Genomic DNA, 144,179 nt, shown 5'->3' with positions numbered 1-144,179 from the left:
TGCACCGAGAGTCTTGCGCTTGTTCCAAGACGGAACTGGATATGTTTGCCATGCCCCCCACCATGATGACCATGCAAGAATCCCAGTGGGTGGAATTTCATCCCGTCTCCTCATTGACGGATTCAGCTCCCATCGAGTTTGAAATCAAAGGACAGCCCGAAGATTACATCGATCTGAATAGCAGTTACCTGTACTTGAAAGTCAAAGTAACCGAAGCGAACAACGGTCCCATAGACAATGATGATGTAGTAGCTCCCGTCAACAATTTCATGCATTCCTTGTTTAGCGAAGTGGACTTGTACTTGAATAACAAACTGGTCAGCAGCAGCATGGATACTTACCCTTATCGAGCCTACCTGGAGAATCTCTTGACGTATGGAAAAGAAGCCAAGAACACTCATCTAGATGCTTGCGTGGTATGGAAACCTGACCAAGCCACTAAGTTCAACGGCGTTGTACTTTCTGGGGATGCTTCAAATCCAACGGGATTTGTAGAACGACGAAAGAAAATTCATCTAAGTCGTAGTTTAGAACTGATGGATCGCTTGCATTTGGACATGTGGTTGCAAGAAAAGTATTTGTTGAACGGGGTGGATGTCCGCCTGAGACTGAATCGCAGCAGTGCCGCTTTCCGTTTGATGGCTGCTGATGGTTCCACTTACAAAACCATCATCGAAGAAGCCAGGCTCTACGTGCGACGTGTGGAAGTGTTACCTAAAGTAGGTAACGACATCAGTCAGACGTTGAGCAGAACGACCGCCAAGTATCCGATACGACGCGTAGAAGTGAAAACCTTCACCATTCCTGCTGGACAGCGATCCATGATCCAAGATCATCTGTTCCAAGGACAGTTACCCAAACGATTGATTGTTGGTATCGTCAAGAATTCAGCTTTCAATGGAGTCTACCAAGAAAATCCTTTTGAGTTTCAACATTATAATGTGTCCAAGATCGAAGTCAGTCGCGACGGCAAGACCTTGTGTACCCGACCTTTCGAGCCTAACTTTGGTGCCGCGAAGAATTACTTGAGATCGTACTTGTCCCTGTACGAAGCTACCGGACAGTTAGGAACCAACACCAGTCACGGCATTACGTACGACGATTATGCAGGAGGCTACGCTTTGTGGGCTTTTGATTTCACTCCAGACCAAGGCAGCGACGAGGGACATTTCCACCCTATAAAATCTGGCCAGATTCGTGTGGAAATTCAGTTTGCAGAAGCTTTACGCGCAGAAAACACAGTGAACGTCATCCTGTATGCAGAATTCGACAATACCATAGAAATCAACAGTTTGAGAGAAGTCATTCTAGATTATTAGAAAGCCATGGAAGACTGTTATCCCTCTTTACCTAGTGGAGAAACTTTGGACATGGAATGTAAGGAGACCGTGGATAAAGTAGAAGAAGTGATCATGATGAAATCGAGATGGCCAGAACAAGAAGCCCATTTAGTCTCCTGTTTTGCCAAACACTTGGTCGACAAAATGACGGAATTGATCAAGAAAAATTGTTATGGATGTCAAAACGATCATCCCAGTCAAATTCAACACGATAAATGCCTAATGTTAAGTCAAGAAGAAAAATTGGACGAGTATCTGGACGAAGCTTGGAGTCTCATCTCGGACAAAGACGTGTTGCACCAGTGGTATAAAGACTTGCGTGAACATTCTTGTCCACCATTAACCACTCAAGAGATCCATCGTATCGAAGCTCTCCTGAATCAGAGTGAGGAAACAGAACGAATAACCGTTTATTCGTCAGACATTTTCAAGCAAAAAGTCAGGATCGAATTGACGACTTATTATTACCTGTGAAGAAGAAGAAAAAAACCACACACAAATCAATGGATACCTGGGAACTTTATTACCTTTTGAACCACAGTTCGTATACGGCTTCTTGGAATCCTGTCGTCTGTGCTAAAGTTGAACTCCCTCATCGCAAACCTAAAGACCATCAAGCTTACGTGATCAACACGGACGACAGTCATCTCCCAGGAACCCACTGGGTAGTCGTCTACTTTCCTCAAGAAGGATGTGTGGAATATTTCGATTCGTACGGATTGCCCCCTTTGGAAGACGATATCATTGACTTTATGAGAAGAAATGCTCAAACCACCCGATTCAATAACGTGAAATTACAAGGCACAGATTCCTTGGTGTGTGGACAGTACTGTGTGTATTTTCTGCATCATCGCAGCCTGGGCTATTCCTTAGAACATTTAGTGACTCATTTCGATCCTCGTTCTTCTGCTAGAAATGATGTGAAAGTAGATCGATGGTTTTGTGACCATTATGCTTATCTTTTGTCTCAAGCTAGGAAACGTAGTGTCCATCAATGGCCTAATGATTTCCAACAGTGGAAATCACGATTTCATTCACAACGTTGTCAGCCTTGTTTAAAGTAGATTGTACATTGAGAAAAAAAATGTTTGTGATTTGAAAAAAATTGTTTGATGTTATTATTATTATTGTTAAAAATGTTAGAGTTGTTGTTGGTTAGTGTTAAGTGATTTTTGAATAAAAAATGTTGTGTTTTGAAAAAAAATGCCTTTGTGGTTTGTTTAGCTATAAGACTGTTGGATTGATGCTCTTTGATTTCTTACTATCCCTCTCATGACACTCACTGAACGTTGCGGCTCGAAAACCGTGTTGGGGATGTTTTCCTTCACGTCCGCGCTTTGACTTTAAGAACCGGTTTGTTCCCAGTCTAACCATCCATTGTCGACTCATCCTCCTACGAAGATGTGCTCCAAACTAGCTAAGCTCAACGAAGCCTACGTGAATTTGCATAGGGTCAGACACAGTCTGATACCGAAGCCAGAAGAAATAGAGAATGTGAGAATGTTAAAAATCACTGAAGACCTGATAGAAGAGCTCTTCAGAGAAGAAATGAACAGGGAGAAAGAAGAATGGAGAGAGAAGTACAGACTTCAGAGACAGCAGCAACAGCAGCAACAACAGCAACAGCAGCAGCAGCAGCAGCAGCAACCTGAACCTGACAGAGGCTTTGTCGATTGTCGTATCGACACCAAAGAGTTCTTCTTCTCTTTCCGAAGAAGCAGACCTATCGCCAGAAAGTCTATCCTCAGAGGACATCGCATTCTTAGAAACTAAAAAAAGAATGCCATAGCAAAACAAAAAAAACAGCCCTTTTCAGGGCTACCCAATACTCTAGAAAAGAAATAACGATCGATTTGCCAATGTGTGTAGGTAGAGTAGTGTGAAAATAAACACTAACTCTTTCTTAAAAAATGTGAGGGTATGTGTTTGTGTGATGGTGTGTTTGTGTTTGTAAGTGATAAAGTAGGTTGGTGTGGATAGTAGATTAAAATGATGTTTCTTTTTTTGGGCTGTTCGAGGTGTATATTTGGGGTTAGATTGGATTGCTTTGCGTATGTGGATAGTCTATTGAAGTGATTTATAAAAAAATTTTACAATAGTGATGGGTAGCATAAAAAAGTGAGTGAGTGTTTCTTTTAGGTCCGCGCGTTGTTGTTTTTTGGTCATGATCTAGGTAAGATCAATTTTATGTTATTAGGGATGTTTTCCATCACGTCCGCGCTTTCACTATAAATTGAAACTCACTGGGCAGTCTAGCTACCCTTGTTGATTGATCAACACAGCCAGAAGAATGACTAGCAGAATAGTGAAACTGTTAGAACTCCAGATGCACCTGGAATATGCCAGGCGCATAGTAAACGAACTATCAGCGGAGGCTATAGTAGAAGAAGCAAGAGTAAAGAAGGAAGAGGAGGAGAGAAGAGAGAGGGAAGAAGAGGAAAAGAAAAGAGAAGAGAGGATGTCGTTCAATATTCCCGAGACAGAGGATTGGGGTGTTGAAGCGAATCATCCTCCCTCTGCGCTCCCCAGAAGAAAGGTGAAAGAAGACTGGGGAAGAAGATGCGTGTGTGGCGCCAGGCCAGGAAGGTGCAACCATTAGATAGGTGCATCAGGAGTTAAAAAAAAACAGCCCTTTTCAGGGCTACCCAATACTCTAGAAAAGAAATAACTATTAATTTGCCAATGTGTGTAGGTAGAGTAGTGTGAATATAAACACTAACTCTTTTTTTTAAAAATGTGAGGGTATGTGTTTGTGTGATTGTGTGTTTGTGTTTGTAAGTGATAAAGTAGGTTGGTGTGGATAGTAGATTATGGGTTTCTTAGCGTATGTGAAGAGTATAGTTGGGGTTATATTATATGAAATGAAAAAGTAGGGGGATGTTTTCCTTCACGTCCGCGCGTTGTTAGGTCATGATCTAGGTAAGATCAATTTTATGTTTTTAGGGGATGTTTTCCATCACGTACGCGCTTTCAGTATAAAACTAACAGTGTTGGCCATTGGAACCCATTCTACGGAATAAGCAAACAAGAAGATGCCAGCAGCTTCAGCTTTATACAACGATCTTATGGGAAGTTGGTATTGGATGGTGGATGGATTGAGTGTAGTAGAAAGGGTTGAACAGGAATGGAGGTATGCAGTGACAAAAGACTTCGTCTCAAGACAAGTAACCAGCCTCCACTTATCCGTAAATATTGTAAAAGAAATGATAGAGGATGAGGAGAAGAGAATCAGAGGTTTAATTAACCCACCGTATGTCAAAGTGGGTAAGTTAAAAGAAGCGATAGATCATGTGACGAGTGCAAGGTTCTTTCTAGAAGACATTGTAGAATGGACAGATTGGTGTTTCGCGAAGTGGGGGTTAGAAAAACTTAAGAAAGCTGAAGAACTAATGAGGAATGTGCTGACCAAAGAGGTCAAGAAGATCAAAGAAAAGTGGTCCAATGAAAGAAAAGAAGAAGAAAATAGAAAAGAAAGGGATGAATTCGATAAACTGAACACAAACTGGATGAAAATCCAAGAGAAGTTCCGGGCCATGGGCCACCAGGACTGGCTGCCGGAAACAGAAAAGAAAAAGAAGAAAGGAATGATGGACAAAATAAGAGGATGGTGGAAGAAGTTAAGAAGTTAAAAGAAGAAGAAGAAAAACCCAAAGGCCCTTTTCAGGGCCCCCAGATTTCTCGAAAAGAGATAGTCTTTCCATTGCCTACCCCTTTTTTTATTTTGTTTTTTATTTTATTTTTTATTTTTTTATGTTTCAATTTTACATAGACCCTATACAGTCCCAAGGGTTTTTTTGGTCATGTTAAATATACATAGACCCTATATTGTCCCAGGGTTTTTGGCCATGTTAATTCCCATAGACCCTATATTGTCCCAGGGTTTTTCTCCATGTTAAATTCCCATAGACCCTATATGTTCCCACGATTTTTCTCCATGTTAAATTTACATAGACCCTATATGTTCCCAAGGGTGTTTTTAATGATAAATCCCATAGACCCTATAGGATCCCCCTTCACTACTAACGTACTTTGAAATATTAGCTAGGAAATCTAACAAATGACAGAAGACAGATTACCTAAACAATGCTACAATTTACAGCTAATATGGGGGGTGGGGGGATTGCTGGGCTAGCAATGTTAAAAAGCTTCTATTTACATTTGGATTTTGAAATGTTTGGTGTCCTCCGGGCATAAATGATTAAACTACGTTTCTTAGATTGTTTAGCAGAAGTTGCAGGATGAGATTAAGTCGATGGAAAGATTCCGTTTCTATAGGTCATTGGGAGTAGAATTCACTTGTCAAAGGTATCTATAATTGTTGGGAAATGGCGATTTTTGTTATATAATCACTATGCTTAGAGTGGGGATCTTGCCAATCAGAGGTAACACGCTAAGATATCAATGTATTTGCTATGAGGAACGATTGTATCAAATTTTTAACGTTAACATCAAAAATGAATTCCTTTTATTACTGATTGTCCACTTTACATGTAGAAAATAATTCCCCGACCTTGCGTATAAAAATCCAGCTTTAGAAAAATTTAGATCTTTTAGGCAAAACTATACTGATAACATTCTGATGACTAATTGTGCAATGTTTACTATAAAAGCCTTACAGATTAGAGAAACCGTTTTGTCAACGGCCAATGCTACATACGACTCTAGATCAATATCACAAATCTTGCTCCATGAAGGGTTTAGAGTTTACCTTAACTTCATTTGTCTTATTACTGTGTAGTATATACTTGTATTTTAACCAATGCGAAAAATGTAATAATAATTAATTTCATGTATATCACTATCAATATATACGATGATGTTTTGTTACGTACTAAAACATCTTTTTCTACCGCATGATGTATGGATATGTATCATGTGCCAGTGGCCAGTATTGCAAATAAACACTATTATTATTATTATTATTATTATTATTATTATTATTATTATTATATCGTCATCATCATCATTATAATAATATAAATAATAATAATAATAATAATAATAATAATAATAATAATAATAATAATAATAATAATAATAATTGGACTTGGTGTCAATCTCATTACCAAGGTTATGGAGGTGTTTTGGTACAGACGGTACAGAATAATACAAGAATGCAAGTACAAATCACCAACGTAAATATCCATAATTTAAAGTGATTTCTGGTTTGTATGATACATGTATACATAAAACATACTGCGGACAGGAAGATCAATCGTCAATTAGGTTATTTATAACACTTTGCACACAAAAGTGCATTGAAATTACAAAATACAAAATAAGCGACACAAGAAATTGTGTTTAATGATCTTAGTTGTATAGAAAACACAAAATACAAAAACACAAAAACACAACTCTGAGCAACCTATTATGTCCACGTCTATAGGCATTCGAATAGATTTAAATACTGTAACTGATCAATTTCACGATCCCTTTCAGTGGGAATGTCTATAATATATGTAACTCACTTTTTCATTGAGGCATGATAAGCACTTTTCAGAAACTCCTGAGTATCGGTTGAACATAGCGGAAGTAAACCCGAATTGCAAAGGACATAGTCGATTCGAAATCAGGGGAAGTAACTGACAGCTTTCCGCATTTACAATTGATATGTCTCAAAGGAAACAATTTACTAGGTTATTTCCCTTGGATCACATGTAACGATTCAGCCTCTGAGCATTTTCTTGGATAGAGCGAATAATGTATTTTCTCTGATAAACAAAATATTCTACACTAGATTTTCGTTATCATTAGACGGTTCCTTTTGTAGACTCTTTCTGTGTAGTAATATTGAGAGACTGCACTCTCAGTACAGAACAGCACATGGAAAGCCGTCTATGCATCGTGATAAGCCATTTCGTAGTGATAGTTCTGCAGTTACAACAATCTACACATGTAGAGACTTCACTTTATAAAATAGATTGTAAGGGTTTTATATTCTCTACAATTATTTTGTATTTCATACACCTTGTAAGGAAGTGTAACATCTTTACCTTTTTTAAATGCTTTATATTTACGTTTATTTGGATGGCTTTCTATTCCTAATGTTGTTGTGGTTTTTTGTATGGGTTTCGTGTTTGTTTTTGTGGGAGTCGGGTAGGAACGGTATGTTGTTGTTCCTGTTTTTATCGCAAATCTTTGTGATCACATTTTCAGAACTTTGGGACCGACCACGAACTAATTCATTTTCGGACGAGAAAGGAGGCTGGGGACTTTAACAAACAGCAAACCTCAAATACTTCGAAAATCACCAAAAAAATCAGTAAATGTGAATCAGTGTTTTATTCTAAGAACAATTAAACAAACTGACTTTTTCAATTGTATTAAGTCTTGCATCAGTCAGGTCATTTTTGTTATTTATAAAGTCGAGTTAATAATGAAACATATGCACGGCAGGAACAGATTCATATTTATTTTTTCACAAAACATTAATATATCCTGTAGGGCAATAAACATGTCTTTAGGAAGTTAAGTTTTGGGTATCATCATGTCTTATGGAAGTCTGGAGTATTACTGTGTCTTATGGAAGTCAGGGTTTGAGCATTACTGTGTCATATGGAAGTCTGGATTTGAGTATTACAGTGTCTTATGGAAGTTTGGATTTGAGTATTACTGTGTCTTATGGAAGACAGGATTTGAGTATTACTGTGCCTTATGGAAGTTAGGAATTGCGTATTATTATGTCTGATGGAAATTAGGATTTGAGTATTACTGTGTCATATAGAAGTCTGGATTTGAGTATAACCGTGTCTTATGGAAGAAAGGATTTGAGTATTACTGTGTCTTATATAATTTAAGTTCTGAGTAGCACTTTGTCTTCTGACAGCTAAGATTTGATTATTAATGTGTCTTATAGAAGTTAAGTTTTGAGTATCGTTGTGTTTTAAGGTAGCTTAGTTTTGAGTATTATTGTGTCTCATAAAATTTAGTCTGGAATACCACTATATCTTATGGAAGTCTGGATTTGAGCATTACGGTAAATACCTTTTTATCATTATGTCTTATGGAAGTGAGTTTTGCAGAGACTGAAAATCTTTCAAATAAATTTTATGCATGTTTATTGAGTCAACAAAAAGACTTGAGTCCACATTCATGATTTAAAATGCAAACTCGGTGTCCTGTTTGCTTCATGATTTAGACCATAAATAAGGCATACCCTGTTATTCTGCAGAACATTGAAATATGCGTCCAAATAAGGTTACAAGTTCAAACATTTTTTCTTTACACGAATGAAACCTAAAAGAGTGAAATAGTCTGAAAAGTTATATATAATTTTTGTTCCTTGGGTTTTAATAATATAAACTGTTATCTCCCCTTTTTATCAATCATGTAATGAAATATGTTTTTATTCTTTAATGCATGCATGCACACACACACATATACACACACACACACACACACACACATATATATATATATATATATATATATATATATATATATATATATATATATATATATATATATAGCTATATTAAAACTATATATATATGTATGTATATGTATGTATGTATATGTATGTATATATATATATATATATATATATATATATATATATATATACATACATACATACATACATACATACATACATACATACATACATACATACATATATATATATATATATATATATATATATATATATATATATATATATATATATATATATATATATATATATATATATATATATATATATATATATATATATATATATATATAGTTTTAATATAGCTATCCGAAGATATGGACCTGTTTGAGCTCATTTCTGTATTTTAATTTTATGATTATTTTTATACTAGGCAGGCGAATGAGGCATTAAATTTGTGCATAGAAAACTGTCCCTTGCACCCTAAAAAGAACGGACGATAAAAGATGTGGTGGGAGATCGACGCCAGACATTATATCCCGGAAGAATTATGCAAGGAAGTTTTGAAGGAAAGATGTTAAAATAAACGTGTGTCGGGATAATTAACAAGAACTATAATAATAAAGACAATATGATCATTTAAAAAATGTAGTTACTTGGGTATCTATTGGCGCAAATTGCGTCGGGTGGAAAATTAATGACTGGGACAAGACTGCAACGGAAAGGTTAGATTTTTCATTAGACCTAATTCCCAATTAGTTTTTACCTGTAGTATCCAGTATCGTTCCTTTACGTGTACGTTCTGTGTCTGTCCACCCTTGCTTACATTTAATAGGTAATCTCTCGAGCGACTAGATTGGAATGTCCATTCGAATTGTAGTGGTTGGCGACTTTCGCTTTGAATTTGTTGCGACTGTTACTTTTGTGATTATTCATTTGCTTTCTAAAACCAATAGTTTCGCTAACATATTGAACGGCACATATCTTGCATGTCAGAAGATAGATTGTATTATTGTCTTGACATCCTAACTTCTGATTGATCGTGTAGTTAACTCATGTTATCGAACTTCTGAAAGATTTTGTCTCGGCAAATGTTTGCAAATTAGGGAACGCTTGTCTTTGCAATGGTATGCGGCTGAATCTGAGGTTTTGTTTGAAGTTACTCTTGTACGTACCAGGTGGTCTTTAATATGTTTAGGTCTACGGTACGCAACCATAAGAACTTCTTGAAATATACCACTGAGACGTTTAGAAGATTCAAAACGGTGCCGATGCTTGCGTATGATCTCTTGTAGGTTTGAGGAATCGAGGTGAAATTATTTTCTTAGTTTAATATTTCATCTCTATCTCACTGTCTATCTGTCTCACTGTCTGTCTGTCTGTCTGTCTCTTTCTCTCTCTCTCTCTCTCTCTCTCTATCTATCTATCTATCTATCTATCTATCTCTCTCTCTCTCTCTCTCTCTCTCTCTCTCTCTCTCTCTCTCTCTCTCTATATATATATATATATATATATATATATATATATAAAAGGAATAATTCGGAAATCTTTCATGCAGTTATTCCTGCACAGAAATTTATGTATTCTTTTAGAAAACGTATTCACAGGCAGCAGATGACATAATTATAAGGAAAACTGAGTCTTCTTTTGTCAGTTTCATCGACAATTCTGTTCTGTCCAAGCATGCTTTACATTAGAATTATCGAACGAGCTTCACACATTGATGCTGAAATACATTTAATCTTATGTCTTTGGTCCAATCTTTAACCACGCTTCGCAACCATAAAGTTATTTTAGAATAATCTATGTTTTTATGGTAAAGGGGTTTAATTTACATTCCGTTTTCCCAATCACGACAAGGGTATATAGTGATTGTCTTCTTTTGAATACGCCTTTTCCACGTTTTGCATTGACGCTCGTGTCGGAGCCCATAGTGACACCTACGCGTGTGGTACTTGTGTAAATCGGAATAAAGTCTTGAGTGATTTTCCTCTTTGGAGTTGTTGTTGTAGGGTTTAACGCCATTTTTTTCAGCACAAGATAGGCTATACAAGGCGGTCAGTATAAATCGAGGAGGAATAACTCAGGGAAAACCCCGGAAAGAACCACCGACAAACGAGAACCTACTGACAAGCTTTCTCATATACCCACAATGGCCGATTCCGAGACTCGAAACCACTTAGACAGAGACTCGATTGCGAGATTCGAACCCACGTAGACAGAGGTGAGATGACAGTGATCCGGAACGGTGAGCGATTTAGATCACTCGGCCATTCGCCCTCCCCCCCCCCCCCTTGAAAGCGCAGTCTATCTGTTTCGCTTGAAGATGACAATGCAACTCTTTTTTTTTTTTCATTTATTTTAAAATTCCAATTTACAGAATACAAGTGAGCGATGTCAAGCATTGTTTGTGAATGAGTAGGTGTTGTCGTTATATTACATCAGTTAACGCAATGTTTTCAGAAGAAATCCATTCTTCTATTACTTCTAATTTGGAATCTTCTAACAACTTTACCAGATCGTATATATAATGAAAATGCCTTCATGCCATATGGTGTCAAACACCTTCCTTATGTCCAAACTGTGGCATAGACTTTTTATTCTAATTCCAGGTTAGCGAAGATAGCTTCATGTCAGATAAACGATGCCAATAATTCAATCCCTTTTGGAAGCCCTACTGTTGAGTATTATGAAATAAAATAGCATTTTTTGTTATGGTTTTGTGCCATCTGTTAAATCTAACATATACACATTTTTCAAATAGTTTGTACAAAACAGGTACGAAAGATACTGACCTGTAGCTGTCAAGGTCATTATTACACTTTCCTCTGCCATTGTAGATTGGTACAGTTATGGAGACTATCCAAGCAAATGGTATCAGTTTTTAGTATCGCATTGAATAGATTTGTAATAATCTCTTACAGTTTTCTGCCACCATATCTTATATATGTTTTCAAGAAAAACGGGTTCTTTAAGATTGGTTTCTTTATTTGCCTTAGGGATAGAGGATGAATTATTATTTGGGGTGTAGGGGTGTTTAAAATAACTGGAAAGTAAGTTAGCTATCCCTTGTGGATTATTTGCTGTTTCTCAGTCAAATTTTAGTTAGAAACAGCTTTAGAATTTCTGCTCCAATTACATTGTTTACCATACAATTTCCAGAAAAGTCTAATAGCTAACTCCGCTGCTTCTTCTATATCATTAGACACACTTTATTCCTATGCATTGATAGCTTGCTCATTAAGTTTCCTAAATTCTATCTTGTCATCCATCCTTGTATTGTTTTTAGCTGACATGCATTAGGCTACTGAGCCTCCCATTTACAGTCTGTATCCTTCTAAACTGTCCATCATTTTCATGGGCTTCGTGGGCATCTGGTGGGATATAATTTATTGAGGCTTCTTTTATAAGAAGTACGAGTTTATTATTTAACTCTTCAGTTTGTTTTGAAGTTAACGGGAGGAGTATAACAATTCGTTGATTCCGTTGTCAACCTCTAGTTGGTAAGATAAAAGCCTTCTTGTGTCAGCTGTGTGCCATGAAGGGGAAGATACATAGAGGGACTCTGCATACTATGTATATGTGACAGAGAGGTTTCATGGTGATCTGACCCAAAACATGTAGCCTGATTTGCAAAGACTTCGCAGTCATTTACGCACTGAAGCAAACTTCTGCCAACAACAATATGGTCAGGAGATAGTCTAAATGGCTCAAATGTGTAGCTCAGTCTCTTGCTCAGGTTTGTCCTGTTTAGGGCCAATAAGTTGTTTTTGTTAATCAAGTTTGTCAATAATTGGCTTTTGTATCGTGAACACCACGAATGGCAAAATTCATCATATCTGGCATTAATGTCTCTCATGAGTATTTCTTCTTCATCGGAAACATAATATTCAAACAAAGACTATAAAACAAAACTTAATATTGGTAAAAATGAAGATTGGTATCGACAGGAAAATCAGTGCCAAATACTAAAAGTCGAATTTTTTAGGTCATGCTTAATACAATTATTGCGATTCGAATTTTTACCACAATCTAGTTGTTTGACAGAATATGCAAGATTTTCTTTATACATTAAGGCACAGGGCTTCTTCGACCTTAAATATTAAAGTCATACTCACTATTATATACTTTGTTGTAGCTTTGTTCCCATATGACTTCAATATCAGTATCTAATAGACCATGTAAGCTATATGCACATAGTTCAGAGGACGTTACGCCCTTTACGTTCCAAGTAAATAGTTAAGACCATTGTCATGTATTAGAAGGAGAAGAAAGCAAACATAGGCAAGGCCACAAGTTTGAGTGAGCAGTACGGTAACAACATACTAACAAAATACTACCACTCATCTTGAGTATCAACATATCTTCTGGGCGTATATGTCACATATTTAGAGTGACATCGATCATCATATTCATTGTCATAATCGTGGCCATCGATATCAAAGTCGTCATAATTATTTCTGTTGCTTTTTTCATCATACAAATTTGAGTTCATGCCATTATATTTACTGTAACTATGTGAACCAGGTGGCTCCTTTCCTCTAATCACGTTGTCTATGTAATGTCTTGAACGAATCTTGTTTCTTGTTATCCACTTCTCAGAGGTTACACCGCATGGTCAGACAAAATCTCGATCTTCTACATTCCTGTCTCCTCAGCAGGAATGTTGGTCCTTTTCAATGATGTTCCAAGCGTTCTTTCTTCGGAAAAGCCGATTTGATGTGGGATATAATCCTTTGCTTACCAGGTACGATATTATTCCGGATGTTTTAAATGTTTCCCAGGAACTATCTAGCTCTGCGCCGTGTTATACCAATGCAATGTCGATCATCTTTTTTACGAGTAGTCTGATCCACATTTTCCACATTTGTTTCGAATATTTCCCCCATTTGTTTCGAATTTTTCCCCCATTTGTTTCGAATATTTCACGCATTTCGTAGCTTTTATTCTCTTGTGTTTTGTATATTTGTGGGAGTAGTGTTACTGTCTTTTGTTTGGAAGCAATTTATGTGTGTTTTGGTCCGTTACGTTACCACTTTTAATTGGGTAAGACTGACTAATACTGTTCTTCCTGTTCGTTGTTGTTGTAGTGATTACATATGTTTGATCACGTATGTTCACAGACATTATTGTTACGGGAGTTCTATACATGTCTAACAGCATCTTTGCAAAAGTGAAATCAGCTGACTTATGATGTGATTTCAAATCACCTGTAACAACCTGTATACACGTAGGAAAGCTATGTTCAACTTCACTGATTTGGACGGGCGAGTTGTTGGTCATGTTTAAAGTTCTCGGCGCCTGAGAACCCATGCCAGTCTGCAGAGTTAACAGTATTTGAATTGAGTTTGCCACTGCAATGGTTGGTGAGTTTGCTATTTACTTGATTTTGTCATTTTGTGGCGAATTTGTTGTCTTTGATGATATCTGAGACACTTGACAGTTTTGAAATAGTTGTTTTCATCCTTTCTTAACGCACGCTGTTGCTAGCTTCATTTACTTCACCGAGGCCATGTAGTCTGCTCGATGAAAAATGCCTTGAAAGCGTTTAAAGTTTGACGCCAACGTCAGCTTTGAACTTTTCAAAGTCAGAATTGAATTGCGCGTTTTACGTTTCTAATTTATTAATCTTTTCTTTACGCACTAAGATAAGTGTGTCTGTGTTGACTATGTCATTTTCTAAGTCATTCACTCTTGCAGCAAGAGTATGTAGTTCTACTTTACATTCTGCTAATTAGTTCCTTAGAAGCAGATTAGCTATTACCAATGCAAAGTGGAGTTGGAGGTACTCTTGATTTTTCATGCAAAATATTGATTTTATCTCTGAATTGTCATCGTTTAAAAACAAACACAACGTTTAACAGTCTTTATCATAATATCAGCACTTGTGCCTTGACTCTTTGTTTTCCTTGAAACCAATTTTTAATTAAAAAATCATGGCGGCATTCTGCTCTACAAGCTAGCACTGATCATTGGATGCTTTTAACAACTTGTCGATGTGGGCTTGTTTAGGGAGTCCATTGAGATCGTGGTCAAATTGCTCCATATTCCCCCGGACATGCATTGGTGAGAATTGTGATTCATAATGACAAAAGTCTTCAGCATTATTGCACTGAGAGCAACTATCTGTGTCAAAGGTTTGGCTTGAATATGATTCAGTTCTGTTACTATCGCTACACGAGTTGACGCATCCGCATTGTGAGCAAGGAAATGAACCAGGAAGTATTGGCCTTATTTCGCAGTATGTTCTTGTGTGAGGGCTGCTCATGTTGCGATTTATGTATGAGCACGTTCGCATTACTTGGGTAGCAAGGGACAGTTTCGTAAATTTCTGGCTAGTTTCTTGACTTAAGGATATGATGTCACTTTTTTCCTATTATTTTTTTAATAATTAAAGGTACTCATATATTTGTTAATTAGGTGTTTCGGCTTGTGTTGCTCTTGAAACTGTTGTGAGGCATGTACACCTCCCATAGTCACTTCACATTATGTAGCCAGTGAAATACCAATAGTCTTCTAGGAAACAGAGCTAACTACCCATACTAGACACGTGGGTTCATGGCAAGTAGAATATCTCAAAAACTGTGTGGATGACAACTATTTTGAATTGCATCAAGCTATTAAGAATACGATGTTTTTCAAAATTACCACACAGGGAAAGGGCTTGAGTTTGCACTGTGAGCTTCTTGTGCTGTCAAAAATGGCATTTGGACGGACGTGAAAAATGCAACTATAAATTTTGGGCTGGTTTACATACACTTTTTATTCTAAGAACTTCCATTGTCTTGTCATGTCAAGTGTTTTGCTTTATTGCACCTCTCCAAATATATGAACCGTTTGACCTCACTCATATATATATATATATATATATATATATATATATATATATATATATATATATATATATATATATATATATATATATATATGAATTCTTATATTAGGTAGGCGTATGCGGCATTACATTATGCATTGAAACTGACCTTTGTACCCTTATCTCTTTTTCAATATAGGCTCAACAGCATGCACTGATATCGACATATACAGTTCATTTGCATATAACTAATTTTTCTCTGTTGTCATTACGATTTAAAGCAATCTGATTGGATAGGCCCTTTTTAATATTTGGGTTAATACCTGCACTACTTTTCTGTACCTAATACTCAATAAGGACCATATTTAGAATATATGATCACTCAACTCAGACTTCTCATGTAAAATGTTATTTATGTACCAAATACTGGGCCTTTTTCAGATACATGAGATATCTATGCTAATGCTACAAAGTAAATACACTTTAATTGAATAAAAAAAAAACATCGTTTACTTACATATCTTGATGCGAAAGACATGATGGTACTGTGAGAAATTCATGTGTTTGTGTGTATTAATGTATTATGTGAAATCTGTATAACGTTACAATATGGAAATTTGACATTTGTTTTGTAAAATAAAATAAAATAAAAAGAGAAGAAAATTATTTTCTGGCCACGGGTGGGTTTGAATCTACAACTTTCGCGTTTGGAGCACAACTCTTTACTCAACAGAGCTATGCTAACATTTGACTTATTAGATAATGTATAGAAGCCTGTATAGATTTCTTAAGTAAGATTTCAACCGTGAACCAAATACTTGACCTTTTTCAGATATATTAGATATATTTGCTAATGCTAGAAATGGAATACACTTTAAATGAATAAATAAACATCGTCTGCTTACATTTCTTGGTGTAAAGACATGACATTACAGTGTGAAATGGCATTTTGCATTGTGATTTGTATACAGTCCTAAACATGGATGAAAATAAGAATAAAATCGTGTTTTGCCTGAACACAACGAAACGGTCTTTGTGGACGATGATTTATATCGTGCTTTGCCTGAACACAACGAAACAGTCTTTGTGGACGATGATTTCTATCGTGCAAGTATTGATTTTGATATTTTAGCTGAACTGATGGCCTCGTCTTCAACTGAGCAGTGGGCGTGGCTTTATAAAACAATGCTTTTCTCTGATTGGCTGTAGATATACAAATGAATCTTCGTCGTTCTGTATCACTGAGCCTTATGAATGAAATTCAAAATATGATTTAATTAAAGAATGTTATTAATCTACGAGTTTATTTAATTATTTATGCTGATGAATTTAACTATAAAGATTGCCTGTTTTTTTGTTTTAATTCAACGAAATATGAAATGAACCGACAGAACACTGTACAATAAACAGCTTCGCGGTTTATACAGATTGCACAGCGTTTTTTCAGTTCATACTTTCTTGAATTTAAAAAATAAACAGTAGATTCTTACATAAATAGACCAGGCTCAAAACGCAGACGTAGCCTTCCATCCTTTTGTCTCAGATAAATCATTCATAGTACACTTAACTTAGACAACATCATAAAAGGCATCGGTACTGTTTCTTGTACAAGAGAGAAAGAGAGAGAGAGAGAGAGAGGGATACTCATCAACATGTCAAGTTGAAATGTATATATATATATATATATATATATATATATATATATATATATATATATATATATATATATATAATTGAGATTTCTTCCATCGTGTAGGAAGCATCTAAGAACTGAGACTTTTAATTAAACAACACAAACGCCGATAAATGTGTGCGTCAATTTTCACATTTACTGTATCATTTTTAAATAAACGGATGACGTCTATATATATTTATAAACAATTACTTCATGGAAATAAAGTCATATTGATATCTGGTATCACATGTATAACTGGATCATATTGTGCATGCACAAATGAACATACTTTTCAAAGAAAGTTACTAGATTCATTGGTTAGATACTTTGTGTCCCTGTGACCATAATACTAAGGCATTATATAAAATTGCATGCAAATGTTAATACAAGAATTGACATGTTATATACATATATATCAATTATAAATATATAACTGTGTATAGGACTGTTTGTCTATATAGTGTGATCTCATTGTATATTTCTAAAAGCATCATTTTTACCACGGTTACAGAGAGACGGAATAGGTTAATCACATCTTCAGTCTATTATAATTTTTGTGTTAATGACACAGTAGACTTTTTTCTATACAAAATTTGCATTGTATGCACATAACACAATGTTATTCCAAACCTACAACATTTTAACGGAGAGCAATAGACAAAACACACTGTTGATATCTTGCTTCAATGCATGTTGCAGTCTTAAATATGACATATAGTTTAGCTGAGAGAATAAATAAACTTTATTACTTCTTTCAAGGTAGCTAAGTAAAGGAGTATAGTAACAATAGGTGAGGAGTCCTTGCGCTAAACGTTGACCTTTAACCTCCTGTTGTGGAGACTCGACGTTAGCGACAAGTTCATGGCCTTGTCAAATTTGTAGGATTAAGACCCCAGTTTTACTTAACGTCTGCAAATTCTCCCTCATGCTGACATTTCTGAATAAATCTGATTGGTTAGTACGAATACTTTAACAGAACATTAGCCAGGCAATGAGGATTAGAAACACTAATAAAATCTTAAATTTTCATGAAAGGAGTATTGTCTTGTCTTGGATGAAATTTTGAAGATTTCCTCAAACTTGACGACTGCCTGAACTCCTTCTTCAACGTTTCCATAATCGTTACTTTTGACCAAGCTACTGATATTGTTTGGAGCATTGTAAGCAAAATAATGTTAAATCTTGTTTTGAGCAGAACAATTCAGACTTTTATCCAACCTGTGGCATGCACACAAGGATCTGGAGATTTCTAATACGATATAATCCTTAATACGTTATGACATTTTTTAACCATGCCATTTAATATTACTTGCTTCAACTGGCGTTTAATGTTCATTATTTATGTACCATGAGGGCGCCCTGCGGATATAATGAACTTCTTAGAGAGTGACAGGTGTAAAGTGAAATTGTTTAAATTTGCAACATGCAAAATGTAGATAATGTTGACATGATATTTACATGTACTCTGGCTGAATTTATTTGGATATTATACATGATTTAAGCGCACAGTAAACCAAAATGACAGCTCCGTTGTGCTAAATTAATGAGCTTATATTAATGAAAAGTATGCTACTTTACAATAAAGAAAACTAATTTTGCCAGACTTAACGTTAAAAATAATCAAACACACAAGTAAGTTTCTTTACAATTTACCTCTGAAGTCCAGTAAGCAATAAATACCAAGCGGATCTAATAGTTTTTCGATACGTGTACATCTGAAGTAAGGCCAAGCTGTGTATTCTATAACCCGAATTACATCTATCAATCATACGCAAAAAATAAAAGGAATTAAAGGTTCTTTGAATAATACCTAAAATATAGAAGGCCTTTTTAATTAGCCAGTATGATCAGCGAGGAAAACTGGGGATATTCGTTCTTGCTTTAAAAATCTAACCCTATGCAAAATACAAAATACACAGATTTGAACTATCTGTGTGTCAATTTTTGATGTTCTATCATGTATATATTAAAATACAGTGTCTCGAACTTTAATAAATCCCAATTTGTTTTGAATTTCGTTCAAAACCAAACATATTTCCAAAGTGTAGTAGAAGGGGTATTCAAAAAATACAAAACCGCATCCGTGTTTTGGTCAACGTTTTGGGTTGGGGATAAACTCGTTTCATATTGCTAATGAAAACGTCTCGACCTGACAACTTCCACGTATCCTTACGCCCGCTCACGCTCCTTCTTTCCGCAGAGTCCGAAATACGTATGATGTTGTGTGTGTGTGTGTGTGTGTGTGTGTGTGTGTGTGTGTGTGTGTTTACTTGCCTTTTAACAATAAAATAAACCGGCAAATGGAGCATTTTATAAATAAATAAACCAGAACTTTCTTCGAGTGCTATTTGCTTTGACGATTACTTTTTGTGCAATTAAGGTAAGAAATAAATTTGACACTTGACTGGTTTATTGAGAAACACTGATATCAGTGATTAACGATACATCACTAAATGAAAGTTTATATCGTGCCAAGAAAATTGGAGACAAGATAAACGCCATGGAGGCTGTCACGGTCTGTCTGAGTAGGATTCCAACCCATCCTTCTAATTAAGCTCGTGGCTTTTCTTCAAAATTCTTTGTATCATTTGCTTAAACGTGCTGTCTACCTATAGTGTAAAACAGATCGAAGTATCATATTTCTTACGGTAATATCACCTGTTTACAGTTTAAGGTTTGTTGTGTTTTATGTATGTTTTGCACAGAAAACATGATTAGTTCCATAATTATCTTTCTACCTCATTATAATAAAGCACAGTCTTGGAAACGAGTACAAAAACTGAAAGGAAAACATAAAATCGTTGTAGCTTCGAACATGGTTTTCTGACGTGAGAGGTCGTCATGCCACCATTACACCAAGAGACTGACAAGTCCGATGAAATTATTTGGTCACGTTATCGGTATCTATTGAAAACAAGTTAAATGACAAAATAATATTGATAATTCTCTCACTCTAGTGAAATAAACTGTAGAGATACAGAGACATTTTCCGATCATTGGCTAAAATGATTGAGCTTGTTTCGCTTGTTCACATCCTGCTGGTCGCAAGTTCAACTCTCTAACCACAAACAAAACCACCGCAGATTCTGGACAGAATGAAACAACCAATGTGCGGGAAGTCCATTGTTTGTAGCTATGGACAATAGTGATATGTCCATGTTTCTCCTTGTGAACTATTTTTATATGGATGGCTGCCTTCATGTCAAACGAAAGTTTACGAAAATGAAGAAAGGAATATGACCAAAACTTTAAATTTATGAGGAAATTATTCCGTACTGGAATGAATTACTATAAATATTTAATATAATAGGCTTTACAAAGGCAACGGCAAGAATAGTGAAAATAATTAAGTACCTATATCTTTTCAAACAATGAATGCGCAATGCATGGATGTATATTTGCAGTAAAGTCAAATACTTGAATTGATATATTTAAACCGCCGGTACTTAATTATTTAAAATGGGAAAGGGGTGCTCCCTGTATACAGATGTTTCGTTGCTTCTTGTAAAATGCTGTTGATAAAATAGCGTGTTGCCTTCCAGTTCACTAGAATATGACCGTACCTAACAATATTCGTGGATTACGGAAGTAAAATAAAACAGATGCTGGTTACAACCTCTGTAGAGCATTACCTTGAAGTCAATTTTGATTTTTTTTTAGACATGCACCCTTAAAGATAGGAGCCGAACATTTCAGTCATTCCTACTGTTCGTAGCAATAAAACCAAAATATATGATAACATATCGATGTGGGTTTGTTAGTATGCACGTGGGATATTCTGTGATGACAAGTAGAACGATTATCATCTAAAGTACTCGTATTTAATGAACGAAGAAACAAGCTCCTGTAACAAGGGTGTAAGAAACTAGCTCTTGTAACAAAGGTGTAAGAAACAAGCTATTGTATCAAAGGTGTAAGAAACAAGCTTTTACAACAAAGGTGTAAGAAACAAGCTATTGTAATAAAGGTGTAAGAAACAAGCTCTTGTAATAAAGGTGTAAAACAATCTCTTGTAATAAAGGTGTAAGAACAAGCTCTTGTAACAAAAGTGTAAGAAACAAGCTCTTCTAACAAAGGTATAAGAAACAAGCTCTTGTAACAAAGGTGTATAAAGGTTTGCCTCGCGCTTTGATTTGACGGAGCGATAGTCAGTATACATCGTTTTGATCTGACCTACTTTGTTCGGATCGTCGTTTTTTTAAAATAACGACAAGTTCCCTAGATGTACAGTTTTATTATCATGGAAATTAAATGATCCCCCCCCCCCATTACTCGAACATTGTTTTCCTTTTTTCTGAGGAATATGGATAAACCTTGTTACAATGTTTGACTTCTTTGAAGATGTGGCAATTATATTCGATCTTGATCTCAAGGGGATTTATTCCCTTGATTGTTGAACATTGTGCAAAATCTTGCTTTAAAAAACAAAAGCCACTACAAGATTCGTTATCAATCTTCTCTCTTTTAATAAATGATAGAGAATAAAAGCAAATGGTTGTTTCATTGTATGTATATTGAACAACAAGAATTCCAATAACTGAACATTGTTGGTAAACTGTTTCTTACATGCTTTGTGTCAAAATAAACTACCCGTCATGTTTTCATGTTGACGTCACAATGACTGACGTGTTGCATCGCACTAGGACCCCATGCATGACACGAGCAAAGTATTTGATCCGCTCTGACCTTGCAATAATGTAAAGCACTATGATCACATGCATGACACGAACAAAGCATTCGTTTCACTCTGACCTAGCAATAGTATAACGCACTTGCGTCCTATTTATGAATGTGATCAGAAGAAGAAAAAACCACTTGAAAGATAGAATGAAATTTCGAAAAGTCTTTGTTTCAATAACTTTATTCTAAATACAGGCAAAAATAACAAGCTTTCAGACCAGCTACATTTTGTGTAATATACATATTTGCAAATTAGCGCTGATGTTAAAAAGAATCTAAAAAAAAACTAAAAAGATTTAAGAGTTCAAACTTCGTACTAAGATAATTTTGTGACTTCGGGCCGTACACCATGGCTTGAAACCTTTTCTGGAGAACAAAACAAAACAAAACTCAAGCTCAAACCCTCAAATTTAAATGAGTCACCGTTGGGGTCGATCTTGAGTTTGGCTAGCAAACAAAAGATGTAGTTATTGGGCCTTATATGACCGAGAGTTAACATGTATTATATATTGTATGTATGTGTTAACATATCATGCTCTATAGTGCATACAGGAATGCTTAGAGGATAAATCTAAAACAACAGTAGTGAATACTATCATTAAAAGCCGAAGCTAAAATCTGTATACAAACATTCCGGTCTCGTCTGGATTTATAGCTATCGAGCCATTATCTATTGTTTGCTCAGACTGCGCATTCAGTTTACATGGTGTTGGTGAGGACGCATTCGTCGCAGTAGAAGGTTTGAGTGAAACTGGCTGGAATGGTAGTGGAGAATTTGGTTGTATTGTAGGGTTAGTCTTTGTATTAACTGAAGACATCTTCAATGATTCTTTCGTTTTGAAAATAGCATTGTCATGTTTATGAATAAGGTCTTTAGTATTTGGCTCAAATGCCACACAGCAGCACCAGAGGTACATCAAAAGCGACAGAAACGTCAAGCCAGCCCCTACGCCAGATATTACCATCGCCCAGGGAAATCCTATCTCTTCTCCTGTGAAGGCGTCTACGTCTTTCAGATATTTCTCAGCACGAGCAGCCAGAAACATTACCCTAACAATGGCGGCCACAACCACGCTTCCTGTTGAAGGTTAGAAATTGCGAAATAAATTAGGTGCTTTCTTTCAGTTCCATTAGCTGCAAAGTAACATTGTTTGAAAATGGTAACGAACACTTATGTCATTTCAGTTACAGCCGTGAAAGAAAAAAAAAACAAATTTGGTAACGAAATTGTAAAAGGTAATACGACGTAAAAGTATTTTAGGAGAAGAACATGCTCATGTAAGTTAACCTAGATCATACAAGGCAGTTAAAGGTGACAGGTAAGTAGTAAAGTGGGGTACGCCGATTGCCACTCAGGTATCTGTACTTCCCACAGTTGCACTCTTAATGCTTTTGGGCATGTTCTGAAGGTAATTTTCTACAGATATGACAATGAAAATAAATCGTTTTCGTCCAAACAGACACAATTTTATTAATATTACCAATTCCAGTGTTCAGTAAACTCGAATCATTTACCTAGCTGATTTACCATAATTCAAGACCCCAACGTGGTTTATGAGAAAGTGGTGGTATTTTCAGTAATTAGAACCATCGTTCAGCACACTTTATCGGTTGTGACGAAAGAAGAGCATTCTAACTGTCTTCCCTGACATATTTTTCTTTTTCCAAAGCTGCGGTGTCATGTTCCCACATTTTTCTTCCTTCATGCTGCGGTGTCATGTTCCCACGTTTTTCTTTTTAAAAAGGTGCGGTGTCATGATCCTAAGTACGTTCTTAGAGACTTGGTGTATTCGTGTAAGTTGAATTCTACCACACACCTTACACATTTGCTTTGAAATTTACTAGACACCTTACACGTGTGTTTTGAATTCTACCAGACACATTACACGTGGTGGTTTTTTGTAATTCTATCAGACACCTTACACTTACATGATTCTAAATAATGCTGTATGGCGGAACCTTCAAAAGTCTGTCATACATTTATTAATTTGACTTCAAAACCGTTACGTCAACCAGTGCATATATGCAAAAGCATTGCTTCAAAATAAGATTTTTGGAATCTCTGCAGCTGTGAAGGTCGATCTTGTTTCACAAGATCGTTATTTTTAATATCCCTCATTTAGTATCCTGAATTAGTTGAATATGAAATGATATCATCAGATTTTAATGAATAATACAAGTTAACATCATAGATATTGATAAAGCAGGGATCAATGAAAATTGTACTAATTGATTACAGGTGGAAAATGCTTGGCTGATAATTAACATATCGGGAAGGTCGTCAACAAAATAGTTCAGATGACGAATGAAGACAATAGACCAACCACCGATCCAGTGATTGCGTGCATGCATGAATTTAGCTTTGTTTAAAAAAACGAGAGGCAGACCTCATCTTGTTACGTATTGAATTTGTCCAAATAAACAAAACAAAAAAAATAGATAATACAGCACTATATGCTAACCGTAAGTAAAATATTTCAGAAGGATCACTTACGTAATCGTGAAAGTCAGCGCCACTTATGCATCGACTGTTTCTATAATTTTTGTAAGTTAGTTTTGCTTGTTATTTTTCTGATAATCTATTAATGATACTAGTGAGTGGTAGGCAACTGTAATAAAATAGATCAAGTTTTATTGAGGAGATTGATATCTTGGTAAACCCCTAAGTAGTAAATATTCGAGCAGATGCTTGTCACATCATCGAACTTGTAAATAACTTACTTTGCAAAAAAACGAGCATTGAATTACTGACATACCTGCGATCAGTGCAAGAGCTACAGCTGTTTTAACGAAAATGAGCATTGAATTACTGACATACCTGCGATCAGTGCAAGAGCTACAGCTGTTTTAACGAAAATGAACATTGAATTACTGACATACCTGCGATCAGTGCAAGAGCTACAGCTGTTTTAACGAAAATGAACATTGAATTACTGACATACCTGCGATCAGTGCAAGAGCAACAGCTGTTTTAACGAAAATGAGCATTGAATTACTGACATACCTGCGATCAGTGCAAGAGCTACAGCTGTTTTAACGAAAATGAACATTGAATTACTGACATACCTGCGATCAGTGCAAGAGCTACAGCTGTTTTAACGAAAATGAGCATTGAATTACTGACATACCTGCGATCAGTGCAAGAGCTACAGCTGTTTTAACGAAAATGAACATTGAATTACTGACATACCTGCGATCAGTGCAAGAGCTACAGCTGTTTTAACGAAAATGAGCATTGAATTACTGACATACCTGCGATCAGTGCAAGAGCTACAGCTGTTTTAACGAAAATGAGCATTGAATTACTGACATACCTGCGATCAGTGCAAGAGCTACAGCTGTTTTAACGAAAATGAACGGTCCATCTACCCCTTGTATCTTGGCAACCGAAGTAAATATTATGGAAAAGAGCGTGCAAAACAAGCCCAGTGTCGTCTCAATTACAAATTCCCACCATCCCCTGAAACCTGAAATAAAAAGTTATTATTATTATTATTGTTTCTAGTAGTAATAGTAGTAGTAGTAGTAGTAGACAGTATTAGCAGCAGTAGTCCAGGACCCGAAATTAACTTTTTGTCCTGTACAAGTAACATTTGATGGTTGTAATAAGTTCAGTTTATAGGCATAACAAAATTGCGACTAGCAAAATGCTACTTTGCTAGCGTCAATTTCTAGCCCTGTATTGTTATTTTCATTTTCATCGTCGTCTCGTTATCATCATCATCATCAACAACAACTCTGAGATTTAGTCGGATTATATTTATTTGTAGCATAGAAATTAGAGCTTTCATATTACCTCTAAAGATAAGGTCTTAAATACATGGGTCTATGGATCGGAATAATAAGACAAATACTTCAAATACTTTGTAAATTCTTCATCGGAATATATGATGATTTCGGAGTTTATATCATATACGCCGTAAATCTTTATATATTGCAAATATTTATATTATTTCCCTACTTCAGCACGCCCCTTCTCTGAATCCCCATCCCAATCCAACCACACATCCTACTTTGGCCTTCCAGATGCAACAGTTCACCTGGTTGGTAGCATCTGATTTTGTGTCTTTACCATTTTTTATTATTATTATTTTTTTTTGTCATCACCGTAATGCTCTATTATTCAAAATCTGTACATTTGTTAATTTTATAACCATAAATATGCAACAAATAGGTGCGAAAGGATGAATAATGTATCCAGATGCTTAGTATGTTTTACAACACATACATTCTGTTACATCGGTTACTGCTATCTCTAAATCGTGATCCCAGCACAGCGGAAGTTGACACAAATATGCCCCACTCATTGCATAATTCTCTTGTACAAGCAAATGCTACACATTTGTCATACATTAGGCTTGTCAACATATATTTGCGTTACTGTCAAGCATTAATACGAGGTTGAATCTGCGGGATAGCGGGATATTTATTTTCCTCCCACTCTGAGTATGGCAGGGACATGACATGTAGCCTTAGGCGTGTCAGTCCAACCTGTACTCGCTTAAAGTTGATGTTCCCTTATTGTTTATGCGTTATAATTCATCCCTAATTCATCCATTGAGTACAGCAGAAGCTATAATTAATTGAAATTGCTAGGTGTATCTAGATTACGTTGTTAAGTATAAGCATTTAGAAAGCTATGTCAAAACTTTATCTTAAGACTTTTTCGAATTTCCCTCTTTCTCATGAAATATGACATCTGGAAGATCTCTTCTTTTATGCAAATATACAAGGGTCATGAACTCTACGATAAACGAACAATATAGCAATTGAAGGATTGTTGAAAGAATCTGAGAAAAATTATTTTCCAAAATTATCCTGAAAGAAAATAAACTTAATTGTTAGTTTAATTGTTATTATTGGTAATATTTGTTTATGTACATAGTGAAAAACAGCCGCTTTCACTCCGAAGTAGACCGGAAGTGTAGTGGTGGAGAGTCTGTGACAGTGCACAAGATAGGTACTTATATGCTGCATTGGAGAAAGGTGTGGAGTGTCTTCTTTACGGTGGTTTAAGTTATGAGTGACTAAACACGCAGATAGTGCCGAAAAATTAGAACGGAGTCATCGAAGGGTCAGATTATGACCTGCGAGAGTTAGTTACCATGAGTTACGTGGGGCGAGTGTTATCATTAGTTTCCCTGAATCAAGTACACGTGTCAAATGCCCTGAAACCTATTTTACGATACTGACATCAGGTGAACTTAAGTACGTGAGTATGTCCTCGTGCTCCAGTGAGTTTTCCAGAGTGACAAATGTATGTATTATAATTCTTCTAATTGATATTCGTCCCACAACTATTTGATGAATTATCCTGAAGCTTAGCAGATGTTACTAGAATCAGGTGATCATCTTGCATATATGCACGTATTCTGCAAGCTAGAGTTATTTACCGTTTTGACATACCGAAAACGTGCAACCAGGATCCGTGTTAGAACACGAGACTTTGTAAGTCAGGTGATGCGGCTAGGTTCACAATGATGTAATATGTTGTGTCATCGAATTGTGTCTGAAAACGACGTTGCTTTATGTCATTGAGAATATTCATTTTTCTTTATATTCATTTATAGCATTTATTTACCGTTTGTGGTTTTTCTTGTTTTCGTTATATACGAATGCATTTTGACTAGACTTAGATATACCAAGAGCATATTTACAAAATGACAAATCAACTTTTCGATATATATATATATATATATATATATATATATATATATATATATATATATATACATATGTACGCGTCCCTAACTCTTGTGTTGACCCTTGTGACCCAGAATTTTTCGCACCGCTGAGTTGTCAGTTTTAAGAACATATGGCCATCACATGACCACTATTACAACCTGCATGGAGTTCATAAACCAATCGAGCTTGGTCATGGGCGTAAGATTTTATTTTCTGTTTAACGTGTGATAAATGTGACCCTCACCCTAACAGTACCAGTCTCCAGCTGTCAGCTACAAGCAGTTGGTACTATATATATATATATATATATATATATATATATATATATATATATATATATATATATATATATATATATATTCCATTTGTAGAACAATACATCATGTTTACACACGAAACATACATACTATTGGATGAAACAGTAGCAATGTATATTATGCAGCAGGTGTCAGAAATCATGGAATAATATTAATTAACCCACCAGATATAGCAGGTTAATGTCTGAAGACAATTGTTAAGCATATGTTTTACCTTTTCGCATTTTAATTAGATTATCCTAGCTCTACATGGACAGTGCTAGTGGGGGAGAGTTTAAAACTGAGACTGAATCATTTAATGCACATGCATACTTTACCAGAGTTCACTGATTTCGGTCATCGGATAGTTTATGCTGGTTGAACGTTTATTTACATTCTCAACAATTTAAACCATATAATAACGTTTACTGCTTTCAGCAGCCATGTTTCAACCAGTTCATGGTCAGTCGTCAGTGGGGTTCTTTAAAAAAAAAGAAAAATATTAACAGTCCGCTTCATTTACCGATCGTGCCTTCTGAAACCTTTTTAAAGCCTACCAAGTAGATCTTTTGCTATAATATCGGAGCTGATCGAAACGAAAAGTGTTTGTTTTAATACGGCAGCTATTTGATTTAGTTAAAATGGGTTAATACATACCAAAAGCTAACTAAGTAGTTGCAATCATAAACAAATTAACGGTGTCTGACTTGCAAAAATGTTAACACAAAACTGTAATGCTTGTGCCGCCGCTAATTTTACTACTATTTGAGACTAATCTTGCTTACGCGGATGAGATAAAAACAGTTGTTCAATATATACATGTATAGGTCGTTTTTATTTTGGATAAATTTGGTCAAATAGACGAAAAAAAAAGATAAAACCAGTTTTATGCTGCAGATCACCAGCAGCTCCCTTAAGCACATTTATCCATTCCAGTTGGCTGTATAGATCACCGGGTTCTGGTAGCTCCGCTGAGCACATTTATACATTTCGGTTGGATGTACGCGCCCTAACCATCAACAAAGTAGCTAGCCCGAGTTTCCTCTGACTCTTGCCACCCCATTTTTTATATTTAAACATTTATGTTGGGGTGTAGGGCCAGAGTCCATTCCCTATCGAAAAGTTGGAATTCGCCGTCACCATTTGGTGTCGGCATGGGGTAGCTGCTTACTAGCCTACCCAGCAAACTTGAACGGTAGCTATAAATATAGTTCTGGCCTTCATGTTTTACGTATTTCCTGCTTAAATCTTTCAGTTCCAAGGGTTATAAAGATACTGAATGAATTTACCAAATATTCATTGGAAATGGTCAATTCATAGAAAGGTCTTTGTTGACAATGAATTACATTTGACACAGTTTGTTGCGTTGACGGTCAGAGCGATTATATTGAAGGTCAGTGTTTTTAGATCGACAGTCAGTGTTACTACATTGAAGGTCAGAGTTATTACATTGACGGTAATATATTACACTAATATTAAGGGGGCAGCGAGCTTAAAACATGATATTTTACGGTCCGATTGACAAAAGAAAGGAGCATGCTCAGAAAAAAAATCCGGTAGAGACTAATTTCACATGTACAGCAGTCGAAAAAATTAATTGCCAATTACACTTAATTGGCTGCATATAACCATTTACAAAGGATCTTACATATCTTAAAAAAGTCCCTGGACTTTGTTCAAATATAAGTCATGGATCCGTATATTAAAACTACGTCACTACTAGTGATATATCTATAAAGATTTGTCGATGATTAAACGACACCATTGCGTCAATAGCTAGTAACGAATGCAAACTTGAACCATTATGTATTAAGAAATATCCCCTTAATTTATAGATATGCACGGCACGGCCTGTAAAGAACAAACAAGTAAAGAAAATGAATCATTTTTCCATGTCAAGCTATAATTAGAAACATTTTCCGGAATACTTTTACGCATGATACCGATGACATTTCGTGAATATAAACGAGCACAAAATATTATATCATTTGAATTTTACTTGCTTTGTTTACACACGTGCTTGAAACCGCAAATTTGCAATTGAATTATCATATTTAATTAGAATATGACAAGTTGACATCTTATTTATCTTAAACAGTGGACCTTAGCATAAGGTATATTTATCTGTTCATGTGTTTGTCTTAAACAGTGGACCTTGCCATTAGGTATATATTAGGTATATATTTATCTGTCCATATGTTTGTCTTACTGCTCTATATTTCTCTGGGGGCTCCGAGTGGCCGATTGGCCGAGTAGTCTCAAGCGCTCTCCGTCACGGATCACTGCCATCTCACCTCTGTCTGCGTGGGTTCGAGTCTCGGATTCGGCCAATGTGGGTATGTGAGAAAGCATCCCAGTAGCTTCTCGTGGGTCGGTGGTTCTTTCCGGGGTTTTCCCGGGTTCTTCCTCCACCATTAATACTGGCCGCCATGTATAGCCTATCTTGTTCTGAAAAATGGCGTTAAACCCTATAACAACAACAACAACTAGATTTCTCTGTATGACTTTCCCGTACATATAAAGGATTTATTACAAGCTTATCTCTAAGAATAGTGTGTGTGTGTGTGTGTGTGTGTGTGTGACTCGGATACATACAAAGCATGTATATACATGCTATGCCCCGAGGATAAGGAAAGCACGATTTTAATGCGCAACTTCATTAGCGTACAGCGTAGACATGCGTCGAGGCCCTCAGGCTGATATGTATTTGAACACCAGGACTCAAAAGAAAACATACACGTGGCTGTATTTGGATACTTTTTGTTTCAGTGCAAAGCAAATTTGAATTTCAAAAATTCGATAGACTTTTCAACTAATATAATAGATGTAATAGGGGCTCTTGTCTGAAAGTCAGAGCATGACTGTGATGTTCAAGTTATTTGAGGGCTGGATTTTGTTTTTGTTTTTCAAATCTAGGTAACCCCCAACCCCAAATGAAAAGATTAGTTCCTTCCTTTCAGCCGGGTCCTAGCTGTGGTTCAAGATTTTAGGGATAAAGAAAAAACAAGGATAAATTAAAATATCTAATTACAATTACAGTCACGCTTAAAAGATGACAAATGTAAACAAATGACAAAATACAATGACAATAAAATGAATCATATAAAAACAGGATATATTCTACATGATTTAACCACGAGAAATGGATATGTGGATACAAAGTTTAGTGTTTGGTAGGTAACACAAACCGTGACAGCAAAACGACCAGAATGTTTCCACGTCATCTACAGCAGGCCATCCGCAATGACGAGCAATTACTCGGGTTACACAATGTGACATTAATATATGTATATGCATATTAGCCTCAGCGTAACAAAATATGCATTTATCTTTACTTGGTATAGTGTCTGTGTTTTTTATTTTTTATTTTTTTATTTTTTTCATTCCTTATTGGTCTTTTTTTGTTTATTCATCAATCTTCTACAAATGTGTTGTCTTCTTATCTCGCAATTAATACTGCTTTGGCTACGTCCATATCGTGTGTATTAGGTGTCACTATATTCCACGTTAGATACTGTTTACATTAAACCTTGTAGTGTAATGTCATATGATATGAGATTCAGTGTCACGTTTGCTAAGCCCCATCTATAGAGTCGTGTATAAGCTATAATCTATCTGTCTTGGGAATATTACCGCGGCCTTGTGTTCGATCTCTAAACATTGCAGCGGGGTTAGTGGTGAACTCGTACGCAAGGTTACCATAACCAGCCAGAGACCGGAAACGTGAGTTGGCGAAGGCAACCTGGTCGCACCACTTAACAAAGGCTTGTCCTTATCACACCTATATGTTAAAGGTTAGTTCAAGGATCAAAAGGAAAATCCACGGAAGAAAGGGGACTTGTTCTTATCCGTTTCCACGTTGACACACAGCGAGAGGAACATTGTCCACTAAGTTTGATTGGATCGGTCCACAGCGATATCCAATCAAAATTGAGATAGAGGGCATGATTACTATTCAGACCCGAATGATACCTTCCGAACTCGTAAGATTAATTTATTATTTGCCTGAAAGAATTGCAGATCAATAGGGTTTGCTCCGAGAACAGAAGCCACTCGACCTCTGGCGGCAGAACTTAGAGGTAGATTCTAAGGAAAGACAAAGCTTCGAAAAAGAAGCTTTTTTAGGGGACAGAAAACTTCCGGTTCCATTGGGTCCCAAGTCTTCAAGAGTTGGAAACGAGTTGGAAACGGAATTGAGACTGTAGCAGAGACAGTCGAAATCGACAGAAGAATAGTCGTGGGGGAGAAAGTGGAGGAGGAGGAGAAGGAGTCAAGAAAATGTAGAGAAGGAGGAGAAGAAATTTGGAGACAGGTCGGGGAGGAAGAGGAGAAGGAATTGGGAGAAATAAGAGAGAGAAAGGATAAAACAGATGAGTAGAAATACAAGGACAGGTGGAAATCAATCTCACACTGCTAATCAAGTGATGCAGTAGGCTTATTAAAGGGTTGAGCGTAAGGAGTTTAGTTGGAAATTTGAGTCATTTGATTATTGAAATGTTATTAAATTGTTATTCATTGAATTTCAACCTTTCTTGTATATTTAGCAATCTAACCGTCGGCATTGCTGACTGGGGGCTTGGAGCTTTACATATATCTTTCGCGAAATTTAACTTCCAACAAAATAGAGCCTGGGTGGGACTTCTGTAATAGTTAAAATAAAATATTGGGAGCATCCCACCCCAACCATACACTTCGTCACAGTCAGCTAGAAAATATTCTGATTTGGAATTTATGCGATTTGGTTCTTCGTGGTTTTCTTCTTTGATACAAAATGTTATTGCAAGAAAGAAAAAATTAATATTATATAAAAGTAATACAGATATATCACTTTCATCAGCACAATAAAAGTTTGTCAAACTCACCTAAATTTCTTGTCCATATTGTAATAGCAAAACTAAGATCATGGTTTGTTTCCATTTTATTTAAGATTAGGGCACTAATTTTTGCGGCAAGTTACTTAACATGAAAAACTGCTTAAAATGTTTTAATCAGAAGTACTAAAATAAAATAAATAATACCCTCAGAATATTTCCTCTTTAGTAAAACATGCATTTCGCCTGAGCGTTGATGGATAGTTCCTAAACTGAATCACCCCTGACTAGAAAGAAACGATTGCTCAGTCTTGCTTAGCTCCTAGCACACAAATAGTTGTGTCACCAGGGCAAATTATTTATGTCTTCACCAGCTATGCAAACTGCGATGTGAGCGCTTTATAAAACAAATGCTGTAATCATGACCAACTCCTACATATTTTCAAAGCAGTCTCTCTAAAGAAATAAAGTCAAGAAATTCGTTTTATTTGTATTTATTTTTATTTTTTATTTTTTGTTTCCGACCTGACACTGCCTGGGTATCCACGTCTGGACTATTGCTTAGTCTGTCTTGACAAGAAAAGTTTTGACCTTATTCTTAAGAAAGGAATATGAATTGTCTATTCAGTTTGACACAAAAAACTATGAGAATGAATAGAGTGTGGCTCCTGGTCTGGTCAGTTGAGAGGATACTAAATCTTTGACTCTACAATTCTCAATTCGCCACAGTTTACATATTTTCTGACAATTACAAATCGACGTACAAAAGAGTTTATAGCAGTCCTTTTGATTCCAAAGTGTGTTTCCATATGAAAAGCTAGTATATTAATGCAGATTTGTGTTTCCGGAAAAGACGTATGGACCTCAATACTTGTCATGTATTGTAACAAAATGTGTAGCTGGAAGTAAACAACACTTGAAAAGGGTAACCAATCTTCACATGTTTGCTTGTGTTACCACAGATAAAGAAAAAGCAAATCCATTAAAAACATTCAACTGTTATCGTCTCTTCGAGATAACACTGCACAACCTGGGCTCATTTACTGCACAACCTCAGCCAATTAGCTCATTATCGCACAACCTCAGCCAATCAGCTCATTATCGCACAACCTCAGCCAATCAGCTCATTATCGCACAACCTCAGCCAATCAGTTCATTATTGCACTCTGGAGTTGTCATTATGAAGCGTATACCGTTTGACCTTGGGGTCATAATCGCGCTGAGTAGCCTTTTCAATCAGTTTTTATTTTTAATGTTGGTAATTAAAAAATATGATGAGTTGACAATACTATTTCTGGAGTTGCTGGGTAAAAAGTTGTAAAATTTTTATATTCTGTTGACATTATGTGAATCATTTGGAAAATAAGAGCAATAAAGTGGCTGACTTTAACTTGTAGTGGCACTGAGTGTTGGAGAAAAGCGAATGCGCCAACTGCGAAGTACTTTAATATTTCCAAATATGATTTTGTAAGTAAAACTACGTGATGTTTCGATTAAGACTCACCATTGCCGTCTTTAAAATATCTTCTTTCGAGCATAATATAGGCTGACTCATTTTTATAAAGGAGTTACCCTCCCATGCTCGGTATTTTGAGAATAATTTATAGTAGAAACATATGTACTCTTGATTCAATTTTGACCAAATAATAATCATAATAATAATAATAATAATGAATAATAAACCACACACTGCAAGGGTCCATTTTATATCAATGTATAATTTTATATGAATTAATTTAAAACTGTTTCATTACAACAAGTTTAAACTGATACAAATTCTCATTATGCAATATACTGTGTAGAATAAAATATCTACTATGGAGAGATACTCCCATGACAGAAATGTAGGTAAATTGTGCAGTACACAACTTGGGAATACGACGGTACATCTCGGACTGCCGAGAGATGTTCTCGTTGAAACCGCATACTATTATTTGAAATGAAAAACATCAGCTCTGCTTATTCGTGTTGCCAGACAGGTATATGTCCATGTTCTTCACAGTCGGAAGGAACGATTCAATAGCAGTTAGGGCCAAAAATATTTATTATGTTAAGGTGAATAAAGCTTCATTTAAAAAAATTGTATATTATTTTCAGATTGTTCACACACATATTATATTATGTATGTATGTATGTATGTATGTATGTATGTATGCATGTATTTACATACATGCATGTATGTATGTGAGGGAGAATGCATGTTTATTATATAAATATTTAATCTTTATAATCAGAGGAGACCTAAGCAGACACACACACACACACACACACACACACACACACACACACACACACACACACATATAAGGGCGATGAAATTAAAAGTACCGAAGAAAAGCGAAGTCCGTTAATTAAAAATGGACACAGAGCATTTCTAAACATATCTGATGTTCTTGTGGACACACAAAGTCAGAATATAAGTGGCCCTTTTTGCACTGAACATAACGGATTGTCTCGGTAAGAACTATCAACAGGAATATGCCTAAAAGGTAGCATTAATCTTCTAATATCCCTAAGCATATTGCAAATACCGTATGTACTCGTTTATAAGTTGTGTCCAACTGCAAACTGCACAGACACATAATGCTCCGGCAGATCTGGGTAGTTTGTTAGGAGTAATCAGTATCAACATATATATCTTTGTCAGCAGGCGCATCGTGCTATGGCAGTGTGTGTGTGTGCCTGTGTGTGTCTGTATGCGTGTGTGTGCCTTGGATGTTTAACGTAGCTTTAAAACAAATTCAGTCATATCGCTATGATGTCTGCAGTGTGGCGCTTAATAGTGATGTCTAGCACTGGGGCATCATGCCGAAGACATGTAGCATCATGTCCCACCCAGTTACATTATCCTGACACCAGACCGACCAGTCCTAACACTAACCTCTTAATGCTGAGCGTCAAGCGAGGCGGCTGTTAGTACCATTTTTGTACGTCTTTGGTATGACTAGGCCGGGGATCGAACCCACGACCTCCCGCATCCGAGGCGGACGCTCTAACCACTAGGCCACCGGAGCGGTCGTGCTATGGCAGATTAGGATCTTTGTTGTTTGCAATTTGACACGACTTATAAGCGAGTACATACATTAAATTTTAAAAAAAATACTACCAAGACACGAAACGTGAAAGAGCATCAGGAAGATCGAATTTGCAGCAACAATAGCAACAGTCACGGCAACAATGGCAAGATGATAATAATAAGAAGGAAAAGAAGAAGAAGATGACGATGATGATGATGATAAAGATTATCTTATTAATGGTGTTTAACGGCACATCAACATATGAGAGACCACAGCAGCCGACCAGGTCTGTTGTGAACAGGATTCTAACATGCAACCCGCTGATTGTAAGATTTTCAAAATCGCCCAATTAGCCATCGCTGGAGTAATATGATAACTATTGCTGCCAGATGTCTTAAAGTTTTAACAGCATTGGCAAGGGCAAGGCAACATCCCACGGTATCAGCCAATCAATAATTATGAAACTGCTCAAGGATTTCACGAGCTTGTTTGGACCAATCAGATTCACAAAAAAGTGATATGTTTAATAATAAACCGTAAACGCTGTATGTAAAAGTGTTTCAGGTATGTGATAATTTGTACTTAGATGCACTTATGTCGGGTGTCGACCTCTACCTGACTTCAAGTTGTCAGCAACCTCATATTTTCCTTCTTTCTTTCTCCATTTTTTTATACAGGAAAAATAGCGCGGTCGCCAAAGCACTCACTTCGCAGCTCAGCAATCCTGGCCCTGTTTCACCAAATATCTCAAAATATTTTACTTTATCATGATAATGTTTCAGATAATAATTGGATTTTCGCAAGTAAAAGAGAAAAGATAAACAATGACATCATTGTTTTAAAATTTGGAACCTTTGAAATCTGAATATTTTTGAAAATTTATTTGAGAAATCGATTAAACTTGAGGAAATACTCAAATAGTCGGTATAAAAAAAATATAACAAGGCACTTTTCAGGGTCTGTCAAATTATTATGACGATTTTAATCCCTAATTCCTCAAGAATCTTCACTGAAACTGCCATAAATAAGCTTTCTGCAGTTGTACTTTTTCTTTGTCTATCAACTATTTTAACTGTGCTTTTAATTCTTTCTCGATTGTATAGTTTAATGAATTTTAAGCCCCTTTAACAATCACGTGACATTATACTACTTACCCGCATTGTCCATGTGCTCCGGTAACAACTCCTTCCACGTATCTTGTCTGTATCCATGGAGTCCATCTATACCCTCCCGTAGTGACACCCATGTCGTCGTACCACATATATCTTGCACACAGTATTTGATAAACCAAATTCCATATTGGAAAGTGTCCTGTCCATGTGATCGTACCAGCCACGCAGGCGCTATGTAACCAATAAGTTGCATAAAAAAAGACACGACTTCCAAGGCTATTATATACTTCAGAATCTTTCGGCGACGTTTTCCTTTGTACGTAGCGTGCGTTGGAGTCTCCATTTTGCAACAGAATTATCTTAAAACTTTCTGTCGCTCTCAGTTTGACACTTTTTTTCCCTCGGTACTGGAATCCTTAAATCCTGTTTCAATTTTGCAGAATACTGCGGACTGGAAGACGTACTCCTTGTGATTGTATGGTCTGGAGTATATGCGTTGTATATAAGAGCAAGGAGTTATGGCTCGGAGATCACACTAGTCAAGCTGTCAGGAAAGTGCGCGAGGCTGTGATGCTATGTCATGTCACAGCGCCTCTAATAAAGCATGAATGGGTGGTGGTCGTTTAAAGGAGTGATTCCATCACGATTCGGACCTAGAGACAAGTCTTCAGTTGATAAAGCCGTATCGCACGTATTTAGATTTGTGTTGTATTACTGTTCGTTTTGTTCATCTTCTTTTGTAAATAAGATTCATATCAAGCAAGACAAACAAAATATTTGTCATTATGTACTGCTCTTATTCATAATTTCCAATTTAAAAAAAATGCAAATTCATGTATAATTTAAAGAGTATGTATGTATGTATGTATGTATGTATGTATGTGTGTGTGTGTGTGTGTGTGTGTGTGTGTGTGTGTGTGTGTGTGTGTGTGTGTGTGTGGTTGTGTGTGTGTAACTTTATTTCATCTTCAAAAGAGATTTCATTCAGTTAATTTTTCATTATTACATAAAAGATATAGGAACATTGCTTGACATTAATGGATTTACAGCACACTAAACATGTAATATTATATATACATGTTATATTATATATACATGTAATATTATATATACATGTTATATTATATATACATATGCACATATACACACATACATTTCCAGAAATGTTGTACATGTGCATCAATATGGTCTTCATGAATAAGAAGAATTTATATACACTTACGCATGCGCATGTCCGGCTTTGCGTGAGCGCACACACACACACACACACACACACACACACACAAGCAGACACAGAGCGTCCAGGGCCGTTTACTCAAGAATAAGGAGACTTTTCTATCAGTGGTTGTGCCCGCAATCGAACGTTTTGTTTATAATTTGATTTGAAAAATGGAGCAGCTATAGCAGACCGTCTCGCCCGATTTTGACCATCCACAAGCACCGATGCAACATGCATATGCATTTTAAGTTATAAGATAAAAGAGGACAGGTATGTAACATCAAGATCCAGCAAATGAACAGCATAGATGCGAAAGATAGGCCCTATGAAGCCCCATCCCCTCCAATTACATTTTCTAGATATGGTCATTCTTATTGCTTCTCTCTCTCTCTCTCTCTCTCTCTCTCTCTCTCTCTCTCTTGCGCACACACACGAATTGTTGACCAAAGATATGTGCTTCCATGGAGGCTATGACTTAAGATTTAGTGATTTGTTGGAAGCTGAAATGCACTTGACCTTTACGCCACTTGGATACCTTAAAACCATTACAGGCAAATTATTTTATATTATGAGCTTGCTGTCTTGTGGGGTTCTTTTGAGTAAAATCAGTTTTGTCCTAGAAGTTACGTCATACCTATTCAAAACTATTTTATCTATATCTTTGCATTACATATATAGTACATTCAAAACACTGCAATATATCGTTTTCTTCAATAAATACTTCATTAAGTTTTTTCCGTTTCATTGTCAGAGACCGAAATCTATATTCTTCAGCAGAGAATTTTGTGAAGGTGTGTACTGAAATAATTTATCACAATGGAAAGCTGTACTGTATTATTATTTTTTTATCATCATTACATTATATTTTTAACTCTATTAGTAAAATAATACCTTAAGCTGCTTTTTTTTGTGGCTGTGGGTCAATTCCCTTCATGCGCCTCTTCTATACTTTACTTACCCCAGTTCAATAATCAGAATGTTCCAAAACACGATCAGAAAAAAGGAAGAAAAATTATTATAAACCACAGGCGATATATTAATGTCAGTTTAAAAAAATTTAAAAACAGTGGGGGAGAAATGCATCTTGTAATATTTTGTACTTGAATTCGCACGACCCGTATGGCGATGGACATAATGGATGAGAACACTGTTTGCCTTAGTTGTCTTTTCATTTAGGCGGAATACGTTTGAAATTTACAGACGTGTTAGATAGTTTTAAAACTGTCTTATTTAAAACAATAAAACATTTATAAACTGCGCTAGTTGTTTATTATGTCTTTTGAAGACGCAGAAATATGGCGACATTTGCGGTTTTGTCGAACATAGAAACAAACTTAAATGTATTTTTCGTTGTTTCACTATGCCATATGTATATATGTTACAGTGTATATATATGTCATTTTGCTATATGTAAAATTAATTTTATGCATTCATTGTAGCAACAACGCAAGTAAAGATGCAGATAATACTTAATACATGTAGTGAGGCAAGTGACCAATGAACGCTGACACAGTTAAATGTTATCCATTTTCACATGGTCCACATGCAAAAACTAAAATGATATTCTAGTGAAAGGTTATTCACATATACCTTTATATTCTGTAAAAGTGTGAGTTCGGTTCCTGCATGTTGACCACCATATTTTGTTTAAAAATAGCTCAAATTTTGGGACAAAATGGCTATTTTATAGCCAAGTGTGACGTCACAAACATGTGTCTATGACATCATATCAAATAAGTTTTAAAATCAATTGCAGTTTTGAGTTTTTAAAATCTTGATACATTTCTTGCAATGATATTATCTGATTAACACTGTTTCTGAAATCTTATACATTTTTGGGCCAAAGAGTGCCTTTTAAAAACATTTCCTTTATAGTCATTGTGTGTGTGCGCGTATATATATATATATATATATATATATATATATATATATATATATATATATATATATATATATATATATATATTCAAAATAGGCTCATATGTTTAAATTTTTCAGTCTATATCAGTTTTGTACAAAGAAATTATTGTCAGCTAATAACATGCCATTTTAGTTTCTGTACTTGACATTCTGTATATTGGCACTTTCCACGCACACGCTACCGATTATACTATCATTCAAACAACCATTTATAAAATGTGTCATTTCGTCCCTCAATTAATTTCACATACAAATGAAACTGAGCTTGTTAAAGAGTTAAAGAACAAAGTACATTTAAAGTAACTAAACATAAATAACCATCGTGGTAAATTAGATGCTTTTTCTAAGAAAAGTTTAAGTTGTCAAAGTTTTTTTATACGAATTATATTTCGGTGGAAAGATGATAAAAGAAACGTCTATTCCTCTATTATACACAATCTTATTACTTAAAATAACTGATTTTTTTTAAATGTAGAAACATAAGAAAAATAGAAGCAACAACAGGAAAATAACCTACATAGTAAAGTTTGAATTATACAAATATGTTCACCTGGAACACCCACCCCTTTTCCTGCTTGAATGAGTCTGCAATCAAATCATGCTACAGTATTTATTGGAAACGTATATGTACCAACATGCAAAAGAACATTTCCTAATGGATAAAGAGGAGGGTCATAACCTTAAAACAAAACAACAGAGCGGGAGGACAGGACGATTTGAACATATTTACTTGATGTCAGTAATGTCTTTCAAGTTTCAGGGCGATTCAAAGGCCGTGAGAATAGTTGCCCAAAGAAGAATTTAATTGCCTAAACAAGACTTTTTATATACAGTATATACCTTTAAGTTCAAAGGGGACATAACCTCGTCGATGTCATTAATATCTGTCAATTTTTAACATAGTCCATAATAAAGATGCCTGAGCATTTGCACACAAAAATTTTGTTCGAACCTACGTGACAGACGGACACGCCTAGCGCTATATATCCGTGACAAATCCAAGAGAAAGATGCAAGATTTTTTTTCCACATCGGTATTCTGGGTAAAATAAAACTATCTCTGCAGGCACATACCTTACATATTTACATTGAAACAATACACATATAATCATTCCATGTCAACATTGACAGCAAATAGAGAGACAAAGTGTATATTAAACATGACAAAACGAGTACGTTAAATAATTTAGATAAGAAATATGACGATTTACTGTTAACGCATAAACAATGCCAGAGATAACGCAGATTAAAAGACAAAACAACTGTAAATAGCATAAAATATATCTTTTTAATTTTTAGTATTAGAACATTTAACACGTCACATATAATGACGTACATAATACATTATCGCTGGGACGTAAATGAAGTTTGTATTCCAAAGTTACTGTAAACGACCCACTGTATATGACCTATTTTCAAGAACCATACCAAGAAAATGATTGTATGATGAAAGGTCACGCACGATCTTACAGATTGGTCAACAATAACGTAATAAGCACATATTGTATACCGCAAGCGGTTTATTGTCAAACGGGACGATACAAATAAATGCTAAATACCAGCCAAGCATTTCCAAGAATGAAGAAGTGTGCTCCGTTTTAACCTTTGAATATCCTGCCATGTCAATTTATTCTTACTGGAGTGTTTACGTTTTCAGTCACCTCTAGAAAACCATTCTGACGTGTTTTCGTGTATTATATAGCACAGGCAACTGCCACTTGATGACAGAACATACACCTGTGAAATAAACAATCGTCATCATAGTTACGTACAGCAGAGAACATTGATATGTATACTTTGATAAATGTAATCCAGCAATATAACAATAACATAAAACATAACGCATTAAACAGTTCAGGCAACAGTTATTCTTGATTTATCATTATCGTCTGCGAAGTATCCACCAAGTACGAGATATATGCAGTCGTTTAACACAAAAAAGGCGTTAACTGACAATAATGTTCTATGGTAACACTGAAATCTCTTGTTGAAATTTATATGATTAATCTTTTACTTGTGACCTTTGGTCACGCGTGACATTGCCTCTTGTATAATTCGTCTGTTTTGCTCATGAGGATTCGTATCCGTGATTTCGTTACCAATTACACGGAACTTTTTAGCAGAGGCCATGTATATCAACGAGAACAAGTTGCTATTTTTCGGTGTCACTATCCTATGAAACTGACATTTGAATTACGGTGCCTTATTACTATTTGAGCACACTAAGCACGTGATTAGAGCACCAGCCCAACAGGGGTGCCAGAAAAAAAATTGAAATTAATTGTTGATGATAAAACTGAATGAATTATATATGACCATTTTGATCTGCATGTAGAAGTATTTTGGTTTGGAATGATGGCATCACTGGTATTTTCCCACCATTTTAGTTTTTAATATTGTGCTTTTGAATTTCACATTTCTTTGGAGGGGGCACTATAATATTTTCAGTGCTTAGAGCCCTGGAAGGCCTTAATTTGACACTGGGATTAAATCAATCTTTTCTGCATTAACTTTACATCTCAATCGATTTAATTGGTCGAAGCATTTCAGATGCGCAGAGCCACTCAGTGGTCGCACTATACGCATTATGAACTTCTGAGAGAGTCACCTGTGTAAAGTGAAGTTATTTGCATTAGCTACAGGCACATTGGAGAGAACGTTGGCATACCGCTATGTTACTTTCATGTAATGTGGCTGAAATTTCTTTGGATATTGTGCGTCTGGAAATTGTACATGATCTAAGCGCAAAGCTAACCAAAATGACTGTTCCCATATGCTTGATAAATCAGCCTGAATTAGTTCATAGTACACTAACTTTAGCAGTTTTTAAAATAGCTAAAACGAAATTTGCCCACTAGACAATACCAGGTTCTGAAAGTGCAATTAATAAATTACAACATATGTAAAAGTAAAATGAAATTTTACAGAAAACAGAAACGTTGACAATGAACTGACTGCACAATATATGCCAGTAGATACGGATTGACGCTGTTCGCAGTTGTGTGGGCGTAATAAGCAAAAAACGAAAGCAAATAGTTAAAATCTCGGCCTATACAGACTGCATGTACGTATAGAACTTGCAGACATCTGTCGGGGAAAAACCTGCAAAAACGTTGCACGCTTCTGGATTTGTTTGCATCAATCGGAAGCGTTTTGATCTCATCTCTTAAGAAAGTGTTAACATAATCGAGATTATAATGGTATAATGTCTATGACGGCATTATGACGTTAGGTTTGTGAACAACTGGGCTGTTCTAGCAAGCTTTCTTCTTTACTAATATATATTTTACTTTTCTTTACCGCAAAGATGTTCATTGTCCTGCCCTTTTCTTTATTAATTTAATGTACCAAAATCAACATTTTCGTCCTGCATCCGAAATATATCGTTGTAAAATGTGTATCCATATTTTTCTCAGGCCCTGGTTTGGCTCTCGACTGCATGACAATGAAAGCTAGCTATATAGAATCTATGTTGAGGTTTGGACCGAGACAAGGAAATCCCAGTCAAGGGGTTATGTTATATCGGGAAATCCTCGTGGGGAGACATATAATGTAACCCGGCGACTGGGAATTCTTTGTCTCTGTTCAAACTCCAACGTAGATTATTTTTCTCACCCAATATTTTCCTTTAAAGTAAAAAGAATTCTTCACTAGTGTTCACGTCCAATGTTTACATGCGGCGCATGAATATAAATATGTTAATGAGGGCTGTCGTGTGACTATTGCGTCCAAAGTACACAGTTTATACGCGTGAGCAAAGAAAAATAAGAACATAAAACATCGCACAGTAATGAGGTATTATCACATTTAATATATGGATGTTATATGAAATTGAAAATAAATAATTAATATTTATTACAAGAAACTGTTTTATTTTCATCAGTTCCAATTTTTGAAAAGTTATATTGTAAATAATGAAACGATACTGGGTACTCAACTCTACTGTAGTTATATTCAGTACAAGCTGTAACGAAGAGTAACATCTTGCTTTAGATTATTCATGGGTAATTAGAGATTTGTGTCACTATCGTATATAACTATTCTTTTCTTTGGAGGAGGTGAAACTGTTTGTGATATACTTGTGTTGTCCTTAATATTGATTGTAAAATTACCCCCATGTATAATAAACCCTCCAAAAACGGACTCTAGCGGATAACCATGTGCTAAACTTTCAAGTTCACGGATTCTTTGAACATTTATTTTTCTATCCTGGAAATATGGCAAGTGCTACAGTGAAATTTGCTTATGGATTAATGTGTCGACGGATAAATTATTCCTTCTGGCTGGTAAGTGCATTATTTGTCATTAAATATTGTAGGTATATTTTTGATTCAAGTGGGGCACAATGTAGATGCTTAACAAAATTAGAATAAAGCATGTTTTATATAACACTTTTCTGGCTGTTACTAAGTTTTCCGTAGTTGTTAAGAGAGTTGGGAGGCTATGAAGTGTATAGGTCTATAGTTTATATGCATGGAGCAGTGTTTTCTGTTATAGTTCATTTCACACAGCATTGAGAATTTTATCCTATCTGTAGCACAGTCATTTTTCAGGTTAGCGTCATTAAATGTAGATAACAGTATATAATTTGTTTCACACGAAGTATTTAAAACTAGTTAGGTAGCTTTAGCTACATTTAATGACGCTGACCTGAAAATGTACTGAGCTAGGCCTGCATACAGGATAAAATTGACATTGCTGTGTGGAACGAACTAGCATAATACCAAAAAGCTCGACATCGTATGCGTTTGTGTCTTTGTCTCTCTCGAAATGTTTTTGTATGCTATGTTCTCAACGATGGATTTACCTTAAGTTACTATGTTTTTGTTATATATTTGTTGTTGTTGTTGTTGTTGTTTGATTTTAGTACAACTACGTCAGACACAACAGAAGACAACATGGGTTTCTTTTTTTTAAAGTAGTTCTGAGCGCGTGGACACCTTGACTGAAACGACTGGTAGGAGATGACTAGACTGAGATAAGAAAAGTAAGGTTAGCTAGATTTCTCTGTCGCATGGGTGAGAAAAGATAGTTCAAGCATTTGTCCAAACGTGGGTGCATTTTGTCACTGTGACCAGAAGAATGATTCAATTTTAATTTATTGTTCAGGTGTGACGGCAACCTGTTTTAAGTAAACATATATCTAGAATTTCCCGGAACCAAAGTCATCATGACATCTGAGTGATGATCCAGGCCGAACTATATTAGAAGATAAGTGGATCTATTTGGTCCTTTTGGACTGCTCTGCCCATATACCGGAATTTAACAGTAGTGAGCGACTCTGCCTTTTAAGGAATTTAGTATTATGGGGCACTCTGGTCCTCTTTGGGGTTTAATACTGGAGACCACTCTATTCTTCTATATGAATTTAGTATGAGTAATAAACCCGACTATCCCATACGCGAATGTCACTACAATTTTGCTTATGTATATAAATACATGCATGCATGGTCTTAAACTAAGTAACGCAAAAGAGCAAAATCCAACACGTTTTGTAAAATTAAAGAACTTAGAGAATCGTGAACTAAATCCCAAATAGACCTCAAGGGTCTATCACAAGTCCCAGTGTTTGAAGTTGAAATTGAATTCCAATGATGTTCAAAAAAAATTCCAACATTTAATGTGTTGATGTGCCTATAGTCTCGAATGTGCCAATGTCTGGAGTGCGACCATGTGCTAACAGTCTTTTGATGTATCACAATAATATAATTTAAAATGTCCTGAACTTAATTCACTATAATTCCATGTTAATGATTTAGTCCAAGAAGTATTAATGAGAACTTTGTAATTCAAGTGAATGATTTAAATAAATAAATCCATCCAATAAAAAATAGAACATAACAATAAGATTGATTCTGCTTCGGATGCTAAGGCAGGAATTAATCTTTTTTCACATAAATATCATTGCTATTAAAAGCTAGAACTATAATAGAGCCAGGATGTAGGTCAGTCTCCTCCCTAAAACATTAAAAGTTGTCAACAAGTTAAAGGTTTCTCAAATGAAAAATGTAAATCCAATATTAAGATTTAAGTAAAATATTTTACCTCCGTTAATAATGATCTGAACATTTAATCTATAATCAAAATATAGAAGACATATAATAATTGAGAAAGCCTTCAAACAATTCAAATTTTGATATAAATAACAATACAGTCATACATACATACATACATACATACATACATACGCACGCACGCATGTATACGCACGCGCACGCGCACACATACATACATACATACATACATACATACATACATACATATCATGACACAGCAATAAAGGTAATGTTAGGATGGTTTGGATGATTAACACATCTACGCACATACAACCATATATAGCCAATGGAAAAGAGAGAAGACATATTTAAGTTTTGTGTCCGGAATACAAAGATGTAAACCCACCAAAGACACAAAATACACAAAATACATAAAACATAGATAAAGTTAGCAACAATGATTAATGTTCTGTTTCTAGAAATGGGGAGGGGGTGCAGAGGGAGAGGAAGACTGGAAAGCATCATCGGGGAAGCTGGACACCACACGTTAGAAATGCATCTTAACACTTTCCATATGTCTTCAGTACGAGGCGCCGTAAAGTTCTTCTGACGATGTCCCCATATTCTAAGACTCATTTCATGCGTCCTTGTCCTTCCCATAAGCTTGTCAAACTCGTACAGCTGTTTGTTATGTGATTAAATTTCCAGCACGCTTTCACGTAAACATGATAATCGGGCTGAAGCAGCATCGTAGAGATCATAATCGAGCTTAGAACACTAATCCACATCCTTTTCTTGGAAAACGAATGAAAACAGACCCGGCTTTTGGGCAAGGCGAACGAGGCAACTGCCTCGGGCACCCCGTTTCAGGAAATCAACTCCACAATGCAATTATTTTTGCTTGTGGCCCCGCTCATCTCTTTTGCTGCCTTGGGCCACACATGCTGCCTTGGGCCTTGCATATCCTAGGGCTGGGCCTGAATGAAAGGACTGGTAAAAAACTACAATTTACATAGACAGGCAACGGATCGAGAATGAGTATAGACATGTTGTCAGTCCAAGAGCATCTTGTTCAGAGCGCGTCTGACTCCTTCCATAAAACATTAAAAAAAACTATTTTGTATCCGACAGTCAGATTGCGGGATAACGTGTGGAGTGACTCATTGTGGATGCACAAAGAAGCATTTCCACCATCCACTATTTCAGAATATTTTACAGCTTAAGACAGAATAGTTTACACGGATAAACTAGAGTTATTGGATTATGCTTTCTTTGAATTTGTGTCAGCACAACATTTTCTGATGGTACCCACATAATACGATGGTTTTACAAAGAAAGAAAAAGCTGTTGTTGTTGTAAGGTTTAACGTCATTTTTCAGCACAAGATAGGCTATACATGGCGGCCAGTATAAAAGGTGGAGGAAGAACACAGGAAAACCCGTGCAAGAACCACCGACACACGAGAAGCTACTGGCAAGCTTTCTCACTTACCCAAACTGGCCGAACCCGAGACTCGAACCACGCACACAGAGGTGAGATGGCATTGATCCGTAACGCTGAGCGCTTTGGACCACTCGGCCACTCAGAGCCCCAGAACAAAGGAAGGTTCATATAAATATGCATAATGACAAAAGGAGGAACAGCTGGGGGGGGGGGGGGTTCAGCAAAAAACAAGAATAAGAAGAAAAGAGGAAACACTATATGAAATCCATCAGAGCCACTGTTCAAAATGCTAAACCTGGTGAAATGTTGTTTTCGGAGATATATCGTTTTCGACTTGCCGTTACCCAAGACAGATTGACATGTCCAGTCAAGGTAGAACGTAATAAGCCTGCCGAATTAACATCTTCATGGTCCACAGACAAAATTCAAGAATCCAAATACGAATTCGATATGACCGATGGAAATGCGTGCGACTTACTAGAAAAGTGTCCAAAGTGTAGATTTAACGTTTGTACCAATTCATTGAAGCACATTTTTGCCAAGGAAATAAATCACGTTATATTTAGAATCTACCTCTGAATTTGCATGAAAACATTATAACTATTTTATACAGATCCAAGTGAAGCACAAAGGACAATTACAACGCCAACATTAAAGACATTTGTAACTGTTTTATACAGATCCAAGTGAAGTACAAAGCACAGTTACAGTCTGTATATTAAAGATATTTCTAACTGTTTTAAACAGATCCTAGTGAAGCACAAAAGACAATTACAGCCTGAACATTAAAGACATTTGTCACTGTTTTATATAGATCCAATTGAAGTACAAAGGCCAATTACAGCCTGAACATTAAAGACATTTGTCACTGTTTTATACAGATCCAACTGAAGTACAAAGGTCAATTACAGCCTGAATATTAAAGATATTTGTAACTGTTTTATACAGATCCAAGTGAAGTACAAAGGCCAATTACAGCCTGAACATTAAAGACATTTGTAACTGTTTTATACAGATCCAAATGAAGTACAAAGGCCAATTACAGCCTGAACATTAAAGACATTTGTAACTGTTTTATATAGATCCAATTGAAGTACAAAGACCAATTACAGCCTGAACATTAAAGACATTTATAACTGTTTTATACAGATCCAATTGAAGTACAAAGGTCAATTACAGCTTGAATATTAAAGACATTTCTAACTGTATTATACAGATCCAATTGAAGTACAAAGGACAATTACAGCCTGAATATTAAAGACATTTGTAACTGTTTTATACAGATCCAAGTGAAGTGCAAAGGACAATTACAACCTGAACATAAAAGACATTTCTAACTGTTTTATACAGACCAAAGTGAAGTACAAAGGACAATTACAACCGAATATTTAATGTATTTCTAATTGTTTTATACAGATCTAAGTGACGTACAAAGGACAATTACAGCCTGAACATTAAAGACATTTCTAACTGTTTTATACAGACCCTTGTGAAGTACAAAGGCTAATTACAGACCTTACATTAAAGACATTTGTAACTGTTTTATACAGATCCAAGTGAAGCACTAAGGACAATTATAGTTGGAACATTAACGACATTTCTAATTATTTTATAAATATCCAAGTGAAGCACAAAGGCCAATTACAGCCTGAACATTAAAGACATTTCTAACTGTTTGATACAGATCTAAGTGAAGTACAAAGGACAATTACAGCCTGAACATTAAAGACATTTCCAACTGTTTTGTACAGATCCAACTGAAGCACAAAATGCCAATTACAGCCTGAACATTAAAGACATTTGTAATTGTTTTATACAGATCCAAGTGAGGCACAAAGGACAATTACAGCCTGAACATTAAAGACATTTCTGTTTTGTACAAATCCAACTGAAGTACAAAGGACAATTACAGCCTGAACATTAAAGACATTTGTAATTGTTTTATACAGATCCAAGTGAGGCACAAAGGACAATTACAGCCTGAACATTAAAGACATTTCTGTTTTGTACAAATCCAACTGAAGTACAAAGGACAATTACAGCCTGAACATTAAAGACATTTCTAACTGTTTTATACAGATCTTCTATACAGACCCAAGTGAAGCACAAAGAACAATTACAGCCTGAACATTAAAGACATTTGTAATTGTTTTATACACATCCACGTGAAGCACAAAGGCCAATTACAGCCTGAACATTAAAGACATTTCTAACTGTTCTATACAGATCTTCTATACAGATCCAAGTGAAGCACAGAAGACAATTACAGCATGAACTTTAAAGACATTTGTAATTGATTTTATACAGATCCAAGTGAAGCACAAAGGACAATTACAGCCGGAACATTAAAGACATTTCTGGTTTGTACATATCCAACTGAAGTACAAAGGACAATTACAGCCTGAACATTAAAGACATTTGTAACCGTTTTATAGAGATCTTCTATACAGATCCACGTGAAGCACAAAGAACAATTATAGCCTGAACATTAAAGACATTTCTAACTGTTTTATACAGATCCAAGCGAAGCACAAAGGACCTATTATAGCCGGAACATTAAAGACATTTCTAACTGTTTTATACAGATCCAAGTGAAGTACAAATGACAATTACAGCCTGAACATTAACGACATTTCTAATTATTTTATAAATATCCAAGTGAAGCACAAAGGACAATTGCAGCCTGAACATTAAAGACATTTGTAATTGTTTTATACAGATCCAAGTGAAGCACAAAGGACAATTACAGCCTGAACAGTAAAGACATTTCTAATTATTTTATAAACATCCAAGTGAATCACAAAGGCCAATTACAGCCTGAACATTAAAGACATTTCTAACTGTTTTATACAGATCCAAGTGAAAAGCACAAAGGACAATTACAGCCTGAACATTAAAGACATTTCTAACTGTTTTGTACAGATCCAAGTGAAGCACAAAGGACAATTACAGCCTGACCATTAATGACATTTCTAATTATTTTATAAATATCCAAGTGAAGCACAAAGGCCATTTACAGCCTGAACATTAAAGACATTTGTAATTGTTTTATACAGATCCAAGTGAAGCACAAAGGACAATTACAGCCTGAACATTAATGACATTTCTAATTATTTTATAAATATCCAAATGAAGCACAAAGGCCAATTACAGCCTGAACATTAAAGACATTTGTAATTGTTTTATACAGATCCAAGTGAAGCATATAGGACACTTACAGCCTGATGATTAAAGACATTTCTGTTTTGTACAGATCCAATTGAAGTACAAAGGACAATTACAGCCTGAACATTAAAGACATTTGTAACCGTTTTATACAGATCTTCTATACAGATCCAAAAGTGAAGCACAAAGAACAATTACAGCCTGAACATTAAAGACATTTGTAATTGTTTTATACAGATCCAAGTGAAGCACAAAGGACAATTGCAGCCTGAACATTAATGACATTTCTAATTATTTTATAAATATCCAAATGAAGCACAAAGGCCAATTACAGCCTGAACATTAAAGACATTTGTAATTGTTTTATACAGATCCAAGTGAAGCATATAGGACACTTACAGCCTGATGATTAAAGACATTTCTGTTTTGTACAGATCCAACTGAAGTACAAAGGACAATTACAGCCTGAACATTAAAGACATTTGTAACCGTTTTATACAGATCTTCTATACAGATCCAAAAGTGAAGCACAAAGAACACTTACAGCCCGAACATTAAAGACATTTCTAACTGTTTTATACAGATCCAAGTGAAGTACAAAGGACAATTACAGCCTGAACATTACAGACATTTGTATTTGTTTGATACAGATCCAAGTGAAGCACAAAGGACAATTACAGCCTGAACATTAAAGACATTTCTGTTTTGTACATATCCAACTGAAGTACAAAAGACAATTACAGCCTGAACATTAACGACATTTCTAATTATTTTATAAATATCCAAGTGAAGCAGAAAGGACAATTACAGCCTGAACATTAAAGACATTTGTAACTGTTTTCTACAGATCCAAGTGAAGCATAAAGGACCATTACAGCCTGAACATTAAAGACATTTCTGTTTTGTACATATCTAACTGAAGTACAAAGGCCAATTACAGCCTGAACATTAAAGACATTTCTAACTGTTTTATACATATCCAAGTGAGGCACAAAGGACAATTAGAGCCCGAACATTAAAGACATTTCTGTTTGGTACATATCCAGCTATAGTACAATAGACAATTACAGCCTGAACATTAAAGACATTTCTAACTGTTTTATACAGATCTTCTATATAGACCCAAGTGAAGCACGAAGAAAAATTACAGCCTGAACGTTAACGACATTTCTAATTATTTTATAAATATCCAAGTGAAGCACAAAGGAAAATTACAGCCTGAACATTAAAGACATTTCTAACTGTTTTATACAGATCCCAGTGAAGCACAAAGGACAATTACAGCCTGAACATTAAAGACATTTGTAATTGTTTTATACAGATCCAAGTGAAGCACGAAGGACAATTCCAGCCTGAACATAAAAGACATTTCTAACTGTTTTATACAGATCCAAGTGAAGTACAAAGGACAATTACAACCTGAATATTTAAGGTATTTCTAACTGTTTTATACAGATCTAAGTGACGTACAAAGGACAATTACAGCCTGAACATTAAAGACATTTCTAACTGTTTTATACAGACCCTTGTGAAGTATAAAGGCTAATTACAGACCTTACATTAAAGACATTTGTAACTGTTTTATACAGATCTAAGTGAAGTACAAAGGACAATTACAGCCTGAACATTAAAGAAATTTCTAACTGTTTTATACAGATCCAAGTGAAGCACAAAGGACAATTACAGCCCGAACATTAAAAACATTTCTAACTGTTTAATACAGATCAGAGTGAAGCACAAAGGACAATTACAGCCTGAACATTAAAGACATTTCTGTTTTGTAGATATCCAGCTGAAGTACAAAGGACAATTACAGCCTGAACATTAAAGACATTTCTAACTGTTTTATACAGGTCTTCTATACAGACCCAAGTGAAACACAAAGGAAAATTACAGCCTGAACATTAAAGACATTTCTAACTGTTTTATACAGATCCAAGTGAAGTACAAAGGACAAATACAGCCTGAACGTTAACGACATTTCTAATTATTTTATAAATATCCAAGTGAAGCACAAAGGACAACTACAGCCTGAACATTAAAGGCATTTGTAATTGTTTTATACAGATCCAAGTGAAGCTCAATGGACAATTACAGCCTGAACATAAAAGACATTTCTAACTGTTTTATACAGATCCAAGTGAAGTACAAAGGACAATTACAACCGAATATTTAAGGTATTTCTAACTGTTTTATACAGATCTAAGTGACGTACAAAGGACAATTACAGCCTAAACATTAAAGACATTTCTAACTGTTTTATACAGACCCTTGTGGAGTACAAAGGCTAATTACAGACCTTACGTTAAAGACATTTGTAACTGTTTTTTACAGATCTAAGTGAAGTACAAAGGACAATTACAGCCTGAACATTAAAGACATTTCTAACTGTTTTATACAGATCCAAGTGAAGCACAAAGGACAATTATAGTTGGAACATTAACGACATTTCTAATTATTTTATAAATATCCAAGTGAAGCACAAAGGCCAATTACAGCCTGAACATTAAAGACATTTCTAACTGTTTTATACAGATCCAAGTGAAGCACAAAGGACTATTACAGCCTGAACATTAAAGACATTTGTATCATATGCATCTATATATGATAAGCTGATTTGCTTGAAAATGTACAAAGTGCTGATTTGTTTGAAAATGTACAAAATGGCTGATTTGCTCGAAAATGTACAAAGTGCTGAGTTGTTTGAAAATGTACAAAATGGCTGATTTGCTTGAAAATGTACAAAATGGCTGATTTGATTGAAAATGTACAAAATGGCAGATTTGCTTGAAGATGTACAAATAGCTGATTTTCTTGAAAATGTACAAATTGGCTGATTTGCTTGAAGATGTACAAATGGCTGATTTGCTTGAGAATATTACAAATGGCCAGACTGATAAACAAAGAACACTATATACGACTCGCGATGCCACAGCTGCAGCCTTGCACAAAATTCCATGGGTGGATGTCAATGAAACTATAAACACTTTGAAGATTGCGCATTTTTCTTCGAAGAATTAATCACACACTGCGATATCCCTTTGAATTTTGGCAATGTGTAGCGTGTATTTTGCTTATTTGTGGACTCACTTTGGCAATATTCTTTGAGTAACCAGGACAATGATCAGCAATGCAAAATCTTTGATCGCGATAAAATGGTTTTCTTCAAAGTGTTGTTAATAGCAATGAATACAAGTTTACTCCTGTATAAAGAGGAGATTTATCCCACCTTTTCCGCATATAAAACTAACCAAACAGTGTGATTTACACCAGCAAACTTTAGACTGGAGTGAATAACATAATTACACGATCGGAAGAGTCTTGGATTTGAGACTTGGAGACGAGACGTAGCCCAGCATGCAGGACTACCCATACCCATTATTCCCCCCTAGCCCAAGGGAAGACCTAAACGTATCGTCAAACGAAGAAAAATAATATGAACTTTTAACAATCACTGACATAGTGTTAATGCGTTAGAAACAATTCTAAACTGGTATATATTCCGTACAAAGTGCATCGTGTGTCTAGTTTACTATCAGAATTCCAAAACTCTTGAGTCCTGCCCGCATCTCCTAATTCTCAAGTGACTCACAGCAAAAGGTCAGATCATCAAAGCTGGGAAGCTTTGTATCTTTGTCATTTATTTATTGTACTGATTACTGGACTATGAGGTACAGGCAAACCGAATCTTGAAAAACGTTTGGTGAAGCACAAATCAATTCTTGTTCAACGATATTCCACAACATACTGTGTGATGCTACAGTGAGTGACAATCGGCTTGTATGAACGTTTAAACTTGGATCTGCGGCTGAAAGACAAGTATTTTTTCAACGGCATGGATATGGGTCTAAGATTGAATTAAAGCATCGCCTTTCATATGATGGTTACAGCTCACGAGTTCAAAACCAGAAATATAGTCAAGTATCCGATGTAACCAGTGAAGTAAAAGCTTTAACTATTACAGGGTTAGCTACCTAGACGTGTTCCTTGGCATTGTCACTAATGCAGTTTTCAGTGGAGCTACTGATTCGAAACATTTCCCAGTTTAGCACTGACACGAATGTAATTACCAAAAGGCAGACACATGTTGTATACCAGACCTTTTCAGCCTAACTTTATCGAGAGAAATCACTTGAGATATTACTTGAGAGATGCCACATGACAACTGGGTGCCAACAGTGCTCAAGGCATTTTCTACAATGACTATCCAAGACTTTTTATTGCTTATGAGGATTTAGTTTCAACCCGGACCAAGGTAATGATGACGGATATTTAGACACTATAAAATCGTGACAACTCTTACGGAACTCACTGTTGATAACACGGTGCAAAATTCACCCACGAAATTAACAGTCTGAGAGAATGATTTCAGACCTCTTAAAGTTCACTGATGGAAAGCGTATGCATGGACAGTGATGATCAGGAACAGGAACCACAGTAGCTACAGTCATTTTTAGCTAGGCGTGAAAGAAGAACGAAAAGAAAAAGAAACAATGTTAGCTCCATGGTTGGAACAAGACAAGCAAAACATATGGTCAAGCGACTAACGCTCCTAACCATAGACTATTGTTATGATTATGACGTCAGTCAGAATTAGGATAGTCATGTACAGCATCATCAATATTTGGTGATGACCCGAATATAAAAGTTGGAGTCTTACCTGGAAGAATCTTGGAAAATTTAGAACGAATGGTATAAAGACATACTAGATCATTCAAAACTCCCACTGACTAGCATCGAGATGAAATGCAACGAATGGTATAAAGACATGCTAGAACATTCCAAACTCCTACTGACCAGCACCAAAACGTAAAGCATCTAATCCCTCTTACATCGGAGTATTCATACATCCCGTTCTTATTACGTGATGGACCACTGTAAACAAAAGGTCAAATATAATATCATAGCCAATATTTATCTGTGAATTCTATTTATGGGACTAAAACATGCATGCCTGGGAACTTCTTTATCCAAATTACAGACAGTTCGTACACAGCTCCCTGGAATCTTGTCGTCTGTGCTAAAGATGGAATCCCTCATCGAATTGTTAATGACGTTCTTTCCTGTACCATTAATACTCTCCGTAGTAAACTGGCTAATCCCGTGCAGAGAACAGTTCGCTTACGCCCCCAATCATATTTTGCATTTTCAGAAATCGTTGCAGTAGCAACGAGAATAGTAGCAGCCACCAGAATACGCGATTCGTATGTATGTATGGATGGATGGATGGATGGATGTATGACACGAATATGTTCCACTGTCATTGGGCACAGGCATAGTATGCACTCTGGTCGTTGTTCATCATTCCAAAGTATGCATGAGCCAGTATGTGTATCCGATACGTGACTGGCACAATACTAACTCATCTCGCAGATTTGGTATATGCAAGGAATGCCAGTCTCCAGTAGTGGGTTTGATGCTTTAAAGTTTGTAGCATTTTCATTTATTTTCCATATGGTATAACGGTACCAATTGCGCAAGTCCAGGTGGGCGGAGCTTAAGGTGTATGGAACATTGTATTCAGAATTAAAGAACAAAACTAGCTGTGATTGGTGCATTATGTAAGACTTGTACTTTCTGTTTGGCTTAAAAAAAAGTTGAGCCTCTTGGCAACATGTGAGTTTGTGTTAATTTCTATCTAGATCATATTTTGTATTTTTTATGATTTTTTTAAAATATGGTACACATGCCTGAAAATGTGCTTGTTGTGACTAGATAACTCTTACCCCTGTCTAGTTCCAGTAGAGTTATCTCTCTTAAATGCAATGGAGTACCTGGTTATGTCATTGTCAAATTGACAATCTAGCATTGTTCTATATGACAGCGTGTGACATGCATGCCCAAGTAGGACAGAAAGTATATTTATTTCACAAAACATTAGCATTGAGGTATATGGAAAAACAATTGGTACCGTGATACCTAAAGGAAAGAATAGCCTCACAGTGTTTCCATAGAAACGCATACATGTGGGCGGCATTTATGAACTATACTAGTTTGATGTAGGAAAACAAATGTATGCTGAACACTTTTGGTCAAATATTGAAAGTTCTTTAAGAATAAAATGTATGAAATATTTAGAAAATAGCACAAGATGGCTTTGGATGGGGACTTTTGATAACTATAGCTATGATAGATATAGACTTGTGTTACCTGATGCCTTTATGTATGTGCTGTTACCTCCTAGATTGGAATGCATGCAACAAAATAAGTTATGTAAACATAATATAGTTGATTTTGGCCAAATATTGGCTATTGTACCTGCAAAAGATGAAAAATCATGTGTACAAAAACAACTATCTTGTTCTTGTAAGGCATGCCATAAACCAGGATAGAGAACATTCTAAGTACACTTGTAGATAGATCACTTGTACCATGTGGGATGTTCTGGCATGAGTAATTTTTAGGTAATTTATTAAGGATTTGGTATTCCTTCTCATTTTGATTTGAATTGTCCTGCTCTAATTGTTCCTTTTTTTTTACACTCTCCTGCTTTGAAATTGTTCATGTAGTTAGTTCAGTTCTCTTGCATTCCCTTTTGTTGAAGTAGCAGTGAATACCAACAAACAAGAACAGTTTCCTTAAGTCAGCATTTCCCATTGGCACTTGTATAAGCCCAATTATAATCTACTATTGACTTTCAATTAATCCTATTTCTTTCTGTCAAGCTGCTCCTGTGGAATTTCCATGTTTGGTCCAACATTACAGAATGATAACCATTTTAGTCACACAGTGCGTATTCATTCCATTCAAATCCACACTGTTCTTGAAACTTTGCATCCCATCGCAAGAATCCAAATTGGCATGAGATGATATCTGCATGGTTATGGAAGGCTGCACTCTACATGCCGGCATTGTAGAAAATATGAACTATGTGATATGAAAGAGCTGCGTCATCTTAGAAATTAAAATTACATGACTCTTGAGGTCTCCACTAAACATAGGAGTCTAAATGTTAGGTTCTCACTTTGTCAGTAATGTATTTTGAGATAATTTAATTGCAATGAAGTTAATACAGGTTGTTGATGAACTCATCTATATTACATGGATAATGTATTCAAGGTTACCACACCTTATGTATATCATTCAGTTATCTCCCTTACACCAGTCATAACATTTCAAGGAAATAAAATCTCACATTTTCAGTGACTGATTATGAAAATAAAGAGAAGATTTGTGAAGTATTATATTAGCCCTCAATCTTGATGCAAATGTAAGTAGAAGCAATTTGATAATTTCTCACAGTAAAGTTTACAAGTTTAAAAACTGATAAGGTATGTTCTGCTTGGCTCTGAGATAAGTTTCTCTCTATCTTATGCCAATTATTATTAAATTCTTATGTAGAAGAAATATACTTTATATGTATCTATATTATCTAAATTATTCACCCTTTTATATTAGATGGAAATGAACACAACTTCACTTGAAATTTGGGTCCTGTAAGGGATGTTATAGCACAGTTGCCTTTGGGCTGTCCTTGGACCTGTTGGGCCCTGCCCCATATATTTGTCCAAGGTAAGGTCATCAAACTTTCACTTCTCATTTTTCGCATTGCTGATTTTGCCACCTTTAATTCCTTTATCATAAGCTACCTCTCCCTTTTAGATAAACACTTTCCTCCTGTTTTTAACTCCATTTGATGTGCTATACTTAGTGTTTATATTTGGCATTTTTCTGTATTTTATTCCCCTAATTTCACCTCCCAATCCAAACATAACCACTTAGAAGCTGCGATTTACTATATTTGGTGACTGACTGGCTTATTGAAACAATTTTATTCATATTACAAAGGAGGAAAGCTTACTATTTGTGTTACAAAGAGGATGGGTAGGTGGACCTTTGTGTGAGGACTGGTGGTTAGTAACCTCTTGTATCTGTAGTGTAAAGTGGTCAAAGCTTATACTTTATAATAAGAATGGGTCATGTCCACCTGTCTCTGATGTTAAGTTCTGCACCTACCAAACAAATATAAATTCCTTTCTTTTAGGTGAATTGTACATTTTGAAGTAGGACAGGTGCATACTATTTGGTACATTGACCTTTGACCTAGTTATTACATAATATGATATAATGTGATTTATCCCATATCACCTATGTGAAGTTCAATAATTGCTGATATGAATAAGATACAACTCATAGTTGAAAGAATTCATTTTATTTCAAAAGATGATTTTGATGGTGAAGCAAAAGTATGAAAACAATAGTTCAAACAGCTCAATGACATTTCTATACACATTCATATAAGACATAGGTTAGTACCTCATCAAATTGTTTTTCACAAATGAGACTAAGTATATTTGTTACTTATACAGTCCCGAACTATTTCACAGATTATTGGAAAAATTAAGGTTTGCTATAGGTATAACGGTACCAATTGCGCAAGTCCAGGTGGGCGGAGCTTAAGGTGTATGGAACATTGTATTCAGAATTAAAGAACAAAACTAGCTGTGATTGGTGCATTATGTAAGACTTGTACTTTCTGTTTGGCTTAAAAAAAGTTGAGCCTCTTGGCAACATGTGAGTTTGTGTTAATTTCTATCTAGATCATATTTTGTATTTTTTATGATTTTTTTAAAATATGGTACACATGCCTGAAAATGTGCTTGTTGTGACTAGATAACTCTTACCCCTGTCTAGTTCCAGTAGAGTTATCTCTCTTAAATGCAATGGAGTACCTGGTTATGTCATTGTCAAATTGACAATCTAGCATTGTTCTATATGACAGCGTGTGACATGCATGCCCAAGTAGGACAGAAAGTATATTTATTTCACAAAACATTAGCATTGAGGTATATGGAAAAACAATTGGTACTGTGATACCATATGTGACGAACACGCTGATTTATACAATAGTAAAATGGAATCTTCCACTCAGAAATGTCTAAATATATTACAGCTTTTACTGCTTTCTCTACCCTTTCATTCATCTTTATAGCAATATGACTAGGTGCCCATAATACATAATACTTTTCCCAGACTGTATGTATCAACATGGGATGATTTTTTCATAATTAAAGAATATATAAAAATGGAATGTTTTCTGCTTAAGTTGAGTGTGAAGATTTCAAAAATGAACCCATCTTTATGATATCTTTTCAAATAAATTCAGAGGAAGCATTCAAACACATGTACCGTCCACCATTTTTAATATTAGTCTTTGGCAATTTTTGAAAATTCTTGACCTCATGTTATTTCAAGCTGAAATTTTCATATTTCTTACATATATTTTATATAGAAATGTTTCGTGAACATTCAGCTTTAAGAATAAATTGACTTTTTTATGTTCCAGGTAATTCAGGAGCCCCCTTGTGCCTTTTTATCACCCCACCCCCCAGCTTTTTTGCATGAAATACTATATTTTTGAGTCATACACAAGTTGAAATTATATGCTGCTTTTAAAATGGAATATTTTATGCTTAATTTGAGTGTGCAGATTTCAAAAATGAGCACATCTTTATGATATATCTTCATATAAATTCACAGGAAGCATTCAAACACATGTACCATCCACCATTTTTAATATTGGTCTTTGGTCACTTTTTGAAAATTCTTGACCTCATGTTACTTCATGCTGAAAGTTGCATATTTTTTACATATGGTTATATATAAATGTGTTGTGAACATTCAGCTTCAATAATAAATTCACTTTTTCTATGTTTCAGGTACTTTTGAAGACTTTCTGTGCCTTTTTATCACACGCCCCCTAACATTTTTGCATGAAATAGCATAATCATGAGTCATACCAAGTTGAAATTGTATGTTACTCTTAAAACCAATAGTGCATATTCATTACAGTGTTCTTGTACATATATACATTTATCTGAAATCACAATTTAGTAAATAACAATTGCTATTTTAGAATTTAGTTATCATAAAATATATTTGGTCATTTTTCATATCTATAAAATAAAATCAATGACAAAAGGTTTTCCACTAAGTTTTCAATACAGTAAGTCAGGATTTCTATATTGTCAGCTTAAGATGGTGCAACATTAAATTTTGGATGTCCTAACTTTGCGATATTTTCATAATAATTCTGACCATTGTTTTGAGCAATATTACATAGTTCATGAAGCAAATACAATTGTGGTATCAGAGATAGAGAAGAAACTGGCACTGAGTTGGTTCTCAAGAAATATTTATAATTATGTATTTGTTTAAATGGAGAAATACTACAGATCGATTCTTGGCTTATGACGACAATATTCATATTGATATTCACAAACAATGGCATGATAATTTTAAATGAATTTGTTTTCATTCTTCAAAAATCTGAAAAATAGTTGAACTTTTACCTCTTTTCCATCCCTACTAAACATGAACATTTTAATTTTAATACCAGTGTCTCTAGATAAGAATCGTACGTAGAACAGATGACCCGACATTGATAATATCTCAGTGATCACAATCACATTATATTATCAATACATCTAGCATCACTGAGTCGGTGAGTGATACTCCCGTCGAGTCTCTAACCTCGCAATATATTACACAGCAAAAGTTGTACAAATATTTTGTAATAAATTTGGTATAATGAATGACAGTACGTCTGTATAATCCGATTCCTTGCAATAAAGGTCTGCCTTTTTATGCAATCAAGTTTTCGTGTGTTTTTTAACCCAAATTATGCCGTATTGTTGTCATTGTTTACATTTTGTACGTACCCATGTGCCGGGAAGAGTTACCGTTCTTGCTGGCATGGGTGACCTTTGAAAAAGACGTAATTCGTGGGTTTTCCGCAAATATTCGCACACATTTTACCATTATTCTCGTAAAAATAACTCCAAACTATTTAAAACGTAGGCGTAGGTGAGCGTATATGTTCGTTTATTTAGTTTTTCAGCGTTTTGAAAGATTCGTTTTTCGTTTTTTTCCGCTGAATACGTTGTAGAAATGGCCCAGTGTTATATACGCTAAATATAGACAATTGACCTTTCAACCATGAATACAGTCGGATGTAATAATGTCGGCTTTTTGCATATTAAAGCGGAGAAAGTACCGGGTGTAATGAGGTTGACATTTTGAGAAAACGTTAATCTTCATCGCCAGTACCCTCTAGCGGCGTCCCCTGCTGCTATTGTATGGGTGCATCATGTTTCTGTAATATATGTGAAACTAGAGGTTGTCAGATTTAAGGTTTTGCAATGCTTAATGTGGAAAGGGAATCAAAAAAAAAAATGTTGAAGTTTCCTAAGGTGTCTCATCATAGTTCAAAACTTCGAGTTTGGCTGTAATTTATGTGGTCAAAATGATGCATGCTTTATCCGGTAATTGGCTCGATATATTGTATTGAGAGGTTGAAATGGCAGTACCAACTCTGTCTCTATCTTTCGAACCATCAGTAGACAGCATCATTTGTCTATGACAGGAGACTCTGATTTCATTGAACTTACTCTGAAACGAGGAAAGGATTTGTTGAAGACTTTTTAAAATTCGTAAAAGTCAAATATTATTTTTGGGGGGTTCTGATAACAAGATGATGATTATGTAATACAGATGTTTGCAATATTTGCAATACTGGCTTTTGTTGCTTCTCGGACGAATTCGTATTCAAAAATGCTGAATATAATTTTGCTTCTGAGTATACAAGGTTTAGTATGGGTCTAAAGACGGACAGTGTGACGCTAATAAACCGCACCTTGTTTATCTCGATGGATCAATGGCGTCAGGATAGATGGAAACTGAGATGTCGACCTTGCAATGTCCGGTCCTGGATGTACACTACAGAAAGTAACCCTTCTTAGGGCTGCCCGATCGTTGTTGTTTTTTTTTTTCCCGGCGCGCCTAGGATTCTAGAGACAGAATACAACTCAGTATTTTCAATTTTTAGATGTTGAATGTATATGTGTTTTGTGCCTTTGGTTTCTTGGTGTCTTTTGCTTTTGTCTTCATTTAAAAAACAAAAGCTTAAATACGCACTATTTGCTTTCCCTGTGTTGTGTTTGATTGTAAAAGTGTATGTGTGTATATTGATATACATGTTAAGCAACCTCCTATATTACGCAACCGTTTTCTTAGAGACTTACGATGTGTTTGTATGTATGCTTGTATACATGAAGAAAACAAAATCCCTACACCCGACTAGCTTGGAGTCTGTGTCATGGTATAGGATTATGGGAATGTGTTCATATGTGAATATGTGTGTATTTTAAAAACAAAAATGTCGTACTGACTCTACTCCGTTTGGGTTTTTTGTGTGATCTAATGGATACGGATAGTAGTCAGAAAGTTTGTTTGCTTTTAAAACTAAGCCATTGTCATATTATACCGTTGTTTCTACAGCCAAGAGAACTGTGGGTTTGGTATAACGTGGGGAGTCCTGCTTTAGGTTATTTGTCTGGGTTTTCGTCACTCTTGTATTTGTTTAATTCCCACTTATAGTCAGAGTGGGCCTCGATGTTAAATTACCATAGAAGGCCCATAGAGTAACCCTTAATGTTAAATTCTCAAAGACGGCTATAGTGTCCCCCTGTGCGTAATCTTATGTCAAATTCTCGGAGAGGATCTGAATGTTCCAAACGTGGCCCCTCTGCCCCCAACACTACTCCCTCGGCTACTTTTTGTTTCTGGTCACAAGTTCCCGAACGCATCCCTGTTCTTGAATTATTGAGTGAGGTAGACAAAATTAGCAGTAATTGTCCTTGAATTGGTGGCTCAAGGTTTAAAATTTCAGCATTTTCCGTTACTTTTCTAATCATTTTAAAAATTAGTTAAAACGAGAGGATGCGTTTCTGATGGAAAGTGACGGATTTCAGCATAGGGTGGATGGCGTTCTTAGAGAAGCAAATGAGCGAACAGAAGAGCAGTCTGGCATTTGTCTTTCTCTCATTTGGAACATCTCAGTGTTTCCAGTAGTGACTGAAATCGTAATCGGACTACACAGGTATCCGGCAGTCTGCTGTGCCAGCTCACCCACTATACAACAACTGTTAAGATTTAATACACCAACTGATTACATTGTGGCTATCTCAGTAAAGCGAACTCTGTTCTCAGCAGAATTTTTAGTTCACGTGTACCAGAGAAAAGGATGTTTTACCTACTGGTTACGCAATATTGAGCCTCCAAGAATGCTTCAAATTAGCATAGTTTTTTAAAATTAACTTTGACACTTGCCATGGGCAAAGTCGGCCTCTTATACCTCGCCTTCACCTCTTGTTAAAGGCGCCAAGTGTGAGCAGATGGCGCTGAGATAAATTTAAACGATGGGAGCGGATAAGTCAAATATAGTCAACTAGAGGGATCAAACCAGGTACCAATTTAATATCAAATGTGATTGGAGGAATATATGCAAAAATTTGATGCAAATGCGGCTACCTAACACCCCTCTGCGGGGTTATTCGTCAAGAACATATATCATCAGGAACTGGTTTTGATACATGGGCACAAAAACAGTATTTATGACAGAAGTTATGAGTGATAAATCATGTACTATTTAACAATACAAATGAAGGTATAACAAAATCTGTACAGGGAATGCACCAATCACCCCACAAGCATCGTTGGCATGTATCTGCCAGTCATATTAGAACGATCTGCCTGTCTCCTTCAAATGACATATATGTGTTGTAAACTTTCATAATCAGTTTGTATGGAAGAGACAAATATCGCTGCATGCAGTGCATTAAACAGGTAAATGATTGATGCAAACAATTTAATATGACCTAGTTCGGACAATGTTTTATTCTGTTCACAGAAAAAATCACACTTGTTCGACTGCACAAAATCCCGATCCGTTCTGAATGACTGAAACAGTAGCGTGAGCCACGTGTCAAATTAAGATAAACAAATACAAATCTTATATCAGTCAGGATTAATGTTTGAAGATCAATCTAACTGTATATTAGCCTAACGTGATCTTTGACGTCATGCACTTTATAACGTTATATTCTTGATGATGTCAACGTTAGAGTAGGGATGTAAACAAATAACAATGGGACTAGCTTTTGCTGTTTTTATTTATTTATTTGTTTGTTTGCTTTTATTTTTTTTTTTTTTATTTTTTTTTGTTGTTGTCACAATGATATCGGCAAATTCTTTAAGCATACAGTGATGGAACAGGCCGAGACTGCAAAATTAGACACGAATGGGACTCATCCTCGCATCTTTCAATGCCAATGGAATAAGTAAGACTCTCTGAAAGAGGCATATTCCTCCAAGTAGGGTTTACTCCCTTTACTACTCGGATAGAGCCGAATTATACCAAAGACATAAATATGGTAGTAACAGCTGCCTCGCATTAAGAGGTTAATGTTAGGACTGGTCGGCCTGGTGTCAGGATAATGTGAATGGGTGGGATATCATGCTACATATCTGCGGCATGATGTCCCACTGCTAGACATCACTCTAAGCTGCCACACTGCAGACATCGTAGCGATATGAATGAAAAATTGTTAAAGCTACGATAAAATCCAAATCACACACACACACACACATACACACATACACACTGTCCTAGTAAATCCATCGATCAGATCATTCAAACTTTATTGCTAAAACAGAAATAGCACTATAAAACTCTATAAAAACGGCCGTGCAAGCAGTAGCGATTATAACGGCTCTTGAGGACAAATGTTTTATTTCCTATTTGGGCTTTTGTTAGTGTTTCAGGTTGTCTGTGTCCTTCCCCTGTCTTCGCTTACTTCTGCGTCTTACTAGTAGTATAGAAATATGAGGCTCCTGGGCCACTTTTGTCACTACGTGAGAAAAGAGTGGCTGAGAGTCCCCATGGATCTAAACTACTGAGTTATGGGGGTTCTGAGCCACTGTCTCTTTTTTCTCTGGCTCCCTGGGTATTTGTCTGTGTGTTAGAGATGTGTTTGCATACAGCGAAGACGTCTCTTCATGTTATCCCTGGAGTGTGGATCGAATGGGTTAAAGTGATAAGGAGGGTTGTCCTGTGTCAGAATTAAATGAAGAGGAGTCTATGGAGTGGTTGAAACGTGCGAAGGATTTGATAGTGTATGCTAATAAGGGTCTGAGTTATGTGCCTGAGATGATTTATTGTGAGGAAAGTGAAGAAAAGAAGAACGAAAAGTGGTTGAACGGTAGTCATATTCATCAGCGTCCGGTGCAGCGGTACAATCAGCAATACTACATCAGGAGTAAGCTGAAGAGTTTTCATCTGTCAGAGTCTCATCAAGATGAGTTTTTTATAGGCTGAATAAGGTGACTCGAGTTCAACTGGTAGGTCGTGCGAAATTCATAAAATTTGAGTATGTGTTTAAGCGCATCTTTGAGAATATGGGTCTTTACGAGCATGCGGAGGAAATGTAAGACAGTCTCAGGGAAGAGTTTGGGTGAGGAGTACGATAAAATTATTTCTGAGGTGTTATCTTCTCCAGAGACGTCGTTAAGATTCACAAGATCAGTCGTTCAGGATAGTCAAACCACCTGACGTACGATTTTTGACCTCTGGAATAGATTATATTTTCGACTCTAACGACGTCCTGGCTTGATTTTTGTAATTCCTGCTCGTCAAAAGACTATTGGATTTGGCTCTTCTGAGGAATCTTTGAGCGAGTAGGTGATTGGAATGTTTTTTTGAACGGTATCGACGACGGTCCATTTGGATGTTATCCTTTTTCGAACGTTGTTTTTGTCTGCTGATTCTGACGTGATCCCCCACCTTAAATTTGGAGCTAAAAAGACCTATGTCACCTGTTGTTTATTATGCATGGCGGCTTCTTTGGGTGTCGTGAGATAACTGCGACGCCTCGTGTGATTGTACTGGTCAACGAGGTCTGGTAAGAAATCTAAGTATCGGTGGGTGTTATTGCTAGTGAATCTCTTCCAAATGTGATTATTTTTTAGAGTTCGGTTCAATCTCTCGACAACAAAGGCTTTCGGGAGACATTGGGTGATGTACAGGTCAATGCTATTTTTTGAAGCCAGTCAGAGACGGTTTTGTTATAAAATTCACTTCCGTTTTTGTATGCCATGAGACACCGCCAGTATTAATGGTGGAGGAAGAACCCGGGAAACCCCGGAAAGAACTACCAACACACGAGAAGCTACTGGCAAGCTTTCTCACATAGCCACATTGGCCGAATCCGAGACTCGAACCCACGCAGACAGAGGTGATATTGCAGTGATCCGTAACGGAGAGCGCTTTAGACCACTCGGCTGCTCGCCCCCCCCCCCAGAAAGATAGAAGGATGAAAATAGAATTGATAAGAAAAGACGGAAGAAGAAAAACTTAGAAGTCCCAATACAGACCCAGTACAAGCTGAACTTTGCTGAAGAATTAGAGGAAACTTAAATTGAGTGCAGTGATATTTCTGTTGAGACAGTGATAGCATAAAATTGGACAAAAAAACAAAATAAACACAACAAAACAAACAAAAAACCACTTGAAAAAAGACGAATAGATCAATAAAACAGACAAAATCATTATATATATAGAGAGAGAGAGAGAGAGAGAGAGAGCACTCATTCATACACCTTAAAACCATAGGGGATGGATAACCTATGCAATCTGAAAAACCATAGAGGATGGATAACCTATACAATCTGAAAAAAGCCCGACCAAAATCAACTACAAAGATATATGAACCTGTCTCTAAACTTAATTAAAACAATTCCAAACAGACCTTAGAGCAAAGGTCACGACTTTTCACAATCTGACTTACGGAATATAAGGAAAGCAAACCCGAACAACAGGCAAATGTCTGAAAGTAAGGAAGTATTGTTAAACCCCAACCCCTCACAACTTGGATACATAAGAAAAATAAAAACAGAAGAACCATAAACAACATAGTCATTTCTTTTAAATTCATGCAATCACGCCTTCTGGTGGCATTCGGAACGTATCTGAGGGGACATTTCTAAAGTTTATATGCTTGTACGGACTAAGAGTTTCACACAAATACAGTACCAAAAGAGCCAGAGTATCTCGTTGGCCTTGTAGAGAATGCAACGACAATGCCATAACTACTAATGTTACATAATGTTACGTTAGAGATTTGCTAGAAATGGTTTCATTACAGCTGTGAATGTCTGTCCAGCGAGGCCTTCAAGTTTCTTGGTGAGATGAATGGCTATTACCAGTGTCAGACCTGAACACTGCAAGAGATGGGAGGACCATCGTCATCATTACCAATTCACATCTGGATTTCTACGTATACAACAGGCACTGTGCATATTTTATTACTGATAATGTTTATACATTACATTAAACTGAAGGTTTATACTTAAAACGTACCCCAACCAAAACATACCCAAGTCAAAAGTTCCTAAACCGAAACATAACTATGAACGCCGAAACGTCCCCAAGTAAACGCTTACCTATAGGTCAAAACGTTACCATACCAAGTAATAATTTTAGTTTTTTTGTTTGCAGTTCAGCCAACATATTTTACAAGAAAACTATATTATCGCAGTCAAAAAATAAATCATTATAATTTGTTTCAATTTGGCCTTGACCCGATGATCTATTCAATTTGGCCTTGACCCGATGATCTATTCAATTTGAACTTGATCCGATGATCTATTAAATTTGACCTTGACCCGATGATCTATTCAATTTGGCCTTGACCCGATGATCAGCTTTAATCATCAGTGATCATTTTCTCCAACGTTTTTCTTTTTGTTAATTACTGGAGATTTTAAATTGTAATATAGCACATTAAGCTGCATTAAACTCCACTTATTTCTTAAGGATTCTACAGCAATCAGATCATCTGAACTAGATAAATATGACAACACATCTGCAATAATCTACCAAAATCCAAATTAATTTTTTGCAACCTTTGGTTCTGAGAAGCGATTTTATTATGTTATGAATATCATAACTATCACTGTTTACGGCTGTGATTTTTGCGAGAATGCTAATTATCATAAAAAAGCTAACCGGCCGATAATTTTGTTTTGCATTATGTGCTCTTGCATCTGTATACAACGCAATTATTTTATTAATCAAATTTATTGCTTACCGACAATTGAACTGGAAATATATGCTGACTCACATGCAAAGTCGCTTCTAAATTCAGTTTAATTTATGGCGCTTTCTCAGTTCTCAGTATTTATTTTCTGCATTGTTTTTACCGTGAGCATTTAATTGCCGCAGTACCTGATTCACCTACACACGATGTTGTCAGCATCATATCACTTGTAAACGTGCATTGTTTTGATCTTTGCTTGATACCTGTATCTTCTTGGATCTTAATTGATTTATATTAAATATTACTCACTACAAAGTGAAGTGTCCGTCGACGTTGTTTATCTTTGGGTGTTTGCTAGTGTTTATTGCTTCCATTTTTGTGCAAATCCGAATAACCCTTATTTGTGTTGTTACTACTACTACTACTACTACTACTAATAATAATAATAATAATAAATCAACATTCTAGTATATTTTTTTCTGGGAAGAATAATTAAAATTGCATGACAACATTAACTATACATCCACTGGCACCATATAAACCAGTGGTTCTCAAAGTGGGCGGTGGGTTAATTGGGGGTGGGGGCTAATGCTGAAAAATGCTTTGTACGGGGTAAGGTAGGGAGGCGCTGAGGATAACCAAGGGGGGGGGGGTGGTCTGAGAAAGTTTTGGGAACCACTGATATAAACACTCAACAGTAATTATAGTCCCAGATATACTTGATACACTTTAAAACGGTGACTGGAGATCTCGGCCCGCAACAAAGTTGGCCTTCCCTTTGATCTGGTATGGCTTCGTAACACTTGTTATTGAACAATAAATAGCAAACAATTTATTGTTATTGATCATATAAATAAAAATGAAAAATAAAATTTAATGCTAATATATCTTAACTAAATCATTCAATCGTGATTTAAATGCTCGACACCTTTAAATGTAATTTAAAAATCCCACCTAGACGAAAACTGCACATCCTATGACTTGTACGGGTACTAATTTGGGACAAGAAAAGAGGATGTCGAATATTTATTGCTATTAATAAATTTATGTAAATAAAATATTTTATTACGGTTAATATTGAGAGAAGGAATACGACAGAGCAAAGATGGCCAAAGATAAAAATAAATTATACTTTAAAAATAACTATATGAGAATTAGAAATGTTAGCTTTGTCTCTTTGCCTATATTTTTTGTTGTTGCAAAAAATATGATATATATTTAACTCAATCAACATAGTGGCCTTAAAAGGACAGGACGTTTTACATTTAGAATACTGGAAAATAAATGCTGTTGATAAAAAAATTTACGATATACGGATGGGGAGTGCGACTGTAATGAGATTCACACGTGTCAACACGTGTTTATAATCTCAAGTAGCTGAGTAGACACGTGTTACCGTCAACTCAATTTACATAGTGACCGTTGATTATACAAGTACGTACATTGTTGTTGTTGTTGTTGTTGTTGTAGGGTTTAACGCCATTTTTCAGCACAAGATAGGCTATACATGGCGGCCAGTATTAATGGTGGAGGAAGAACCCGGAAAAAAACCCAGAAAGAACCACCGAGTACGTAAGTTAATGAATCTCGGATTATGATTATTTCCTTGTGTTTCAATTGCAAAGTAAATAACCGTTGACAGAAACGTACAAAATTTTAAAAAAGGAAATGACCGTTGAAGAAGGAAAATTACATTCACATTACTATTATATAAATTGTGGGTCGAGTACGTAATGGGCCGAGTCTGCTATGGGTCAAGTAGTCCCTAAATCCTTTAGTTGATAAACATGCAATACACACATTACAACAAACCTCTAATGCCAGGTGTATCATGAAATTGATAACCACAAAGAAGATATTAATTATTATTACACATAAACAGGTTCTAAATAGTGAAATCAAACTGATTCAGCTGCAGCATTAAACTGTATTTCATTTGAAAACTATATCCGCAGTCACTTAGTCAAAATATAGCTTAACTTTTGTTTATATACACTAATAACACAATATAAGTTTGCTTTAAATATTAAAAATGATGTAATTAAGTGTATTTGAGTAACTTGCATGTATTTGAGTAAAAGGACCCATGGTTCTTGTTGGCTGGTTGGACTTGCACGAGTTGCACTGAGTTTGCACAGATTTTTATTTATATTATTTTAATGATGTTATAACATCACTTGAACAAAAGAAAGAAGAAAAGTCAATCAAAACATGCATGAGATGTCAATATTGTTCAAGCAAATTAAAGATTTCGTGAATTTCGAGTAGTATTATTATAAACTAATAAACCTATCCATTCTATTCTTGATTACGTATTATGCTTATAAAGGAAAAACAAACAAAGGTTCGTGAAATCAGTTGTATCCTCCCATTTTCGTATTACACGTGCAGTTTGCTAACATAAAGCATTCCAGTACATTTAAATTGTTAAATTAGATGTGTTACGTGCTCATAGTTGTTGTTGTTGTTGTTGTTGTGGGGTTTAATGCCATTTTTCAGCACACGATAGTCTATACATGGCCGCCAGTATTAATGGTGGAGGAAGAACCCGGGAAAACCTCGGAAAGAACCACCAACCCACGAGAAGCTACTGGCAAGCTTTCTCACATACCCACATTAGCCGAATCCGAGACTCGAACCCACGCAGACAGAGGTGAGATGGCAGTGATCCGTAACGGAGAGCGCTTTAGACCACTCGGCCACTCGAGGCCTCCGTGCTCATAGTTACTACTGAAGTGGATGCAAATCACGTCGATAGTCAACAACAGAGAAAGCGGGAGCTTAAAGTGCTTACAATCATCCATTAACGATTTAGAACTAGTCTACGTATATAAATATACCTCCAAAGATATATTTAATGTGTATATTTGAGTGTATTCCAGTATATTTTAATGTATTTGAGTAACAAGACTAGAAATATACGAATGGTCTTTATTTAAATAAATCAATGAAAGATATACAGTCAAGTCCGTCTTTAGCAGGCATTCATTTTGTCAATATGAAAATAATAATGATGACATTATGACACGTTTGACAGTAGTATACTCTTTCACAATTGAAGATAAATAAGTGTGCAGTTCCCTACAAATGTAATGAGGTACAAACACGGTAATAAAATAGCGGTATGATATCGTAAACATATTTATTTCATAATCTGTAAATTTATGATATATTTCATGACCTGTAACATTCAGATTTATTTCATGAAACTTCATCAAACAAGAAGGAAATACGTATAAGAAGACAGCTGCATAATACTGTGAATGCAAGAGGTGCACTGTAAATGTCACCGATAAGTCATAGACCGGATTTATGGAGTCGTCTGATTAAATAATACTTAATTACTTCATTTTGTGCTATAATGTATGTGTTACTATCTCAGGAAAACTGCACTTGTCGTCTGCTCAAGCATCTTTGCCTCAAATATGATTAAACTAACACGAGCGTAGTTTCATCATTATATGACAAGTTTATATTCAAATAAAGAAGAAAAACTGCTTATCTATAGATTGCGGTGACTCGTATCTTTCCTTCCGTTCGTGTGTACATCCGTCAGTCTTTTTTTGTTTGGTTACCTGGTCTTAGGTAACAACGAGAGAGAGAGAGAGAGAGAGAGAGATTTAACAGGGTGTTTCGTAAGGATGAGAAGACTGACAGCGAGGTTTTATATCCTGAAATAGCTCTTGATGGCGGGAGGGGCAAATGTTAAGATGCCAGTTTATAATGAATTCTGTCTACACTAATCAAGCGATAGGCCCTAGTTGGTTTCACTATCACGAGTGCATGACAGATGAAAATGACAGATGCTAAACTCAGCCGCATGGGATGGCTGAGAGGGATAGTGGTGTCGGTTTAATATTTCATTTCCACGGGAAATAAAGTGTAGATATTTGTATCTCTACGTATTCTTTCTTTCTCCAAAGATAAGGTCGACCCAGAACTGGGATGTGGTGAACGTTTACACGTATCTTAATAAGACACAAAATCGCAATGGTTATAGCTAGGTACAGGATCCAAACTCAAGTTGTCACTACATTATCTCAACATATCATCATCTATGATTGTGTTAGAATTTAATTTTTTGGAATTTTCATTCAATACAATTTCTACTCTATTAATTCAACTGTGCATTATAATTTTTCTTTTGTGTTGTAAGTTTGCGAATTCTGTAATCAGAAATACTGTACAAGTCTAGACTGGAAGAGCTCAGTTTTGTCAGCAAGTTCTCTAAGGCTGGTGTTTATCAGTCCATCACGAAAACATGTTACAGCCAATTGTTCTGTGCTGACGCGTGTAAATCTAAAGAACAGGTATTGGAAAGTTGTGAACTATTAAGTTAAAAGGAAAATAAAAGCTACCAGGCAGGCGACCATATTTTGTAAACAAAGATTTTTATTACGGTTCGTAAATTTGTTAAATTATTCGCTCGAGGTCATGGCCTTTTTTGGAAGCGACTTACGATTCGCCTTTTTCCAGAATTGTATTAATCGACACCTAGATCCGTGCGTGAACAGTTATCCGTCATAATGTGATGAAATTACTGGCCAAAATAATTTCAATAAAGTTATGAGAAAAATCTCTTCATAACAACTGCATCCTAGTATAGTCGCTAAGAACATCATTATTCTTTTTGTCGTATTTTTTTGTCGTAGATTTATTCAGCAGTGAAAACTGTTACTAACATTTAATAGAAAACAACAATAAAACTTAAAAAGAAAATAAGATGCTACTCGAATTCAACATTCTCGCCTCTGTGTAGGACGATAAAGCAATGAGTAGTGATTCGTCCCAGTCTGAAAAGGTCACCTAAACTAATATTTCCTGTCATTTCGTTCACATGTAGCCATTTTGTTTTAGAAAATATAGCATAACCTGGTCAGATATGTTTATATATCGTGTCCAAGTGTGGGCCCAACATAAGTAGTACAGTACTGATATGTTTATATATCGTGTCCAAGTGTGGGCCCAACATAAGTAGTACAGTACTGATATGTTTATATATCGTGTCTAAGTGTGGGCCTAATATATGTAGTACAGTCTTCATATGGTTATATATCGTGTCCAAGCGTGAACCTAACATAAGTAGTACAGTACTGATATGTTTATATATCGTGTCCAAGCGTGAACCTAACATATGTAGTACAGTACTGATATGTTTATATATCGTGTCCAAGCGTCAACCTAACATAAGTAGTACAATACTGATATACTTTTATATCGTGTCCAAGCGTGAACCTAACATAAGTAGAACAATACTGATATGTTTATATATCGTGTCCAAGCGTGAACCTAACATATGTAGTACAGTCTTCATATGGTTATATATCGTGTCCAAGCATGAACCTAACATATGTAGTACAATCTTCATATGTTTATATATCGTGTCCAAGTATGGGCCTAGCATATGTAGTACAGTCTTCATATGGTTATATATCGTGTCCAAGCGTGAACCTAACATATGTAGTACAGTATTCATATGTTTATATATAGTGTCCAAGTGTGGGCCTAGCATATGTAGTACAGTCTTCATATGGTTATATATCGTGTCTAAGCGTGAACCTAACATAAGTAGTACAGATATGTTTATATCGTGTCCATGCGTGAACCTAACATATATAGTACAGTCTTCATGTGTTTTTATATCGTGTCCAAGCGTGAACCTAAAATAAGTAGTACAGTACTGATATGTTTATATATCTTGTCCAAGTGTGGGCTTAACATAAGTAGTACAGTACTGATGCACGTGAGCGTGTTGTTGTTGTTGTTGTTGTAGGATTTAGCGCCATTATTCAGCACACGATAGGCTATACATGGTGGCCAGTATTAATGGAGGAGGAAGAACCTGGGAAAACCCCAGAAAGAACCACCGATCTACGAGAAGCTACTGGAAGCTTCCTCACATACCCACATTGGCTGAATCCGAGACTCGAACCCACGCAGACAGAGGTGACATGACAGTGATCCGTAACGGAGAGCGCTTTAGACCACTCGGGGTCCCCGCATGTGAGCGTGTAACTAATTTTTTGAATTTCATAAGAAATCTAGAAAAGTGAAGAAAATATAAAAGGAACATAATTTGTGTAATTATGCACTTATTAATATAAATAATGATTGTGAAACAGTTATACACACGTTTAATGCCAGATAGTGGGTCTCTCCTAATACACGTCAAATGCCAAATAATGGGTATCTCATAATACACGTTAAATGCCGAAAAATGGGTATCTCCAAATACACGTCAAATGCCAAATAATGGGTATCTCCTAATGCACGTCAAATGCCAAAAAATGGTTATCTCCTAATATACGTCAAATGCCAAATAAAGGGTTTCTCCTAGTACACGTTAAATGCCAAATAATGGGTATATCCTAATACAAGTCAAATGCCAAATAATGGGTATCTCCTAATACACGTCAAATGCCAAATAATGGGTTTCTCCTAGTACGCGTTAAATGCCAAATAACGGGTATCTTCTAATACACGTCAAAATGCCAAATAATGGGTATCTCCTAATACACGTCAAATGCCAATTAATGGGGTTCTCCTAGTACACGTTAAATGCCAAATAATGGGTATCTCCTAATACTTAATGCTGCTTGTATAAAAAAAAAAAATGTTTACTCGAAGTTCTTGCAAGGGTTATTTTATTGATAACATTCACAGAAGGACATCTATTTGAAATATTAAGAGATGTTGCTTTTTATTTGTTATTTTTTGTTTTTCTTTAGAGCAGATCAATTTACAGGTAATGGCATCACCATTCAGTCCCGATCTGTAGAAGGTTTGATTGCTTTTGATGTAGACTTTCGTTCAATACATTCTCCTTCGTCATTCCTTCAGTAGCGGAACTTTATACCGTATGTACTTGCTTATAAAACGAATCCAACTTCAAACTGAACGGACCCAGATCTGAAGTTACATAATGCGCCGTCAGATGTTGGTCTGTGCAGTTGTTTGGAGTAAACAGTAGATCAAACAACATAGACCCTGATCTGCAAGTACATTATGCTACGGCTATTTGCAGTCTGAATCGACTTATAAGTGAGTATATATGGTAAGGCACGAGTCACCTTGTCACTGTTTATGTGTTTATTTATGAGGATCCTCTCTCTCTCTCTCTCTCTCTCTCTCTCTCTCTCTCACGCACACACACTCACACAAACTGAAAAGCACACACACATCATGAATTGGTACACAGACTGTTTGTATTTAGTCGAATAATAGCTGAATAGATCTTACGTGTATTGTTTTGTGATGCGACTGGTGGTGATATTTTTTAAATCTTTTCATTTTTAAATGATTGTTTTCTCCACTTCTGAAGCTGCCTGATTTCTGGATTTAAAAAAAATGCACAGAAGTTAAAATCTTATTCCACCTTACTAACAATAATGTTCATCTGTTCTTGTCCCAGACATTTCCACTGTTTGCTGTTTAACCGTTTTCGTCCCTGTTGTTTCCATATATTTTACTGCCTCGTCGTATGAGGGGGGAACAAGAGCTATGTTATAGCACCCTTCCATCACTTCCTGGTAAGATGGCGGCGACTGGACACGCGCAACATCATTGGTTATAGCACTTATAACAACACCTGTTGGGCGTTCTCTGGTGGTTGTTCGTCTTGCCTCGTGACTTGCAGAATGTAGGTAAAATGAAAATGATATAGCTGCCACAAATTCAAAAAATGCGCCAATGCCAGCAATGATCGGACAATACGGTACCGTTAACTGCATTGGGAAGTAATTATTATTTTGTAGAACATCTTGCAACATTTCATTCATATGTGAAACTTTGCCGATCGGTATGATAGGAATTATACCTGAAATAGAATATACACTGTTTGAATGATATGCACCGAAAACAATGTACTTAATGAGAACTTCAGACCACAACTTTAGAACTTCTCATATAGTTAAAAAGGAATGAATCTAACCAATAATAAATAAAAAATATGCTTGGATTTAAACATCTATCGTTATGAAACATGTAAAAGTAACAAATTATATTCCTTAATTGATTACTTGATATGTGCACCCATCTGGGTTCGTACAGGGAAATTCAGCTCAACGTTCGTTTCATGTGTCCTTAAAATGAATACAAAATATATGAATATATGAGATACATGCAGACAATAACATCTACAGTGCGCAAATGTTTCAGTACAAGTTTGTTAACTATAGTAAAGTTTGCGACAAAGAGAACGTGGAAGGTGGTATGTATATATATGCTATGTGTTTTATTTTCATGATTCTAGTTTATAAGGATCATTTTGTTAATAAAATTCTGAATAATAATTTTCTTTATGATCGTAGATTTGCATTTTAAAGTTAAAGTCATTCTTCTAAAAACAGTTTTTGTCATTCATAGTTTCGAGGTTGAGTTTGAGTACTTTTGAGTACTCTTAAAGTTATCTAATTTTACATTTTGTTACTACTTTTCTTGAAAAGCTATGACGACCTAATTCATGATTAGTTATTGTTAAAGCATCTGATCTTGTAATCATGTTAGGGATTATTCTTGAATCAATATGCGACTCTCATATGTTTCTGGAACTACGTCTTAGCTTTATATATAAGAGACGAATTACTGAGAATTAGGTATTCCTAGCAGTAACAACACTCTTGGAAGACAATTGGTTGTGTTCAACAGAGAGGATTCATTTATTTAATTCAATCATTCATTGGAATTACACAGTGTTTGGGCTACTCGGATTAAATAGCTGTTTCTGAGATATTGTGAATTAATTTGTTTTTTAAATTGTGATTATTCCATTGTGATTCATCAATATTTCTGGTACATCAGTACAATAGTGAATTTCATTCTGATTACAACTGACATTCATTTTAGATTATCCATTAACTTTTGACTTGATAGAACATTTAGAACTATTTTTAAGGATTTCATTTACCATGCTTTAAGCTATTTCTAATTTTTCACATTGTATTTTTTGGAAATAAATTGTATTTTGAATTTTATAAAATCTGTTGGTTTTCGCTCTTTTTTGTTGCTTAGTTTAAAACCATAGAGTCGTAACAAAGGACAGTTGCTACAGCAAGGTCCTAACGACCAAAAGTGTTCACATCTCTGGAATTATATGAAACTCTCTCGTAACCAAATCTTAAAACGGCGACATGACTAATCATTCTAGGGTACTGCTCTAGTAACCACAATAGTCAGCACGTCATCATACAGAACAAAAATGTGCAATATTGATTGTTCCAGTAAATACCACCGTGTAAAAATGCATTTGGTAAACTTCCAGCTCAAAACTCTATCATGAAAAGTGGACAAAATTGTGTCATATATCAATCAAAACTTGTAGTACATTTATTTTTTCTTGGAAGGTAAACCCTTCCAAATAATGTGAACAAGAAGTGATAAACTGGTTTCTAACGCGTTTCCAATATGTATGTATGTATGCATGCATGCATGCATGCATGCATGCATGCATGTATGTATGTATGTATGTATGTATGTATGTATGTATGTATGTATGTATGTATGTATGTATGTATGTATGTATGTTGACAATTCAGTCTATTAATAGCTGTATAGTGACAATCAAAATTAACGTTCAAAAAATGTAAAGAGAATGCACACAATGCACACAAATACAATCCTTCCACCAAACAAAAGTAAACATGAAGAGCGGAACGGGATTCTTTAGTTCTTGATTCAAGCACATCATCTGAGAATTCTGAGGCAGCGAATCCAATAAGTTCCCTTTGCTCTTCTGGTTTCGAGGATCGAGTGTTGATTGTGGTCTATTCAAGTCAGGATAATGTCACTGAAATTGTGCCCAGGGGATGAAAAGTGTTCTGTAACCGGGCTTGTAGAAAATTAGTTTGTTTGACAGTGTGATCTCTACAGGTTCAGCCACTATTTTCCAGTTGATCCTTCCACCCAAAACTTAGACCGATAAATCAGCCTTTCACCCGCGATGATGCTGATTTTCGGGTTAGGGGCTGATATCACCTATTCATTAAAAGCTGCAATTATCTGCATCTAAATTTGACTGCACACATCGGTGTACATTTTATACATTTACCGGTATCTCTCGTGGCTGTGCAGCTACCGTCAGCTGTAGAGTTCTTGTGGTGACATGTATATTATATTTCCGGATCGTATAATATGTTTGGTGACTGGTATATCCACCTGGAATAGCACAACCATCTGTCCTGTTTGTTCCGAAAAGATCTGCATGGCAGCAAAATGCACATTTTAATGAACAGGTCACATCAGACCCACATATCGTCCATCAGTATCGACACAGATTGTGGGTGGGTGGGGTGATTTATCGAACTACCCAAAACCCTGCTTGTCTCTATGAATATAATTTTCTTGTACACCGATAACCACAGTATAATGGAATAACAGCATGCAAAGAAGAATGCCAAGCAAGGCAGGAGAAGAAACCACCAATTGCTATCTTGTAAAAACTATTGAAACTAGTACCAAAACGTAATAACTTCGAATTAAATGGAAAACACCACCTGCAAATTATTTGCACCGCAGTCGGCACTAAAATGACCCACTTGCATGTAAATACGTTCGCAGACAAACTGCATGGAAGACTCTTAGCCTCGGCACCGCAGGATTTCACTCCAGCGGCTATGTTGCACTGACAACACTGTCATGAATGTGTCAACATGGAAAAAAAAAGCTGGAAGATTTTATTAATAAAGCAAACGAATTCCGTCATTTAAAAATAGAAAATGAAAAATCGAACCAACTTTTTACAATACAATACATTGGAAACTACCGAAAATATAATATTTTTCTTGACCTTCCATCTATATTCTCCGCCTGTAGAGCAATACTGGTGAATCATTGAGTCATGCAAAACGCAAAAACTCTGTCCAAGTAAACCATTCTTAGTATACATCCGACCAAACATCTGAGACATCCTTGACAGACCAACTAAAAACCCTCACAAACCAAGCTAGAAATAAATCATATAATCAGCGTGAGATAAAATCTGCAAGACATGTCAAAGCGTTTTATTAACCGACTGGGACAGTCTGTGTTCAATACAGATATGGGGATGTGCGTGCGTGCGTGCGTGCGTGCGTGTGTGTGTGTGTGTGTGTGTGTGTGTGTGTGTGTGTGTGTGTGTGTGTTCAATAGAGTAGGTGGGGAAGTATGTAATAAATACAGTATGTGTGGAAGAGTGTGATCAGTAGGTGGGGTAATCAGTGTTCAAAACAGTATATGGGGAACAATATATGTTCAATACATTAGGTGGGTAACTGTGTGCTGAATCCAGTAGATGGGTAAATGTTTGTGCAGTACAGTAGGTTGGAAAGTCTGTGTTCAACATAGTAGGTAGGGATCTGTGTGTGTGTGTGTGTGTGTGTGTGTGTGTGTGTGTGTGTGTGTGCGTGCGTGCGCGCGCGTGCGTGCGTGCGTGCGTGTGTGTGTGTGTGTGTGTGTGTGTGTGTGTGTGTGTGTATGTGTGTGTGTGTGTGTGTGTGTGTGTGTGTGTGTGTGTGTGTGTGTGTTCTATTCAGTAGGTTGGAAAGCCTGTGTTGAATACAGTAGCAGCAGAGGGGGCGAACAGACCAAAACTATTTTCATGACAAACCCTTCCAGGAAACTATTCCTCGATAGAGGGCTTATTTCGACGAAATAAACCCTTCTATTCAGAATACAGGACAAAAAAAAATGTCCCCGACGATGCTAGTATCGCTCGCGGGGTCGTCATTGAAAAATCCATGGGGTGGGTCCAGCCCCCGAGAAATGCTTCGACGCCAAGGAAACATTTTTATGTTAGCGGAATTAAATCATTGACAAATAAATAATGGCAAATATCGGAGAAGCACTTACTACTAGATTAGCTCGAGAACGTCTCGAAGCAATTCAGAAATTTCTTCCTGTCCGTGATAGTGTCAGACAAAAATTACAACTAAGACAGCAAGCGCGGGAAGTCTTTGCAGAATCCGCGGAGGAATTATTTAAACCCGTGACCAAAGCTACTGAGAAAGTTACAACTGTCATCAAGGAAGATCTTCTTCCGGTATCAAAACAAACTGCGACGCAGGCTGAAAAAATAGCAAGAAGAACTAAACAGACAAAGAAGATTTTACGAGATCTTCCAACTGATATCGCTGCGGCTCAACCTCCACCTGTCGGTGAAGAAATACTTGAAGGTACTGACGTCGCCGCCGGGAAAGAAAAACCAAAATCAGTAAAGGAAACCGCAGAATTGATTAAAAGATTTAAGGAAGATTTTATCGAAGACATTAAAAATACTAAAAGGGAAGAATTACCTAAAAAAGTATTACACGGTTTATATAATAAAACTAAAATTTTAACCCCCACCCATGAAAAAGCAGCTGATGCTAATATTATCAAATGGATATATCGAATATATACAAACAAAAAGCAAGCTAGAGATGATGATCCAGATTTTATAAATTTTCATGAAGATTTAACAACCCTTCATAAGATACTAGTAAAACAAGCAAAAGAAGAACAAGAAAAACAAAAACAAATAGAACAAAAACAACCCGCCGGGTATCAACTTCCTCCACCTCTGCAACAACAGCAACCTTCTTCTCGGCAGCAGAAACAAACTCGGCAGCAGAAAAAACAACCTCCACCACCGCAGCCACAACTTCGGCCGCAATCTCCAGAGGAAGAATTTCACGACGCACCAGCCGCTACTGGTAGTGGTCTTGGTGGTCACATTATTTGTCCTGATAATATCATCAATGACGTATCACGGTTGGAAGTTCTCATCGGAGGAAGACGTGCCGGAAACAACTCTCCGGAAATTATAAATGAAGCCGCAGATATCTGTCAGAGACTATTTCAGCGTGGCATTATGGATATCGGCGTTTACCGGGGGCTCATTGATGAACTCGCGGATGGTTACTACAGCGACTAGTAAATTTAGTTAGAGAAACAATAATTAAATAAAATGATACTACACGATTCTTTTCGCAGACCAAGAAGTGTCAGAGTAGTAAACTCACGATTACCAGTATACGAGGTTGTTTACGGAGATGGAGTCGGTGATGTTATTAGGGATTTAGTCACAAGAATCGCTCCGAAAGCTGGACCGTTAGCAAAACAATTCGCGATGAAAGCCGCTGATGTTGTCAAGGATAAAGCCATTGGCACTGTTGGTAGTCTTGCCGGAAAAGCATTTCAATCAATCAAGGATCGACTAGCACAGCTAATACAAAAAAAAACCCCAGTCAAGAGGTTGGCGCCAGTAAAACTACCATCCACTGAAGTTATGCCGGTAAATGTTAGTAGCGTAGTAAATAAGGCCGTAAATCAGAAATTAGCTGAGATCGCAACAGCGGGAATTACCTCCAAAGCGTTGCAAGATAGTGTAACTGCTAATTTGATAGCTGGTAGTGGTTTCCGGTGACGATAACATTTTAATTAGACCATCACGAATAATAATAATGTTTGCACAAAAATCCAATGACGCGTTTGATATGTCCAAACCAGTACTTAAAGATGATTCTGTACGTGATTTTCAATATTATTCTTATGAAGCACGTAATCCTAACCAACGGGGGAGAATTGAACTACAGGTCCAGGATACAAGTAGATACTTCTTGCCCGCTGAGGCCTTCATCGAAGTTGAAGGTAGGCTTTTAAAGAATGATAACACTAACTACGGAATCGGCGACCGAGTTGGATTTGTTAACAACGGGATCATGGCGTTATTTAAATCCGCTATTTATATGATAGATGGAAAAGAAATTGAAACAATTCATGATAACGTCGACGTTGCCACAACAATTCTCGGGTTGGCGAGATACTCGGATGATTACACCAGATCAGCCGGACCATCAATGATGTTTGCAAAGGATATAACCGACAGCCCCGAGAACAGGAATGTAACAATGAATGGTGCCGGTGACGCAGTTGCATCGATGAACGAAAATTTTAATTTGGGTTTTGCAACACGTAGATCGATGTTAAGTGGAGATGAAGAGTTCTCAGGTGTGATTCCATTGTCTCATATCTTTGGATTTTGCAGAGATGTCCACAAGGTCATATTCGGTGCCAAACACACAGTTGTACTTGTGCGAAAACCTGATGATAATGACGCTATCTGGCGAGATGCTGCTGTTGCCGCTGGTCAAATAATACTAACTAAACTGTGGTTGTGGATGCCAGTGTTGTCTCCGTCAATCACCGAAGAACAACGACTGTTGTCTTTTATGGACACGGGCGGTAAATCACTGCTATCCTGGAAAACAACAACCACGGACGTTATTCAGGGTGATCACGGCGGGTTGTTTACATGGCATATATCATCGCAACAAGGAGTATCAGCACCACGAAATATTTTCATTGCATTTCAACTCCATGCTAGAATAGGTAGCCAGGAAAGAAATCCAATGGTATTTGATACACTTGGAGTTTCTGAAGTTTCGTTGAGAATAAATGGGCATCAGGAGCCATCTGAGGATATATTAATAGATTTCGAACATCATCGTGTCGCACGCGCGTATCATCGTCTGATGTCATTTATGGGGCGCGACCTTAATGTAGACACTGGCCTGCAAATATCACAGCGAGACTTTATGAGTTTATATCCGATTTATTACTTTTCGCTGGAACATCTTGATCTGGTTAAACAATCTGTTGTCGACCTACATTTCCGAGCTCGTGTAGGTGCTCCTGCTGCTGGTTACAGAGCGATTGCTGTCATACTCTCCGATAAAGCAATGCTGCTTGAAGGTGTTGGCGGACGAATGAGAGTCATTGACGCTCCAGTCGAGAATATGTAACCTAATTAAATTCAGTCTTTGAAATATAATGTCATACAGTCACGTTAATGTCGCCTTGACTTCCGGTCAAACGAAGAAATTGCAATCAAAGAACGCAAGCGTGTGCGGGACATCAATAACGTTAAAACGAGATCAACTTGTTGGTGGTTCAAACAAGCTGTCGTTGACTAATACTCAGCTTAAACATTTTAATAAGGCGTTAACAGCAAAAACCGGTGTCCGACTTGATTTTTCTGCTGCAGCTATCAAAGATATGACCAAAACCGGTGGAATATTTCCGCTCATCCCAATACTAGCTGCTGCAATTCCAGGATTACTTGGCGCAGCGGCAAAAGCTGCAGCGTTAGGTGCAGTTGGAACCGCAGCTGGAATGGCACTAAAGAAAGCAACCGGAAATGGATACAAAAAAAAGGGACGCGGTCTAAGACTACCAGGAACTCCGGCATCATGGTACCCAAAACGGGTTTAAAAACGCTTCGTCAGTCTCCAATGTTGAAGCTTCCAGCGTCTAATTTTGATTTACTCGATGCTGTTAAAAAATTGCGCATAAAACATTTCAGAGGTGTATTCATGCGAGATCAATTACCGCAACGACCAAATAATCCAGAAACTGGCATTATCAATCTCGACAACAAAGACGGTCCTGGAACTCACTGGGTTGCTTACGCGATCGATCCACGTGGAATTATCTATTTTGATTCGTACGGTTTAGCACCGCCAGTTGAGTTTCTCAAGTATGTCCGCGGAGTGCCTCGCACTCTCGACAGCAGATTTTATAATGTTCCAGTGTGGCAGTCGACGCTACCAACACAAACATTAGTTGATCCGCCCATTTGTGGAAACGAGGTTTTAAATGTTCTTGATGCAATCTCAAGAAATCCAGCAACGTCTCCGCATCGAGTAGTGCATGAATATACCGCATCGAGAAACGCTAGCGTTTCCAATGCTTAGCATTTCTGGAAGTCCAAAGGACTTCTCACGCATTTGAAAAACAGCAATAAGAATAATGGTGGATATTTACGGAAGACCTTTCACAAGAAAAGTAAAACCAGGCACAGATGTTGATCTCTCAAAATATGCGACCCGAGATGAAGTCGAAAATCTTTTGAATCTAGCCGGAGTTGACCCAGATGAAGTTGCTATTTTTCAGGACAAGCAGGGAAAACTAAAAACGAGCAACATTAAGTTCAATGACATAATTCGCAGAGTTCTTGGAGCTACCAAGGATAACTTCGTTGCATTTAGTGACCACGGCCGGATCAAGGACTCGAATATATCAATCGCAAGCATCAAAGACAGTATTGATAAAGGTGTTGATAAATGTGTGAAAAAAGCCGGTGACACGATGACAGGCGAACTTAGCATGAATGGAAACAAAATAACCGTTCTAAAAAATCCGGAAGGTCTCGAAGATGCCGCAAACAAACAGTATGTGGACACAGCCGACAGCGTCATAGATACCAAATTATCCACGTTACGAGCTGAGTATGATGTTCATGTGACCCAGTTTGGAAGACTTCGCAGAAACGTTCTTAACACCGTAGATGAGTTCTTCGGGAAACCTAATGTCGTCAGTATGAAACTCACCGAAATTAAGGAAACATTAAATAACGTAGTAAATGGAATTCCGCAGATAATGGAAAAATTTAATTTAATTAAAATTCCTGCCGGAGTAACCCCAAAAAACATTGTGTATACGATAAAATCAGGAAGGGAAACATGGTCACAACAAAACAAGACTATTACACATACTGCAGATGTTACTGGAATATACAGACTGACAATACTCTCTGCTGTAGAATTTAAGATATCTGCCAGACATTATTTAACTAGCAAGTTTTCCCGAGTTGCGTCTGTGGTGATAAACAAAAGAACCGAAGAAACTTTTACGCTGGAAGCCGAAAATCCGGAAGGATTAGCCACAGTTAACTACTGGTATTGTTTGGAATTTGTCGCCGAAACACCTTAATTGGTCACCGGGTAAAGTAATAATGGAAGCATCCGCGTATAGATACAATCAAGTCCGTGAGTGGCAATCTGAGTTAAAAACTGTCATCGAAGTAACCAGTCAAAAAGTAAAAAAATACAAGCGCCGCATAACAGTGTTAGACGTTATGGTTTATTCAGTATCTGCCGTTGTTGCATCCGCGGGAGTAATACTATCAGCGGTCACTCCGGTAATTGCAGTCGCCGCCACGATCTCTGTTTGTGCGACCACAACCACGGCAGGAGTTTTCGGCATCATAGCAAAAAAAATATCCTCGTGCGCGGTCACAAAATTACACGATTACACGACAAAATTAAATACAGCCACGACCGCATATCAGAAATTATCATCGCTGATATCATCATCGTTAGACGCGCAATCCAGCGACGCCGCGTTGATATCAGATTCTGAATTCAAACTAATGTCAGATGCGTACAATGACTATTTGAAAACTAAACAAATAAATAATATCACTGATGGCAACGCCACAAGAACTGCTTCAACAAATAGTCACAAACACAACACCGGTAAGGACCACAATGATCTCAGTGTCCTCGACGACACCAGAATTCAGCATTAATTTTCGAACTCCAATTGCCGTGAACGAAATCGCGTTGTCGAAGCTCAGTGCGTATCACAGCTGGCCCAATATCAGGTCGGCATCATTTGGCGGTCAGCAGCCGAATAATTCGTTTGTGTTCGGGAGACCCAGCGCGGACCCACAACAACGTGAACTTGAATGGGATACAATTACGCTACCCACTGGGAGTTATCAGATCGAAGAAATCAACAATGAGATACAACGCCAAATAAAACGAATCACCGGCAAGGAAGCCAAAATATCTGTGACCGCGCACGAACCAACGCTGTCTGCGGTCATTGAAATCTCAACACCGGGATACGCCGTGGATATTTATAGCAGCTCAATCAGATCCGTATTAGGATGGCCACGAGAACGACCCGAGGTTGAACCGGGTCCACCAAAACCTGAAAAATCGGATTTCGAGACCACGAAGGAAGAACTACACGACCTCGTGTACGGCGAGCATTTATTATTTCCAGATCAATTACGATCAGGCCAAGCCCGGTTTTCAACATTAGATAGACACCCCTTGGATATAATATATGTAATTTTCGAAGACGGGAGATTCCGTGAATACCTTCCAGAAGACATAGAAGCTCATTTTTTTAATCCGATCAAACAAGCACATAAACAACAGCTAGACCTGTTGCGAGTATATTTTCAAGATTATATCTCTGATATAACAAAACCACGCACGAACATTATCACCACCATAGAAAAACTAAACAAACTCGTATCCACGATGGAATTTATGAATCAAAAAGTAATTCAGAATCTACTGGATCTCAAAGGCGATTATGGAACCCAAAAAAGATCGAATTTTGCAGCCCGATTTGGTATTCCCGTGAAGGATATTTCAGATTTTAAACTTCCTGGATATAACGTGCACACACTGAGAAAATCAGTCCAGGATCTCATCGCGGAATCTTTCGAAGATATTTCTGCCACGTACACGCGAACAAAACCACAACCTGTTATTTTAAGACACGACAACAGTACAGCATCCGATGGCAGACACATCTCACCCGGGATCGTAAATATCACAGATGTTATTGCGGTCAATCTTGTATGTGACGTCATCGACGGTAGCTACAGCGCATCAGATACTACGACGGCGACGCAGGGGTTTATCCTGTATACGTTCACACCAAGAGACCCCCCCGGTTTTCTGATTGTGCAAGAACCAATCAATGTGGTCTATCTGCGGTGTAATAATCCGTGGTTGTCAACGATAAATTTTAAACTCACCGACCAACGGGGGGGGTTGTTGGACCTGCGTGGCGAGACTGTCTCCGTGAACTTACTGGTGAAGTCCTGAAACTCTTCGAGTTTCCAAATTGGAAATGCAAAGCATTTCTGGAAGAGTTTCCACGCATAGCGTTTCTCTGGCGATGCTAGCATCGCTCACGCATTTAAAAAAAAACAGTTGTATATAATGTGTGAATACATTCACGCACGAGTTCATATTCATGATAAGCAAATTCTTCACGAGGCAATAAAAACCGCATTTGGAAACGCTAGCATGAGAAGTCCTTTGAACTTCCGGGGAAACTCAAAGAGTCAGCCCCCGGAACAGTATTTCCCCGTTAAAATAATCGTTGACGTGTATGGTGACGAAGACTTCTTGTTAACGTCGTCACAATTAACACAGCTACAGCAAAATCATATGATCACAGCTTGGTGTCAACGAGAACAGATTATGAACTATTCTCATTGTTGTATTGATGTTGAAACGCTTAAGCAAATCCTGGAAGTCTAAGGACTTCTCATGTAAAACATTTTCAAATCTGAAAACGCCCTTGAGAAGTCCTTTGGACTTCCAGAGAAACTGGAAATGCAAAGCATTTCTGGAAGAGTTTCCACGCTCGGGCAAAAAAAATAATACACTTTTTTTTTACCGTGGAAATGTGCTTTACACTCGAGAAACTCATTGAGTTTCCGGGGGGGCTAGCGTTTCTCAGGTTCTACTTTCACTTTGTGCTGTGAGTCACACGCGGCGGTTTATACTTCCTTGTCGGCCTCGTAGTCACAAATACTAGTATTTTCGTCAGAAATGCAAGGCATTTCCGTGTCTAGATTCTTTATATAACCTTTTAACCGTCTCACCCTGGTGCTAATTAATTTTCGAGTCTCATACTCGCTTGACAATACAAGACGAATCTTTTCAACTGCACGGCACAGTGGAATAAATTCAGATACCTGATTTTCAGTTATCCCGGCAAGTGATCTGTAAATGCGATCTTGCAAACCCTTAATGAACCTATATCTGGCAGGGAGATTGTTCTTCCCCGATTGTGATAGCTCATTCAAGGATTCAAAATCTGACATAATTGTTTCAGTGTCTAGTAAAATATTAAAACCTCGCTGTTGTAATTCTTTAATTTCAACAAGTATGGTATTTATATTTTCGTGATTCATATTATTATATATTTTCATATTTTTAAATGCGTGGAAATTCTTTGCATGAGCGTGGAAACTCGAAGAGTTTCTCTGGAAGTCCAAGGGACTTCTCGTGCTAGCATCACCAAAAACAAAAATAAACAGATAGATGATGAGCGGTTATCACTTACTGGGTACTCTTCACCGGCCTACGGTTCTTTCATGAGTCCTTTGTTAGGATTTTTTTTTCTTGGTCTTATATTAGACCTTCGTGTTGTGATTTTTCCCTTAGGCACCTCATGTTACCGTTTATTTTTGGCCAACACTCTTTCTGAATGTTTCTATTGGTGGGCACCCAGGTGACGTAGAGCTTTATGCATCCATCTATCTGTTTATTTTTGGGGGTCACTCACCCCATGAGGAACTTCTAGATCGTCAAATAACGGTCTAAAAGCTCGGGAGGGACGATACAGAACAGACAACCTTTACCTCTGATTCGAGTATGACAGCAAGTAAAGGCACAATGAACATGTAATCTTATCCTAAGACCTTATCCTATGACGACACAAACATGCAGGTGGGTCATTTTCTACGATCAGCAGCAGAGCAAAACCATCCATTGAATCGACCATTGGATGGTGCACAAAAGACACCCGCCATTGGCGGATTAAATTTATGGTTTTGCTTGCGCGTGCTGACTTTCGATCGACCCAAAGGTCTTAGGGAGCGATTTCGTATATAACCCAACTGTTACTTGCGAGTTGGAAATTCGCTCTAGCAGTGGGCGGGACTTGTTTAAAATATTTTAATTGTATGTTTTCTTAAGCGCGGTCATATAACAAGCACAGAAGAGCAAAACAGTCGGATATATTCAGTAAAACGAGGATATTGTTTGTAAAAAAATATATATTCTACGGTAAATAAATGATTACATGTTATGAACTCGATAAAATATTTTATCAAGGTGGCTTTCTCAGGGGAGCAAATCCTCTGACGACGACAACTCTGCAAAGCGTTACACACTCGTGGAGGAGTTATCGTCGTTTGTGTCAGCGATAAGAGTTATATAGCAGAATGAAATCTTCTGTTTGAGCTTCTTTGAAAATGCTGTTTTGTAGATCCCGGTTGCGACACGCTGTACAACAGGTGAACAAATACCGAAATACCTACCGGCGGCGTTTATTGACTGGAATACAATTTCTTCACCTGTAATTGCGTTTATAGATTTAATAGCTCTTCTTGCAACTGTTTTACAACGCCCTGTGTTACCCAGTAGGCAGTTCTTGCTCTGAGTGACCACGCGAAGATTGTTTATAGAGTTATCAAGTATGTTACCGTTAATGTGATCAATGACAAAACCCTTAGGGATCACTCCAAAGAAACATTCGTAAATAAAACGATGACATAAATACCTCTTTGAGCACGTGGCAGTAAATCTTAAATAACCAGAATTATCAACTGTACCAACTTGTTTCCTCAGCCTGTAGTTTCTCACTATGCCATCTCGGTTTGCCTCATAATTTGGAATAGTTGGATGTGCAACAAATTCTTGTTCGGGAACAAATTCTTGTTCGGGGACGAATTCTTGATTCATTATACTATAAGCAAATCATTTGTCTAATTCATAATTTGTCTGAAAACTTATTTATGTAATCACGCTCCGAGAACGTGTTCGAGTCTGGATTTTTTTTATCATAATACCGTTTTAGTTCTCGATAGCGTTTCCCCCCACACGCTGAACATAATTGCGTTTTTCCTCGTACTCCAATGCCGCATCTGATACACGGTATCGGTCCTAAACTACCGCCGCGGACCTGTTGAGCATGTTGTCCACAGTATTCGTGTCTGCATGGTTTGCTACACGGCGCTGATGAATTTAGTTTGATCCACTTGCATGAGTGCGCTTGCGCACCAGAGAAATGCTTTGCATGAGCGATGCTAGCATCGCCAGAGAAACTCTTTGAGTTTCCGTTCATTATATATAATATTTTTACCTATTTAAATACTTGTCTTAATTATAATAATGAGTTTTGAAAGACTATCCAGAATAAAACCCGGAAATCTCCAATTTCCCCGAGGTCGATTCGATCTTGACCGGTTAACTTTTGATCGACGACGACGAGAACTCACACTCGTAATTGGTGTTATCAAGAACGCCAAAGAAGAGTTTCGTCGTGATGGTGCTGCACATGTGTGGTCTTCGTATAAAATCATTTCTGAAAATGCCATCATTGATGGTACCATCAACGATACAATCGCGTCGAACATAATTGGGTATCTCGATGATAAAAAATATTTCATTCAGATAAAATTTATCGTTGGCGTCGACGACACGGAAACAGGTGAAACAACATGGATTATCAGAGACAAACTAGACCCTGTTCTTGATGCCCGACGGGGAAAAACCGTCGTCGTAACCAAAGACTCAAATCCGGGAGTACTTGTTGGGATTGATACACCGTATTATGCCAGAGCGTATCCTGTGACCGCAGTCATTTATGGAATTTATCCGATGAAGAAACCACGCGTTGATAAACTCGCCCCGATGAAGATGTCGGAGTCGTTGACAGAGTCAACAGGGATAAAATCCCCAGAGAAGTCTCTGACTTCCAGGATGAATTGTGTAGCCGAGCGAATAATGGAACATTTTAAAAATGCCGCGCGAGGAAACGGCCTAACACCGCTAAGACAGACTAAAATAACAGCGTGGGCGGCACGAGTAGCGGATGAAGGAGCGTCAATAAATGATGTTGCCGAGCTCGAACGATTACTAAAATTTCCTATAACGGTTTCATCGTTGACCGGTGAGGTATTGTACAAGAGTAAATATGATTCCCGTGGAGCGCCAATAACTATTATCGATCATAACAGTCACGCCTGGACTGACTCGGTTAGGATATTTCCTCGAGACCGTGTTGTAAAGTATTATCCGGAATTGGAAAATGCTAGCGGGGGAACCACTAGTGGTTCTGGAAATGCTAGCATTTCTATGTTTGATTTTATTTATCAGATAAGTAAAACCGATCCCGTGTCTGTGTGGTTATTCAGAAGTAGCGAAGATGGAGAATATGATCAGTTTGTGAGACCCAGCGGGGAAATATACAGAACAATGGAGTTACATCACGAAATGAAAAAACTCGCAGAGAAGTATGCGAGAAATGCTGGCATTTCCAGCACGAACACTGATACATTACTGACACAGTGTTTTACTGTCCCGGGTGTTGTCGCACATGTAGCCCGAGAACGAAATTCATGGAGACCAACCCCGAAGAGTTTTCTCGAGGATATTCAGCAGAGCTGTGTCGAATACGGACACGGTGGTTTGTGGAATACCCAGTATGATCACCGCGATATGATATCCGTCGACATGACGGCGTGTTATCCAGGAAGTTTCCTTGGGCGCGGAGAATGTAGTGAGTATTTTAAACGGTTTGGTCACATTACAAACTCGATGACAAGAGTAGCTGTTGACGGACCATTGCCTGATTTTGACCTGACCGGGGTTGCTTGTGTGTCGTCGTTTAAATTCGCTACGGGTTTACATCCTGTGTGTTATGCTTGGTTTGGCAGACATTTCGTTGAACAGCGATGGGCACCGATAGTGTTATTGCGATACATGCTTGACAGTCGAATACTGCTGTCGCTGACGGTCAGTACCGCGATTATATGTTATTGTCGTCAAACCGAAGTTTGGTTGCCAACTCCGCAAGTCACCGTAGAAATTGAAAATTTCCGAGAATATCCAGAATCGTTTATCGACACTATCATCGAAAGAGCTCCCCGAACTGATGAAAGCACAGCAAAAGATCTAGGACGAAGAATAATAGGAAAATTTACTCAAGGTGGAGCGTATGATCATAAACTACATCATAGTCGATTAATCATGGACGAGGCCGAATTGGATCTTATTGTCGCTGATGCCGCCACGAATAATACGTTTTGTACCCGCGAAGATGTGTTTCTGTCAAACGGGGAAAAATTAGGAACTGTTTTTAGTTATATCGACGGAGAATCATCTCAGTACACACATTTGAGATCTTCGATGCTAGCTTATGTATCAATAAACCTATTGTCGATGATTAATAGGTTTCCCGTTGACGCAGTGAGAGTTGCAACGGATTCATTCTATATCGATAAAAAACACTTAGCGGCGTTGAATAAGGTTATACCGAATGATCCATCGTGGGGTTCATGGAGAATAAAAAATGAAATGTTGCATGGATATTGTGAATCAGCTGATGTTGAAATCGAGGATGAATATCGCGGCGCAGAAATATCTGGGAAATTTTCAATTTCTACGACAACTTCGCTGCCGCCGGTGCACGATCCTGTTGTGAGACACAAAACAGTTTATCTCAACGGGGCTGGTGGTTCCGGTAAGACAACTCGAGCGATAGAATTATTTAGAAACTCTGACATGATTGTGCTAACACCCACACATAGACTTGCCAGGGAGATGAGACAACGGGATGTTAACGCGTGTACGTATCACAGTTTTTTCAAATACAGCGGCGGCACGTGGACACCTACGCGAATGGGAACGAAGTATATCCCTGGAATAATCATCTGGGATGAGATAGACACTGTCCCGTTGGATACATTAAAACAGTTTCTGGATTGGTTGCTAAAGAAAAATACCGCAGTGGTGATGTGCGGCGATCATGGTCAACCACCGCCATTTACAGGTGAATCTCCACACACGTGGCTGAAAACTTTTGTAGATTATTATGAGGAAATAACTAATGATGTTAGATCACTCGATGAAACGCTGAAAGAGTTTAAGGCGTTGATCAGGCTACAACCTGATAAAGTCCAGTGTGAGATAATGCGTGAAATAATTCCACAGACGGAGCTGAGCGACTTTTGGGAAACGTGGAAACCAAGTGATCTTATAGTGGCAAGTAGAAAGATAGTCAGGGACACACTTCAGCAGCGGTTATTTCAGTTACATCAGAAGAAATTTCCAATGCTGGTAGTGCCATTGTGTTATAGACCAGCTGATACGCGATTGCAGAATACCGACGTTGATATACCTGGGAGATCGGAAAAACAGAATTTAGTATTAAATGATATTGTCACAGTTGATATTGATGTTGTTGAACAGGCACTAAAAATGAGCAAATCCCCGTGGACGCTAGGATACGCTATGACCATCCACAGTTCGCAGGGACTAACTATTTCAGATACAACAGTTTGGATTGTTGATGATCGCATCGAGTGGTCAAATTTAGTTTATTTAGCCGTGTCAAGAGTAAGAAGGATAGGTCAGTTACGAAGAATTGTATTAAATGATGTTATCAACGACAGCATCAACAGCTCAATCGCTGATGATACAATAAGAAAGAAATTAGCCGGTTACAAACAGAGCGACAAAAAAAATGGTAGAGAGTTTGATCTCGACGAAACACTCATTATACAATTACAACAACAGCAGAATAATCACTGTGCGAGTTGTAATTGTTTATTGCTGTGGCAGTATCCGAAAAACGACCCAAGACAATTTACCGTGGATAGAATAGATAGCAGTCGTGGTCATACACGTGAAAATGTGATGTTGACCTGTCTTGAGTGTAACCGACGCAGAGGGTGCTGCCTACCGAAGTGCGGATCACTTTAGTGCAAATCACTTTAGTGATCGGGGTGGTAATTGTGTATCCGTGGGAATCACCTGAAGTTGCTCGCGTTTAAATCCGCGTTGAGGAGCAGTCGAATCTAATCTGTAGATGGGAGGTCTGCCGGTTGATCTGGTTATGCTGGATATCTTGTGCGTGGTAACACTCCATGTGGGATCGGTTGCTCTTTTTTTTCCTCCTTCTAGTTCGCCTGGTTCGTATAAATACCTAACGGTGACATTACCCGCTAGCGTCGTTGGCTGCGTTGAAACATGTCCGTGAATCACTTTAGTGATCGGGGGTATATATTTTTTTGTGATTGCATTTATTGGCCTCATATTTGTTGTTCTGGTAATTTCATTATTCAGTGCGGCTATCACGTTTGGCAGTCTTGTAACCCATTCACGAGATCTCGTATCGTAAATGAATTCCCTCGCGTACTGGTATCCGAATAATCTCTCAGCGAGTGTTCTATTAAATCGCTCAACAATTGCCTGATCCCGATGAATTTCAGTATGTCCTCGTCGTATAACAACGTTATGCTGCTTTGTCAACGATGACACCGCGCCCTGAAATTCCTTGCCAGGATCAACTTGTAATAATCGTGGCCAGTTTAGAGGTCCTCGCTGATAAATTCGCGAAAACGCAGAGGCGACTTCGGACGCTGTTTTAGTCGCTAACGGTTCTGCTTCTTTGTATCTACTGGCAACATCAACTACTGTTAGCGCGTATTTGTATATTTTTCTACGGACAGTATCATGAGGCAGGAATAGTATGTCAGCCTGATGAACTTCATTGGGGACACTAACATCAAAATGTGCAAAGTTGATTTGTCGAGGTGGTGGTAAGTAGATTTGCCATATTGCTTGTTTTGACAGCCATTTTTTGGCAGCCTCGCGTGTTACTGATGCCGCGTTGGCGAGTTTATTAATTGCTGAGTTACCTCTCCAATATCCGATTGGGGAATAATAAATCGCTTGCATGGAAACACTAGCGTTGGAAGTCCTTGGACTTGTCTGCATCGTTATTAATTATCCAGCGCCTAATGCTAATTTAGATTTCATCGCTGATCTTACTAACCAATTAGCGAGTGACTCCCTAAATGATTTATTTTTTATGGCGCTTAGTGCATGAATTAATTTCACATCCGCGATATGCCTGTCTTGTAGATCTTTACTTCGATAAGCAATATCATGTATGTGACACGCTGCGTCGATAGCGTTTATCGGATACTCGCCGGGTTTGGGCTGATCGTTGCTGTCAAGCCTGATATCTAGTCGTGTTCCCGGACCGCAGTAATTGTATCCTGGGAGATGTTTTTCTCCGGGATACTTTCCCCAAGGGGTACCTGGAAGTCGTCCGAGGGCGGCTGCAATGTCACCACCTCGTTTTTTTTTTGAAATTTAAATTTTTTTGTGCCACATCGCGTACACGTACCTGAAGTTGCTAGTCTGTTATTTTTTGTTGTAACCGTTGTTAGATCATTCGTAGGGGTTCGTGCCCGACACTTCACACAATATAGATCCATAATTATTATTCTTTGTATACAAATGGAAATTACAGACTTTTCTGCGACGCGGCGAAGGGAGCCAATCAAGCATAATTCGGTGTTGCCAAATTCTATCAGAATGATTATCATTGGACCGTCAGGATCGGGTAAAACGCAGTTGTTGCTGAACCTGATTATGAAGTGGATGAAGTGGGATAAGCTGTATTTGGTAGCACCATCTGTAGACGATCAGCGATGCTATAATGTTATAAAAGATTTTAATGAGAGTGCAAAAGCGCTGAGTGAAGACGGTGAGGAAGTAGTTGAATTTATCACTGATATCGAAGAAGCTCCCAGCGTTGAGGACCTCGACGGGGAAAAAAATAACCTAGTAGTGTATGATGATGTGATGCTGGATAAACAAAAAAATCCTGCAAGGATATTCTCCCGGGGTCGTCATAAAAACACTGATGTCATTTATGTTACTCAACGTTACACACAAATACCAAAAGTAATCAGGGATAACTGTAATCTTCTTGCGATATTCAATGGAGTTGATGTTCATACGCTGAGAAATATTCATCAAACCTGGTGTAGCGGCGATATGGATATTAATAAATTCAAAAATTTCTTTAGTCGCGCTCAAAGAACCCCGCACGGATTTGTAACAATAAATTTACACGACCCGCGGACACGATACCGTATTGGACTTGATACACTGTATGGTTAACATAAAAATGTTTTCTTGGAAACTCATTTCGTAGAGCAGCACACAGGGGGCTGGACCCACCCCATGGATTTTTCAATGACGACCCCGCGAGCGATACTAGCATCGTCGGGGACATTTTTTTTTGTCCTGTATTCTGAATAGAAGGGTTTATTTCGTCGAAATAAGCCCTCTATCGAGGAATAGTTTCCTGGAAGGGTTTGTCATGAAAATAGTTTTGGTCTGTTCGCCCCCTCTGCTGCTACAGTAGTTGGAGATGTGTGCGTGTGTGTTCGGTACTGTAAGTTGGAAAGTCTGTGTTCAATACAGGATGTGTGTTTGTGTGTGTTCAATACAGTAGGTTGGAAAGTCTGTGTTCAATACAGTGTGTGTGTGTGTGTGTGTGTGTGTGTGTGTGTGTTCAATACAGTAGGTTGGAAAGTCTGTGTTCAATACAGTAGGTGGGGTAGACCGAAAAACTAAACAGTAGAATTAATGTGCATAGAACCGAATGGCAAACCAAATGATCTGTATGTCATACAGAAGACCATTTCACTGGATGCCATTTGAATTGTATTATCCTTAACCCACAATCAACTCGAACATCGAAATTAGAAGATCAACGAAAACTTAATAAATCTGCCACCTCATAGCTTTCAGACTTGGCTGATGGAACCAAGAAAAATAGACACTGGTTTCCCTCTTCATTCGCTTAGAAGGGCTTACCTTCCTGACGTTCGTTTATCGCAATGTGCGGTTTTGTATACATTTCGAACTTGTTGGAACCATGTAGTCAATATTGTGCTGAGTTGTTGGTAAACATATATACATACATATATGCACACACACACACACACACACACACACACATACATACATACATACATACATACATACATACATACATACATGCCTACATACATACCTACGTACGTACATACATACATACATACATACATACATACATACCATCTCATTCCTAATAGTTTTTGGCTGTGCAATAGATCTTATCTGGGACAAACGTTTTGGTAACCATACATCGGCATCGTAACCCATGTTTCCTTTATTTCATTTAGTCTGTTTCCCTGCTTCATATGATCCCGGCGTTGCACTCTGCTATATGAATAGTGGAATGCAACGCGGGGATCATACGAAGCAGGGAACGAGACTATGTTTCATTGTGATTTTAAGGTCACCTGCAAGTAAGTTAAACACAAAATAATCTTCTTTCCAAATTGCATTACCTGATTTGTCAAAATGTTAACTGTTCAAAGAATACAGTTTTCTGCCTTTTTATGACATAATATTAGATTCTTTGATTTTGGTTTCAGCAACAAAACCGTTTATAAATAGATGTTTTGTTTTCGGTTGCTAACAATCGTTTTTGTTTGCGGTGTCCGCCTTTAAAAGCGATCCGTTGATCTCAGAAGGGATTGGCCAGTTTCCATGACTATGCGCGACGGCTTCCTATTAAGGCTATAGTTACGTTACAAACAAGTTAAATAAACGGACAAATTAGTTATTTATAAACATAGTATACAAATCTTTAAAAGGAAACACACATCCTGACTATTCCATTTTAAAAAACAATGCATAAAAAATTAAAATATTTTTATAAAGCTACCATTAACAAATGGGATAAGTACACCAAATGTATAAGCATGAAACGGATATGGACATAAAGTCATTCCTTTCTGCTGTAGGTGTAATATTTAAATTTATATTTACGATTTATTTAAATACTATATATCTTCACTGAAATTATGGCTGAATGGAATTTCATTTTTAAATTTGATCATGGTCAGAAATTTATCCAGTCTTTCATTTTATTCCTTGTGCAATATACCAGAAACACTGACTTTCATAATTCTTTAGTTGAATAAATTATTTGATTATTTTTAAATATCATCGTAACAAGTTTGCGAAGAGATAATTCTGAGTCATGCGAAACACAATCCAATTTAGTTTTAAATGAATTTGAGGGAATGGCAAAATAAATAAATAAATAAATAAATAAATAAAAGACGCATAGTTTGAACCTGACGATAAACAACTCATACATGTTCAGTAAGCCTATGTGTCAGAATTAGATGAACGTAACCTATTTGCAGGTGGAAAAGTTCAGAATGCATATGGTATTTTTGGCCTATATAATATCAGCCGTAAAAATAGTGGCATGTTACCAGCGTGAGAGTTTAAGGATGAACTTCATCTAGGAACGAACCGACGACAATGAAAATTGGAAATAAGGTTCAAACAACAAATTTACTTTATGTTCTGGAACAGGAAAAGTCAGAGTAGGAATGTTACCTGATAAGAAAAGGGAGACTACTGCAATCGTAGTTCCCACTGATACTCTAAAATCCTTCCCTTTTCTCAGATGGCAAAGGGTCGTAATTATTCCAAGTAGGCTGCATATGATGGCAACAGTTGTCTCCGCTTCGATCTCGATCCAGTCGGATCTTGTAACTACTGCAATTAAAGATAATATGTTTAGAATCAGCATAGGAAGGTCAGTGAAATTGGCCTCTGGTTGAGTACAGTACCATGAGCTGAATACATATATCGCTTTGAGTTTGGTAACGAAGGGCATCGACTTGAAGGGGCCGACGAATTTAAGGTGTCAAACGAGACGCGCTGAAATCTCCTCTGATGTTGTGTTTATTGTGAATTATATATTGAAAGGGAGATTTTATGTTGTTGTTCTTGCAATTACTTTTTATTCAGTCCATCTACTCCGTTAATGACACTATTTTTAGGCGACTTAGAGGAATCTAAATTAGTATCAGATAAGCACAAGGTTTCAGATCAGATTCGTAAAAAGTAGCCATTATCATCGGTTGTATAATGATGGGCACATAGTGAAATAAAGTAACATGCAAAAGCCTTTCAATGATAAGTAAACACACACACACACACACACACACACACGCACACGCACACACACACCAGAGTAGCTTACAAGAATGGAGGAAGGAATACTGAATCAAGACATAATCCGATTAATACGATGTTCCATACATTGTCAAACAAGTTCGTTGCCCGGCTGGGTGAATAAATGCTGAGCCCGGGATCGCGGGTTTCCGGCAATTTGTCTTATGTCCCACAAATCTTGTCTCTGCGCCCTCCTGTGTGCATTTTTCCGTCAGAACAAATAAGAAACGAAAAATATGCATACAACCTTTACATTAGTAGCTGTCTATCCATGTCTATACTGGTGGTACAAATGGTCAAAGACCCAAAAGATGGTAAAACCTGTAAGATGTCAATTACACTTCTTATAATAATAATTCAGGCAAGGATAGGATTCCAAGTTTGTGGTAGTTGGCTGCGTTGCAATGTAAGAATTTGACGGCCGTGAGTGTAATGTAGCTTCGATGTTAATGTCTGAGGTTGAAACAAAATCACAAAAGAGACCGACCGCTCCGGTGGTTAGAGCGTTCGCCTCAGATGCAGGAGGTCGAGGGCTGGAACCCCCGGCCGCGTCATACCAAAGACTTATTTTTTTTTTAAATGGTACTAACAGCTGCCTCGCTAGGTGCTCAGCATTAAGATTTTAAGTGTTAGGACTGGTCGGTCTGGTGTCAGGATAATGTGACTGGGTGGTATACATCATGCTACATGTCTGCGGCGTGATACCTCAGTGCCAGACATCACTATAAACTGCCACACTGCAGACATCGTAGCGATATCACACCTGTTGTACTGGATGGTATACAACATTATGCCATTTATTAGCTGTAAATGATGCTGAAACCCCAATGGTAACGGTGACGTCTTGAAAACAAGATATGTTACCGCGCGAGAACCCGTGATAGTTGGCATTAAATCGCTCTTCCTGTAAAATAAAAATGTTTCTTCAAGCGGGCATTTGGTGGTTGATGGTGGGTGCATGTGTGTTGGGGAGCTTGGTTACAACTTAGAGACTCATTTCAAAGTGACGAATATATTTCGAGGCACGTTGAATAAGTTATGCCTTAGTACAGTGTCAACGATTCAGATTGTTCTAATTCCTCATAATGAGATAATTCTTTTTCGTGTGGTCAATAATGTCGACGGGTTGGTCAGCCTAGTTTGTGTGTTAGCAAACAAGTCAAGCATCCCAACTTCAAGAGTCAACGAAATGCATCGCATATCTGGTTTGGCTGAGAACAAAATCAGATTAGATGTTGATGATGGCAACGAAGATTTACTAAAAGAAATGTCTGCGGAGGTATACGAAGGAATAGAAACACCAGCTTTTCCAACGTTAAATTATTTTGAGGGATAGAAGTAATGACGACCTCAATAAAGGTTATAAATTTTATAATGCTTCTGATTGCTATTGAGCTAGTGAAGCAAATATTTACGTAGAAAACTTAAGATATATATTTATTTACCAAACCACTCAAGAAAGACAGCATACGTGATATACTAGTGAAAGTACTGTTTATAGATGTGCCAATCAGTTTGTTCTCTCTGAACTTAGAGACCATATGCAGTTCTGTCCAGGCGTATGGACGTACAGTATTGACAATGGCGACGATTTTGAATCGTTAGTTCTACTGAGAAAGAATAAAACAACGACGTCACCAATATTAAATTAATAGGCTGGTGAATTAGAGACGCAGAAAATGCAACAAATGAATTAGCAATCGTAGATAAAATTACTTGTACAATAACTGGTACGGTTGCATAATAATAAATTATCTACGATAATAATTCAAGCACAGCAGCATCAGCCAATAATAAAGATTATTATATGCTCGTTTTTTTCTACGTTAACTTTACATTGTCAGAATCGTTCAGTATTTTACGATATTGCACACCTTCGTATTGCATTCAAGTGCATAAAGGAACTACTTTCTATTGTAAACAAACAATGGACGCAGACGCCAGCACTTTTGATTTGTAAACAAATCATGTACACTCGCGTAGTAGGCGCTTTAAGTTTTGGTTGATGAAATCTGTTTCTGAATGTAGTAAAGCAAATGTTTCTTGGACTGCCACATACCAGCTGTTTTGGCACATTCCGCTTAACTTTTTTTAAACAATGTTTCGGATTTAGGCTAGCAATACAGTAGACGCCAGAAAGGATACTTATAAATAACATACAAGTGACGAGGCATAAACTGTCTTGTTTGGCTGGTAATAAGAATGGCAAAAAAATACACTAACAATTTTATATCCTGAAATTCCTCAAAAAATACTTTCTTAGTTCTGCAAATCCGAATTACATGAGCCATGTCATAGGTTCTCAATCTTGATTACACATTTTGACATTGTAATTTCGAATATAAGTGCAAATACATCCTCCTTACTGCACTCAAAATGAAATAAGCATTAAATTCCATAGTGTCCTTCTGATAATTGCAATTGAAAGACTTCATATTTTTTCCCCACGTTATGATTTCAAACATTCAGTGACAGAAACAGAAACACATTTGCAGATGTCAACACGCTTTTCGATCGCTTCTTCAATCCGATGTATTTCATGTGGAATTGTCACATATAAATCCAGTTCATAATCACGAAATTTCGTAGAATCGACAAAAATACCAAAATCTATTCATTCCTGATCAAATGGAAAACTTGTCGTAATGCGCATTCATTCACAGTATGACTCCAAATTTAAATTTTAAGTAGACAAAAATGCCATTTTTTCGAAACTGATGTTTAGCGCGACTAAGTTCAAATTTATCTGGGCGGAGTTATATGGGCATTAATAATGTAGTTGTTGTGTAATCATGAATCTGCGTTTGTGTATTTAGTTTGGAATAAGGCATATATTCATTTACTTTGTGTCTTGTAATGTATTTTGTTTATATAATTAAGTCTTAGGTAGAATAAGAAAATGAGCATATAATAAAAAGGTTACTGCATTTGTATGGGAAAATATGAACTCGTTTTGTCGGATGAATATACTGCACTCCCAAGGTCGTGCAGTATTACATCGAAAAACTCGTTCATATTTTCCCATACAAATGCAGTAACCAATAACTATCATGTTGCATCGACTATGACAAGGGTTATTGAATGCTGTGGGACAGAAGGTACCAGGCACCAAGAATAACGTTGAAATGTATTTTAAACCTTATATTCTTAATTTAGTGCAATTATGTCATTTAAAATATGAAAAATCATGATATCGTCCTTTGTTTTAGTTATGGTAAAATAAGATTGCAAACGCTGACTGCAATTTTTATATTAAAAAAAACAGAAAACATTATTTATATTTAGATTCTCTTTCATCTATAGCAGGAGTACTGTAAGAAAAACTGCGTAAAAACTACTTGCTATGGACAAATTAAAACTTGGTAAACGTGTTTGTGTTTATAAGTAGATTATCTGATTACATTTTGTTGCCAGAAAAGAATGGTTTCCATTCCTTAAAAATGTTTCTGTCTTCTGTCGGCGCAAACCTTGCTATCTTGAATGCACATAAACCATAGAACTTTTGAAAGGCATATTTATATGCTCAACAGAAGTAAGAAGGCTTGTTTTACCCGAGCTGGTACAGTTAAACTGCAAATACACAATCATACGATTTGCTAAAACCATCAGGCTCTGCAGCAATAACCAAATGTCAACGAACAGGATTGTATTTCGTGTTTGTATGCCAGATGGCATTGGTCCTTTCACATTAATTCACTCCTTTACCATTATTCAGTCCTTTTCGTTGACATTATTTTCATTGAGACATATATTCTGCCTCTCCGCCTCCACCACTGAACATTGACACATATATACTTCAGGATCTAAGAATGTTTTCTTGACAAAATGCAAATTATTTTGTTCTGTTACGACTCCATGCTCTGACACAAAGCACAGAAAAGAACGAAAAGCAACAAGTCTTGTAAAACTTCAACAAATAATTATTTCCAATGAAAGAAACTGAAAACTTAAAATGAACATTCAGTATTGTGAATTAAATCAGAAATAGTTCTAAAAGTTATATCACATGTCCAAATGTATTAAGTTCCAACTGAATTCCAGTGGTGTTCCAATGAAGTTTCGATATTGAATGTGTTGCTGTCCCTGTAGCGTCGATTGGGCAAATGTGTCAATGGCCTGGAATGTGCCGTTGCGTTAACAGTATTTTGATTCAACACAATAATATAACTATAACTTACAATTAATGTTTTATTCCAAAAATATTAATGGGCACTTTGTAATTCCAGTGAATAATAATCTGAATAGATGAGTCCACCCAAATTAAAAACTGAACACAACAACAAGACGGATTCTGCTTCAGATGTTAATGCAAGAATGGGGTTTTTTTCTTCTCAAGTAAACAACATTATGTAAAAAGCTAAGACACAATTATAGAGCCAGGATGTAGGTCAGTCCCCTCTCTAAAACATCCAAAAGTTATCAACAAGTTTAGGAATTTCCAAGTAGAAAACTGATGTCGTGGACTCAGATTCACAAGCACATGTTTACCTCCATTAATAACGATCTGAATATTTAATATATACTCAGAAAAATATCAGATATGTATTACGTTGTTTACTAAATAAATGTCACTGGTCAGGTACACCATTAACTTGATTTACGACTAAGGTGAATTACAAAATACAGATATATATAACATATAATCATTGAGAAAAGCCAACAAACGATACATCTTAAATAGATATAACAGTTGTATCTCCAACAAGAAAACCTATTTCATCAAAATTCATATTTGAAAATGTTGCTTTAGTAATACCATACCGTCGCATCCTTTTAATAGAACGTGCTCTCTGACACGGATTCGCGTTTGTCTATATCGGAGTTCAGAAAGCCATCACCAGTTGGGTTATTTACACCACGTTTAGGTATGACAAAATATTTAGCATGTCCCTATTGCATGCAAGCTCAAGTTTTGAGCAGAAAGTATCGTATTAAGTTATGAGCTTACAAAAGCATGTTATGTAATATAAAAATACTACCTAATATCTACACGACATAATTTAATTGCATATCTTTTCATCGTATGAAGAAATAGGATGCTGTGTTAAAGGCGCATTACTAAATAATAGTTACAAAATATAAAATTCCCGAAAGCTTAAAATTAATGTTCTCTTTGTAAAAACACTACTTTCTGCCAAATAAAATATATGTCAAACATTTGGACATGGATAGAAAATTTAAGTCAAACTTTCAGATTTGAAACTAACCAATTTTTTCTGAGTTCTATAACTAGTGTACAGTAATAGAGAGAGAGAGAGAGAGAGAGACTGCGGTGGTTACAGTAGAAGCTGATGATTACGTGTAACGATAATGACGAAGACGCTTATATCATACAACGAATTTTATTTTGTGGAAGCTAAATTAGCATAGCTTGATCAAGAAGACTGAAAAGGAAGAACTATAAATAATGCAAAACTATACAATGGAGCTAGACGCACCCAAATGAAATGGAAAATGGATTAAAGCAAGTTGATAACAGAGGAGGATGGTCTTCTCAAAACCATTATTGAATTATTGAGCATAAAAACACGGATTATTAATGATCTAATTGGCACCAACTTTCTGTTGATGCTTGCGGCAAGTTTAAATCACAATGGTATTTTACATTATGAGTGGAATAATGGATATATGTTCACTAGATTGCATAATGATAACCTACTGCAAATTACTGTGGAGAGTGAAGACGTAAATATATACTCTCATCCGTTTTACATTGAACTGAGTGCATGAGTGCAATGCATGCTATCTACATTACCAAAAACTGTTTCTAACACCATTAATATTGTTTAATTCACGGAACTGGTACTGTCAAACCACAATTCGGTTACTTTACTCAATATTTCTCTGTTGTTCATTGCACAATCGGAAGATGTAGGGTATCGTACTTTATGAATTTGTTTTAGTTTATTCTTTTATTCCTTATTCCTTATCATTTTCTGCAGGCATCACATCGATGACATAAAGGACCTTTAACGCCACTTTAACAGAATTATTCGGGCCAGCTTAGCAGATACCCGGCTATGTGTTTTATATAACAGAATCCAAAACCATTTGGTCTGTTTAGACTCAGTATGAGGATAACTTACACCGACGGAAGTGTTAAATATTTTTTTAACCTTGATAGATCTACATCCACAGTGTATCCAACAATGAATATAGTTTCTTTTTACAGAATGTGTGTTCCTGGAAAGAGGGACGTGATGTTTGTATGAATATTCGAATGTAAAACAATGTTGCTGTCCAGTACATTCATCATATGCAGATAATAATGTCAGCATCTTATTATTATCATCTGAAGGGAAAAAATCAATATTTTATTTTGTTTGCCAGCAGACTTTGAATACCTAGTAATCTGATGAATTCGGCCATCACAAATATCATGAAATCACATACAGGGAGTTTCACACAAAATCCACCAAATATGAAAGTTTTTTTTCAAATATATAACTGATAATAATAATAATAATAATAATAATAATAATAATAATAATAATGTGCATAGGTTGTTATTTGTTGTTTTTCCTTTTGCAGTTCACTACTAGTGTATACCTCAAAACCATTCCTAAAGTCATGATAACTGAACGAAAAATTAACATTTTTTGAAGAAAATTGGAAAATCGTATTAATAGGGTAGATGAAAAATAATGTTTGAGTTTCTGTTGTTTATAGCTATTGTAAAAGTATTCCTAGTAAAATAAATAAAGTTAAATTACTGATACAGTAATGCTTGGAGTTTTTAATTATAGCATTTATTTAGGTATGTGTATATATCAACAGGTATCTCATAATAAAGGTTCACTTTGTCGATTAATCAGATATTTTTCTCAAACTTTTTTCATTATTATCATTGGCTGTCATAAATAATTAAGTTAAGAAGAAAAAAACAGAAGGGTATAACATTTGCAACTTTCAATGTTCCCATTTTTGAAGGTCAGAGGTGGACATTAGTATATGTGTATGGAAATGAAACTTGCAAAAGTTTAAATAAAGTAAGAGACATACAACTTGGCATTGCTGTATTTCATGATTTGATGTTGTCACTTGGCATTTTCATGGTCAGTGATGCCAGCTCTCAGTTCTCAGTTCAATATTATTTCTTGTGTATCCAACCTATCACCCAGAAGCTTTATTTCTTGTGTATCCAACCTATCACCCAGAAGCTTTATTTCTTGTGTATCCAACCTATCACCCAGAAGCTTTATTTCTTGCGTATCCAACCTATCACCCAGAAGCTTATGTTAAAGATCATGGACAGAAAGGTCTTTCCCTGTAAAAGCATAGCTTGCTGGTGTATCATGTACGTATCATGTGTATCAATAACATGGTCCTAAAAACAAGATCAAGGTCATGTGTGAAGTTTGCTCAGTTGTTATATTAGGACTGTAATTCTAAAGTCACTGAAGACAGTTTAATAAAAACAAAATATGTTTAAATCATAATTTCTGAATGTATCGTTCATTTTCATGGTATTTTCATCAATGATTTGATCATATATCTATTTCTGTGTCTAAGGGCAGAGAGATAAATAAAATTATATTCATGCATTTGTAAAGGAGGAGCCATGGAATAACCACCTAAGCACGTAAAGCTTTCTCGCATAGTCAAGTTGGCTGAGCTGAGATTTGAACCCATGCGGACAGAGGTGACATGTGGACTCGGGTCACAATTATTACTTCCGGTTCAGTACCCATGAATGTAGACCCAGTCTATTTTTGAGCATTTTTACTCTCATTTTGGTGGTAATACAAGATGTAGGCATTCCTGGTATTGATTTAAAGGTAAGTTATTTTTGGTTTTTAGAATATGAGCATTTTGGTGTAGTTGTCTTTGTGTATTTCGATGATAGTTCACAGTGAGTAATAAGGTACATCATTTTGCGAAAGAAGATTAAAAAAATATAACCCGAAAGAGGCCGCTTTGGTTTAATAGAGAGCTTCTTCTAGAAATAAGTGTTCTATATTTCATCATCACACATTTACGCACTGCAGGGTGGTTGCATGCATAAACAATTTAAGATAAAAGTATGATCATAAATTAACGACCGGTTTACAACAGGTTTTATGACATTAATAAATAAAGAATAATTCTTTCAACCTCTATAGTTATGCTTCACGATATTAAAAAAATGTACCTTGTCATAGTATGTCACCTTACGAGGTTCAGTCGTTGAAGTGAAAACTGCCAAGTCCTGAAACTTTTTTTTCCTCTCTTATCGTCAAACTTAGATTTGATATTTCAAGCTGTTGTTCGTGTCGCATTTTGAAGTCAGAACTATTCCGTTTAGATCGAGCTTGTGAACTTGCAAAATGATTTAAAAATAGCGATAGTTTTGCCATCTGTACCTGCTATAACAAACGAATTTTCCAACAATCATTCTCATGAAGTGATCTGTACCTGAACATGCCTTTCTTTGCAAAAACTTTAAAGAAAATCTGACCTGCTAAAAGTTTTGTAATTTCCTCTCAAACAATTTATATATACGTTGCTTTTGACTAACATTGGGCATTCAATTTGATCACGTGGTAAGCACATTGAGCTAGATATCCGCTCGCTTTTTATCAATAGCGGAATACTTTTTATGCAGAATTTAAACCCTGTGTAAAATCTTTATATGCAGAGTGATTCAACGTAATAATGAATTCAGTGGTCATTTCGCAAACATTATTTGCAAAAGTATTTTCTTCTGCTTTCTGAACCACAGACACGGGATTTTCAGCTCATTTCCTTCATGTGAATTGTGGGACCTTCTTCCTCTACTATTAATAATAGTACATGTAACTCGCCATTAAAGTAAATCTAATGCATTACACGGTCACTTTCTTGTTTTAAAAAATAAACTTGTCAGAAAACCAAACAAACGGGTTTGCCAGGTCCACGCCGCGAATAATTATTGAATTGCAACAACTATTAAGACAACACTGTCAGCTAACAAGTCAGTTTTAAATGTGTATGAATTTTAAAAAATGGTTATTAATTAATATTTATAAGATTGTTACTTTCACACTGTTAAGCAGCGCATTGCCTCAAACTCTGAAATAAAATAGTGCTACTTTAAAGACCATGCGGGTAAATTAAATACTTTGAACATTTGGAAGTTATTCTCCGGGTTTTTTTTCCCAGTCATATTAGTGAGCAAAAGGATATGATAATCCACATATGTCTTTCCAGCCATATAAATATGCACAAGTGAAATCGCTGTGACATAGAAATATAGCCAGATTGACAAGAAAAAGGGCACACTAACCTCAAGTAACCTGAAAATGCGCAGTCGTCATAACATCGAAATTAGTTGGATTAAGTCCCAAATGGGAGGACGTTTGTCAAAAGGTTAGAAACTGGAACATGTTTATTTCGAAGATTGCCATAAATGGTAGAGGACTACTACATCAGCAAGTAACCAGTCATGACGACATCCAGCACAACACATGCATATATGCAGAGTCGTGCACTGTTATATACATATAAAGGTATCGTGTACTTTCAATCCACAATAAATACGACAAAAAGCGACGATAATAATAATAATAATAATAATAACAACAACAACAACAATAATAATGAGAAGAAGAAGACGAAGAAGAAGAAATAAAAACGGTACTAATAATACTAATAATTACAATAATAACAACAACAATGAAAAATGTAATCCTATCTCGTCATTGGAAGAACTTAACCAAGAGAGGGTATAGTCAGTAACAAAAGATTCATGGCTGGAGTGCAAAACCACGCTATGTAAGGCATTCTCTCTCTCTCTCTCTCTCTCTCTCTCTCACACACACACACACACACACACACACACACACACTCAAAGTAATGCATTGAGTCATATGGAGAGATGGTTACATAAAAAATATATTGAGATTCTGACATAAATATAAATTTAACATGAAACTAAGTAAACAAGTTGAAATAATTATAGCTATTGCAATGTTTGAAATACCTTGGCTATCCCTCCCCTAAAATATACACACATTCAGCTAGCCCGGGTTTGTATGGGTGGGTATCGAACCAACGACCCTTGGATTAATTGTTAGATCCGCTATAAACACACACACACACACACACACACACACACACACACACACACACACACATACATACATACATACAATTCGGCTAATGTGGGTATGTGAGAAAGCTTGCCAGTAGCTTCTCGTGGGTCGGTGGTTCTTCCCGGGGGTTTCCAGGGTTCTTCCTCCACCATTAATGCTGGCCGCCTTGCGTAGCCTATCGTGTGCTGAAAAATGGCGTTAAACACTACAACAACATACATACGTACATACATACATACATGCACGCACGCGCGCACTCACACACATATGCATACATACATACATACACGTATATTATCAATGGATACATTTATCTGAAGTGAAACAGATATGGTGGGACAAGTATTCATATGGGTAAATGGAGAGACTGACAGATATTACGTTTACCTTGGTTCCTGTCAGAGCCCAGAGCTTCAGATGGTGTCACAGTTAAACAGTATATGCGACTACAGTACTTAGCATACCACACTGAATAACCCAAGTCCAGACGTCCATTTGTCGTTGCCACATTTTCCAGTACAATCCATCCAGGGGTCACGTAAGCCAATAGCTGAAACAAAAATCCAAGCACCGCAATAATGATAACAAAAATCCCTTTCTTTTTCCTGTCCATGTTTCCTTTTTAACTGTCTAACGAGAAATGACTTCACATGTAGCGTATCCGTTTGGTATAAATGATCCTACAAAACTAGGACGCGTACAAAACACCTTGTAAATCTGTACCTGTATTATCAAACTGAGAAAGCAAGGAACGGTAATATCCTGGAGAAGCTAAGGATCTAATAACTACAAGCATGTGTAAACAACGCGTGACAGGCGGATGTAGAATAAATTCAACGAGAATGAACTGTGCGTAATCGATATGCTCCTTCATAAAATTACAAGTTATTTATTCTCATTCCACTACCTGGATTTACCTGTAATATATTTATCACATATTTACTGTGTTACAAAATAGTATCATGTTGAAAACCGCTTATGCCTATAAAAAATCAGTGACCGTTGGTTCTGGGGGCAGGGATAAGTTTTTACTTACAAATTTAATGCAGCAATAAGCGACATAGTATTTAAAAAAATCATAACAAATCAAATACACAAGTGAGGTCAAAAAGGTCCATATTTTTGGATACCTATATTAAAACAAAGCATAAGAATATTATCCACTTGACCAGAGAAGTCAATGACAGTTCATAGCAGAAGAAGTTATGCACCCCAACCCCAACTTTATATCTACAATTTTCATGTCCGAAGGTGAATTTTGACACCATGTGATGCTCACAGTGCAAATACAAGCCCTTTTTCTAGGTGACAGTTCTGCAAAACAGTGTGTATTAAAAAGGCTGATACAGTTGAAACTAGTTATCATCCAAGCCGTTTTTGAGATATTCTACTTGCCCCAAACCCACGTGTTTACTGCTATGTGAGGCTAGTTCTTCTTCCTAGCCGACTATTGGTATTTCACTATCTACATCCTGCAGAGTAACTATGGAAGGTATACATGCCTGACATTAATTTCAAGAACAACACAAGCCCGAAACATCTAGTTCACAAATATATCCATATATGGACATAGAACACAATTAGGTTTACTATATGTTCTCTACATTTGTTTCTCAGTACTGACCTTTCCCCTGTGTGACAATCAATGCAACTCATATGTAATCTAAAATACCTTCAAAGATGACTTCACGGTGAAGTTCTTGTCAAAGGCTGACCTGCTCTTTTCTGAGATGCTGGACTGTCAACATAGCAGCATGTAAACAGAACACAGATTTCACTTCCGGATCATCACCAAGGCCTTATTACTCACTGTGCACTGTCGCCAAAATACACACAGACAACAACACCCTGAGCTCATATTATCAAGAATAAACAGTCACCTTTAAATCCCTACCAAAAATGCATAAATAAAACTCTTCTATCACCACCAAAATGAGAGAGGAAAAAATGTTCTAAAAATAGACTAGAACTACATTCGTGGGTACTGAACTGGAAGTATTAATTGTGACGTAATTCCAAATTTAAATAGTAAACAATAATAGCTGAATAAGTCACACCAAAGCCTTACGTTACGAAATTTGCCAGGGGCCGATTTACGAAACTGAACCCTGCCACCTCTAGCTCTCTCTTCCTCATTTCCCACCTCATCCCCTTTCTTAAAGATCACTGGCCACCTATATTGTCAAAACGTATGATATTATCATAGTTATAAACAAAACGCATTGGTTATGTATGCACACCATACAAATGTTTAATTAGACTTCAAACTCCGCTTTTTTAACTGAAAAAATATTCGGCAATCTCCGTAAACAATAGGTAGTTTCCGCGTGCCAGAACCGGATATGACGTACATTTATCCCTTCTCTTCAACCTAGCCATTCAAGTGTTTAATTTTCCAACGTAAATGTCTATGTGATATAGCGTACGATCGTGCTTTTTTACAGCAAATATGGTGGACTGTGTTGCATACGGATATAACCAAAAGGGTGATGATGGGAAAAAGGGTTCTTTCTTTTTCCGAAAAACCATGTTTACCAGAAAAAAGAGGATTTAATCTGTGTGATCGAATTGGGGAGGATGGGAAAGTTGTATCATTTATGCCGGATTATAGTGAATTTGACCCAAAGACAATTCGGCCCAACTCGAAATACAATTCGGCCGAGCTTTACAATAGTTTGTACGTTTTTTTTTCTTCAACAAACAAGTAGATGCAATGTAAGATAGGTTTTAGGGAAAAAACTAAATTTAAACAAACTATTTTGATATTCTTTGAAAGAAAATAATCATACTTCGGAACGTACATATTTATGAGAGAAAACACAAACTGACATATCTTGCTTGTTCTAATTAAAATATTTATATACATTTTTTATGCTAAAAAATATATGCATCTGCACAACGACATTCTCAATTTACGTCTTCCGGTCAAATTATCAATATTGATTTACAAAACAATAATGCATAACAGATAATATTCTACATAATACGCATACAGTTTGCTAAGGGTAGTGTACATGAGATATTATGAAAAATATACTTCATTTTAGGCTTCACGTTGTAACACTGCTGCATATAATACACACTCGATTATACATGAGAGAGAGAGAGAGAGAATAATGTAGAGCATTTTGTCAGTATTTAGTTGCTGCAATATGAAGCTCATACCACTTAATTTTAGTGGTTTTGTTTTTCAAGTTGTCATAGTGTGTGCGCGCGTAAATTGTAAGCTTGTCATTACTGGTCAATATCGTCAAACATATTTGCTCCATTATTCCGTACAAATTAGAAAGAAAATAATTTTGTGTTGAATTTGTGCCACCTACCCCCTCCACACGGTATAAAAGAAATTGATAAACACACACTTGTTTGAAGAAAGAAAAAAATTAACCTTGCATTGTTATCATATATTCCTTCTTTTTTCATCATGCGAAAATTATTTTTAAAAGATATGTATATCCACGAACTCCGTATATGTAGCGGATGCCCGCTTGCGTATGCATCCTTAACGTAGTGTGTATCGCTTATGTCAAATAACAAAATCGCAAATGAGACGAAATATCACCCGATTGCTTGAATGCACCTGCCATTTACGCATGATAAGTTATGTGTTGCAAACTGACCCAGATTTTATTGTATCCAGGTTAACTATCAGACGGTATCTCTCAAATAAAAATCTTATTTTAAAATACATTCACTACAAGTGCAAATGATAATCTTTTCGCTAGCATGGGTTACAAATGTATTATTAAAGCAATTTATTGTTGTGTATACTATTTACCCTGCAAACATCAATTATGATTACAGATGACAAACAAATAGAAGCTCGGGTGATAAACGCAACTGCCAGGGAGCAAAATACTCATTGTTTAAACTTACCGACAGGAAATCAAATACATAGGCTATTTTATTACAAAACAAACCAACCCCGGAAACTTGACCTTAGTATCTTTTTAGTGTGCCGAATTTGTCTTATGAAGTTGGCCGACAAAAGGAAGTCAAGTTTGGTTTTTTGGATTTTTTAATTGTGCACTGATTGCTTTTACCTCTATTAACGGGAATTTTCAAAATAAATTGAAGCAATGGAACAGTTTTGAAAGCGACACACTATATAGTACGTCGTGCACGCATACCGATATAAGGCTGAACAGTAAATTAGTTTTCATTAGTTTCATCTAAATATTCCCTATTCATAGTTTATAGTGTTTTATTTTTCGACAACAAGAAGTATGCACTTCGTCTCTTGTAGGGATAAATGTACGTCATTTCCGGTTGGCGTCCTCTATGGGTGGGAAATCGTAACTAACGGAAAGTAACAACATTGAATACTTCTATTTCGAGTAATTAAATTATTATTTCTTCTTTACACTTGATAACTTTTTTGTTCTTTTTGTGCGAGTATAACTACTTTTAATCATGTGATGCAAATCTGATGTAAAAAGAAAAATGTTGGAGTATGGCCGGTGATCTTTAAGCCTTTCGAACAACACAACTGTGAGCTGTATGTAAATATGTTCATGGAAGGGCTGCGATGGCATGGGTCAGTCTCGCATATTGGCCCCTGGCAAATTTCTTAAGTTAAGGGTATGGTGTGAGGTTTTGAGCTATTAGTGTGTAATAGTTAAAGAGATGGATATATTTGTGAACTAAAACTAACCCTAATCAATGCAAATCATAGGTTAATCTAAAATGCCTTCAAAGATGACTTCACAGTGAAGTTCTTGTCAAAGGTTCACCTGCATTTGTTTGAGAGGCTGCACTGTAAACAGAGCGGCATGTAAACAGAACACAGATTTCACTTCCGGGTCATCACCAAGGCATTATTACTCACTGTGCACTGTCGCCAAAATACACGACCAAATCCTGGGCTCATATTCTCAATAATATATACTTACCATTAAATCCCTACCTAAAATGCATAAACTAACTCTTCTATCACCACCAAAATGAGAGAGGAATTTTCATATATATAAAAATAGACTAGAACTACATTCGTGGGTGCTGAACCGAAACTAATTATTGTGACCTGATTCCAGTAGACACATGTGTTCAAGGGAAGTAGAATATCTATTTTTAAAAAAAAACGGCTTGGATGACAACTCTTCTGAACTGCATCAGGCTATTTAGTAGACATTGTTTTTCAAAAGTATTACCCAGGGAAAAATATTGCGTTTGTACTGTGAGCACCACCTGCTGTCAAAAATGGACTTTGGATGTGAAAATGCATGTATACAATAGGGGTTGGAGTGCATAAATATTTTAATAACTTAAGTAGACTTGTCAGATCAAGTGTGTATTATGAGTATGTTGTGCTTCATAATACCTATCCAGAAATATGGACCTTTTTGACCTCACTCGTGTATTACTTTTTTATGAATTTTTATATTAGGCAGGTACATGCGACATTAAATTTGTACATAGAAACTGGCCCCTGCCCCTGTGTACAGCAGTGGATAGACAACTCTTACACGTGTAAAGAAGTGGAATGACAACTCTTCCATCTCAAAAATGGTCTCCCAACAACAGACATACGACTCGACTATATGCACGGGTTATTAACACTTGATGCCAGTTATTTATAACTGATTAAATCAAAAGGAAACAAATGTAAAATACTAGTCCACTATTGTTTCATCATAACGTAATGATGATGCATAACAGTTGAGAACGATACCAAGTATAGTCTGACACAATACATAGCACCACGAGGAGATCATTTGATATTTATGTGAGGTAAAAACAAAAAGAGTACTATGAATGATTCAGTTTGAACACTATAATATGGTCTATTTTTCAACAAAGTGGTTGAATGATCAATAATCATTTGACCAATCAAAACGAAAAATTCCAACACCCCCACCCCCTTACTGTCAAGAATTATATTGCCTTGTATCCACATTTATGAGCGCGGTGACAATAAACTCGACATGTATATTAATCTCATATCTTTGTTTACAAAGGCATCAAATCCACTAGCAAGAGTGTCTTTTTCTGGTATAATTCCTACAGGCATGTATCATAAACGTGTCACACACACACACACACACACGGATGCGTAATGATGCATAAAATATAACAGCCCATTGATATTAGTAATAGTGAAGGTAGATTCAATGTGTTTAGTTTCAGAAATTTATCAACAAGTAAGTTTTGTATCTTACATTTTTTTTCAGTATTTGGAAATCCCACTGTAGAATTTGCGTCACCAGTAGAAATGGTGTTAGGGCTCTATGGTCCTAAACTAAGTAACAGAAAAAACAAATCCAACAAGTTTAGAAAAATTCAACAAATAGTTTAACTCTCTAAGTTACAAAATGAAGACTTACGAGGAACTTTCAGTATTGTTAATTAAATCTAAAATAATCATACAAGTTATGCTACAAGTCCAAAAGGACAGTGTTCCGAATGAATTCAAGTTAGATAAATAATTCCTCTCAGATTGTAACTGAACGCAACTAAAGACTGGTGTTAAGATAGGAATGAAGACTTTGTTTGCAACTTCTGCCTTATATAAAATCATGACACAATAAGATGGCCCTGATGTGGGTCATTTTCCCATCAAATTCATACAAATGTTCACCTCTAGAACCTTCTAAGGTCAAAAGGCCATATAAACATGTTTACACATATTATCTTACAGTACAACCCACAATCATCGACAAAAGTTAGCTATGTAATATGTTGTTTACAAATGACTCTTACAATCTACAATTTATGAACAAAAGTTAAATACACTGCGCTACGAGAATCTCGTAAAATTGGGCTTTCCCCTTGCGACATCACATTGGATGTGAAATTCATACACATAAAAAAATATTAACAAAAATATTCTATTAATTAGTGCTTCTAAGCAGTGATATAGAAATATATAAATTAAGTGAAACAAATAGTTCCTGCGGCCACTGCTTACGAGTTTATCAGTTTAGTAACTTTTAAAGTCAGTAAACTAAAGCAATTTTTTTTACAGGTGTAAACGTTGTAGCCTTTGTTCTATATTGGTGTTGTTATTTTGGGCCTAACGCCATTTTTCAGCACATGATAGGCTATACATGGAGGCTAGTATATATGGCGGAGGAAGAACCCGAGAAATCCCCGGTAAGAACCATCAGTCCAAGCTACTAGAAAGCTTTCTCACATATCCAAATAGGCCGAGCCCGAGACTCAAACCCAGAGATGAGACGGCGGTGATCGCTTACGGCTAACACCAGGGTCACTCGGGATCCTGGTTCTGTACTATAATGGAAATAGTATATGTACTCTCCTAGTCGTGATTAAGATGCCGTTGGTTGTTCCATTTGAACAAGTACATAAGCGTCTCTAAATGCAGCACAAATATGATATATGTATTTTGGTGACAAATTAGATCTTAATTTGCATAAAAATACCCTTATCAAAACAAAACTGGCTGTCACGAATTTCTATATACAACAAACAACCATTACAAACCACAAAAGACATCAGAAAAAATATCGAGGGAGGAAGAAAATATATTATTTCTCTGTATATACAAGATAATGGTTATAGACTACAGGAACTGAAATAGGAACAGAAATTTCTGACCCTGAAATAGACTTGAAACTGTTCACTTTACTATATGCAGATGACCGTAATAATCGGAACTGATGCCGACTTTTCCATTTCCAAGAAAATCTTCATTGTACTTTGGATACAAGAAATGCTGGAAACTGAATGTAAATTTAACAAAAAGAAAAATATTATTTTTGATCGTGTGATTGCACTCAGTTCCTCTAAAAATGCTCAATATCAGTACGATGTTTTAAATATATTTTCACAAGCATAAAAAGACTTATGTAATTGCCCGTAGCATAAAAATTGCATCGACGACTGGATGTGCGCATGTATATGTATGTATGTACTTGTATGTACGTGTAGATATATGTGTATGCATGGGTATACATACACGTATACGTGTATGTATGTGTAATACATTACAATTATTATATGCTCATTTTGTTCTCCGTTAACTTTACATTGTCAGAATCGTGCAATATTTTACGATATTGCACACATTCATATTGCACTCACGTGCAGACACATGTGCCCAATAGTGTATTGGGAACTACCTTGTAAACAAATCATGTACGCTCGTGTAGCAGACGCTTTACGTTTTGGTTGATTAAATTTTGTTTCTGAATGAACTAAAGCAGGTGTTTCGTAGACTGCCACATACCAGCTGCTTTGCTACATTCCGCGTTAACACTTTTGATACAATGTTTCGGATTTTGGCGATATACACCAGATTTCATAAAATTGGGGGGTACCTACAAATAACATGCAAGTTACAAGGCATAAACTGTCTCCTTTAGCTGGTAATAATAATGGCAAAAATATACTTACAGTTTTACATCCTGATTTTCCTCAAAATATACTTTCCTAGTTCTGCAAATCCGAATTACATGAGCCTTGTCATGGGTTCTCAAGCTAGATTACGCATTTCGAAATTGTACTCTAATTTTGACTATATTCCGAGTGCAATTACATCCTCCTTACTGCACTCAAAATGAAATAAACAATATATTCCATAGCGTCTTTTTGATAATTGAAACTGAATGACTTCATATATTTCCCACATTATGATTTCAAATGTTCAATGGCAGAACAGAAATACACTCGCAGATGTCAACCCGCTGCTCCGTCGCCGCTGAAATCCAATGTACTTCATATAGAATTTGCACATAAATCCAGTCCATAATCATGAAATTTCGTAGAAACGACAAAAATACCAAAATCTATTCATTCCAGATCAAATTGAAAAATGATTGCAATGCACATTCGTTTACAATATGACTCCAAATTTCAATTTTAAGTAGTCCAAAACACCATTTTCTTTCGAAACTGATGTCTAGCGCGCGACTAGGTTCAAAATTATCTGGGCGGAGTTATGTGCGCATTAATAATGTTGTTGTGTAATGATGAATCTGCGCTTGCGCATTTAGTTTAATTAACGACATACAATCAGTTGCTTTGTTTCGTGTAGTGTATTTTTGTTTACATAATTAAGCCTTGGGTAGAATAAGAAAATGAGCATGTAATAAAAATGTTACTGTATTTGTATGGGAAAATATGAACTCGTTTTTTGGATGAATATACTGCTCTCCCAAGGTGGTGCAGTATTTCCATCCGAAAAATTCGTTCATATTTTCCCATACAAATGCAGTAACCTATAAATATTGTACCATTTACGTTACTTTTTTACATCATACGATAGTAATGCACACCTCATTTTGTAATATATATGTTTGTACCTTAAAGCGTTTGATAGCTATAAACTGCCACTTGACATATAAAAGCACTACATTGCTCTCATATGCCACTTGCGCGTGGCTACTATTTCAATACCAAATAAAGAAAATGGAATCCCGTGTTGCCGGGTGATCTAAAGCGCTGCATAGCCTATCCTTCGATGAGAATGGCGTTCAAACCAAAACAACAACAACAACGAAATAAAAAAGGAATTAAAAGTACAGTGGCATGGAGATGGTCTCACGGAATGGGCCAATATCTGTGGCCTTGGTCTGCATAAAAGATAACACGGTCGGCTATGACTGCAAGCGTATAAATACTGGTAATACCGTCATAAATCCGACCAGATCTTGTACAGATTGTTCGTAAGATCGATTATCCCTGTAGTAAGTAGCACAGTTTAAACAATCTCAAATACTTAAACGCGACAGTACTCAAACACAGGCGCCGCAGTCATGGTTATGGTACAGTCCATTGTATAGATCCCAGTCGTGTCTTGTGGGTGGTGTCTGAAATTTTTCTTTTTCTATTCACACACACACACAGGGGCTCGTATCGTTGCTTACAATGTACCTGTCATACATGTACTGTGTAATAACTACAAGGGAGGACACTTCCCGCCTTTATCGCGCGACACATTTAGGAATAAACGCTGTTCTTTCAGGATCACTTTCGCGTAGCGTAATAAATTTGGTACCGAGTTTAGCTCAGGAATTTGACTTTGTATGCATATCCAAAGTTTGGCTTACTATCATACCTTTAAGAAATGCCAGACCATTTTCCCACGCTACTGCTCGACATGACCGTGATCGCGCTCGCTTAATATGCAAGAACAACGCGCTGAATGGAATACTACCTTCTCATTGGCCAACTGAAAATAAGTTATAAATAAATGCAGGATTTCATTTTCTTTTAACCAATGAAAGGACAGTATTCCATTCAGCGAGATCTCATCTGCAGACTTTCGATATGCATAAAAAGTCGAATGCCTAAGCTAAACATCGGTACCAAATTTATTACGCTAAGCGAAACGTATCTTAAATTAACAGCGTTTATTCTTAAATGGGTCGCGCGGGAACGGAGAGAAGTGCCCTCCCTTGTTGTTATTATATAGAACATGTATGACAGGTAAATTGTAAGCAACGATACGAGCGCCTGCGTTCACACACACACACACACACACACTCTTTTCCAGTAGAAAAATGAAAAACGTTATTTAAATTTAAATTTCCTCACTTTAAATGATGAAAAAACTCGAATCCAAGTAGACTATGTCTGAAATAATTTGTTTCAAAAGTATACTGCAGATTTGTTAGGGCATACGTACATGTACATGCTCATTTAATGGTATGTAGTGACCACTACACACATCACAATTTGTTTTAATTAGAGTCCTTTCTTATTTTAATAAAGCGTGTATGTATACGCGACAATTGTCTTTGTTTTTTTGAGATAAGACATTTTCAAACTTTGATACCTGGATTACAAAATTGATATCTTTTCGAAATTAATGTCATTTTACAAGACCCTATGCATGAAGGTCACGAAGGAAAAGCTAAAGACCTGCGCAAAAAGATATAAGCTGAGCATATAATTTCATTTTATAGGCTGAAAATATGACGTAATGCACAACGTTTAAAAAAATTTGAATGGTGAAAATGTCGCTCAGTTTTTATACATAAAAACCCAGGGGCCCCGAGTGGCCGAGTGGTCTAAAGCGCTCTCCGTTACGGATCACTGCCATCTCACCTCTGTCTGCGTGGGTTCGAGTCTCGGATTCGGCCAATGTGGGTATGTGAGAAAGCATGCCAGTAGCTTCTCGTGGGTCGGTGGTTCTTTAGGAGTTTTCCCTGGTTCTTCCTCCACCATTAATACTGGCCGCCATATATAGCCGATCGTGTGCTGAAAAATGGCGTTAAACCCAACAACAACAACAACAACATAAAAAAACCTGAAATAACTACGTCAGAAAAAGTAACCTCAAACAAAGTGCCCCGATATTGTGCACATTTGTAAAAAAAAAAATAGTGACCGTTTTCATTTGATAATATTTTATTTAATGAACAATTCAAAATTTGGCGAATAAATTGTACGCAATACTATCTGAGGAAAAATCGGCAAAGAATGTGCGCGAACACACCTATTTTCTTTTTATTGTCCACTATATTTGATCAAGAACTGTTCATAAGGTAGTTTTAAAAGATGTTTAGATCAAAGTTCCTACACATGTTTATAGACAGTAAAAACACCAGTAACTCTGACATTTATATTTGAGTATTATAAATAATCGAATTACTTGCTCAGTTACAGCGTAAAGTCGTCTCTGTGACTTCTGCGACTCGAAGAATCTACAACTCAAGCAAAACTTATGGCAGCAGCACTTCGTGTGTGTGTGTGTGTGTTTTGAAGTTGTACTGTATGTAACGACATTGAACGGGAATCTATTATCGATGGATAATATGAATACGTAGAATATCTTTTTGCAAAACCTTCCGTTCTCCGTAAATCAAGTTTCTTTACGTTAACTGTATATTCATACAAGGATTCTGTTTCGATAAAGATTATATTTCTCGGAAATAAGCATAAACGAAAAATAAGACTGAATTCAGTTTTGTGCATTTTCAATTATTACAATTTCAGGGAGAAAAAATGTGTATTGTTGCAAAACAAGATCATGCAACGATATATATACATATATCCTTCCAATGTTTTGATTCATTTCTTTTCCGTGTTGAGACGTTTTGCAGATGGAAAATCATTCAGACCTGAGTACACAGTATCGGATCCAATGTGCCTTTGACAGTGTCCCAGTAATCTGTGCCCAAATTTTGCATTGTTTCAGTACTGTGCGGCCGAATTGTCTTATTTCCTTTGATTATGCGATACAGTCGGTTGTTTCATTGCTTACTGATTGTCGTTAACACCGGATGAGAGGCGTACAGATCTACCGAAAATAAGAGAAACCAGGCAAAATGTTCGATACTGCGTTAATAGGTTTCATTAGATTGTTATCCATCTTCATTCAACCATCAGTATCTTCACGATGAATACTATTACCCTTCTTTTGGTCATCAAATCAAAATTATCAGCCGCATCAAGATCTTTGTCTCTCTCCTCGTCCTCCTCTTCTTATCGTTGTCACTGTCGTCTTCGTCATCACAGTCTTCATTGTTTTCATCATTACATTTTTGCTATCAAGAATTGTCCGAATGCTTGTCGAAAGCAACGAAGCAGAACGTGTGTATATATATATGTATGACAAAAGTAATGCAACAAAGACTGTGTATATATATATGTACGCATGACAAAAGTAACGCAACAAAGCCTGTGTATATGTACGCATGACAAAAGTAATGCAACAAAGCGTGTGTTTATCCACATAGCACCAAGATATAACCTACGTGGTTGGAGTTAGAGACTTCAAAATCGATATTTATGCTTGTTGTAATGTATCAAATAATTGAATCAATATATTATGCATGTTGTAATGTATCGAATAATATAATCAATGGATCATTCTTGTTGTAATGTATCGAAAAATGGAATTAATGGATCATTCTTGTTGTAATGTATCGAATAATCGAATTATTGTACCATGCTTGTTGTAATAGATCGAAAAACTGAATCAATGTATCATGTTCCTTGAAACGTGTGGAATAACTGAATCAATCTATTATTATTGTTACGTTCGAAAAGTTAAATAAATGTTTTATGTGTGTTGTATAGTATCGAATAATTGAATCAATTTACCATTCTTGTTGTAATGTATCGAATAATTGAGTCAATTTATCAGTCTTGTTTAATGTTCAGAATAGATTAATTAAAGTAGTATGCTTGTTGTAATGTGTCGAATAAAAATGGAATCATTGGATAATATGGTCCGTCTCTCAAGGGGGTGGGGGTAGTAAAGAGTAAGGAATGTGTACTAATTCAAAATCCTGGGAGAATTTTGTAAGTGCATCAGTACAAAATTGTGGCTTTCTAAAAAAAATACTGAACTCTTTACAAATGAAACAAACTTTTAATATTTCTTATATTTATATCGGATCAACACGATAAGCATAGGAAGAAATTTCTACCCAATATATGATTTATTCAAAACGAAAGATCTGGTCAAATTATTCAGTTAGAAAATAAAAATGCACCCTTTTATTTGAGGGCATTTAAGATCGTATACAATCGAAAGATTAAATGTCACTTCTGCTTTGGAAAATAACAGAATAACATTATGTAGTTAGCAGTTTTGATAAATGTTTATTTATAAAATAACATAATAGCATTATGTAATTAGCACTTTTGATAGATGTTTATTTATAAAATAACATAATAACATTATGTAGTCAGCACTTTTGATAGATGTTTATTTATAAAATAACATTATGTAGTTAGCACTTTTGATAGATGTTTATTTATAAAATAACATAATAACATTATGTAGTTAGCACTTTTGATAGATGTTTATTTATAAAATAACATAATAACATTATGTAGTTAGCACTTTTGATAGATGTTTATTTATAAAATAACATAATAACATTATGTAGTTAGCACTTTTGATAGATGTTTATTTATAAAATAACAGAATAACGTTATGTAGTTAGCACTTTTGATAGATGTTTATTTATAAAATAACAGAATAACTTTATATAATGAGCATATAAGTGAAACGAATGAACATATATTATTGCCATATGAGTAATAGATGACGGCTACATGTACGTATTGTTATACATAATGAAAACTATGTGATATGTATGAATTAAAAACCTTGATGAACAGGAACAGCATTACACAATACATATTGGACAAAAAGGCTGCATCTTTCATCGAAATGAAAATACCACAAACCGTTGTCAGTGGAGTGTGTGTGTGGGGGGGGGGGTTATGACAAAATATAAAAAGGAGAAAGTTTCATAATTAATCAGACACAGAATGCAAAATAAATCAAACATAAGATGCAAATCGAGTGGCTGTAAAATAAGTGGAATCTTGCAAATAAGTTAGGTTAAAACGTTTTACAGATTTGTTTCTCAATTCGAAGCTGGGCCTGTAAAATATGTAGAAATGTTGGAAAGTACATTTATATACAAATTTCACACACATACGAATGCCGCATTACCAGCTTAATGAAGAACTGCAAAGAGGAAACTTTAGTAAAAATAAAATGGTTATTATTCATAATGATCTGACCAAGCAACAAATCATTTCATGCATTCTTTGCGTCGTCTCATTGAACATAGTGATATCTTGCAATCTTTGCGTCTTCTCATTGAGAATATAGTGATATCTTGCATTCTTTGCGTCTTCTCACTGAGCATATAGTGATATCATGCATTCTTTGCGTCGTCTCATTGAGCATATAGTGATATATTGCATTCTTTGCGTCTTCCCATTGAGCATATAGTGATATATTGCATTCTTTGCGTCGTCTCATTGAGCATATAGTGATATATTGCATTCTTTGCGTCTTCCCATTGAGCATATAGTGATATATTGCATTCTTTGCGTCTTCCCATTGAGCATATAGTAATATATTGCATTTTTTGCATCTTCCCATTGAGCATATAGTGATATCATGCATTCTTTGCGTCGTCTCGTTGAGCATATAGTGAAATATTGCATTCTTTGCGTCTTCCCATTGAGCATATAGTGATATCATGCATTCTTTGCGTCGTCTCATTGAGCATATAGTGATATATTGCATTATTTGCGTCTTCTCGTTGAGCATATAGTGATATCATGCATTCTTTGCGTCGCCTCATTGAGCATATAGTGATATATTGCATTCTTTGCGTCTTCTCATTGAGCATATAGTGATATCATGCATTATTTGCGTCTTCTCATTGAGCATATAGTGATATCCTGCATTATATGCCAGTCTTCTCATTGAGCATATAGTAATATCTTGCATTATTTGCCAGTCTTCTCATTGAGCATATAATGATATCATGCATTCTTTGCATCTTCTCATTGAGCATATAGTGATATCTTTCTCCAGGTGTCCAACAAAGGTCAAAGGTCTATTGCTTAAAAACATCGTGTGACCGTTCTTCATAGCCAACTAAATCATCTGAAAATGTTTCTAATTTTTCATTAGGGGGTTCTTTCCTGTACTTATGCACATGAGAAAGAATTTAGCGTCAAGACTCTTATCAATACTGTGCAAAGAATTTATTAATAATGATAGATGATGGAAAGCAGTGTTAATGCATTTGCTTGAGTCTCACGCAAAGTTCAACTATCCTACAAAGGAGACAAAATCTACAGCATCTGAGACAAACAAATGACCATAACTTTGCAGGTATCCACAATTCATTAATGTCGTCATTACTTTTATCTTCGTATGTGGTCTAAAGGATCAATTGTAAGAATCGTCTTGAAATTGGAAGACCGACAATGGTTTGTCTACTGTAAATCGTGTTGAAATCGGAAGACCGAAATGGTTTGTCTACTGTAAATCGTGTTGAAATCGGAAGACCGACAATGGTTTGTCTACTGTAAATCGTGTTGAAATCGGAAGACCGACAAAGGTTTGTCTACTGTAAATCGTGTTGAAATAGGAAGACCGACAAATACTTTGTCCTCTGTAAATCGTCTTGAAATCGGAAGACCGACAAATCGTTTTTCTACTGTAAATCGCTAGCAGATAAACGAGACAAAAAAAATGCTGGTTATGCTTTGAAACGATTGTCCAGTTTCTAACTGTCAAATCTTATCTTTGTTTATCTTTATGGTTTATGACATGTACATTCATGTTGATATTTAGAGGCCTCTAATAGAGCGTTGATATACTGAACTAGATGATGTGAGAGTAGGAAGTGAAATGTCCACTAGATTCGTATTTCTTGTGATAAAATATCGTATTTTTAAAATGTTGCTCCGACTTGCAAACTTTGTTCTACAGTCCTCAGCCATATTGAACAAATTGTAAAATTACGTAACTGGCGATCATAAAACACCGTTTGTGTCTGCTCTGAGCTCCTTTGTTCTTGAAAGGGTTTCGTTGATTTTCACTGGGTTCGGTTTTGGCAATGTCAGTTCGACAGGCTTCGAAAAATCGATTGAGTCGACTGCTAGGAAAACATTTTCTTTCTCGTAACAACAAGGGAGATCAATACAAAGGACAAACAAACGATATAGCAGAAGCAGTACGGTCAAAATATTCTTCAGCACAAAGAAAGCGAGACCATAGGTTACGACATTCAGCCCTACTATGACGTACAAGCGAACGACCAGAAATGGGCCATCTTGGACAATGATGCTCATACATGTTACCGTTACCTCCGCGAAATAATCACCACAACGCTTGTGCAGCCAAGCTAGGTGCAGTGACCTAACATGGCGGTACTTCCGCTTGTGCACTAGCACAGGAATGAATTGTATGAAACTAAGGGACCAAATGGTTAGGATAGTGTAAGTCATGGAGATATTTCCTTTAACTTTGTCTTCTGCAAAAATGGCTAACAATTCCATTATATCAGACGCTGTAGCAAGAAATTCCAGAAGAAGGTCCGACAGATAATCACGTGAAACGTTCCCTCGTGGCAGGAGCCATCTGCAAAGAACTAGCATGTAGACCAGTGACTGTTCCACAAAGATTATCCATGTGTCAGCGTCCAAAAGGTTATCCAATGATTGCTGAAAAAAAAAGTGTTATAGTACTGACCATCACTGAAAAATTAATATATATGTGTATCGCGATGAATAGGCCACCTTAGCGTCCTATTTTGTTTACATGTACGAGTAAAACATACTAAGACTATGTTCAAGAGTTTTAAAAATAATTAATTTGTTGTTAAATTCAGTAAGAACCTATTTATTCCTAAAGCATAGTATCTAAAGTGCTACATATGATAAATTAAGCTAATTACTTTATCCCTCAATGAATTGACAAAAATCTCCCCAAGTATCAAAGACATCAAAATACTATGAACTTTACACACCAAGTTTCATTGTCAAGTACAAATATTGCTTCTAACTGATTCGTATTGGATTACCTGATACTGAACAGGGTTCAGCACATCGTCAAACCCATAACAGATCTTGTGAATACAACATCTTCAAGGATTTTGCATGAAACACACTAACTAATATGGTTAAAAATATTGATAGCAAATGGCGGATGACACAGAACGTAAAACGCATGAAACGCATTTTGCACGCAAGAGGAAACGCGGCAACTAATATGATTAAATAATTTGTTGACAAGAATCGACTGATGATACAGAAATTACATGGATGCGAGAGGTCGCTGGTTCGAACCCCGGTTGAGTCATACCAAAGATTTATTAAAATAATACTAACAGCTGCCTCGCATTGCGCTCAGCATTATGAGGTTAGTGTTAGGACTGGTCGGCCTGGTGTCAGAAGAATGTGACTGGATGGGACATGATGCTACATGCCCCAGTACTAGACATCACTATAAACTGACACACTGTAGACACCGTAGCGATGTGACTGGAAAATTGTTAAAGCTACATTAAAAATCCAACACACACACACACAGAGAACTTAAAGCGAACAATATATGCAGGTTCAGACGGAAATGTCTATAAAATTCCGGCTAGGTTGGCAATAACATATACCTCTTAGAAGTTTTCTTCCGACTTTATGGACAAATATACTTAAAATATCTCGTGTTAATAATAATAATAATAAAAATAATAATAATAGTGAAGCATTCTAAGTTTGGTTTCTTACTGGCACTGTTGTATTCGTGGTCGAGGCCATCACATTGGTGACATTAATAGTTGCCGAGATCGTAGAAACTGTTAAGCTCGTGTTGTGGGTCATTCCTTTGAGATGGGAATAAGGGCTGGTGCTGCTTGGACCTGACAGGGAATATATGTAATTGTACTGAAGTTTGAGCTGCAGGAGCCAAACTGTTGGAAGTGTCGAGGTCAGGTAGAAAAAGAACGCTGGACACCACCTGCAAATGAAAAGAAAAAATGTATCTGTTTGATCCTATACTGTATAGCGTTTGAATAGCCAGCGTTAATGGCTGTTGGCGGGAATTCGGAATATCGTAGGCTTCTTATGAAGAGGGACAAAACGTATTTGTTTCTCTGAAAGAGACTTGTCGTTTGGCATAATGATCAGAAAGGTGACGTTTTAAACACGTCATGCATGCATAGGCAGTTTGACCTTATGATCAGTCTCGTTTTTAATTGTTATATCAGTCTTACTTTCTTTGAATTTTGGAGAAAAGAAAACCAGTTATACAGTGCAAGTGATTCTGGGATAAAAAGTTGCAGATTTTTTAAATAGCTTTTTTCATTCTTATAGAAAAAATAAAGACACTTCTGATTTAAATACGAACGATGATTCAACTTCAGAAGGTGGAGCACTAAAAACACAGAATGAGTAGTTTCATGAACTCTGAACGCGGAGCCATTCAGGTACGGGGGAATGTATTGAACGGAGTGGGAATATAGACTAAGCGAAAATGAGGAACCAACAAAAGGAGATTCAAATACTGAACTCTAATTACAGTTGATCTCAGTCATTAGTATGCTTTTAATTAAGATCGCTACCGACTGTAAGATTGTGTTTATTCTCAATCTCTCATTTCCACTTTCCGTTGGATGTTTTATTTGCAAAATTTAGCATCAGTCATAGGTCTGGAGACATCATCGCACGACATAGTCTGCAACGCTCTTTATTTATAGATTTTCGCCCGTAGCTTGATACGATGGTTCAGTGAGAGAGACAGGGTGACAGAGGGGAGGAATCCGGGGAGACTTATAATAACATTATTTTCTTATTGTTTCTCTGTTGATCAGTTAGTCTGCTGCATGACCAATCAACAAAGAGAGGGAGGGAAAGAGTAGTATGATAATACAGTTTTTGGATTTTCATTATCAACAAAAAGTCGTAGGAAAAAGACGAATGCTTAGATAAACTTATCGAGGTATAAGTAGGACAAAGCCGGAATATGTATTCGATTGTGGTGGATCGGAGACGCGCGATTATGTAAAAGGATCTTCGGCGAGAGATGTATGCAGAATGTCTTCGCGAGCGACGTTTCATCACACATACAGCATATATGATTCGGTCCAAAAAAAAACTGCATGGGACTAAACCGATGCACCAGTTTGAGTTTGTCACCTCTTGATACCAAACGAAGGATATTCACCAATAGGATTACTCCTGACGTGTACGGCACGACATGATTGCGATTGATGCACTATTGCAATAATGCATTAAAATAGACTTTGGTGGCCGTTCTGTATTTCCATAAACGACTCGCAATTCCTCACGCCTGGCTTCCCGTGGACGTGTCTCCCATGGTTGGACTGTAGGCGCTAAATTTCAACATTTTACTTTTCTCGGAGTATCAATCTAGTCCGAGATTGAAAATATATGATGGACCGTACCGGGTCAGTAGGGCAGCGTTTCTCGTCTTCTAACTCCCCAGGTGCATACAGATATCGAACAAAATTGTCTCCGAGTGACACTAACGGCGGTGGTTGTGAGATCATTATGTAAATAGCCGAGACAGATCTCCGTCGGATTACATCAGCAAGCTTCAATCCAATCCTGCGTGTGTTTTAGTTATTTAGTACTTGCATGACTATTGGAAGACATGCTACCCGCTCGTGAGACCGCTCTTCAGTGCGGCCACGTCGGGTCTGAGATCACATAAATAATTCTTGCGCATGCTGATGTTCGAATAACTGTTCCGAAGTGTGCTGTTAATTCGCTCCACAATAGCTTCATCGTGATGTATATAAACAAATCCGCACACACTGTTTTATTGACAGCACAACAACGGCTCCTAGAAATATTTCCTTCGATCCACTAACAAACCGTGGCCATCTTAACAGTCCGTGTGCGAAAATGCGTTTAAATGTATCTGAATCGCCTGCTGAATCTTCAGACTTTATTAGCACCGCTTCCTTTCTATATACCCCAAAAACAGTTTCGAAGAAGGCTTATTGACAAATTAAATTTTGTGAGTCAAGGAATAATCATCAGCTGGGAGAGCACCTTTTCCCAATTTCCACATTTTTCTCATCAGTATAGGTCTTAACCTTATTACGACTCTGTGGTCAAAAGAGTGAGAAGCAAAATTTTTTTTAAAACTCAACAAATTATTTATTTCTCGTAAATACAAAAGTGAACATGTAAAAAACTTACGGTTTTCGAATTAAATCCCAAGTAATCCTAGAATTACAGACACAAACCCTAATGATTAAAGTTCCGAATAAACTTTAGTGGAATCCAAATTAAATCCAACCATGGAAGTGTGTTGATGTGTCTGATGTGGCCCTAATAGTGGTAATGTGCCAACCGTCCTTTGTTGGCTCACAAAAATAGAATTCAAGAATATGTCCTTATTTGAAACTTCAGTATAAATTGAAGTATTTTTTTCCAAGAATGTTATTTTTGAAGAGCATTTTATATTTACAGTGAATAAATAATTTGAATGAATAAAATTCCAGCCCAAGTGAACAAATAAAACAGAAAAACGGTTATGTTTGCAAAACTTTACATGGCTGTTTTTACAGGAAATAAACCGTTAACTTTATTATGTTTCAACTAGTTAATTTCAACTTGTTGCTGATACTGCAAATTATTGGTATTGACCTAGAAATCGATGAGCCATAACGACATCTGTTATTTTAGTAAATTTATGTAAGCGCAAATTATATCCAGGATATTTCATTGTTATAGTCATCATCATTATCAGTCCCGTAGTCTGGAAAACCCGTTGGCGCACCGCTACCTCCATTCCTCTCGATCTTCCGTCTTTCTCAGTGAGTCGCTCATTGTCAGGCCTGTCCATTATAGGCTATTAAGCGTACGTATGTGTGGATAGTAGAGTGTGTATTTGTATGAGTTCGCGTACGTTTGTGTGGATAGTAGATTTGGGTTTTTTTTTTTCTTCCCGTGTGTGGATATATATTTGGGGTTTGTATGTGTTCGCGTACGATTGTGTGGATAGTAGATTTGGGGTTTGCATGCGTGCTTGTACGTTGTGTGGATAGTAATTTCTTTTCTACTCCCCTTCTGTATGGATAGTAGATAATATGTGAACTTACTGTAAGGGATGTTTTCATTCACGTCCGTGCTTGACAAATATAAAGTCAAGCGTTAGAATCAACACCTTTGACGCTGAACCTTGGTGTAACGAAGGCCACAAAATCATTACTACCATCACCAAACATGGCAATAAAACTAATCAAGAACTGCAGCTGCGCACTATAGCCACAGAAATAATAACTACCAATTACCCAAACCACTTACAAATATTCACAGATGGATCGAAAACCACAGAACCTGCAAAAACAGCAGCTGCATACGTAATACACAAACTAAATATACAAAATGGCCACCGATTACCAGACCATTAGGGCCCGCCACTAATAATGGCAACTAAAATAACCACTGCTGTCACCTAGGAACTAACCTTGACCTCATAACCTCGACAGGCTTTCTCAAAACAGCACAGAGTTTATTATTCCAATTTCACAGACGGACTTTAGAACCAAAATATCCTGGATTGGAGGAGCACTACTGACCTGTGGTACGAAACCACCTTCCGGGCCTGACCACTTTCACCCTTTACCACGGACAGACACCAAACCCCATACGTGTAGTGCACGCATCATAAATTAGCAGTAAAAGCGCACTTATATCAGGTCCAAACCCACTAGTCGCATCAAAAAGCAACTGAAAACTGAGTGTGTGCTGGGTCCAATCCCATTCTCCCTAGGCCTTACAATCCGATCGTTATGTACACAATAGTACCTCGATCTGACGGCTCAATCAATAAGTGTTCCGTGAACATATTAAATCCTGGAGGAAGTGGCATCATTCCTTCCCCCAGGAGTAATCAAAAAGGTGCATGTAGCATCATAAAATAGTGGTACATGCTCAATGCGAGCGAACACCACTATAATCTAACACAACAACATTCGCACCTCATGGTCATCATCATCATCTCCATCATATTCATTCAGGCAGTGGACGGGCAAGAAGCAGGACCGGCATACCAGGAGCGGTGAACGGGAGAGAAAGGGCAAGAAACACGTGCAGTAGGAACACAGAACAAAGAATGTGTCCATAGCACTAGAAATCAAAAGAGTAAAATTACTCTATATTGCTCAACTACTGACACAAACAACGCTGCTGATATGGAAAATCACTGAAACTGACATGGAGAGACGGGAGAGCGGTTTACACGTGGCAGCATTCTAAGATGGAGGGCGGCCAGTGACTACGCACTACGGGAGAGCGGTTTACACGTGGTGGCATCCAAGATGGAGGACAGCCAGTGACTACGCACTACCTGAAACATGTCTGCTAACCGGTGATAAACATTATTAGCTGAACGAAGAAAGATGTGGCCTCGCTGGAGTCTAATGGGAAAACTAACCTGGGCATTTTCCTAATGGTCAAGACGTAATTCCAGGGGTGATTACCAGAGACGAATGTGACTACCCTTCTATACCGTAGCAGCTAACATATTACCGAGAGAAGCCTGCACAACAATAGCAGTCAATGAAATGATTGAGGGATAGAATATTGCTACCACTGCCTTAATGTAGCACGGCCTTCATTTGGCTGAAAGCCGTATTTGATAATATCTCTATTTTAAATCCAAATTTGACCTGTTTTGGCACCGCCGTCTAAATTTTTACGCTTAATTTTTACCTTGCGTGACTCAAACTGATTTAAGTCGTTTAGACTTTACTGATTGGTTTTTATTTTATACTTTATGTACACTTTGTACACTAAATTCAAACTTGTTCGTAAATATTTATTCAAAATTAATAATCTTTGTAAATTGATTAATTGCAGAGGTGGCTTACACATTATTGGTATTATTATTGTCCATTAGTAAAACTGGACTTAATTTGAAATAAGTACGGGCTAGCGTTTCGGGAAGTACACAACGTCCATGGCTGGCTTGCCGAGTGCCTTTTCCTCCTTCAACATGCTCGGACGACGATCACGTGGCAGTATGTGGAACGATTTCCACCTGCCACACGACCAGGTGTCCTAATGTGACGTCATCGCTGCCGACCAATTGCAGCGGGCGTCACATACTGCTTGGGTTGACACCTGGAGCAGTTGAATCCAACTTGACTAACATGAGTGCGTGTTTCAGTTCCCACTCATGTAACAGCCTTACATTTAGGTTGTTAAGGACTAAATAGTCCTACAATCTAACGGCTAAATTAAATAGTACTCTTTGAGTACATAAATGCCTGGGAGAGGTGGCTCCAATTCCCTCCCTCAGGAGTAATTAATAAGCACATTAAGTGCACTAACCAGTGGTACATGTCCCTAGTGGACGAACACCACTTTAATCCAATTAAAAAGAAGATTTGCGCCATTCAACATTGAATACACCAAAATGGCAACTAACCACATTAACAAAATGAAGACGTTGCAAGAAGCAGTAGACGATCTGGGTATGGTGGAGGAGATGTTGCTCATACTAAATGATGATTACTATTATAGTCCCCACCGTCTCAGAATGGAAATCAACAACTTGAACAAGATGAAAGAAAGACTAAGAGAGTTACTGAAACAGGAAAATGAAGACAAGGAGGACGAAGAAGGTGTAATTGGAATGAGAACATGGAATTAAAAAATAGAAGATAGAATAAGAATAAGAGCATGGAATGAAAAAATAGAAAAAGAAGAAGAAAATGAAATGAAGAAAGAATAAGAGGAGAAGAAAATTATATATATATATATATATATATATATATATATATATATATATATATATATATATATATATATATACCCCGTGTATTTGACCTTTTAACAATTATCACGCAGTTAATTTGAAATCAGCGACATGAATAAAACTAATCTTGGACAAGCCTAGTTTCGATAATGGTCCCGGATGTTGTAATAGGAGGCGCGTCTGATTGCATTATCAACTCCTCAAGTCTGTCGATATACTAGTATATCTTACTTAACACATTCTGCGACTAGCATCTCTTATTTCACACATTTTGTGTGACTATTATCTCTTGTTTTATACATCTTTTGTCACCGTTTGTGGGACGGGACTAATGAGACTAGTGAAGAATAGCAACAAGGAAAATAGGAATTTACTTTCACACCTTTATTGATTTCTACCGCACACCTTTTTTTATTTTCTACCTCACACCTTTATTGATCTTCTTACAGGAGCCCTGAGTGACCGAGTGGTCTAAAGCGCTCTCCGTTACGGATCACTGCCATCTCACCTCTGTCTGCGTGGGTTCGAGTCTCGGATTCAGCCTATGTCGGTATGTAAGAAAGCTTGCCAGTAGCGGCTCGTGGGTCGGTGGTTCTTTCCAGGATTTTCCCAGGTTCTTCCTCCACGATTATTACTGGCCTATCGTGTGCTGGAAAATGGCGTTAAACCCTACAACAACAACAACAACAAGAACAATTGATATTATACCTTCAGTGCATAATAGTACACAGCAATATGGACGAATCTCTAAAGTATTTATGAAGACAATACGCATTTTTCTAAAACCGCAAGGTTCGTTTATTTTTGGAAAGAGAGAAGAACGGACAAAAGACAAAAGGACACAGGAATTACTTACCACGTAAATTCAACGCCGTTTCTTTTCAGAAGAACGTGCTGTCCTTCTCCCAGTATAAGAATGTTAGTCAGAAGCATGACCCAGTAAGTGGGGCTTTCATACGCCACTGTCACGCGCCACACGGCAACGACGTTATGGCCAATCAACAACAAACGAGCGAATATTGCTTGGAATACAGACAACCAACTGAAACGAAATCTATTCAGAGCTTCGTCTTTTTCCTTTACTTCCGTATGTAAGACAAATCCTGCCATGTTCATGGAAGATCTTGGTTCTCCGCTTGTAGACTGAATGAAATACATATTTAACAAAAGGCTCCTTTCCTTGTCGGCTAAAGAATCGCCAATACAAAAATATTATTGACTTTTCAGTGATTCCCGACGTTATTTTACTTTTGTCCTCCAAAATGATCTTTTGAATTTTGAATTATATGCGATGATTTACAAGTTAGTGCAAATCTGTAGAAAGTTTCCAAACTTTTCTCAGGTATAAATTCAGTCCTCTAGAGGAATACATGAGAAACTCTGGCGACAAAATTCCCAGACAAACAGCGAATTGCAAACAATATCTGTGTGTACGTGTTTCTCAGTAAGTCATATCTTCCAAGAAAAAGACTAAATGTGCAGACACAGGTCGCAAAACAAATATTTTTCAACCATTTCTTCACTAAACAACTAGAACAGACAAAAAAGGTCTCCCTTTGCCATCGCACTTAAAAGAGTGATGTGCTAAACTATTTTTTATCGACCTTTATCATTTGGGGTGACTACCTCCCTAATTTTAAGTTACAGATTTACCGCTAATTACCCGTATATAACGCGCATCCATGAACACGTGTAAAAACCATAGGTCCAAATCTACTGTCGAATAATTCACTGACAGAATTGGGTCTCTCATATTTGCCTGCAACCACACGCATAACCAACAATATATGATTCAATCTTCTGGCGTATTTTCTATCCTAATCTGGGTCTATGCTATTTGGTATGTCTTCTACAACAAAGGTCCATACGGTACTGAGGTCTGTTCAAGCGCTGTAGTCGTGATATGAACTGAGTCTGATTTGAATACATCTTAATACAGTTATTAATCTTTTCCGGGCTTTTCAATAACTCGCATTATAGTAGAATAACTTTAATATTAGCCAATTCATCAAGGCAAATGAGACTTAAGAAAAGCACAGTCAAAAACCATGGGAGTCTGATTTGAAAAGAAGGACTAAACAAGAATGTGTCTTGTAGGTTTATGGTTGTAGAGCAATTCAAGCACGAAATTTCTTAACTTATGGAATGAGAATTGACATATCCTGGTATTGAATCTGGACAGGGAAAAGGTATATTGTTATGTTTTTTAACTTAGAAATGTCAATCTTTCTTTCTGTATTTGACCTTCACTCCGCACCTACAGCGCATCAAGAAAAATTGTAATGTTATTATTAGTTTTTGAGTTCAACCGTGTCTTGTCCTACAAAAGAGTCAGTGTCGCTGAAGCAAACTAACACCATGAGACTATGCCCTCCATCAAAGTATCAGAGCACAAAAAATGGAATATGTGCTCAGAAATATTTAAATTTTTTATTGTTTGCCACGCATGATAGGCAGGATTTTTATATTATTTGTTTTGCTTACATGTTCAATATTTAAACAGTTTCGTATTTACGAGGAAAGTAGATCCAGCAAAAACATTTATGTGCCTAAAAAGTCACATAAACTCCATGGATGCCTATTTCTTTCGTTTTAGTACCATGTATCAGGGTGATAACAATGTTATTCTCAAAACCACATTGTCAAAATGTCAAAGACATTCCACCTCCTTATTTTGCAAAATAAATCGTGAACGATTCTTTGCATTTGCGAAATCTTAAAATAATAACGGTAGTTCTGATGGTGCTGGTAGTAACAAGATATTTGACGAATGTTCCATGTATGAAAAAACACACGTGATGATCAAATTTGATTGGCCCGGAATCGTGACAGGTGATTTTAGTACCTTCATGCTAACAAGAACTGTCCAGATAAAAATGAATAGTTCCGTATAGAGAATATATCAGTAAGCGATGAAGACTTCGGTATTCTCCAGACTGTACATCCATGACACGAAGAGCCCGCAAACAAAATTTTGTAAATTTGCACAATCTATCCCTGTAGTACAGCAGTGAATTTCGTAATAAATATTTGCTTTGGGGTTTTTTTTATGCCTTCCTTAGATATGTAGGAACACTATCAACACAAACAGAATTTCCATATGTCTTAAATACATCCTCCACTGCTGTATAGCTGTCTCCTTTTCTGCTAATAAATTATAGACGTTACACTTGCTTAGCTAAGTCAGATAACTTAAGGTTCAATTTTAACCAGATATACTTAATCCGATAACTTTCCAGACTAGACTTCTTGTTGCAAATCAGAACCATGTTTGCTGCACATGCGTTTCAAAAACCCCATCAGTGCCAAGAAAGAAATAGTTATGTGGTACAACCAGTCGTACATGGCATAGCCAGTAAGTATTTGCGATGTCAAATTGCAATGAGCGAGGAAAATTAATTGTAATTATCGATGTACTCTTGTTGCATACATATTGTATTTATATTATTTGTTATTCTCTATAGTTGTACGCGCTCGAGAGACGATGAAACCTGAGTAATTTCCACTCGTATCACTGGCAAGGAGAATGAAAACTTATGAGAAATACCCTTACGCACGTTAACATCACGTATCGAATATAAGTATAAAGGAATATTTTACAGTATTAATGGCAATGGAAAATGATCTTCATAAAGAACCAGCTTTCAGTCTGAAAATTATTTCTCTCGTCTGAACATAATTATTTCGTCAACATGGGTGAGTTATTGCTCGTCTCTGGTCTTCACACTTCCGTTCCACTTAGTGACCAAATAATGGTGGTATACGGCATCGCTGCGCAGGCCTTTCCTATCACTAAGTAAGCGTTCAATGCAGTTCGTAAACTATTTTTTAAGTCCATTGAGAGGACCAAAATGGGTGTTTGATTCGTAACCTTTTAAAATTTTCTCTTAGTTCTGCTACGTTTTGGCGTTTGAATTGAAGAAAATTATTTTATTGTTAGTCAAATCCCTTCTTTTAGTTACTGTGATCGCTATTAAATGTCAATCTCATAATATGAACCACAAACGACAGCTGTCGTACATCAAAAGCCCAAATACCGTTGAGGATAGTGAATTAGCAAATATAAAGGAAAGTCAACGAATACTCACTTAAAGATACAAAATTGATGGGAAATAAGAAAAGAAATGAAAAAATTAACTCAAAAGTGTATGAAAATACATTTTTAGTGTTACTATATAAAAAGACACTTTCAATAATTAAAAATTATTAACATAGTTAATTAAATTTTTCGTTTTCGTTTCCTTTGAATTCATTTGTTTGTTGGGTGTGTGGGTGATATTTTTAATTCGTATGCGCTTGATTTCATCCACTTTTACTCATTTTCTTTCATGTTCGGAAATTAGACATGTCATGCCGACTATAGAAGGTACCCGAATGGAGCCATACAAGCCATCAGGGACTTAACCTGGAAAATGTCACGCCGTCTTAAGAGAGACAATGAAAAGTTTATTTTCAATCACATGATCTCATCGATGTGCGCAATCGAGTTCACCACCAGGCGAAACTGAAATCGTCCACTTCGAGCAGTCGAACTACAAACAGGATATATATCTCACTGTGGAATGTGGAATGCACGTATTCGAACTTTGAATACGCAACCTCTACGTAACCAAATTCAAAAGTGATTCGGTCAGACAATCATGCATCTGAGAAAACGTTAGTGCGTGTTCTGAAAGTACGGGTTCAACCCTGGTCGGCTGTCTCAAAATTGGTATAGGCGATATTGAGGGAGACAATCATAGAATAAAGTTTATCACTCGGTTTATCCCTTGATAGCGTATTTAAAATACAATTTAAGTTATCGATGTTCGAATACGCATTCTCGAGCCTTTAGTGTGTGGTCTAGATAGAAATAATGTGATTCGAATCAACTTTCCACTTGCTGTATTAAGATTGCGTAATCAAAAGTATTAGGGTATATATGAGGTCTGACTAATTTAAACAATTATTCATTTGTGAAGAAGAAAAAACCCACCGATAAAGCTGTTTTAACGTCACTATCATAAAAAATCTGAGCCATCTAGGTCACATGTCTTCAAAACTAGACGGAAAACTCGACGACATCTAGACAAAAGACCTTCACAATCTTGCGACTTCTGGGCAACTTGACCTTCAACCTTTACTCCAAGTATTTGGCCTTCACCCTTGGTCATTGGTCTTTAAATTGCTTTGCTACAGCCACGGTACCTCACTTGATGGAGAGTCCGACTTTTATTTCAAAGGTTGCGGATTCGATACCGACAGGCCAGCACAAGTCGGCTACCTGTGTGTTCTTAGTAAAGGCACTTGAATCTCACTATCTTGGCATGACATAGCCAATAATACGTAAAGCTCCGTTAATATCCACATAAGCAAATTAAAATAAAAAAAACATTAAATTTATATGCAAAACCATAGGTTACTGAGCGCTAAAAGGGTTGTTATAACAACATTAACTCCATGCCACTGGTAGAAAATAATTGTTCAAACAATGAAATCACTAGGCCACTGGTCGTCAAAGTAGCTGTTTTGACAATAAAAACATATGCCCACTTGGTTGCCCAAATAGTTGTTATAATAACAAAAACACCAGGGCACTAAACCCACACGCCCAACCACCGACTTTTTATAACAAGAATGCCTGTCAAACATGTCTTTACCCTTTCTAAATGGACACATGTTTACATTGTCCTTTATAATCCTCCTGGCAAATTTCCTATATAAATGTGCCCCGTAGGTACCCTGCCTTCCGCGGTCAGCGACCAAAGGGTTCGTAACCAAGCAATGGATTCTCCTTGCCTTAAGTAAGTCACTGGCGTATCTAGAGAAAGGATGTTTCTGCTTCGTGATGAAGGCATTGTTTAAATAACATAAAATAATGTGAATCGATTTGTAAATAGTTTCTTATCTCGCTTGTACTTAACGTATTCCAGTCACGTTGATAGTGTAACTCAAAAGTTGCACTAGGTCATATTCGAAAGTGAGTCAGTTTTTAAAAATAATTATTCTTTTGCTGAATGGTGCAAATATCAGTTGTCTTTTCTCAGCGGAATGGAAGCTACTTTTTGCCACTGAGACAGATATATTTATATATCGTCATCTTTGTGCTTGTGACTTGAAAATATCTCTGATTATGCAAAGTTTTTCTTTGATTAGAATTACGAGTTACACCCCTTTTCATTCCGGTCAAGGATCGTTCTTTAAAACGTGTCTATATTGACAGGTGCAGTTTCGGTTCATGGATTACAACAAATAACAATATATGGCTTCTTTGATTTTCTGTTCGTCACATGCTGCTCAGTTGAATAATAACATTTTTGGGATGGGAGTGGGGTTACCAACCTAAGAAAGTTGAACATCAGGTTTATCAAGTAAGTTCTTCGAAATACATTGCTTTATTTCTAATATTAAAATGAGGTTTATGCAAGTTACACTGTTGTTCACTTATCTTAAAATATGTCTGATCTCTTCTTTGTACAGGTGATCAATAACTTGTTGCCGAACTGTTGTAATAGAACCAGGAGTTGTATCATTATTAGTATTAGGAGTACGATCAGGTGTGGTGTTAGGACCAAGAATACAATTACCAGCTGTATTACGAGTGCAATAAAATGTGGTGTTAGGACCAAGAATATCATTACTAGCTGTATTACGAGTGCAATCAAATGTGGTGTTAGGACCAAGAATATCATTACTAGCTGTATTACGAGTGCAATCAAATGTGGTGTTAGGACCAAGAATATCATTACTAGCTGTATTACGAGTACAGTCAAATGTGGTGCTAGGACCAAGACTATCATTACTAGCTGTATTACGAGTGCAATCAAAGGTGGTGTTAGAACCAAGAATATCATTACTAGCTGTATTACGAGTGCAATGAAATGTGGTGCTAGGACCAAGACTATCATTACTAGTTGTATTACGAGTGCAATCAAATATGGTGCTAGGACCAAGAATATCATTACTAGATGTATTACCAGTGCAATGAAATGTGGTGTTAGGACCAAGAATATCATTGCTAGTTGCATTACGAGTGCAATCAAATGTGGTGTTAGGACCAAGAATAGCATTACTAGTTGTATTACGAGTGCAATCAAATGTGGTATTAGGACCAAAAATAGCATTACTAGTTGTATTACGAGTGCAATCAAATGTGATGTTCGGACCAAAAATAGCATTACTAGTTGTATTACGAGTGCAGTCAAATGTGATGTTAGGACCAAGAATATCATTACTAGTTGTATTACGAGTGCAATCAAATGTGGTGTTAGGACCAAGAATATCATTACTAGTTGTAGTACGAGTGCAGTCAAATGTGGTGCTAGGACCAATAATATCATTACTAGTTGTATTACGAGTGAAGTCAAATGTGGTGTTAGAACCAAGAATATCATTACTAGTTGTATTACGAGTGCAGTCAAAAGTGGTGCTAGGACCAAGAATAGGATCGTCGCGACGACTATCGTCAGTTTCCTTAGTGAGTTTCTTCAGGACATTCTTCGGTCGCTTTACAATATATTAATAACTGAAAATTAATTTGTTAAAGACTTAGGTTCTTTTAAAATCCCAAAAAAAGATTTAGCTCGGTGGTGACGAATACTTCCATAAGAAAGCAAAAGAACAGAACCGTACGCACAGGAATTGTTAGAAAATGGTATAGTAAATGGAACATACAAGAATCGAACTGATACACGCTTAACTGACACATTGCTGGTTAAAATGGATTCCGAACAAATCAAGAAAGTATATAAATTCCAAATCAGCTAAAGTATCAAAGTCATTGTCAAATTCAATAATTCTAGAAGTGAAAACTATATATTAATCAATAAAAGCGAAAAGAACAATTTAAATAACACTAATTACCATGCAGCATAAAACTCAACACTTACAGTAAGTTACAGTATGATTTTGAAGAGGGTATTTAATTTTAAAATAGATTTCTCAACTAACATCGGTAATGAGATAAAATTGGTCATTTCATTTTCTTTTATTCGGTTTACGATTGACTATTTAATGGCACGAGAGAAACTTCCAAACAGAAAAATTAAAATAATTTTTTTTACATAAATGAAATTATCTAACATTCACAGAATTAATTTATGACAGTTAATAAAATTAAGAATAACTGAATAAATGAAACAAAGCATAACAAAGTTGAATTTTTTTACCTTTGTAGATACTAGTATGGCAAATGTTTGCTGCAGAATGGGTTATGCAGCTACATGTTTATGAGTATGGGTGCCTGTGACATACGAATTTTTATATCTTTTTCTAATGGGTTTGTTGCAACTTTGCTATATCTTGTTTCAAAAGCTATGAAAGACAATAAAGTAGCATTGAGAGAACGAACTGGTTTACTTACAATAGCTTTAGAAGAAGACCCAGAGAAAATAAGAACTAAATTAAGCACAGAAAAAGGAATAAGGAGAAGTGAGGTAAATTCTGCAGATTGTAAGACTAAATACAGGTTGAGAGAATAAAGCTAATAAAGTTTTACTCGTAATACAATGTTTGATCAATTCGATAATGAACAACCTGGAAGTATATTACTTTTTAATTTTTGTATTACACCAAATTTTTTGTTGATACAACTAATGAATCTTATTGATATGTAAGAGGTCAAAGCCTTGTAAAACTAATCAACGGATTTTTAGATATACTCTCTGCTATTTCGATCTTAATATTTTGAAAAGTCTGAGGTGTCATGTACAACGAGATATCAATATCGATGTAAAATTGATCAAGGAATTATTGAAATTAGAATATTTTAGATGACATGGTGTGAGGTGTGCAATATTTGAAAAATAATCGGTACCCTCAACCCCTCGTAAAAGAGGGGTGATATTTTCATCTTAATCATTGGCTACATTTAGGCTGTCATATCAATTTCGTCGTAAAAGTTATCAAGGAATCGATTGAAGAAGGAAATTTTGAGATTAGGCTGTGTAAAACGCGCAATATTAACAAAATATAATTGTGTTACCCTTGTCCTTCATCGTCGCTTACTAGTAAAAACATTTGTAAATAAAAATTATATGACGAATTGGTGGTTAAGCTTGAACACAAGATAACGACTGCTATAGTTCAAATCAAAAGTATTAGTAAAGTTCACATTGTGTCACTAAGAAACAGAATATTAAAGGATTGAATGTGCCGATGTTAGATTACCGAGATCTCTCCATATGAGGCCAGTTGTTTTGATTACGTGACAATATGACATCGACGTTCGCCTTTCTTCGTATGGACATATAATGCAATTAATTGTACCATATATTCAATAAAACTTTTCTCAGTACTGACCTTTCCACTATGTGACAATCAATACAAATCGTATGTTAATCTAAAATACCTTCAAAAATGACTTCACGGTGAAGTTTTTGTCAAAGATTCACCTTATTATTTTGAGAGGCTTGACTGTAAACAGAGCAGCATGTTAACAGAATACAGACGTCACTTCCGGATCATCAGCAAGGCCTTAAAACTCACTGTACACTGTCGCCGAAATACACACGGACAACCACACCCTGAGCTCATATTATCGAGAATAAACAATTACCTTTAAATCCCTACCAAACATCCATAAATCTAACTCTTCTATCACCACCAAAATGAGAGAGGAAAAAAATATTCTAAATTAAGACTAGAACTACATTCGTGGGTACTGAACCGGAACTATTAATTGTGACTCGATTCCGCATAGCGGAATGCAATGCAGGGATCTTACGAAGCAGGGAACCAGACTATGTGCATAATCACGTGGGACCAACATAAGAGGGTGTAGGCAGAACTGTCGACACGTGGTGTCATAAATATTACTGCATTTTCAACGGATGTGACTACATATGGACTCTTGGCATGAATACCTTAGGAAGTCTATACATGATTTGTCTGCTCTCCCTCTCTCTCTCTCACACACACACATACACACACACACACACACACGAACACACACACTGATGTGTTTAAGATAATCTGAGTCGTACTTAAATATTGCGATTGCTAATGACTTCTGTGATCATCAAAAACTGATAATCATGCATGATCGTTACGAAAACATTAATCACTGCGTTTATTTTGACTGGCTACTTTCTGATGGTGAGTTTGGCAAGCTGATGATATTGTGTACAACCTTTAGGGGTACCAGAATCTAGGTCAGTTACAAGACAATCTAACATGTCTTGGGGGTTGACTTCCCCGTTGCCGAACATCCAAAATGGATAGACGACTCCACTTTTTGGTCGGTCAAACTTTGTCAAATTACAGACCCGAAAGGATCAGTGGGACTGACCGTCATTACCGCTGGATATGTGTGAATTATTTTGTAATCGTAATTACATTTTAGAGCTCGTCGGAGTATTCGGGCACGAACAGCCAACATATGGGTAATTGTCGCCGATGTACTACTTACTAATTCGTCTTAATTTCGATATTTCTCAACCAGTTTTCACATTTCGTAGCAATCACCATGGGGTTACTGTGGAAATGGAAAATAACAGTTTGTGTAAATACTATCTCGGAAGCACAGGGGCTTGTACTGATGTTTGCAGGTTCAGTAATCAGAACAAAATTAGTCACAGGTCCAGGGCCGGTGACTATATAAACAAATCACAAACCCGGACTACAATTAAACACATCAGTCAAGTGCGTGTGGTAATGTTGTATCAACACAAATCAACTGTGCAAAGAAAAACAAGCATGTACTTACTATTGTCTATCAATCAATTCTTTTCATGGCTAAATCATGCTGAAAAGTGTAGGTCAATTAACTAATCGGAATATTCATTTCAGCCAGTCGAATGTTACATACGGGTCGTCTCCTTCTTCGACAGACGTGTTACGAGTCTATACTCTTAAAATGAGTAACATAAAAGAGTAAAGACAACAAGCTTTGTAAAATTCAACATATACTTTATTTCCCATGACTAAAAGTTGAACTTACGGTATTGAAAATTAAATCCAAATTGTAATCAAAGAATTCAAAAACACAAGTCTAATGAATGAAAAGTTCTAAATGAATCACAGTTCAAATCCCAATAAAAATCCAAGATGGAAGGCGATGACATAGACAATAGTCACCGTTGTGCTGATGTCTCAACAGTCTCTTGTTGAATCACATAAAATATTATTCCAGTTATTGAATTATGTATAAATTCTGGTAAATATCTTTGTCCAAGAATTATCAGAGCACTTTAGTAATTCCAGGGAAAACAATCACTTGAAATTCAAGGATTTGAAGAAGAAAAAATTTCAGCACTAATCTGGACACAACATAAAACAACTTGTTATGGCACGAATGACAGAATTCTCATCATAA

At 36.6% G+C, this 144,179-nt stretch overlaps 3 protein-coding genes across 6 annotated transcripts; all 3 read right to left on the bottom strand.

Moving 5' to 3' along the window:
- Positions 1 to 17,331: 17,331 nt before the first annotated feature.
- On the bottom strand, positions 17,332 to 37,432 carry LOC149806060 (uncharacterized). 3 transcript variants are annotated; one of them, XM_089950932.1, is made up of 4 exons: positions 36,845 to 37,432; positions 25,196 to 25,348; positions 22,844 to 22,959; positions 17,332 to 19,810 (listed from the first exon to the last, which is right to left on the bottom strand). In XM_089950932.1, exons 1-4 carry the CDS (start codon positions 37,143 to 37,145, stop codon positions 19,748 to 19,750), a joined length of 633 nt encoding a protein of 210 aa, XP_089807058.1. In that variant the 5' UTR covers positions 37,146 to 37,432; the 3' UTR covers positions 17,332 to 19,747. The 3 variants fall into 3 exon arrangements, with proteins under 3 accessions (XP_089807058.1, XP_089807057.1, XP_089807059.1); XM_089950931.1 differs by lacking the exon at positions 17,332 to 19,810 and having other exon boundaries at positions 22,045 to 22,959; positions 36,845 to 37,418; XM_089950933.1 differs by lacking the exons at positions 17,332 to 19,810; positions 25,196 to 25,348; positions 36,845 to 37,432 and adding an exon at positions 24,700 to 24,760 and having other exon boundaries at positions 22,045 to 22,959.
- A 33,905-nt stretch (positions 37,433 to 71,337) lies between these two features.
- On the bottom strand, positions 71,338 to 109,753 carry LOC149806059 (uncharacterized). Of its 2 annotated transcripts, XR_016419848.1 has the most exons (4): positions 109,306 to 109,753; positions 98,243 to 98,404; positions 73,980 to 76,236; positions 71,338 to 73,709 (listed from the first exon to the last, which is right to left on the bottom strand). XR_016419848.1 is itself a non-coding variant. In XM_089950930.1 (3 exons), the coding sequence occupies exons 1-3, from the start codon at positions 109,529 to 109,531 to the stop codon at positions 75,800 to 75,802; spliced, it is 825 nt and encodes a 274-aa protein (XP_089807056.1). In that variant the 5' UTR covers positions 109,532 to 109,753; the 3' UTR covers positions 71,338 to 75,799. The 2 variants fall into 2 exon arrangements, 1 of the variants encoding a protein (XP_089807056.1); XM_089950930.1 differs by having other exon boundaries at positions 71,338 to 76,236.
- A 12,427-nt stretch (positions 109,754 to 122,180) lies between these two features.
- On the bottom strand, positions 122,181 to 135,977 carry LOC149806058 (transmembrane protein 26-like). Its single transcript, XM_089950929.1, has 3 exons — positions 133,743 to 135,977; positions 126,880 to 127,108; positions 122,181 to 125,817 (listed from the first exon to the last, which is right to left on the bottom strand). The coding sequence occupies exons 1-3, from the start codon at positions 134,042 to 134,044 to the stop codon at positions 125,128 to 125,130; spliced, it is 1,221 nt and encodes a 406-aa protein (XP_089807055.1). The 5' UTR covers positions 134,045 to 135,977; the 3' UTR covers positions 122,181 to 125,127.
- Positions 135,978 to 144,179: the final 8,202 nt, after the last annotated feature.

The sequence above is a fragment of the Sinohyriopsis cumingii genome, chromosome 2 (assembly GCF_028554795.1).
Source record: "Sinohyriopsis cumingii isolate HCF-2022 chromosome 2, ASM2855479v2, whole genome shotgun sequence".
In the NCBI taxonomy this organism is placed as follows: Eukaryota; Metazoa; Mollusca; class Bivalvia; order Unionida; family Unionidae; genus Sinohyriopsis; species Sinohyriopsis cumingii.
This window is presented reverse-complemented; position numbering and strand designations above follow the sequence as displayed.

Bases quoted from the DNA above. Each gene is read 5' to 3' on its own strand.
- LOC149806060 (XM_089950931.1), bottom strand. From the start codon at position 37,145: ATGGAGACTCCAACGCACGCTACGTACAAAGGAAAACGTCGCCGAAAG. The intron at 25,349-36,844 runs GTAAGTAGTATA...TTTTTATTTCAG, and splicing joins GGAGCACATGGACAATGCGG to GTTTCAGGGGATGGTGGGAA. The intron at 22,960-25,195 runs GTATGTCAGTAA...AACCTTCAACAG, and splicing joins AGCTCTTGCACTGATCGCAG to GAAGCGTGGTTGTGGCCGCC.
- LOC149806059 (XM_089950930.1), bottom strand. From the start codon at position 109,531: ATGGACAGGAAAAAGAAAGGGATTTTTGTTATCATTATTGCGGTGCTT. The intron at 98,405-109,305 runs GTAAACGTAATA...CTTTAATTGCAG, and splicing joins GGGCTCTGACAGGAACCAAG to TAGTTACAAGATCCGACTGG. The intron at 76,237-98,242 runs GTAACATTCCTA...ATTCTATTTCAG, and splicing joins AGTCTCCCTTTTCTTATCAG to GTATAATTCCTATCATACCG.
- LOC149806058 (XM_089950929.1), bottom strand. From the start codon at position 134,044: ATGTATTTCATTCAGTCTACAAGCGGAGAACCAAGATCTTCCATGAAC. The intron at 127,109-133,742 runs GTAAGTAATTCC...TTTCATTTGCAG, and splicing joins AACGGCGTTGAATTTACGTG to GTGGTGTCCAGCGTTCTTTT. The intron at 125,818-126,879 runs GTAAGAAACCAA...TTTTTTTTTCAG, and splicing joins CCACGAATACAACAGTGCCA to CAATCATTGGATAACCTTTT.